This window comes from Coffea arabica, chromosome 4e, assembly GCF_036785885.1.
Source record: "Coffea arabica cultivar ET-39 chromosome 4e, Coffea Arabica ET-39 HiFi, whole genome shotgun sequence".
Classification (NCBI taxonomy): Eukaryota; Viridiplantae; Streptophyta; class Magnoliopsida; order Gentianales; family Rubiaceae; genus Coffea; species Coffea arabica.
Window position 1 is genome coordinate 45,277,395 of NC_092317.1, and position 124,038 is coordinate 45,401,432.

General features: G+C 35.8%; 10 protein-coding genes and 2 non-coding genes across 19 annotated transcripts; 5 read left to right on the top strand and 7 right to left on the bottom strand.

Annotated features, from left to right (window-relative positions):
• The first annotated feature begins 8,530 nt into the window (after positions 1 to 8,530).
• LOC140005640 (uncharacterized) lies at positions 8,531 to 9,178 on the top strand. The gene is made up of 2 exons (XM_072046660.1): positions 8,531 to 8,689; positions 8,804 to 9,178. The coding sequence occupies exons 1-2, from the start codon at positions 8,531 to 8,533 to the stop codon at positions 9,176 to 9,178; spliced, it is 534 nt and encodes a 177-aa protein (XP_071902761.1).
• A 16,401-nt stretch (positions 9,179 to 25,579) lies between these two features.
• LOC140005641 (secreted RxLR effector protein 161-like) lies at positions 25,580 to 26,227 on the bottom strand. The gene has a single exon (XM_072046661.1). It carries the CDS (start codon positions 26,225 to 26,227, stop codon positions 25,580 to 25,582), a length of 648 nt encoding a protein of 215 aa, XP_071902762.1.
• A 1,956-nt stretch (positions 26,228 to 28,183) lies between these two features.
• LOC113741524 (uncharacterized) lies at positions 28,184 to 37,298 on the bottom strand. Its single transcript, XR_011813763.1, has 2 exons — positions 36,980 to 37,298; positions 28,184 to 36,546 (listed from the first exon to the last, which is right to left on the bottom strand). It is a non-coding gene; the product is annotated as an uncharacterized protein (transcript).
• An 18,286-nt stretch (positions 37,299 to 55,584) lies between these two features.
• On the top strand, positions 55,585 to 58,260 carry LOC140005643 (uncharacterized). Its single transcript, XM_072046662.1, has 2 exons — positions 55,585 to 56,962; positions 58,064 to 58,260. The coding sequence occupies exons 1-2, from the start codon at positions 55,585 to 55,587 to the stop codon at positions 58,258 to 58,260; spliced, it is 1,575 nt and encodes a 524-aa protein (XP_071902763.1).
• A 6,203-nt stretch (positions 58,261 to 64,463) lies between these two features.
• On the bottom strand, positions 64,464 to 65,168 carry LOC140005644 (uncharacterized). Its single transcript, XM_072046663.1, has one exon. It carries the CDS (start codon positions 65,166 to 65,168, stop codon positions 64,464 to 64,466), a length of 705 nt encoding a protein of 234 aa, XP_071902764.1.
• A 10,800-nt stretch (positions 65,169 to 75,968) lies between these two features.
• On the top strand, positions 75,969 to 76,075 carry LOC113743121 (small nucleolar RNA R71). The gene has a single exon (XR_003461006.1). It is a non-coding gene; the product is annotated as a small nucleolar RNA R71 (small nucleolar RNA).
• A 2,500-nt stretch (positions 76,076 to 78,575) lies between these two features.
• LOC113741426 (protein NEN1-like) lies at positions 78,576 to 84,658 on the bottom strand. Its single transcript, XM_027268955.2, has 6 exons — positions 84,212 to 84,658; positions 83,459 to 83,616; positions 82,034 to 82,080; positions 81,654 to 81,717; positions 79,593 to 80,338; positions 78,576 to 79,053 (listed from the first exon to the last, which is right to left on the bottom strand). Exons 1-6 carry the CDS (start codon positions 84,501 to 84,503, stop codon positions 78,822 to 78,824), a joined length of 1,539 nt encoding a protein of 512 aa, XP_027124756.1. The 5' UTR covers positions 84,504 to 84,658; the 3' UTR covers positions 78,576 to 78,821.
• A 2,368-nt stretch (positions 84,659 to 87,026) lies between these two features.
• Positions 87,027 to 89,302, bottom strand: LOC113741058 (pentatricopeptide repeat-containing protein At5g48910-like). Its single transcript, XM_027268546.2, has one exon. It carries the CDS (start codon positions 89,241 to 89,243, stop codon positions 87,618 to 87,620), a length of 1,626 nt encoding a protein of 541 aa, XP_027124347.2. The 5' UTR covers positions 89,244 to 89,302; the 3' UTR covers positions 87,027 to 87,617.
• A 4,484-nt stretch (positions 89,303 to 93,786) lies between these two features.
• Positions 93,787 to 95,850, top strand: LOC113741716 (putative pentatricopeptide repeat-containing protein At1g74400). The gene has a single exon (XM_027269311.2). The coding sequence runs from the start codon at positions 93,906 to 93,908 to the stop codon at positions 95,316 to 95,318; it is 1,413 nt and encodes a 470-aa protein (XP_027125112.2). The 5' UTR covers positions 93,787 to 93,905; the 3' UTR covers positions 95,319 to 95,850.
• A 996-nt stretch (positions 95,851 to 96,846) lies between these two features.
• LOC113741625 (NEP1-interacting protein-like 2) lies at positions 96,847 to 100,402 on the top strand. 6 transcript variants are annotated; one of them, XM_072047945.1, is made up of 5 exons: positions 96,847 to 97,315; positions 98,554 to 98,732; positions 98,929 to 98,976; positions 99,464 to 99,625; positions 99,705 to 100,402. In XM_072047945.1, the coding sequence occupies exons 1-5, from the start codon at positions 97,132 to 97,134 to the stop codon at positions 99,864 to 99,866; spliced, it is 735 nt and encodes a 244-aa protein (XP_071904046.1). In that variant the 5' UTR covers positions 96,847 to 97,131; the 3' UTR covers positions 99,867 to 100,402. The 6 variants fall into 6 exon arrangements, with proteins under 6 accessions (XP_071904046.1, XP_027125004.2, XP_071904047.1 ...); XM_027269203.2 differs by having other exon boundaries at positions 98,932 to 98,976; XM_072047946.1 differs by having other exon boundaries at positions 96,850 to 97,315; positions 99,467 to 99,625.
• A 654-nt stretch (positions 100,403 to 101,056) lies between these two features.
• LOC113741244 (uncharacterized) lies at positions 101,057 to 107,222 on the bottom strand. 2 transcript variants are annotated; one of them, XM_027268738.2, is made up of 6 exons: positions 107,065 to 107,222; positions 106,827 to 106,960; positions 105,475 to 105,601; positions 105,231 to 105,362; positions 103,507 to 103,899; positions 101,057 to 101,489 (listed from the first exon to the last, which is right to left on the bottom strand). In XM_027268738.2, the coding sequence occupies exons 3-6, from the start codon at positions 105,591 to 105,593 to the stop codon at positions 101,351 to 101,353; spliced, it is 783 nt and encodes a 260-aa protein (XP_027124539.1). In that variant the 5' UTR covers positions 105,594 to 105,601; positions 106,827 to 106,960; positions 107,065 to 107,222; the 3' UTR covers positions 101,057 to 101,350. The 2 variants fall into 2 exon arrangements, with proteins under 2 accessions (XP_027124539.1, XP_027124540.1); XM_027268739.2 differs by lacking the exon at positions 105,475 to 105,601.
• A 2,478-nt stretch (positions 107,223 to 109,700) lies between these two features.
• Positions 109,701 to 115,630, bottom strand: LOC113742776 (ribulose-phosphate 3-epimerase, chloroplastic). Of its 2 annotated transcripts, XM_027270730.2 has the most exons (11): positions 115,393 to 115,616; positions 113,549 to 113,663; positions 113,252 to 113,392; positions 113,056 to 113,169; positions 112,136 to 112,214; positions 111,483 to 111,592; positions 111,356 to 111,412; positions 110,785 to 110,854; positions 110,578 to 110,688; positions 110,117 to 110,189; positions 109,701 to 109,993 (listed from the first exon to the last, which is right to left on the bottom strand). In XM_027270730.2, exons 1-9 carry the CDS (start codon positions 115,515 to 115,517, stop codon positions 110,639 to 110,641), a joined length of 861 nt encoding a protein of 286 aa, XP_027126531.1. In that variant the 5' UTR covers positions 115,518 to 115,616; the 3' UTR covers positions 109,701 to 109,993; positions 110,117 to 110,189; positions 110,578 to 110,638. The 2 variants fall into 2 exon arrangements, with proteins under 2 accessions (XP_027126531.1, XP_027126530.1); XM_027270729.2 differs by lacking the exon at positions 110,117 to 110,189 and having other exon boundaries at positions 115,393 to 115,630.
• Positions 115,631 to 124,038: the final 8,408 nt, after the last annotated feature.

The window sequence follows — 124,038 nt, forward strand, 5'->3', positions numbered from 1 at the left end:
TGTTATGGTAGTAATAGGGTTTTGGGAATTGTAATAAAGATATGTAAATAAAGGAAATCCAAAAAAGAAGAGAGATTCAAAAGTATAATGGCTCCAAACAGGCATTTATTTTTATGTGCCACGTCAGCCACAAGAATAAGTGAAACTACGTAGTTTTGTGTTGGACAGAAAATTAGACACAAAAAATTGGACAGAGGATCCCGTCTTAGCTTTTCTACAACTTTTCTGAATTCATCTCCAGCAAAACTTTCCGTCCAAATAGCCAAGTTCAGAAACAAAATGGGACCATAATGCAACCTCCAACAACATCCAAGTCTCATTTACTCCAAAACCACATTCAATCACAAACAAAACATGGAGGAAATCTAATAATTCATGCATAACAAAAAAAATGCGAACGGCAAAGACAAATGGAGCAAAATTTTGGCATATTTGTTGCATATTTAGGTATATATGAGAGAAAAAGGGAAGAATGGGATACCTTTTGACACGTTTTGGCATCAAATGAACGCGAAAAAAAATTCAAGAAAAGTGTATTCCGATGCGATCAAGAAAAAATTCAAGAACTGCGGATACCGATTTCGGAGTCCGATTTGGTGGCTTTAAAGTTATTTTCTCTCGAAGTCTTCAACAGAAAAGTTTTTTATCTACATCTATAGAGTATGCATAAAATAATAATCAATGAAAAATAAGCTAAAAAGAAAGAGAAAATGGTGTCCAAAAATGGCTGCTTGATCAACCCGGTATCAAATTTTCCAGAAATTTTTTTCTGTCCTTTTTTCTCTCTGGTTTCTCTCCCTTTTGCTGTTTCTTTCTCTCCTTTTCGTTTTGGCCGCCGCCTCTCCCTTTCTCCCCTTCTCTCTCTTGGTTTTTTTTTTCTTTTTTTCTTCCTTTCTTTCTCTTTTTTTTTTTCTTTCTTCCTCTCTTCCTTTTTTTCCTTTCTTCCTTTCTTTCTTTGTTGTGCCCCAAGCTCCCTAGTTTCCTCCTCTCTTTTCCAGATTTTTCATCGAAAACTCAACAGCTCTCCTTGCCACCTAATCTCTTGCAAGTGTTGCGGTGTGCAAAAAGACAAAAATACATGGCTAATATTCATTCAAACCACTTAGCTATCTTGCATGCATTCCACCTATTTCTTGTTCTTTTTTCTTTTTACTTTTCAAGGCAAAAATTTAGAGTAAACAAAAATGTTAAATTCTTATTTGAGATTTGCCTTGCAAATTTTCATTTTATTTTGAAGAAATTGAATTTGAAAAGATTAAAAAAACATTGAAATTTTTAGTTGTGAAAATTTTCTTTTTCCGGAAATTTAATGCAAAAAATGTTTAAAAAATGATGAACTTAATATAATAAAAATAGCTAACTATCATTTTGCGAACTTTGGTTAAATAAAAATTAAATTAAATTAAATTAAAATTTTGGTGTCTACAAAAGCTAAGGCTTTTTATAGCCTTTTACAAGACCAAACTCCTAATCCAACTAGGAAATGAGAAACTTAATCCTAACTCCACTTAACTCTACGAATTAACTGCAATTCGACTACTAACTATGGTCAACAGGGCCTTTTAGTCATTTATTCCACTAATTAATGACTCAACTTGATAAACTAAAGCTGCTGGAATTAATCTAGGCAAACGACACAAGCACAAAGAAACTCAAACCAAAACTATAACATTAACTAAGGAAAAATGACTCTTTATAGCTTTAGCTAGGCTCAACAAGTGGCTTGGCTTCTTTAGGATCTAGATCCCGTATCATATTCTCCGTATTATCTGAGTTTGAGTTCGAGCTTAACAAATCTTTGATTTCGAATCTTGAACTCGACTCATCTAAAATACAAGGAGCTTGATCTCAATTTATCTAAAATATAAGGAGCTCGAGCTCGCTTGAGAAGCAAGTTGCGTTCAAGAGTTGTTAAATACTTGAATTCGAATAGTAAGACATAATTTCTTCTAAAAATATAAGTTTTTAGGTATTCTAACAATTACAAAAAATAAAATATTACACACACACACATATATATATGATGATTTCGAGGAAAATATCTAAAGGCTCAAGTTTGATTGATAACCATATTCTAATAGTTTGAGCTCAGTCAAACTCGAGTAGGAGTCAATCTTTGACCGAATTGCTGGATTTGCTACCCCCATTTATTACTATTATTGAAAGTAGCACTTATTTCTAGCCCTAAATAACAGCAGCATTTTGTAGAGTGAATGAAAAAGAAAAGGACAAAATGAAGAGTAAAAGCGTATATTTATCATCCAAACAATTCTGTAGCAAATTGCAATTTGTAAGCATTTACTCTTTAGCGCAACTTTTGCTGAAGGAGTCTTAAATGCCTTTAATTAATATTTGCGCCACAAATTTCGTGGACATCTTGTAGGAGTTTCGGTAGAAAGGGTGAAGATTAACCAACTTTTGGTAAGAAAGAGGGTGTTTAGCTGTTGGAGTAGCGTAGCCGTTTAGAGCGTATGGACCTTAATTATAAGGTCGAAGGTTCAAGCCCTTTTTCTAGCGTTTAATTGCTTTTGCTTGCTCCAATTCTTTTATTTGTGTTCTATTTTACAAATTCTTTTTAGGGTTAATCACATTTTATCCCCTTAAAGAATACCCAATTTCTTAGTTTACCTCCTAACCTTTAATTTTGCTCACTTAACCCCCTTTAGGACAAAATTGCCCTTGCATTATTTTGACTTTTCATTTACCTTATTTTCCTTTCTTTTATTTTTTTTCTCTTTCTTCTTTATTTAATTCTTCCTCTTTCCCACAAAAATCTTCACCTTAATGATTGAAATTAAAAAAAGAGGAATTGCAGAGATCTATCTTCTCCTTAAATGATTAAAAAAAATATTTAAATCACTTTCCTAAAATAAAATTTTTTTAGCCTTTCAATTCTTTTAATTTTGGATTTTCCTCTTTCCTTTCTAGTTTTTCATTTTATTCTCAAAAAATATCATAAGATAAAATTGTTTTCCTTTCTTTTATTTCTTTTTCTCTTTCTTCTCTCTTTCATCCTTCCCAATAGAAATTCCATTTCAATGAAAATTTTTGTTTTGAGTTTTTAATTGCATATTTTTGGGTGAAGGTTTAAAAGGCATCAAAAACTAATTTTGATTTTTTGTATGATGCCACATGTCACAAATTTCAATTGATGATTATTAATCAAGTCACAATTTCATGTTAAGATATTTTCTTGGGAATAAAATGAGAAACTAGAAAGGAAAGAGGAAAATCCAAAATTAAAAGAATTGAAAGGATAAAAAAATTGTATTTTAGGAAAGTGATTTGAATAGTTTTTTAATCATTTAAGGAGAAGTTAGATCTCTGCAATTTCTCTTTTTTAATTTCAATCATTAAGGTGAAGATTTTTGTGGGAAAGAGGAAGAATTAAATAAAGAAGAAAGAGAAAAAGAAATAAAAGAAAGGAAAACAAGGTAAATGAAAAGTCAAAATAATGCAAGGGCAATTTTGTCCTAAAGGGGGTTAAGTGAGCAAAATTAAAGATTCGGGGGTAAACTGAGAAATGGGGTATTCTTTAAGGGGATAAAATGTGATTAACCCTTCTTTTTATTTGTCTTCTATTTTGATTGATTAGAGAGTCATTCAAATGCCAAGCAAAACTTCTATTTTTTTTTTATTTGTCTCCAATTTTGATTAACTTGAGAGTTCATTCAAGCATTCAAATGCCAAGAACTTCTCCAGCCCAATGGAAAATTCGAAAATAATGAAAAGAATTACAGCATTGTTCTGAAGTCATCTCTCAACCTTTTTCTTAGAATTATAGATATTCATATTAGTGAATAATTTTTGAGAATTGATTTGTCTTTGTAGAGAATTGATTTGTCTTAGTACCATGTTAAAGGCAGTTGCCTCTCCTTTGTATACAAAAAAATTGATTTGTCCTTATATTTTTGGTTGTTTTTATTTTTATTTTTTTGGAGGAGGGGGAGGGATGATTTCGAATGTAATATTGACATTGAAATAATTTAGTGAATTATTTTGATTAGTCATAAAAAAGAAGTCAATCAATAATACATTTCTCTGCTTAGTTTGAGAGGTTTTCCTGCTAAGTCAACATGATGACATTGTACGGGAAATAACGCCACATCTATATATAGGGAATTGGGACATTGTAAAACGGATCGGTTTTTCCAACACCAATAAGATCAGTTCCCTTTCATCTACTCTCAAGCTTCCTCTCTTTTACTTTTCCGACTTTTCTTGCATTGTACTCGCTATCCATGTGCAAATAATATATTCCCAAAGTGAACAATATTTACGACGGCCAATGCAAAGAAAAACATAAGGTTTTTTAATGCCTAAAAAATAAGGTTTGGTGATAGAAACATTAAGTTTTTTCTATTTTAAGGACAAATAAATGAAAATTCTCAAATGAAACAAACCTATTAAACCAAAAATCAATTTGCATCATCTTCATGTTGAGCATAAAATGCAGCAATTGATAAATGCTATCATTAACTTTTTTTGTAATCAATTTGAAAATTCTTTTTGATCTCTTGATAATAGAAAAATGATCTCAGTTATGTACATACATTAATAAAATCAAATTATACTTGCAAATTAAATAGATATGGATTGGTTTATGTTTTTTGGACTTTTAGCCTCGATTTATTAATAGAATAGTTCATATTTTTATAAATTTAATAAAATTTTAGTTGATTAAATGAATGTTTCTTTGAATTATAAATATCCTCGATAAATAAATAATTTAGTAATTCATCGATTAATTAATACCTCTTTAAATTAATAGAATTTGTATGGTCCCAATGTTATTAGTTTATAGAGGTTTTACTGTACATTGAATGTTGTTTATTTATTTAATAACACGATACCGGAGTGCTGACCAATTCTTAGCTAGAAAATACAAACTTTTACTCCCTCAACCTTCTATTTTTAGAATATTAGGGTTTCCGTTACTCTCGTCCTAGGGTTCATGGCAACCGAGGCTGCCCCCCACCTCCAGGGGGGGTCATCCGGTCTCCTCTTCCCCCACGTTTCAGAAAAAATCATTCTCTGCATTGTTTGAGAAGCAATCTCCGTCGGAGTTGGTGAAAGTTCAGGCATCTATGACTACTCATCGAGGGAGGCCGGTAGTGGTTTTCAATGCCGCGGATATATCAGCCATTGCATCTCCTTTTTGCTTTACTCTGGTAGGGAAATTTTCCAAAGGCTAACCTTTAATACTGGATTTGCATAAGTTCTTCTCCACCCTTGAATTGAAAGATTCGGTCTTTGTGGATTTACTAGATTTCAGGCATGTTCTGCTAAGGTTTAATGGTGAAACAGATTTCCTCCGAGTTTGGTCTAGGAATATGTGGTATGTGCAGCCACGGATTTAAGGGGGGGCTGGTGAGGGCTTAAGCCCCCCCCCAAGCCGCCGGAAAACCCCCTATATATAGGGGATTCCGGCGGCCAGCCCCTGCGTGACGTTCATGGTGATTTAACGACGGTGGTGCGAAGGTGAAGTTGGAACGGAGCTTCAGACGGCGGTGACGGTGGCTGAGACTATCGTGGTTGGAATTTTGAGGGGATTTTGAGATGAGGAGCAGGAGAACTATGGCTACAGTAATGTAGATTATCACCGATGTTTTCCCCATTCTCTCATCGATTATCAGTAACCAATACTTGAAGCGAAAACAAAAATAGTACTCCCTCCGTCCCGTTTTGTTAGTCTTGGTTTTTTTTTCACACAAATTAAGAAAGTGTAATTAATTTGGTTGGAAACATAAATTTAGATTAATAATTTCCTAAAATACCCTTATGCTAATCACGAAGAGTGCCAATTAATATCAGTTACAGCTAATGGGTTAGTATTGGAAAAGTTCAATGTATTCAATGTAGTGGGTTAGTATTTAATAACAATGTATTAATAACAAGATATTTAATAAGGGTATTTTAGACAATTTGAAAGATTACTACATTTCTTAATGGGAAAGTGGACTACAATTTGGGACAGACGAAAAAGGAAAACAAGACTATCCAAGTGGGACGGAGGGAGTATAAATTATACCAAGAAAATCAGTGAAAAAAAACCACACACACACACGCAGTGAGAGGCAGTGAGAATTGGGTGTTTGAGGCTTTGAGGTGGGTTTTGGGAAAGGAATAAAGGGTTACTATTTACTTTTAGAATTTGTACTGCTCATGCAAATTAGGTAAAAGTGGTAAGTGATTGATTGATCGAGGAAGGAATATTATATTATAATTTACTAACATTTTACTTTTTTTTTAAATGTCTTATTGGTTCATATATGACTGATGAATAATACTAAAATAATTATCACTTAAATTGATTGTTAAGTTCTATTTTTAGTCAACAATTCATCATGTAAAAATTTTATCATATAAATATACATATAATTCATGTGTTACTATATGCGTATTTTATTTATCAATTTCTTTTTTTAAAAAAGTAAATACAGTTATTCTAAATAGTTGTACGCACAAATTTGCAGCGAATTAATGGTGTAAGAGTATAACTACTAAGAAAAATGGAGTCTGTGACCATAACTGTCATCTACAAAGAAAAATTTTTAATACACTTCAGCCCCCCCAAAAATAAATTTCTGGCTCCGTCCCTGGGTATGTGTATGCGTGTCCCATGAGGGTTTTCAAGTGGACATCTAAGTTTCATGTTGATAGGGAATCGTCCCTAGTTCCTGTCTGGTTCAGATTGCCCAAATTGTCGATTCATTTATTTGATAAACAATGCTTATTTCATATTGCTTCCTGTTTGGGTAATCCGCTGTTTGTTGATGCGGCACCCTCCTCCTTTTCTCGTCCGAATGTGGCGCGGGTGTGTGTCAAGGTGGACTTGTTAAAGTCATTTCCGTAGAGAGTTTGGGTGGATATGGGTAATGGTGATGGTTTCTGGCAGTCTCTAATCCCTGAGAGTCTTCCCAAATATTATGGCCATTGTTATTGTCAAGGACATGGCGAACAGTGTCATGTGAAACACCTAGAGTTGCACCTATCCAAGGTGAAGACTTAGCCGACTATGGGTCTGCTTGCAGGAATACTGGATAAGGGGGATTTGCAATCATTCTCTCCACAGGTTAATAATATGGGTTCAGAAGGAGGAGGGCTAGTGGATTCGTCTGGTGTGGCTTCTGGTGCAGTACAGACTTCGGTGATGGGGCAGGCCGAGAGGTTGGCGACAATGCAGCAGGATCTCCGAGGTGGTACAGCTCTCGTGCGAGCAGATTTGAAAGATATGATGGTTCCTACCAACATTGTTATGGCACCTGTTGCTACTGTCTTGATTGCCCAACCACCTTCACAGATTCAACTGCAACAACCTATGATGTTTGTTGCAGCGATGGTGGATGAGGTGATTGGCTTGGCTGCAGATAACATAATTAACACGTTGGCTGAACGGGTTGTCCGGGAGGTGTGTTGATGGAGCCTGATTTTGTCGCGGATGCAGCAGTGGACCGAGCTTGTGCCAACAGTGATCTTGCTGGGGCAAATCTGGTGGAGCAGGTTCGGGTAGAGGTGGAAAATCAACAAAGTGCAATGGTGGCCACTCTCAATCTTTCACCTCGTAAGACTGAGGTGATTAAGGATACAGCTTTGGATGATTTGTGGTGGCGGTTGGATAGGTTGAGGAACCAAGAAGAATGGCATACGGTTACGAATCGTCGTCCAAGGAAGAAAGGTGTTTCTTCTCCCCCAAGTTTTGATGTTTAAGATCATGATTAAGACTATCTTCTGGAATGTTAGAGGAGTGGATAATGCTCTTACCATAGCTCGGTTGAGGAAATTGAAGCATATGCATAAGGTCTCATTATTAGCACTGTGCGAGCCAAAGGTGGGTCGCAAGCGTCTCCATTTTATTCGACAAAAACTAAGTTTTCCTCTTGCAATTTCTAATGATGAGAGTAGGATCTGGGTGCTATATGATCATGAATATAGGTGTGATTTTTTTGCCGTTTCACATCATTTCATGGCATTGAAGGTTACCCATTCTTTCTTACGTTGCTCCTTCATTGCAGTCTTTGTTCATGCGTCGTGTGTTCCTTACGACTGTGAGGTGCTTTGGCAACAGTTAGTAGGGGTGTGCCCACAGGGGGAGTCGGCAGTTTTTTGGGGGATTTTAATGTCATTGCTAGTGTGAATGAGAAAAAAAGGGGGTTGTTCGTTTTGCGTTAGTAAGGTTGAGTCGTTCCTGAATTTTATTGATGGTGCTAGGTTGACAGATTTGGGATTCTCAGGGACTAACTTTACCTGGTGTAATAATCGATTGGGCAGTGCCAAAATTTGGAAGCGTCTAGATAGGGTTCTAGTGAACCAGCAGTGGTTGAATTTAGATATGAATATATCTGTGACTCACTTGAATAGAGTTGCCTCGGATCATTCTCCTTTGTTAATCACATGTTCTCTGGCTTTGGGTGTAACTCCTAAAAGCTTTCGGTTTTTGGATGTTTGGAAGTCACATGCTGCATTTCATAAGGTGGTTAATCAAGCGTGAGAGGTGGAATGTGAGGGTCGGCCTATTAAGGTTCTAGTCATGAAATTAAAGGCAGTGAAGCAAGCATTGCGGAGGTGGAATAAGGAGGTTGTTGGAAATGTTTTTGACCGCATCAGGGAAGATGAAGAGAAGGTCATGACAGTGGAATGCTCCTTGGGGGAGAGGCCAACGGAGGAGGGGCAACATCAATTTATCCAGGCATAGGGTGAACTCAAGGCATCTCTTCTACGGGAGGCCAACTATTGGCGTCAGAAAGCATGTATTCGGTGGCTTAAGGAAAGTGATGCCAATTCTAAGCTTTTCCATGCACAGGTAAAGCAGAGGAGGGCTCGTACTTATATGCATAGAATGAAGGACAGGAACGGGGTTTGGATTGACGAGTCCGCTAAGATTGAAGAAATGACAATTGAGTACTTCGCTGATATTTTACTGCAGTCTGGACAGGTGCAGGTGGATCATTCGTTGTTAGGAGTTATCCCTTCGGTTATATCTGAGCAAGATAACATGGAACTTCAACAGTTTCCCACGGAGGAGGAGGTCAAAATAGTGGTTTTCCAAATGAATGGTGACAGTAATTTGGGCCCGGATGGATTTAAAGGGTCTTTCTTCACTTCATGTTGGGATATAGTAAAGGGTGATGTTTATCGGGCTGTTTGTGATTTTTTTACTGGAGCGGAGCTATCCTAGGGGTATACATCTACGTTGTTGGCCTTGTTCCCTAAGATACCAAGGGCGTCTTCTTTTTCAGAATTTCGGCCAATCAGTTTTTGTAACTTTGTGAATAAAATCATTTCTAAACTATTGGCAATGCATTTAGAAAGGATCTTGTGGAAGATAATATCGCCGCAACAAAGCGATTTTATAAAGGGTAGGCAGATTTCAGATAATATATTGTTGGCGTTGGATATGTGCTCTGCCTTAGGGAAGAAGGTGAGGGAATCTAATGTTGCTCTAAAACTGGACATGGCCAAAGCTTATGATAGGGTTTTCTGGAATTTTCTGATCCAAGTCATGTGAAGGTTTGGTTTTGGGGAGCGATGGATTGACATGGTTTGTAGATTGATTTCGTCTTGTCATTTCTCTGTTCTAATTAATGGGAAACCATGTGGTTTCTTTCAATCGTCTCGGGGATTACGTCAAGGGGACCCCTTATCTCCGGCATTATTTATTATTGCGGTTGAGGTGTTATCTAGGAGTTTGAATGAATTGATGGGCAATCCGAAATTTGATCATTTCTTTGTGGCGTGGGGATGTCCTACACTGACGCATCTTGCATATGCCGATGATATTATCATCTTTTGTAATGGTGGTAAGCGCTCCTTAAGATATGTGATGAAGGTGCTAGATGGCTACCAGGTGGCGTCAGGGCAGATGGTGAACGCTGCTAAAAGTTGTTTCTTGGTGGATAAGAAAGTCTCGTTGCCCTGCCAAAGGGTGATTGCACAAGTCACCGGGTTCCCATTTAAGTGTTTGCCAGTTATCTACTTGGGTTGTCCTTTGTATGGTGGGAGAAAAGTAAAAGCCTTATTTAAGATAGGTCTTCCTTGCGGATGGTTTCTTTAAGCTAAACACGGATGGATGCTCTATGGCTTGAGGAGGTGGGGATGGTAAGGTGAATAGGGATTCTGGTGAGAACTTTATTGTGGCTTTGGCGGATTTCTTTAGCCCTCTAGATTCTTTACAGGCTGAGTCGCGTGCACTTCTTTTAGGGCTCCAATTGGGGCATCGACTAGGGATTTCTCAATTAATTATTGAGTCTGACTACCTGGTCTTGATTAATTGTTTAAGGGGTGGATGGGGGGTTCCAGCTGTAATTCGCCTAGTTGTTCGAGCTATTCGATTGGTTACTCCAAGCTGTCACCAGCTCAGTCATTGTTATCGGGAGGGAAACACGGTGGCTGATTCTCTTGCAGCTTTTGGTGCCACACGTGGCTTCTCATTGTTCACTGCGGTTTCTCAGTTGGCAACTTGTACTAAGGGTCTATTGTCTTTGGATATGCAAAATTTTTGTAGTTTTCATTTTCATTTCGGAGGTAAGGTTTACATCTTCCTCTAGGCATTGTATTCCTGCTTACTATTAATAAAATGACCTTTTGGAAAAAAAAATGTTGTTTATTTAATAATGAATAGATTTTTTTTTTCTTTTTTGAGATTTCATATGTTTAAGTGAAATTCAGAATTTAAATAGGTCACAGTTGCAGATATTAGATTTAGTGGCATAGTTTGGAATTTAATCAAAATACTGTCTTTATTGCAAATAAGCAAAGCCCTTATACGCCTATCTTAAATTCTTAGTTATCTGTTATCTTCCTTCTCATCTGCATATTCTTTTTCTCCATACATCACTTCTCCATCTTTTATTTTCTTTTTCAACTTATGATCTTCTTTCTTTCTAGTTCGAAAGTTCTAAAATTTTTTCCCACTTTGCTTCCTGTCTCTCCTCTCCTTCACTATCAACATCCACTCAAAAAAGTCAAGTACCAGAAAAATTTCAAAGCGTCTAAAATGGATCTAATACTCCTATTTTGTGGACATAGGTACTTTGTAGTAAACTAGTAAACCAAAGAGTCTGGAGTAACACAGTTCCTAATGCACATCTTAGGCTCTAATTCACCTACTCTATAGTCGATGGTTAAGGAAGACGACAGATTTCTAGACAACTGGTGCTACACAAAATGCAGAAACCATGCTAAACCACCAGTGCTTGATCAGACGAACAAGATTTCGTGAAAACACACAAGCTATCCATGATCCAAAGTTGTATACAATTGACAACAGTGATGCTGATGCAGTCAACAAAGAACTCTGATAATTGAAAATTAAAGATTTTCATGATTTTCCTCAAATTTCAACTAGGAACCACAATAGGATTTTATTTAAATTCATCATAGCTTTAATTTTTAAGAGTTTCTATTATTTAGGTCATAAGTAGTTTGGTCTTTTAAGTTGTAATAGAAATTTCCAAAATTCGTCTGTATTGAATCTTTATTCTATTAACTAAGTAATTGCAGTCATCGTTAGAGGGTAAATTCCTAGAAGTTTTTAGAGTTCTACAACTAGCTAATTTCCTATTGAGGATGGAAATAGGAGCCTCTTGGGCAGCCTTTTGGTATATGCATACTTTATGTTGCTATGTTACTCTTTGGAGAGAATTTGATGAATAAGAATTGACTTTTGTTTAGTAATTGTTTTAGGTATATTATGGACATCAATTCATGTCCAGGTCCGTTTAAGCTTAAACCAATCTTTATACGATACTCTGGACACAGAACAATTTTTCCAAAACAATATAGGTTTAAACCTTAAACCAATCTTTATATGATACTCTGGACATAAAATATATATAGACTTTCTTAATTATAACTGTCCATGAAATTTTTCAAGGTGTTAATTATTTACTAAAATCCTCCTAAGTGGCCCATCTTGATTAGATTTAATTTATCCACATCCTTTGCTATCATATCATGATCCCAATATAAAGAAATGTGGACCATTATTAGATAGTAATTTTTTTTAATATATACAAGCTTATGAGACTCGTTCTAAATTTGGCGCAAGTTCGGGTCCTCATATACCTTAACTTGTTGGAATAGTTGTTTCAAATAATGGTTATTGAGGGTTTTAAGCTGGAATGAGATACAAATTAAATTGAAAGTGATTTAGATGTGTACTGTGAATTATAATTAAACTTTTTCCTTCTATTCTAATTTTCTTTATTTCATTTATCTATGGCAATAGTTTCATAAAATCCAACTTTATTTTGCTGAATAGTTGGATTGTAAGAAAGTGCTCTCCAACAACTAGACTTGGGCTAGTGGTTAGGGGATAACTCTTAGAGCATCCTGCTTGCTGTTAGGATTCGAATTCACTAAAAGAAAAAGAAAAATTGATATCCTCTTTTATCAAACTTAACCAAATATAAAAACAAAAAAAATTAAATTAATAAAAAAATTTGGAACTATGCCAGTTTCCTATGGTCATATACTTCTTAGAAAGCATGTTTGTTTGGATAGAGTTTTATTTAAAATATTATTTGGAATAATTACTGTAACATTTTTTATGATGTGATGTATGCGAGATAAAAAGGTGGTTGAGAATATAAAAAAGTAGGTTGAAAAATGTGTTTATCATGCAAGCGAAATATTATTTGAGATAATTTGTTATATTTCAAGTACTTTTCAGCTTGTGTATGGAGAAACTCTCTCTCGTCACCATTCTCAAAGAATAATTCTTAATGCTAGATGATTATTTCCCTGAATTGAAATCCAACGTTTACTTTCAGAAAAGAGAGATGCCAAGAACAAAACGCTAGTCCTTGCATACAACAAAATTCAAGAGCTTTAGTCCAACATGAAGATCATTATATTTTCTGGAGGACAAAAAGCTTGTTACTGCTTTCAGAATGCTTTATGTTACAAATTGACTCGAGACGCCTAAATGATTATTGTATTCAACCTAAGGCCAAAAAATCACCAGGCCTAAAACATCAAAGTCCACATGGCAGTGAAAGTTTTTGTATTCTGGAGGCTGAAGTAATCAATACAATCATTACTACATAAGTTAAAGTTATTGTGGATAGATCTTTATATTTGTAGCAATAATTAAGATGACGATTATTTCACAAAGTAATAGAGCCGGGAAAAAGTAACTTCGGCATGTTTTTCATCCAGTGATTTTATGTTGATCTGCCTAATCTTTGAACAGCATCCCTGTAGAACTTCACTCCTCCTGTCAGAGTGCAAACATTGCAGCATATTTTAGACACCTTTAGGATCTTGATTCTTGCAAAGAAGAAATAAAACCCAAAAAAAAAAAGAAAGATTTCAAACTTATATTCTTGAAAAGAACGCTTCTATACCAGAACGCTTCTATACCAATTAAGTATGATAACATGTGACACAAATAATGCACCTGTTCTTCATATGCATCCACAATTTTGAGAGCTCCTTTGTGTGTAATGGCTTCACAAGATAGTCGGTAGCCCCAAGTCTCAAGCCTTTTATGGTGATAGAGACCTGATCTTGTAGCTTAGCTTTTGATATATTTTTTGGGGAGCATGAAACTACTTCTTTATTGCTGAATATATATAGGGAAAAAGTATAACAACCATGTTCCCATGACTTCTGAGCATAACCCACTACATAATCCATGTTCCCATGACTTCTGAGCATAACCCACTACATAATAACAACTCCTAAACATATGCAACTGATTTCCTAAAAACAAGCAACAAATAAAACATTCCTAAAGACTCGTTCTGCAGACTAAGGCACATGTGCACATCTCCAACAATCTCCTCCTTGTCTTAGTGTTTGCAAACACCTAACTTGATTCTCAATTCTTCAAATTTTGCTTTTGGAGGGGCTTTGGTCAGCACATCTGCAATCTGCTCCTTTGTCTTGCAATAAATCAGTTTGATTTCACCAGCTCTCTGCTCTTCTCTTAAGTGATACAGCTTGATATTGAAGTGCTTTGTTTTTCCATTAAAAACAGGGTCCTTTGAGATTGCAATAGCAGCTTGATTATCTACAAAAATCTCTGTTGGCTCAATCTGATTCATGTGCAAGTCTACAAGTAATTTTCTTATCCAAATCGCTTGGTTCACCGTAGCATTCGCTGCAATAAATTCTGCCTCTGCTGTACTTTGAGCAACCACATCTTGCTTTTTTGAACTCCATGAGAAAACACCTGAACCAAAAGTAAAACAAAAACCAGTTGTGCTTCTCATGTCCTTAGTAGAACCTGCCCAATCACTGTCAGAGAATCCTTGAAGCCGGAAATCATCACAATAGGAATACTTAATGCCATAATCTGTTGTACCCTTGACATATCTTAAAATACGTTTAGCAGCTGCAAAATGTACTTCACTGGCACAATTCATAAACCTTGACATCAAGCTTACTGCAAACATTATATCTAGTCTTGTGGCTGTGAGATACATCAAACAATCGATCAGACTCCTGTATAGCCCTTCATTAACCTTTTCAGCTCCATCTTCTTTGCTAAACTTCTCCTTTTGATTCATTGGTGTGCTAATCTCTTTGCAATTTTTCATATGAAATTTCTTAAGAATTTCCTTTGCAAACTTCTTTTGACATATGAAGACTCCATCATGGCCTTGCTTCACCTCCATTCCTAGGAAATAGGTCAATAAACCGAGATCTGTCATTTCAAAAGCTTTGAACATCTCAGCTTTAAATTCATCCACTAGCTTCTCATTACTCCCTGTAACAAGCAGATCATCAACATAAACAGACACTATAATTAAGTTGGCATTTGATTTCTTCACATATAAGGTGGCTTCACTTGGACTTTTAACAAACTCAAGATTTTGAAGATAATTGTCAACTCTACTATACCAGGCCCTGGGAGCCTGCTTAAGGCCATATAAAGCCTTTCTCAATATGTAAACTTTCTCCTCCTGTCCTTTGACATGAAACCCTTCTGGTTGTTCAACATATATTTCTTCTTGAAGATGACCATTTAAAAAGGCTGACTTTACATCCAACTGGTAAAGTTTCTAACCTTTTTGTGTAGCCAAGGCCAACAACATCCTGATAGTGTCTAAACGTACAACAGGAGCAAAAGTTTCTGAAAAATCTACCCCAAAAATTTGACTATACCCCTTCACAACTAACCTGGCTTTGAGTTTGTTAACAGAACCATCAGCATTGAATTTGGTTCTATAAACCCATTTCACTCCAATGATCTTTCTATTTTGAGGTTTGTCTACCAATTCCCAAGTGCCATTCTTCTCGATCATACGAAGCTCTTCTCTCATGGCTTCAACCCAGTTGTCATCTTTCTCTGCTTCCTTAAATTCTGCAGGTTCAAAAACAGCAACATTGCTTCTTTCATAGATATCAGATAGAGATCTTGTGTCACGAGTTGGGATATCATCGATATTGTCATCAAGATAATGTGTATCCACTAGCACCTGTTTTTTTAATTATTCCTTCCAACTCCATTGTTTATCTTCCATAAACTTGACATCTCGACTTACAATAATTTTCTCATTTTGTGGTTGAAAAATTCTGTAAGCTTTGGAAGTGCTGCTATAACCAACAAAAATACCTGCTTCTGCCTTCTTGTCAAGTTTGTCTCGTTTCACCTGTTGCACATAAGAAAAAGAGAGGCAACCAAAAGTTCTTAGATTTTGTAAATCTGGTTTGTAGCCAAACCAGGCCTCAAATGGTGTTTTTCCTTGTACAGCTCTAGTTGACAGCCTGTTTAACAGGAAAACTGCTGTGCTTGCAGCTTCTGCCCAAAGATTCTTTGGTAACTCCTTTTCATATAGCATGCACCTCGCCATCTCCATGATGCTCCGATTTTTCCTTTCACTCACACCATTCTGTTGTGGAGTGTAAGGTGCTGTGAGTTGGTGTTCAATGCCGGTTTCCTCACAAAACTTGTCAAAAACTTCATTTGTGTACTCTTTCCCATTGTCAGACCTTATTATACGCAACTTGCAATTACTTTGATTCTCCACAAAAGCTTTAAACTTCCAAAAAGTGTTAGCAACCTCAGCTTTGGATTTGAGAAAATAAATCCAGCAAAATCTAGTATAATCATCTATAAAGACAATATAGTATTTACTAGCATTCAAGGATGGAGTTGCTTGAGGTCCTCCAACATCTGTGTGTACAAGTTCCAGCTTGTGTGATGCTCTCCAGGATGATTGAGAAAATGGTTTTCTTACTTGCTTTCCATATTGACAAGCCACACAATTTGCTAGTTTATCCTCCAACAATGCTACACCCTTCACAAAGTTATTTTCTGCATATATAAAAGTCCAGCATGATGGAAATGCCCAAGTCTTTTATGCCACAATTCTGCATTGCTTATATGACTTGCAAGTACTGCGTGCTCATCCTCCATCAAATTTAAGGCAAAGCTCTTGGCTCTCATCTTCACTTTAAACACATCTTTGCCCCTTACATCCTTGATTAAGCAGCACTTGTCTTCAAAAATAACTTTAAAGCCTTTTTCAACAAGCTGTCCAACACTAAGCAAGTTTTGATCAATATCAGGCACATATAAAACATCAGTGATGTGTTTCAAACCTGTCAAGCTTTCAATAGCCACGGTCCCTTTCCCCTTGACTGAGATAAACTTACCATTTCCAATTTTTACTTTGGAAATGAGAGTCTTATCAATCTCTGTAAAAAGAGCTTGATCATTGGTCATGCTGAAACACAATCACTCTTCAATCATGTTGATCCACCAGTTTTTTATGGCCAAAATTATCAAGCATGGGCTGTTAGGATGACAGTCCACCTTGAGGTATTGGATCTTTGGGAGGCTATAGAAGAAGATTATGATGTTCTACTGCTACCAGCAAATCCAACGGTGGCACAAATGAAGAATCATAAGGATAGAAAAACAAGGAAGTGAAAGGCTAAAGCATATCTTTTCTCTGCCGTTTCAAGCACCATATTTACCAGGATCATGAATCTGGAATCAGCCAAAGACATATGGGACTATCTCAAGAAAGAGTACTAGGGCAATGAAAGAACCAAGAATATGCAAGTGCTCAACCTAATCAGAGAGTTCGAGATGGTAAAGATGAAGGAGTCAGAAACGATTAAAGACTACTCTGACAAGCTGCTAGGCATTGTTAACAAGGTGAGACTGCTCGGTAAGGACTTTTCTGATGAGAGAATCGTCCAAAAAATTCTTGTCACTTTGCCTGAGAAATATGAGTCTAAAATTTCTTCTTTGGAAGAGTCTAAAGATCTGTCAAGCATATCCTTGGCAGAGTTAGTTAATGCTTTGCAGGCTCTAGAGCAAAGAAGAATGATAAGGAAAGAAGAAACTGTAGAAGGTACTTTCAAAGCCAAATCAGAAAATTCTAGAGGAGGAAAAGACAAGAAAATTATGGAGAAAAGCAGCAAGTTTAGCAAAGCCAACAAAAATGATGCAAGTTCACCTTGCCCATATTGCAAGAAGTTGAACCATATGCCAAAAAGGTGTTGGTGGAGGCCTGATATCAAGTGTAGAAAGTGTGGCAATATGGAACACATGGAGAGGGTCTGCAAATCGCAACAGTTCGAAACAGCAGGAGTGTCCACAGAACAACAAGAGGAAGAACAACTCTTCGTGGCTACGTGGTTTGCTACCAACAACAGCTCAAGTGCCATCGTTGGATTTGCTAGTAGTAGTGGAACATCATAATCTTCTTCTATAGCCTCCCAAGGATCCAATGCCTCAAGGTGGACTGTCATCCTAACAGCCCATGCTTGATAATTTTGGCCATCAAAAACTGGTGGATCAACATGATTGAAGAGTGATTGTGTATCAGCCTCCATTCTGAAAGTTTTTGTTTATATCACTCAATCTTACAGGTCCCTCAAGATAAGAGCTCTGATGCCAATTTGTAGTTTAGCTTTTGATATATTTTTTGGGGAGCATGAAACTACTTCTTTATTGCTGAATATATATAGGGAAAAAGTATAACAACCATGTTCCCATGACTTCTGAGCATAACCCACTACATAATCCATGTTCCCATGACTTCTGAGCATAACCCACTACATAATAACAACTCCTAAACATATGCAACTGATTTCCTAAAAACAAGCAACAAATAAAACATTCCTAAAGACTCGTTCTGCAGACTAAGGCACATGTGCACATCTCCAACAGATCTCTTGTTGTTGAAACTTAAAGAATGATTTAAGATGAAAGAAAAAATTTGTTTCTGTTAATCTCCCCGGAATTTCTATATAAATGAGGGCTGTTTACTATTGCTGTACATTATAACCAAAAGAGAAAGAAGCTTACTGATCACAGGAATGTGTTGCAGGTCCTTATTGTGCATAATATATCTCAAGATTTCTGCACCATTCGCCATAAGAAGGTTGACTTCCGCAAGTATGATGTCAGTATGAGGTCCATCAGAATTCAAAGCATTTACTATCTGCATCTCTGACCATGCTGTGGTCACTGAGAAGCAATAATATATTCAGAGTAAAATCATTTCATCTTCTTCACTTTTCCAGGTAGAGACAATAGTTCAAACAAAAGTTACAGACGTTCAATTATGGGAGTGTGCATTGATCTTGTTTCATGTCCATTATGTCGCGGAACTCGAAAGTACCAAGAACAGAAACTACTGATGTTATGTAGAAACCGAATCTTGTTTAGTAAACAAAGGTTTAGGATAAAGCTCATGCGGTAGGGTAACTGATGGATGTTTGAATTAGCTTGTTAGTTTTGTTGGTCATACTAAATTTAACCTTTTCTTATCTAAATTTTTTTTCTGTAAAAGTGAGCAAACAGGGAAACCTACATAAAAGGCAACATGAGTTGGTGAGCATCAACATCATATTTCCCTTACATTGCATTAGTAGTGATGTGAAATTTGTTCAATTGCTTCCTGCATGTAGGCTGTCAATGTATGAATGTGGAACATATTTTTTCCAATACTTCCCAAAAACATGTGCTTCTAACTTCTCCTATTTTGCAGCTGAATGCATCTTGGAAACATATGAGAAATCTGGAGGTAAGGTCACATCTAAGAATTAATACCAGTATTTAGGAACTTATTAACCTATATTGCCTAAGTTCTAGTTTAAACAATGCACAGCTAAAGCTACCAAGAGAGTTATGCATTCGTTACCGGTTTAATTTACCCCTGGCAATGAAAGCTTAGAGTAGAAACAAAGAAAGAAAATAAAAAAGAAGAATTTTACATGGAGTAGCATACCTAACTACAGCTGAGGCATTGAAAGCAAACAGAACACTAAAGAATCAGTAACAGTAGTTGTCAAGCCTAAGGTATGAACTCTAATAAGGAAAACAGAACAATTTAGCTAAGATCCAAATTAGGACAAGAATGTAGCTGTTAGGTGGAACAACATGATGGTAGTCTTCGAGTTCTGAATAAGGTAATTTGACTGTCACCTTTTGCTGTGACTACTTAAAGAGAAAAACCGTAACTGTATCAACTCAAGTCAACAAGATGTTCCAACCTAGAGCAGGCAAATGATCCAGAATCTATGCATTGTCACTTAGTCACACAGTTAGATAACCATTTGCTATCATCCCTCTTATTTGTTCAAAAAGAGTTTAATGACCACTTATGTTGAGCTTAACACGAAGAGTTTGAAGTCTGAGCATAAGGCATTTGAAGAGCTCCAGTTCCACCAAGTGGAAACAAATATTTAGCACAACGGTACTTTAATATATCTGATTAAAGGCTGGTATATCTATAACCAGTGTCTATATCTATCCAAAAAATTCTGTAGCAGAGTTCATTCTGCATAGTGCAGCGTCCTGCAGGTAATGGTGATGAAATGTACCATTCACAACTGCACTAAACTTCTTGGATTAGTCTCCTTAGCAACAGTGTAATGAGGTACATGATCGTAACAGTAAGTAAAGTTGATACAACGAAAAAGAAGAACAAGAGAGAAAACGAAAAGTATGCCAAATGCTGTAATACCCTGGTAAGAGCATTGGCAGAGTAGAGAGAATATTTGGCGACAGCTTTCTGCATTGCTGTCGCAAAGCAATATCCTGACTTCACTCCGTTCAGTGGCACTATGGTTTTTAGCCCCATTACCACGAAAACCACCCTCACTCTTTACGACATTTTCCCCCCTATTCATTGCATGTAATGCATACACTTCACCTAATAGAAGCCTTGAGCAACAATTTAAGTATAGCAGAGAGCTTATAAATAATGCCAATCCAACAACTCCACATGCATGTCTCTAAAGTATCTTGATTTTTTCTACACTTTCAGGGATAGCAGAGCAGTGAAAAAACATATATCCTATAAATTGTCCAAACAAGAGTTTGGTCTGCCAAATCCTTTTTGTACGCCTGATTGAATTTCAATGAATAGAACGTGCCAGATATTTATCTTCTCTAGGTGAGAATGTTTTGATTTTGACTACATTTACATGATTTCAAGGCAAGAATCAAATGATTTAAGAAGCAATATCTGGATAATGAACTTGATAGTAGCTGTAATTTGCTATGGTAGGAACACAAGCTTAGCACTGTGCATTTCACGCGTACTCATTCTACCATGCAAAGAAATGAACTCATTATGCAATCATGCCAGCTTAAAGCATAAACAATTTCAAAAGAATAATCTATTCTCTCAGTTTGTACTTTTCAGAGTGACTTATACATAACCAAAACTGCACCTTTGGCTGGAATCGAAAAAAATCTAGCAACAATCATAATACTCAGTTAACCTCTTATACACCTTTTGGAGCAGTTAAAATGCCATTGCACTATGATACTAGAGAACAAAGTTTCCAAGAGCTGGTTGTTGTTGACAGCTAATTCATTGACAAGCCTAAATCCTGTGCAGTGATTTGGATTAGACTGTAGTTTCTCAATGATATTCCTCTTTGACTTACTATTAGATAACAACAGAAGAAACTTGCAAACCGCATAATGAATACTGTCTTCTTTTACTTCTGTATTAATTACATGACACTTTCTTTTCCTTACCTACTTGAGATTTAGCCGTTGGAGGAAAGACAAACTAAGCACATTTAATGCCTAAACCTGAAATCAAGACTATTAAGGGAGTCTAACGATCTTATCAGTCTTGTCAGATTATACCGTAATAAGCATAAGGCTTATATCAACGTGAGACAGTATGGGATTTTTAGAGTTTCTTATTATTTCTAAGTTGTCCTCGATCTGATGGAGACCTGCATCTACAACTTCGAGCATTTATAGATGCTAACACCTTAATAATACCTTAATTATGTCATTTCCTTGATAACAGATTTTGTTTCATTAACATGAAGAAAGCCAACTACTGCATTCTTATGCTTAAGCTTAACCAATGTTTTACTTACGGTTTCCCAATTAAGTGTGGTAAGCAAAATCAGTTGTGCAGGCAATTAAAAGCTATTACCATCTAGGCAAGGCGAAAGGCAACTTATAACATGATCAGACAATAGAATATTATCTTATATCTATTATCTATTACCTATTACTATATTAATTATTAATTACTATATTAAAAGTCGGATGAGTCTTGGCATTGAAGGGTGTAAGCATTTTTTTCATCTTAGTTTTTGTTGTACCCATATTACCCCAACTTTCAATGAGAGTTATTACATTTTGATTGTCATAGTAATTTAAAATATGAAACATTCCAATTGATTAAATCTCAATAATAATGGTAATCAAAATGAAAAACTCTCTATTAAAACTATTTAGGACTCTTACACTCCATTTCCAATTCTTACGTAAGTGAAAGTTTCTTATTCAAAACAATTTTTTACTCAAAATAGTGTAACCAGTTGCATTAGCCATGATTTTAAAATTGTAAAAGAAATGTTAATATAAAAAATAGCTACTTTTAGAACAAAAGAGAAATATATAAGAAGAAAAGAGTCCATATTCATTTTAAAATTTTTGATAGGAATATCAAGAGATAGATGTATAATAATGTGCTTTTTATCAGTATGAAGAAATACTAAAAGACAAGCAAAAATTAAAGAATCCAACTATTTCTATCAAATTGAATATCAATTAACGATTGAATAGGCAATCTAAGATAATTAAGTAGTATAAATCATTTACAGTATTTATTATCCTCGGCAACACAGTAAAAATGTAAACAAACCAAATTCAACAATACATCTCTCATTATTCAATTCAAATTCACAAAACAAAAAAATTGAAAAGTTCAATTGGAAATATATAAAATAGAATAATTAAATATTCATGTGAAGTTGGACATGAGCATAGTTCATATATTTTATTCTTAAATAATCTATTCACTCTAATTGTATAATTGCATTTTGTTTGTCTTAGCAAGGAAAAAAATAACATTCAAAATGTTGATACAAATTTTTTCAATTGTTAAAATTTGTTGATTTCATCATAAACTTAACCATGGGTTTATATTTAAGTAAAACAAAAGGCACATCTAAACTCTGGCTAGTAAATGAGCTTGCCAAGAGGTAAAGGAAGGGTGAGTGTGGTGAAAATAATTAGAATGATAAAATCTAACAAGCCATTTTATTTACTCTAATACCTCTCTAGAAATTGATTTTATGACTCAAGTCCTTACTTTTCTAACAATTATGAATTCTATTTACAAGGCTCACACTTAGACATGTGTACATATTTCCTGTTCGACAAAATCGTTTGCATAACATTAGAAAAATAATATTATGATTTAATGATAAACATATTCAGTATACAACAACTTTAGTGAAACATGATCGTATTATGAATTGTTTATCAAAACTAAATGCATAATTTACTGTAAAGCTCAAAATAAATTCAAAAAACAGAAAGTTCAAAATAAATTCAAAAATCAATAGATCAAAGAGTTCATATTTAGAATGTTTTTGTAATAACAATTGGTTAAAGAAATTGAAATATAAAATATTCTATTATCAGATAAACAATCAAATTTCACACACATATACATATATACACACATATATATGTATATATATAATAGATGTTATATTTGGTTTAATATAATCACGTGCAAAAGTTGGTTAACTATTAATGGAATCAATACGAATGCTACCACTTTTTCCTTAATATCACATTTGTCTTTAATATGTTACAACATAAGGGGCAAGTTTAGGGAATGATTTAATACCAAAAGGGGAAAGCTTATGCATGATAGATTCATTATACAAGTAACTGTTGGCTAACCATAAATGATGATGATTGTATTAGTACTTTGATAAGCTAAATAAACAGAGAGCTTACAGCCTTTTTACCAAAATAGATCTTTGACAACATTCTGTTACAGCTATTCTGAAACATGGGAGAACAAAGTCAAGGGGTGCAGCCCCTTGTGCCAAATTAGAGTAGTGTTACCATTATATTATTTTGACCTGCCCATGATAATCTTGCAATGAAAGTACAGTAAAACTTTTGCTGGTAAAGAGCTCCAAGGACTTTCTTGCAAATCTTCTCTAGTCCTTTTCCAGTATTTATTGATGTGTCTACGACATCATAGGTTTCTGAGGAATAAGTGAAGTGATTTGTCTAACATATGTCAGCTAAGTGTTAATTGTTGTAAAACAACCAGAATTAGGAACTATACAGTGGAATCACATACAAGATTAGAGTCATTTTAAATTTGCACAAGTACAAAAGCTCGTACAGTAGTTAAGTGATCCTATATAAATATATATATATATCACAAAGTGAAATCCTACCTTAAGTAATTGAAACAGCGGATTGAATTTTGTGATAAACCTGTAATATTAGGATCTGTATCCAGGCAACCAAGAAAGATAGGACTCGAGAACTCTTTCAAAATCAGTAATCAGAATAATAGCTTTACAGAGACCACTTGGATTCCTGCCATTTTTAGAAGTGGTACTTTAGAGCCATTTTTCTGACTAAGCATAGTGCTTTGAAATTCCCTTCTTGGATCTTCATGCTAAATGAAGTTAACATAACATCTAGACAGCTGCAGGGAGTTCTAAAACTCGTGAAAAAATGTTTCCACGACCCACAATCAGTTTCATCAAAATATCTTTGACTGCATTCTAGGTAAAGTATGAAGACTCAAGATGCTTGGGTTTATATGCATGTGTAGCACAGCGAGCAAAAAGTTTGGCCTGCCCAATTCTTGGGGTATACCTAATTGTTAGGCACTAGTAGAGGAACATGTTGCTCGCACGCGGTGGTAAAGTTAATCATGCCCAAGATTTAGAGTGAATGGTTAAAAACGCTACTAAATTATTAAGTATGACACCGGTCAGTCATCAAACCTTTTTTGTAATCACAAAGATCACTAAACTGGCACAAACGAGCCACTGAGGTCATTTTGTTAAATTCTACCGGTAAAACAACGGGTAAATCATTGAAATTCAATGACATTTTTGGTAAAATGACCACCAGCGCTACCAGCTGTTTTATTAGTAGAATTTGGCAAAACGACCTCGTTGGTCCCTTTTTGCTAGTTTAGTAACTTTTAGGGCCACTAAAGAAGTTTAATGACTGACTCATTGTTGGAGGCTAAAGAGAAGTCTAAGAAAAGGAAATGAAAAACCTACTAGTAACAAATCTTACCACTAAACAAATTCAAATCGCTGATGTAATAGACTAGAACAATGTTAATAACAATAACTTACTAACTTACAAATCACAAATCACAAAGGCTTGATCTTTGATCAATGTCCTAAAACAGAATTTTGCTCCTTCCTTTTGTGCAAAAATGCGTGAGCAATCCGTTCCCAAGATTCAACTGTGAATTCTCCCTCAAATTTGTGCAAAAATTTAGGAAGTCTATGAACTCTGTGTTTTCACTTTTCTCTCAAGATGATTCTATGGAACTTTTGCAGAAACTTTTGATGCAACAAAGGAATTAATGGTTTCCAACTTTCTATCCTACTAACATATATTTATAGATCAAAAGTCATGAAGAAACCTTTGGCAGGCAGTTTTTGGACCAAAAGTCATGACTTCCCAACCGAAAGTCAAGAAGAAACTGATCTGGAAAAAATGAAGAATCATAACTTTTAAGAAGAAACTTCCTAGACCAATGAAGGTTTTAATTCAAACCTCATTTTCAACAATACCCCACATTTGAATTAAAACTTTAAAAATAAATATAGTAATAATATACTCTTGAGAGAAAATTAACATGTTGTGCATCAGGTGAAGTGTCGTAAAAGACTTGAACTTTACCTTAGTGAGAGTATACCAGAGTTACTTGATGATGCAGTGGATATAGCTGATCTTAAACTGATCACCATTTGTAGTAACCAAGACAATATACTGCACACATAACTATGTTTAAGTAGCACAGTAGTTCACAATGTTGTTGTTCAATTTTGTCTTGAACAAATCCCGGTTTCGTGATAGCTTTAGAGAACTTAGCCATTATCATTTCCATAAATGCGACCGTACAATTACTATCACATAGGTAACTCTACCATAGGTTCTGAAGAACTCTTATAGTTGTCATTAAATGCTTACGCATACCCTACAACAATCAACAACAACACATGTTTATCATAGAAATGAGCAACTCATGTGCTTTATTTATTTGAGTATTATCCAACCAGTTTGCCTATTGAACCTAGACCATGGGATCTCCAATCTGCTAGTTTAGGTTTCCACCGGATTTTACTCATTGATTGGCTTTAGACCTATTTCCCTCGATAAGAACTTGACTTGCTCTCTTGGTAGGCCTTTAGTCAATGCATCCGCTAAATTTGCCTTTGATCTTATGAATTGAATGGAAATAATTCTATTCGAGAGCAATTGTCTAATTGTATTGTGTCTGCACCTAATATGCCTTGATTTACTATTATATGCACTATTTTTAGCTCTAGCTTGAGCAGCCATACTGTCACAATGTATACAAATGGCTGTGACAGGCTTTGGCCATATTGGAACGTTCTCTAGAAAGTTTCTAAACCATTCTGCTTCTTCAGTAGCTTTATCCAATACTACAAACTCTGATTCCATTGTAGAACGTGCAATACAAGTTTGTTCTGAGGACCACCATGATGCTACTACTCCACCTAGTGTAAATATGTATCCACTAATCGACTTGGTTTCTGTGTTATCTGAAATCCAGTTAGCATCACTAAATCCTTCTAGAACAGGAGGATACTTCGTATAGTGTAGTCCATAATTTGAAGTAAACTTCAAATATCTTAGTATTCTATTTAATGCTTTCCAATGGTCATATCCTGGACTACTTGTATATCTACTTAGCCTGCTTACTGAATAAGCAATATCAGGTCTAGTAGAGTTCATGAGATACATCAAGCTCCCAATCACTTGAGAGTATTCCAATTGATGAATTGGATCTCCTTTATGTTTTTACAAATTGCAATTAGCATCAAAAGGAGTTACAGCTAGTTTACAATCCATTTGATTAAACCATTGCAGTATTTTTTCAATATAATGAGATTGGGTAAGGACATATCCTTGATCACTTCTTTTGACTTTAATGCCCAAAATTATATCTGCTTGATCTAAATCTTTCATGTCAAACATTGAACTCAACAATTTCTTAGTTGAGTTTATTGCATCCTTACTAGTTCCTATTATGAACATATCATCAACATACAAGCATACTAAAACACAAGAATTCTTCATTTCCTTGTAGTACACACATTTGTCATATTCATTTATCTTAAATCCATGTGATAACATCGCATGATCAAATTTCTCGTGCCATTGCTTAGGTGCTTGTTTAAGTCCATAAAGAGACTTGACTTTACACACCTTATTCTCTTGATTTTTGACTACAAAACCCTCCGGTTGTTCCATATAAATTTCTTCATCTAATTCACCATTTGAAAAGCTGTTTTAATATCCATTTGATGTATATCCATGGTATATATGGTAGCTATTGCTATTAACATCCTTATAGATGTAATTCGAGAAACCGGAGAATAAGTATCGAAATAATCCAATTCTTCCTTTTGCCGATAGCTTTTAGCTACTAGGCGTGCTTTGTATTTGTCTATAGCACCATCGGCTCTGAGTTTCCTCTTGAAAACCCACTTACAACCAATTGGTTTACTTCCTGGTGAAAGATCAACCAATTCCCAAGTATTGTCTTGTGAAATAAATTGGATTTCACTATCAACAGCTTCCTTGTAGTAAGGAGCTTCAGGTGACCTCATAGCTTCACTATAGGTTCTTGGCTCTTCTTCAGTTAGATAACTGATAAAGTCTGGACCAAATTCCTTAGAGATTTTTGTCCTTTTGCTTTTTCTTTGTTCCATGTCTTGATCTTTAACACTTAATTTAGGAGACTCATTTTGACTCTTGTCACGACCTCTTTTCTTTGAGATTGTCTCCTTATCTTTATAAGGCAAAATTCCTTCAAAAAATTCAGCCCCATTAAACTCAATAATCGTATTAATATGAACATTTGCATTCTCAAATTTAATCACTAAGAACCTATATGCTGCACTGTGATTTGCAAAACCGATAAAAATGCAATCAATAGTCTTAGGTCCTACTTTTGTCCTTTTAGGTATAGGAATTAAGACTTTTGCTAGAGAACCCCACACTTTAAGTGTTTTATATGTTGGTAACCGTCCTCTCCATATCTCATAAGGAGACTTATTAGTCTTCTTATATGGTATTCTATTAAAGATATGATTCGCAGTAAGCAATGCCTCACCCCACAAATTATGAGGTAAACCTGAGTTATTTAACATGGAATTCATCATGTCTTTAAGTGTTATATTCTTTCTTTCTGCTACACCATTTTGTTGAGGTGCAAAAGGTGTAGTAGTTTGATGAATTATTCCATGTATAACACAAAATTCTGCAAAGGCATCAGATTCATATTCTCCACCTCTATTAGATTGTATTGCCTTTTTCTTTCTTCCAAGTTGATTTTCAACTTCAGCTTTGTAAATTTTTAATATTCCCAAAGCTTCATCTTTACTTTTGATCAAGTATACGTAGCAATACTTACTACAATCATTAATGAATATGATGAAGTAATTTTTCCCACCACGTGTAGAAAGTGACTTAAAGTCACATATATCTATGTGAATTAAGTCAAGTAATTCACTTGTTCTTCCTTGGACAGTTTTATAAGTATGTCTAGCAAATTTCGATTCAACCCATACTTCACATTTGCTTTTGACATCAAAGTCAAGTTTAGGCATAAGTCCCAAATTCATCATTCTATGCAAAGATCTAGAATTAACATGACCTAGCATTGCATGCCACAAGTCAAAGGAATCAGCGATATAAGAAGAAATATTATTTTTATTCATAGCATTTGCAACCATTACATTTAGTTTGAACAAACCATCAGCCAAATAGCCTTTTCCTACATACATTCCACCCTTAGTAAGTACAAATTTATTGGATCCAAACACAAGCTTGAATCCTTTTTGGCTAAGGAGTGGACCAGAAACTAGATTCTTTCTAATATCAGGTACATGAAGAACATCCTTGAGGCTTACGACTTTTCCAGAAATGAACTTCAATTTGATAGTCCCTTTCCCCTCCACTCTTGAAGAAGAGGAGTTTCCCATGTAGAGCGGTTCACCATTTGTGATCTTATTGTACTCACAAAATAGATTTTCATTCGAACATATGTGCCTTGTGGCTCAGGTATCAATCCACCAGCGCTTGATATTAGAAACGACGTTCACTTCAGTCACTACAGCAACAACATTGTCTTCATCGGTGTCCATATGCTGAACATTTTCTTCAACCCTATTTGCTTCCTTGTTCTTCAAGAAGTTAGCGCATTTTGGCCCTTTCTGAAGTAACAATCTTTTGCCTTTTGCCCTGGTTTTCCACACATCCAGCATGATCCTCTGATCCACTTGAAATTCTTGCCTTTAGGTGCCATAGACTTTCCAACCCCTCCTACTCTTTTTTTTGTCTTTATTCTTTTGGAATTTTGACTTAAAACTCGATCCCTCAATCATATTGGCTTTGGTCTCCATGGATGGTGCATCACTCTTATCACCCTTGTGATGATCTTCCTCTACTCGCAACCTCAAGATCAAATCCTCCATGAACATCTCTCTACGCTTGTGTTTCAAGTAGAGTTTGAAATCATTCCAAGATGGAGGCAATTTTCAATTATTGCACCAACTTGAAAGTGTTCATTAATTGAGCATCCTTCCCCATGTAACTCATGCATGAGAATTTGAATCTCTTTTACTTGTTTTGTCATAGGCTTTGAATCCATCATTACATATTTGAGGAATTTTCAAATCACGAACTTTTGGGCCCCAACATCCTCCATTTTGTATTTCTTCTCGAGTGAATCCCAGACTTCCTTCGCAGTATAATACACTAAATATATATCATATAGCGTATCATCGAGACAATTGAGAATGTAGTTTCTGCAAAAGAAGTCAGACTGCTTCCATGTCTCTACGGTCAAGAGAGACTCTCTTGAATCTGTATCCGCTGGCTTGGGACATTCCTCCTTGAGAATGTGTGCCAAGTTCAAGGTTGTAAGATAAAATAGCATTTTCTGCTATCATCTTTTGAAATCTACTCCCTTAAACTTTTCTGGCATTTCATCATTGATCTTGGTAAAGATCTGAACATCTGATTTCACATAAGAACTTGAAGCCATATCTTTCAACGGCTTTCTAAGTGAAACCAAATCAATGAACTAATAAAGAGAGACTCAGGAAAACCTCCAATAAAAATTCTATTTTAGATTGTTGGAGACTAAAGAGAAGTCTAAGAAAAGGAAATGAAAAACCTACCAGTAATAAATCTTACCACTAAACAAATTCAAATCACTGATGTAATAAACTAGAACAATGTTAATAACAATAACTTACTAACTTATAAATCACAGAGGCTTGATCTTTGATCAATGTCCTAAAACAAAATTTTGCTCTTTCCCTTTGTGCAGAAGTGCGTGAGCAATTTGTTCTTAGGATTCAACTGTGAATTCTCCCTCAAATTTGCACAAAAATTTAGTAAGTATATGAACTTTGTGTATTCACTTTTCTCTCAAGATGATTCAATGGAACTTTTGCAGAAACTTTTGATGCAACAAAAGAATTAATAGTTTCCAACTTTCTGTCCTACTAACATATATTTATAGATCAAAAGTCATGAAGAAATCGTTGATAGACAGTTTTTGGACCAAAAGTCATGACTTCCCAACCAAAAGTCAAGAAGAAACTGATCCGAAAAAAATGAAGAATCATAACTTTTAAGAAGAAACTTCCTAAACCAATGAAGTTTTTAATTCAAACCTCATTTTCAACACTCACACCATAGTTAATAGTTTAGTAACTGTCGTGCCCCATTTTTCGCAATGGGAAAATAAAATGGTGTTTATAAAAGATGTGATTTTATTTAAAATAAGTGAAAAGAATATGTGAAAAGGACCTAAAATAGGGCTTTAGAAAATGCGACAATTTGGATCAAAAAATTTAGCCTAAAAGGGTTTTTAAAAAAAAAGAAAAGTTGCCACTTGATATTGAGTTTGAGTGTACCAAGTCACCCCAAAAGTGTTTTTTTTGACAAAAATAAATAAAATAAAATAAAACCCTTTTCGACAACTCCAGGTCTTTGAAAAACAAGAGAAAATGAGTTCGGGAGTCACGGTTGAAAAAAGGGAAGGCAAAGGTTCAATTGACTCAAACCTAAGGCACCTTTTCAACCTAATTTAAACTAGTTGCGAGGTTTAATCAAAAATTTTCTAAAATAACCCTTAATTTTATCACATTTGAATATTTCCTATAAGGATGCAAATCTAAATTTATAAAATATTGAAAGGGCCAAAATATCCATTCAAGGGTTTAATTGATATCAATCGCATTGATTGTGAAGGCCAAAATAATTCCTTGAAGGGATCACGAGTATGCAAATGATAAAAGAAAATTAAATTATATACATAGGTATAAGTGATCAAAGAAAAAGGAAATGCAGCATAATGGGTACGAGAAACAAAAACGCGTGACATAATTCTCTTATACAAGGATTAATGGATATTTAAACTAAAGAGTTATAATCACCCATATCCATGTTCAAAGAATAATTTTCCTAATCTAGACAAGCAAATGAACTAACTTATTTTGCAATTTCTTAAATGAGATGCAATTCTAAATGATATGATTAACACATATAGAAGATAGGGGGGAATATAATAGGAAATATCATGCACATGAGAAAAGATCCTAAAAATAAAAATATGTATGAAAATGTAATGGATATCATATAAAATGAATCTGACACATGAACGATCTAAGGGTCTAGCGTTGGACTAGCCCATTCCTAAAGAACCTTACTAACATTGGACTAGCAAGTGAACAGAGAGAGAAACCATAACTAGCGTTGGATTAGTGTGGTGATGACATGCATTTATTATAATCAAATAAATCATATATTAAACATAATAAAAACAAGTAAACACATAAATCACATAAATCACATAGCACATAAGCAAGATATCTAAATGCAAAGATCCTAAGAAAGCGAGAAAAACATGTAAATACACAAGCATGTAAACACCTAAACAAATAAAAACGAATAAAGATCTAACTATTACATTTGGGACCCTAACTACAATCTAAAGGGGCAAAGAATGAAATAAAATAATAACCTAACTATTACAATTTAGCGTTTAATTGCCTTTCAAATAATCATCAAAAATTAAATTAAATATACGAAACTTAGAACGAATAAAACAAATAACTAAAAAAAAATCACTCAAAACATGTAAATTCACACATAAAAACACATAAGAGCACATAAGAGAATTTAAAATAAAACAAGAAGATACCACCCTTGAAGTAGTAGCTAATTGGGTTTGGTTTTACCTATTTAACTCCAAAATTAACAAAAATCATCAAGGCACCAATTTAATTAACAAATAAATCATAACAAAATGGAAATAATCATGAAACTTATCAATTGAACACTTAAATGAAGTGTAATCAATAATTAAAGAAGAAAAGCAACTTCTATTTAAGCAATCAAATCTATCAGGGACCTAATTGCAAAAATTAATAAAAGATTTAAGGTCAAATTATAATTATCACAAAGATCTGGGGTCAAAATTAAAGAAAAATAAAAAGTTAGGGACCTATTTGCAATTCAATTAGAGACTTAATTGAAAGAAATCTAAAATATTAAGGGCCATAGAACAATTATTCAAAAGTACATGGACTGTTCTGCAAATTTATTACCAGATCACTTAAGGAATTGGGCCACTGGGCCATTCTTTATTTCTTCTTCGGGCTAAAATCAACTCAGCCCAAGTAAAGTCCAAAGGAAAATCAGCAGGCTAGCCCTCTTTTATTTACCAATTGAATCCAATCAAATTAATCAAAACCCAATCCAAAAACTCAACCCAAAGTATTGGATTTTACCTCGTAAACCCAAGCTACAAACCCAGTAAAACAAATAACCAAAATCCAATCAAAATAAACAAACACATCACTACACTTATTTTACCAAAAATCCAATAAGATAATAAATCAGCTAAAACTATTAAGGTCTAATTATAACCTAAAATCCAGAATTAATCTACTAACTGTTATGAAACAATTAAAAGTATGGATGTCCCTTTGTATTCCAAAGGGGATTAATTCATGATTTTATGGCTACATTATGTATAAAAGTTACAATCCATAAATCTATTCATGTAGTGGAGAAACCGTTTCATAGGTTTCTTCATATTATTGTAATAATGGATGTTTAATAGGATTTATGTACCTTTAATCTTGTAGTGCCTATATATAGAGGTACATTAAGACCCTTTGGGTGACTTTTGTATCTTGTTGAAATATAAGGATATCATTCTCCCTTTCTCTAATATCTCTATTCATATTATAGTAGTTTATTAGTTTTCCAACACGTTATCAGCACGAAATCTCTACTTTTGAGCAAAAGGTGAAAACGGAGCCTCTACCGTGAACAAAAATGAAACACGAGACTTTGTTAAAATTCTGCTAGTATCAAATCAACTGTTGGATATTTTTTCGGCAACTTCTGTCTACTTATTGAGGTAAATTTTTAATACATAAATTTATTTCAATTTCTTATGGCTAACATTTGAATGATCAAAAAAATACAAGTGTCTATTACTGTTGAGCAACCACTAAACAAAAACATATATTATTTGACATCTTTGAGGTAATATTTCTCCTTTTAATTCTACTTATTTATCTTTAGAATTATTTGTTATAAATACTTATATTCTGATGCATTGAGTTTTGGAGATGCTATTATAGAAAATCAATTATGCTTGAGGATCCACTTGTTCTTTGAAATATTTAAAGAAAAAGATTCGACCACCTGAAGATGGTCGTTCTTTAACAAAAATATTTGGCCACTAGAAGATGGTCATTATTTCAAAAGCCTGGTATGATAAATTTACCTATGGCTACAAGAATATAATTCTGCAATTTTCAGAATTACTTCTCAGTTGAAATTGTGTCGAGAAAATTTTACTCATAAGATATATTGAAAATGATATTCTCTACAATTGATTTCTCGAACATGCTCCTATAGTAGCAATATTAAGAGAAATTTTGAGAAGTATTTTGTACTTATTGCATACTAGTCCTAGTCCATTCCCAGAAGTGAATGAGACTAAATTTCAATTTACTAGTTATGGTTGATGCCATGACTATGATTTTAGTAAATATATATTTTACCATGATAAGAGAAAAAGTTACCACTTAAAGTGGAATAATAATGATAAGGACAAGAAAATAAAGGTCCTAAAGATAAATGTCCCTAAATACATTTGACGAATCAAAATTATAATATCATCTTCACATGATCAATTTCTTTAAACACCCTGAAGGTGTATGATACTTGATTTAATTTATGATAGTAATTAATTTTTCTTCCTGAAGAAGAAATGGATGTTAAACATTTGGGATCAAAGGATTATGGTGATGATATTTGTCCCATAAGAATTATGGTGACAATGATATGTGTCTCGTTAATAAGTGCTACTATATACACTATATTCTAATAAGAGAGACATACACAATCAGTGATAGTGCTCAAGTGATTGAAAGCTCCAGAAGAGCCACTACTATATTTCTCCCTGTAGGAGAAAAGTTTATCATGAATAAAGTACTACTTTTTATCATGTCTCGGAAAATTTATTGAATTTGAATATCCGTCGAAATGGATATCAAATTGAGACACTAAATGAGACAATAATAGAGATCATGTTTAGAAATCAAATGAGATAAAGGTTAATTGTATCATAATAACCATTCGAGAGAGAAATGGTTATCGATATAGTTGTCTTCATTCTCATTTGATTTATAATCATCACCTGTAGTAAATCAGAAATTTACTGATCCCAATGAATACATGATTTGACGAAAGTGAAAATATTTGAGAGTCCAAATATTTATACATACTCCTTTATATTATATATGGCTCCAAAAGAAATTTAAATTTTATGTTGGGTATGAATAAGTTTTTACGATTAAATATCGTAAAATATTTGATAGGTGATCTATTAAATGATTTATTTATTCTGATGAACTACGATTCCCGACATTAAGGGGAGGAAAAAATCAACCGAAAGGAAATTACCTGAAAATTTGAATTTCCTCGATCCTCATACAAAATAATGTGAACTAGAAGTTCAAGAAATTCTTCATTTGTAGAAAGTTATATTTATCGACTCCAGAAGAATCATTAAATCAACTATTCCTGCAGGAAATACTCTAGCTAAAATTGATGTCCCTGAAGGACATGCACGAGTGTTACAAATAAATTTAAGGCCGGCCTACCTAAATAAAGTATAAATTGATTTGAAATATCTCTGGAGATTAAATGTCATGACAAAAATTCAACCTCTTGAAGATGTTGCTCCTGAAGAGCCAACTCCTGAAGAGAATGAAATCATAAAAAAAATTTAATTGGAGGCTAATGAAATGTAGCACTTGATATTATAGAAGTTGATGAGGATCATGAATCTAAATCGGTTGATGAATGTCGGTATAGAAATGATTGTTCAAAGTGGAAAGATACGATCCAATCTGGATTGGATTTATTGGTTAAAAGAAAAGTTTTTGGACCTGTAGTCCAAATACTTGAAGGTGTAAAACCAATAGAATATAAATGGGTATTTGTGATAAAGAGAAATGAGAAAAAGGAAATTGTGAGGTATAAAGCAAGACTTGTAGTCCAAAAATTTTCACAAAGGCCTGGATTTGATTATGATGAAATGTATTCACCTGTAGTGGATGTTATCGCATTTAGATATCTCGTGTGTTTTGCAGTACATGAAAAATTAGATATGCGTCTAATGGACGTCGTTACTACATATTTATATGAAAATCTTAAAAATAATATTTATATGAGAATTCGCGAAGGATTCAACATGCCTGAAGCATGCAAATCAAATTCTAAAAATATTTATTCTATTAAATTACAAAGGTCTTTGTATGACCTAAAACAATCTGGACGTATGTGGTATAACCGCCTCAATGAATGTTTGACTAAAGAAGGTTATACCAATGATTCAATATGTCCATATGTTTTTATCAAGAAAAATGGATCAAATTTTATGATCATTGTTATATATATTGATGATCTAAATTTGATTGGAACTCCTGAAGAGATTCAAAATAATGTTGAATATTTGAAGAAAGATTTTGAGATCAAGAATTTTGGAAAACAAAATTCTACCTTGATTTACAAATTGAGCATTTAAAAAATGAAATTTTTGTCCTCCAAACTGCATATACCCGAAAGGTATTAAAGCGGTTTTATATGGATAAGGCACATATATTAAGTACTCCAATGATCGTCAGATCATTAGATTCTAATAAAGAATCTTTTAGACCGCGAGAGGAAGATGGAGAGATACTTGGTCCTGAAGTACCATGTCTCAGTGCAATTGGTGAAGCATATTGAAATGCGACGATTAAAAGATATCAAATGATGTTTGCATCAAGGGGAGAAATTAATACACAAGAATAGTGTACTCTTTTTCCTTCACTAGGATTTCTGTCCCGATGGATTTTTCCCTAGTAAAGTTTTAACGAGGCATATTCTTTTGTGTAATGGACATCCAAGGGGGAGTGTTATGAAACAATTAAAAGTATGGATGTCCCTTTGTATTCCAAAGGGGATTAATTCATGATTTTATGGCTATATTATGTATAGAAGTTACAATCCATTAATCTATACATGTAGTGGAGAAACCGTTTCATAAGTTTCTTCATATTATTGTAGTAATGGATGTTTAATAGGATTTATGTACCTTTAATCTTGTAGTGCCTATATATAGAGGTACATTGAGACCCTTTGGGTGACTTTTGTATCTTGTTGAAATATAAAGATATCATTCTCCCTTTCTCTAATATCTCTATTCATATTATAGTAGTTTATTAGTTTTACAACACTAACAGACTACTTAAAAATATAAAAGGATGATTAAAATTTAAAAGGGTGAAATTGGTTCAATTGCAAAAGTATTTGGGCTATAGTGACATTAATTAAAACTTGGGGGAGCAACAATACCTTTTTTGAAAAAGAACATGCAGCCTGTACGAAGAAGCTTTCTTCTTCCTGCGATAATTCTTCTGCAACTTTGCGTCAGCAGTTGGCAGCCATGGCTGTCAGCGGTGACCGACCGCCACCTGTCGCCGATCGCCGGTGATTTTTTCGATCACAAAAAATTATCAAAATATACAACCCAACTCAATTTTTCACGTAGATCCCAATTTCGGAATTAGTTTTTACAAAAATGATCCGAAAGTATCCAAAATGCCAAAACAGTTTGGATTTTTATTTTTTATTTTTTTAAAACACTCAAATATTTATCAAAAACTATAAAATTTATACTGCAACACTCCTTGTGATTTTTACAACATAACTATGAATTGAAATCTATAAAACCAAAAGCAAATATGATAAAATTAAATCAAAACAGTCCTAAAATAAAAAATGACAATAATAATAATAGCAAAAGAAAAACACAAATTAACAATTACACATGTTTATGATATAACTAATTAAAAAAAAAAAAGAAAAGGCTCGAAAAAAAAATTGAAAAAAAATGAAGGGAGATACCTCAATGAGAGTATTAGTCCCTTGTTAAAATTTTTGATGAAATTCCCTAAGCTCCAATCCAACCAGTTGCTGCCTCCTTTTATTGTGTGCAAAAATGTGTTGGAAAAAATATTGGGAAAAAAGAGAATTTTTTTTTTTTTCATTTGCTTTCCTCTGCTCCTTTTGCTCTCTGGAAGTCGAGAGAAGGAGGGAGTGAGAGGATGAGGGAAATTTTTTCTTCTTCTGCCTTCGTCCGTTGAGAGCCAGGACTTCTTTAGCAAAATTTTCTTAGAATTCCTTTCTTCCGTTGCTTCTTTGGTCAAAAAGGATGGGAGGCATCATGATGGCCACCCTCATGATGATGTCTACTGGTCATCATGATGCCACCTTTTTTTTTCAACAAAAAACTGATTTTTGTTTTTCTATTTTTTTTTCTAAAATAAACCTGCAAATATAAGAAAAATACACATTAAAATGCAAGAAAATAAATAAATCATTAAATAAAAAATAATCAAGAAAACATTGAAAATTGACAAAAATTTGATATTTACAGTAACTTTTTTGCCTATTCACTTGAAGATTTAATGGCACTAACGAATGCTATATATAAAATTGTAGGTTGCAAACTGTTGTTTAAGTTAGTGATAGTTTTAAATTTTGGCCTTAAATGTAATTCTGGTAGACTACATTGAGTGATAATGTGAGGCTATGATTGGGAAATAATGTGCAAATAACTGGATCAGGAGTTTTCCAAATGAAAAGAAAACGTGAACCTGATTACAGTACATAAATGCTGCATAACAATTGTGCATTAGATAAGTTTAAGTTGCAATGGGCCAAAGATATGCCTTTTCTATTTGCTTGTGGAGTTCATCTTGAAGTCTTTCTTAGTAACTGCTAGAAAATACATTGCTCGTTCAAGGAAGAGGATGTTGCCGTCAATGAATCAGAGATGCTTTCTATCTGTCTGGCTGTCCAGTTAATCTTGAAGTCTGCTTTTCGCAGGAGGCTAGAGAGTACGAGTCTTGGCATTGGTAAGTCGAAAGCAGTTTTTTATTTGAGTTTTTGTTGTACTCATATAGTCATATTAACCCCATCTTTCAATTAGAATTATTACATTTTAATTGTGGTAGTAATTAAGAATATGAAACATTCCAAATCATTAAATATCAATAATAATGAGAATTAAAATGAAAAACTCCTTATTAAAATTATTTAGCTACCCTTACACACTCCATCTCCAATTCTTCTGTGTGTGTCAAAGTTTCTTACCCGAAGCAATTTCTTACTCGAAATAGTGTGACTAATTGCATTAGCCATAATTTTAAAATTGTAAAAAATATTAGTATAAAAAAAAATAGATGCTTTTAGAGTCCATATTCATTTGAAGAATCATGATATGAATACCACAAAACCGAAGTATAACTATGTGTTTTTTTTATCAATGTGAAGAAATATAAAAAAAAAAAGTAAAATTAAAAGAATTCAACTATTTCTATCAATTGAATATTAATTGACAACTAAATAGCCAATATGAAATAATAAAGTAGTACAAATAATTTCTATTCTTTATCAACCTTAATAACACTTAGAAAAAAATGTAAATAATCTAAATTCAACAATGCACCTCACATTATTCAATTCAAATTCACAAAAAAAAAAAAAAAATTCAACTAGAAAGATATAAAGTAGAATAATTAAATATTCATGCAAAGTTGGATATGAGCATAGTTCATGTGTTTTGTTCTTAAATAATTAATTCATTCTATTTGTACAATAGCATTTCGTTTGTCTTAGCAAGGAACGAATAACATTCAAAATGTTATGGCAAATAATGTTGATACAAATTTTTTTCATTTGTTAAAATTTGTTGATTTCATAAAAAACTTAACCATGACTTTTATTTTCAAGTAAAAAAAGGTACATCTAGACTCTAGCTAGTAAACAAGCTATCTGAGGTGTAATGGAAGGGGTGAGTGCGTTGAAAATAATTAGAATGACAATATCTAACTATCCAATTTATTTACTCTGATACACCTCCATAAATTGATTTTACGGTTTAAGTCGAATAATTATGAATTCTATTTACTAGGTATATATATATATATATATATATATCCTATTTAACAACATCATTTGTTTAATATTAAAAAATAATATTATGTTTTAATGGTAAAAATATTGTGAGTGTTCGTATTAGAATTGTTTATCAAAGCTGAATGCATATTCTACCAAAAAGCTCAAAATAAATTCAAAAATCAATAGATCAAAGAGTTTGTATTTAGATAGTTTTTGTAACAATAGTTGGTTAAAAAATAAAAATATAAAATGTTCTATTATTAGGTAAATAATCAAATTTCACAAAAATAATTATATCTAAGAGATGTTATATTTGGATTAATATAAGCACGTGCAAATTACATGAACCATTCCTAGTTATTTAAAGTGGGTAGATTCTCCTGTTGATATAGAGTTTGACAACAGGCTAACAAAGATTAAAACAGACCAAACGAAATTGGAATGGCGAATTACTAAACAGAGGGATTTGTTTTCATTTTGAAGCTAATCAAAACACAAATCTTTGTAAAAATTCAGTTGCTAAGTAAACTTGGTGTTAGCAATCTTTGAAGATGTAAACTTATGACAGAGCTTTCTAAAAATAAACACTGTGATCAAGTTAAGCTGCTGCCAGCCTGAGTATTGAAAACTAATGTTGGCGGTTTCTGAAAACTAAAGGACCGACCAATATTCTGGGAATGCAAGGCAATACAAAGGGAAAATAGCCAATTTCATCCCTAAATTCTTTTTCTGGGGACGATTTAGTCCATAACTTTTATTTCTGACCAATTTGATACTTGAACTTATTTTGCAGTACTAAGGACCCAAGAGCTTGTAAACTTGGGTTTAATGTGAGGAGTTACTTATGAAGGGGAGATTATTATGTTTATGAGTAAAAAATTATATCCCACATTAATTCGAGAAATCGAGACAGAGTAATTAATAGGTAAGTAAGTGCCTAAGACATAACAACTCAAGCTTTTGGATCAATGTATGGTTTCTAACTTACATATTGGGACTTTGGTAAACTTTCACGAAGTTTTTTTTCCCAACAAGTGGCATCTCTGCAGTGTTACCACTATTTAAAACCGATTTAGTTCTTAATTGATTAACTAAATAAGTGGTATCTACGCTGTGGTACCATTATCTAAAGCTAATTTAGCTCCTAATTGATTGACTAAACAAGGATGTATTTCCCGAACAAGTGGTATCTCTGCAATGGTACTGAGTAGCACCTAAAACCGATTTGACTCCTAATTGATTAACTAAACAAAGGTGTATTTCCCCAACAAGTGATATCTCTGTGATGGTACTGAGTACCAACTAAAACCTATTTGGCTCCTAATTGATTAACTAAACAAGCATGTATTTCTCCAACAAGTGGTATCTCCACGATGGTACTATATCTCTGTGGTACTACCACTATCTAAAACCGATCTGGCTCTTTGTTGATTAACTAAAAAAGGATGTATTTCCCCAACAAGTGGTATCTTCGCAGTGGTGTTGAGTACCATGTAAAACCAATCCAACTCCTAATTGATTAACTAAACAAGGGTGTATTTTTCCAACAAATGGTGTCTACGCGATGGTATCACTACCTAAAATCGATCTGGTTCCTAATTGATTAACTAAACAAAAGCAAACAAGTATATTATGGGAACGTCACTCATGGAACTATAATAAAAAAAATACCAGATAAAACTTCTAAATCCTGTAAAAAAAATCACAAGATTAAACTTTACACTTTTAAATCGTGTAAAAAATCATGAGATTAAACTTTGAATTTTTTTTATATGATTTATTACAATCCCGTGAGTGACGTTCTCAAAATACCTCTATTTAGTTGATCAATTAGGACTTTTAGATAACAGTTTTTTTTTTTTGGCCCAAAAACAAATAATAGATGTACGTTGGCATCAGATGGCATAGAAACCGGGCTCACAGAAAATGGAGCATGCCTTTGAGTAGTTTCTAATTCATTGCATACAGAGTCTAGCAACTGTTCTAATTCATCACTGTTGATAGCATTTCTAGGCTCAAAGAAATAAGACTGACGACCCCCTAAATGTTGACCACTCACAACTTTAGGATGCTCAACATAATAGTCCTAGATAGAAACACTAGGGACATAAACACCTGTTTCTATATGGCCTAATGGTGTTTTGCGAACACAACTCACATGCTTCCTCTTATACATGCGAGCCTAAGCTGTGAAATCAGAAGCAGCAGAAGCCATCTTCTGTTTCTTTGCAGCATTAGCCTCTCAACGATGGTGCAAGAGGTCATCTTTTTTATCTTGTGGAATTTCTGCATTCCTTTGACCGCGTTTGGCATTTCTATCCATGGAACTCTCAGAGACTAAACTAATAGCGCACAAACATTTTCTCATGCAAGGTAATGATTAGACAAAAATATCATCAAAGAATACCCAAAAAAAAAAAAAATCAGCAGAGCAAAAGCTAAAGAGAATATGTAATTACGATACATGGTGGAAGAATTGTCAAAGTAAATTTAAAACCATAACACGAATTATCAATTTGAATCACTTTCACTAATTTCATTATTTAAAGTTGTGGTTAACAGATATTGTTTTCTTTCTGGAACTCTGTTAGTCATCCCTTCTCAATTTAGAACTTTTTCTAACGCATCTTCATCTGAAGAATGCATCCCAGTTAACATTGATTTTCTTTCCGTTCTCTTTGTTTGCCTATATATGTAGTTCCATTAGATCTCAGGAAGCAGAAAAATATAAAATGCAAGACATGTAAACCACCATGTAAGATAAATGTAAAGTAGCATGCAGGATAAAAGAGAACCAGAAAAAATATTCCACTTCACTTTTCACAGCTATAACAACGTGTAACCTAAGGGAAAATAAGAGGAAGAGAATGAATACCTGTCTTCTGAAGAAGCAATAGCAGTTGGCGGAAGGATGCTGAGGATAGTGTGAAGAGCCAGAAACCAAAGCAGCAGGACACATGCAATAGAGGCATGGTTTGCTATCGTGAATCGCGGTCTCGGTTGTTCTACATATGTCGCAGCATATCGATTGAATATCGGACGATATGTACATTATAGCACATAAAAAGTTTCAAAAAATCTGAAAACATTACTAAGATTAGAAAATACCAAAAAAGACACAATCTGAAAAAATATTCGAGTCGACTCTGAATTGACTCGGATATATCAATCGATACCATGTACCACAAATTTGAATCCGTCAATATCGGTCGAGTCAGAGCGAGTCGCCACGGATACGGTAATATCCGTGATTCGCGGATCGGTATCGTACTTGTCCCCTCCGTTCCGATTATGATTCGGCTAATTCATATCGAAATTGGCTGATATTGCTAACCATGTATAGATGAGCTAAACAACAATAAAAACGGAAAAAAAGTAATATAATAGAAAACAAAAAGTAGCTTTTCTTCCATTAAAAGCTGGGCAGAGAATGTTCTCCTGTTGGAAATGAACGAAAGAATTTTGTCCAAATCTTGCTAATACAAATAAGGGTGGTGGAATCAAATGCGAAGCAGGTGTGAGGAGAGGTTTTAGTAGTTAATCTGAAGCATTATCCTTGAGTTTTATACTTTTTATATAAACACACTTAATTTGTTTTCGGTCCCAAGACACAAGAAAAGGGGCTTTTTGCTTCATGCAAATCTCTTCAGTAGTTTTATCCTTGAGTTGATCTAGAAGATTATTCTTGCCTTTTATGCTTTTTATATAAATACGTTCATTTGTTTTAGGTCCCAAGACACAAAAAGGAGCTTTTCACTTCATGCAAATCTCATCTGGATTTCAAGGTGTAAATACGATTTCATCTCAAAACAAGTTGATCTCAAAGCAACCAAATTCTTCAAAGAACAAAAACAATAATATACACATGCAGTGCACATGGAGGAGGAGGATGACCATGCTTTGGCAAGAACTCCTCCACGCTTTATACCAAGTTTCTAATAATGGCTCTGTGGTTACGGCTTGTTTAAAGAAAGTGTGTTGAGATATGCCAACTTTTCCTACAAATTTTATCAGATTGGGTTTGATATCAAAATAATTTAGTTATTAGAAAATAAGGATATTTGTTAACCAAAGATCATGTTGGTTTGTTAACAAATATATTAGCTAAGATTTGCTAGTAGTAGAAGATTATATTTTGTTGAGATTTTTAGAATAATTGTTAGTTGGATATTTTGCTAGTTTGTTTCATGTAATCACTATAAATAGTGAGTTGATGAATGTAGAATATAAACTCATTTTCTACCTTCAATACAAGTCTCTTATAAGCTTTTTTTGCAATACTAAGGTGTTGTTTCTTAATTTATGCCCTAAAAAACCAACAAAGTGGTATCAAGAGCCTAAATCTTAAGGGTCTGTTTCTTTGAGAGTGAGTGAATCTGGTGAGAATTCCTTTTTCACACTTAAGCCTTCAACATCAAAATGCCAGGAAACAACTTCTTGTCCAATCTCCAAGTTTCACTGGTGAAAATTACCAAATCTGGGCTGTCAAAATGAAGTCCTATTTGGATGCTAATGATCTTTGGGATATGGTAGAGACAGATCCTGTTCCTGAATTGCCGGAAGATCCAACTATTGCAGAGATGAGAGTCCATAGAGATGCAGTCCAAAGGAGATCAAAAGCCATGACTTGCATTCATTCAGCAGTTTCCGATGCAGTATTCACAAAAATTATGATTTGTGAAACTGCAAAGGAAGCTTGGGATGCTCTCAAAGTGACTTTTCAAGGTAATGACAGAATAAGACAGATGCAAGTTTTGAACCTTAGGAAAGAATTTGAACTCCTTAGGATGAAAGACAAAGAAAACGTTAAAGAGTATTCTGACAGACTCTTAAATGTTGTGAACAAAATCAGATTGATTGGAGAACAACTTCCGGATAGTAGAGTTGTGAAAAAAGTCTTGGTGAGTTTACCAGAAAGGTTTGAAGCCAAGATTTCCTCTCTTGGAGATTCAAGAGATCTCTCTCGGATGACCTTGCCAGAATTGATCAATGGTTTAGAGGTACAGAACAAAGACGAATCATAAGAACTGAAGAAGTCATTGAAAGTGCTTTTCAAGCAATAAACAAGGATCAAATTCGACAAGGTGAAAGAAATTATCAAGAAAAAATAGCAAAGATGAGAAGAAAAATGGCAGAAATCCTCCGTGTCCACACTGTAAGAAAATCCCACATCTTTCAATATATTGTTGGTTTAGACCTAACATTCAATGTAGATTTCGTAAGCAAATGGGACATATGGAGAGAGTTTGCAAAAATAAAGGAAAAAGAGAATATCACGCTCAGATGGTTGATGAACAAGATGAGGAGTAACTTTTCATGGCCACTTGTTTTGCAAGCAATAATTCCAGTATTGAAACTTGGCTAATAGACAGTGGTTGCACTCATCACATGGCATATGATGAATCTATATTTAGAAAACTTGATAAATCGTAAATCTCCAAAGTCAGAATTGGAAATGGAGATTATATTGAGGTGAAAGGCAAAGGTAGTGTTGCAATTGATTATGGTTTAGGTACCAAAATTATTTCTGATGTTTTGTATGTACCTGAAATAATCAAAATCTATTAAGTGTTGGACAGTTATTGGAGAAAATTATTCTGTCATCTTCAAAAACAGGACCTGTGTTATACATGATCCAGTTGGGAATGAGCTTTTCTCAGTGAAAATGAGAGGCAAAAATTTTGCTTTGAATTTGTCAGAAATTGACAATTCTAAGATGCAGTATGGTGAACCAAAAAATTCAGATGTTGCTAAAATTCAGGTGGAGATCACTGATGAGGCAATTGAAGGAGGTTACATTGTAAAAATTCAGGAAATGCTACCCAAGAATGATGGTGGTGACATAGCTGATAAAAGGCCATACAAAAATTTGAAGGATTGTTTTATGTCTCTCATAGCAATCATTTTTTGTATTGTGAATTTCTTTTTCAGGTTCATCTATTACGTATGGGAGTTCCACTTTTAAGTTGCAAAGAAGTCATTTGAATACATCGAAAAATTTGGTATTGATTTTGAAGTTTGACTCAAGAAACATTGCAAGACTGATGGCCAGATTGCAGACATTTTTATGAAAGCCTTGTCCAAAACAAGGTTCAAAGATTTGAGAAGGCAATTGAAAATCTGCAACAAAAGTGGCAAGGAGGAGTGTTGAGATATGCCAACTTTTCCTACAGATTTTATCAGATTGGGTTTGATATCAAAATAATTTAGTTATTAGAAAATAAGGATATTTGTTAACCAAAGATCATGTTGGTTTGTTAACAAATATATTAACTAAGATTTGTTAGTAGTAGAAGATTATATTTTGTTGAGATTTTTAGGATAATTGTTAGTTGGATATTTTACTAGTTTGTTTCATGTAATCACTATAAATAGTGAGTTGATGAATGTAGAATATAAGCTCATTTTCTACCTTCAATACAAGTCTCATATAAACTTTTTTTGCAACACTAAGGTGTTGTTTCTTAGTTTATGCCCCAAAAAATCAACAAAGGGAAAAAAAAAGAGCTTGTTTATAGCCAACTCAATGGTTGTCAAGTCAAACAAATTTATAAGCTGGGGCACTGAAAAAACAGAATCTAAGCACTACTTTTTTTTTTCCACAAACGATAACAACTTTATAGATATTAACACTTAATCCTACAAGGATTACTTACAAAATGAGCATCAGCCCTTTCATCTAATCTATTTGCCTCTTTCAACCAACTTGGGAAGTGACTTACCCAATATATGTCATTAACTAGCTTTGAAGCAAAACTTGCTAGCCTATGACTTGCTGTATTAAAGGATCTAGGCACCCAAGATATGGTGCAGTAGTAAAAAACTTGAGTTAGATTCGCAATGTCTTCCAAAATAGTTGCTATATTGCCATCTTGTACATTGTTGCCATTAATATAATCTGTAGCCGTTTTACAGTCTAAGAAGATGGCTATCTTCCTCTAGCTTGCATCACGTGCCATTTGGAGAGCTAATCTAATGGTTAGTGTTTCTTCCATTAGAGCTTCACCTTTCTTTTGTTCTACTACTCCCCTTGCTCTAATAATCTCACCTGTCCAATGCCTTGCCACAATTCATTTCCCTGTTCTTATCATACTTGCACTAATAGCTGCATCTGTACTGATTCTAATAACTCCTTCTACCAATGGTACCTTCCCTTGTTCCTCCTGGCACGCAGCTCTTGCATTCTGTTTGTTCGTCTCCTCCTGCTGCCCCACCTCATCATACTCCTGCCATTTTTGTTGTGCTCTTAGCATTATCTCCTGTGCATCACTCCTTTTTTGTTCAAAAACCACCTTATTTCTTGCTTTCCAAATATTCCATATGATGTTTGCTGTTAGGCTTATATGCTCTGTCCCATATTCCTTTGATCCTGTCTGAGCAACCGCCTCCCACCATCTCCACAGATTACCTTCTAATTCTCTCAGCCCCTCCCATCTGACTGCTGCTAATTTCCACACAAATTGGGCTCTTGGACAAGTGAAAATCATATGTTCAGCTGTTTCTACTTCATCCCCACAGACTGGACATATCATATCCCCTCTTCCAGTCCTTTTGTAGATGGCTTCTTTCACCGCAACTCCCTTCTGTAAACACTTCCAGATGAAGTATTTGATTTTGTGCTTAAGATTCAAATTCCAAAGTTGTTTCCAGACAGTATGCTTCCTCATCTCCCAACTCGTCTCCCCTTCCAGCTTCTGACTTCTTTTGATTATTTTGCTAGCCTGCACTGCCTTTACATAGCCTGACTTGACTGTATAAGTTCCAGATTTTGCAAACTTCCAAAAAAATCTATCAGAACGTTTGAACATGCTAAGAGGCATGCTTGCTATTCGCTCTCTATCTCCTTGGTTGAAGACATTCTGCATTATTTCTATATTCCATCTTCCTTCTCGTATTAACTGGCTAACTGTTTGAAGTTGGCAATTTGGGGGGCATATTGTTGCAGGCCTTCCTGTCTCGAACCCCAGCACCCATTTGTCCTTCCAAATACTCACATGTGTTCCATCCCCTATTCTCTTCCATAGTCCATCTTCCAACAAACTCCATGCACTATGTGCTTTTCCATGACCAAGCGGCTGAGGTTGGAGGATGCTTATCCAGGGATTGAAGATCTTTTAGGTACTTGCTTCTTAGCACTTTACTCATAAGCAAATTTGGGAAGCAAATGATTCTCCAAAGTTGCTTAGCAAGTAAAGCTTTGTTAAAAGCTTCCAAATCCCTGAATCCCATCCCCCCATTTCCTTTCACTTCAGCAAGCTTCGTCCAGCTAATTCAGTGGAGTTTCTTTTCCTGCTCAGTATTTCCCCACCAGAAATTTGCAATACTCTTGCAAATGTCATCACACAGTCCTTTAGGCAGTTTGAAGCAGGCCATTGCGTAGTTGGGCATCGCAAGTATCACCGACTTGATGAGCACTTTTTTTCCTGCCATACTCAACATTTTGTTTGTACAACCTTTTAACTTTTTGATGACTGCACTTTTAATGTACCCAAACACTTGGTTCTTTGCCCTTCCTATTGCCATTGGTAGCCCCAGATATTTTTCATTTGTTGCCTCCTTTAATTTCCCCAACTCCTGACAGATATCTGCTCTTCTTGTCCTTGGGATGTTCCTGCTATAGTACACAGTAGATTTCTCAAAATTCACTAGCTGTCCTGAAGCCATCGAATATCTTTGTAACATCTCTTTCACTTGCTTAACCTCCTGGATTGTTGCCTTGCAGCATATCAGAGAATCGTCTGCAAAAAATAAATGTGATATTTGCGGACTATTCTTGCTTACTTTAACTCCTGTGATCAGCTTATTTTCAACCTTTGTGTGTATCAAATGGGACAAACTTTCAGCACAGATTAAGAAGAGGTAAGGGGAGAAGGGATCTCCTTGTCTCAAGCCTCTACTCGATTTAATATAGCCCACCTTAGCTCCATTAAGATTGAAGGAATAAGACACTGAAGAAATGCAAGCCATGATCCACCTAACAAAGATAGGACAGAAACCCATATGCATCATCATTCTTCCTATGAATTTCCATTCCACTCTATCGTACGCTTTAGACATGTCAAGTTTAATAGCCATGAAACCTGTCTTACCTTTTTTTTTATTTTTCAAAAAATGCATCACTTCATGAGCAATGATAACATTATCCACTATTTGTCTACCAAGCACAAAAGCTGACTGCGACTGACTAATACATTTGTTCAGGACAACTTTAAGTCTATTAGCAAACACTTTTGAGATGATTTTGTATAAGGTGTTACACAAGCTAATAGGTCTGTACTGAGTCAAATTGATGGGATGTTCCACCTTAGGGATCAAAGTAATCAAAGTTTCATTGACAACCTTAAGCATGTTATCAGAGTGGAAGAAACTAGTGACTGCATTCACCACATCTAGTCTAACAATATTCCAGTATTTTTGGGAAAAAAGAGGAGACATACCATCTATCCCAGGTGATTTGTTTGGATGCATGGAAATCAATGCCTTATGTATCTCTTGTTCACCCACAGGTCGAATCAGGTGTTTGTTCATCTGTCGTGTTATAGTATTGGGAACTCCCTGTAGTGTTTCCTCTATTTGATCAGCTTCTCCAGCAGTGAGTAGCTGTTTATAATATCCACAAATTTCCTCATTCACTTCTTGCTCATTCTTGCGCCATTGTCCATTATCCTTTTGCAGACATGTGATTTGCCTTTGTTTCCTTGCATTCATTACACTCGCATGGAAAAAAGCCGTGTTTTGTCTCCTTCCTGTAACCACCTTGTCCTTGCTTTTTGGCTCCAGTATAATTCCTCCTCTCGATATGCCTTACTCAGTTGCAACTTCAATTCCACCAACTGGCCCTTTTTTCCTAAGATGTTGCTATCCTTTAGCTCCTGAATTCTCTCCTTCATCACCTGGATCCTTCTCCCTGAGTTCATGTTATTATTCCTTTTCCATGTTAGTAAAGCCATTCTACACTCCTTTATCTTTTTTGTTACCTTATACATCCTTGATCCTTTATGTTCTGAACCCCAAGCTCTTTCTATCACCCCTTTGGTTTCTTCATTCCTGGCCCAACGCTGATCAAAATAGAATCTTCTTTTTACCTTTTTCTGGTTGGGGTTAAGGTCGAAAATCAGAATACTGTGAGAACCCTGAATATATATATATAAGCCAGTGCATATTTCATTTGCATTTCTTTTATTCCTTAATAATTTCTAGCATTACTTTTACTTGTTTGCAATTAAGTACGTAAAAACAGGTTTATGTGAAAAATAATATAATTTTTCTAATTTATGAAATTTCTTGGTTTTGCTAAACTAAAGTAGTATCTTTAGAGTTAGATTAAATTTTTCGCCTTAACATAAAATGTTAGAATACTTAAATTCCTTTATGCAAAATTAATGATACTTGAGCCGATTAATCTTATTACTTTAAAAATAAATTACTTGAAACTCCATGACTATTTTCAATTAGTTGCTAGCGTTATAGGTTTAAAGGAAATTTTTCACGGTAAGACAAAATCAATGAATTTTAGATAAATATGATACAAGTATGCGAAACATACTCAAGACATGAAATTTCGATAATTAAAGTCTTGCATGACTAGTGTATAATTAGGCGTTCAAATCACACTTGGGGATAATTTTTGGAATTAAGTTAGAATTGAGGAATTAAGTAGAGGTTAGGAAGAAAAGTGAAAAGACTAAAATGCCCATACAACCACAACATTTCCATGCAAAACCAAACAATCCCTCTGACAGCATTACAAGCACCGCACATCCGACCAATAGAAATTTTAACCATCTCAACACGCAATCTCCTACTCAAAACAGCGGCACCATCCCTCTTCCTCTTCATTTCATATCCCAAACCACCACTGCACTCCTACTCTGCCTTGCTATCGTCGACCAAGGGAGAGAGAACGAGAGAGGGAAATCCGCGAGCTGCAAAACAAATTTTCTGGTTCTGGCCGTTAGTTGAAGGAAGAAAGGGAGAGGTTGTGCGTGAGTCTCCTCCGTTTTCTTTTCAACCTCCACCAGCTGCAACCATCTTCACCACAACACCATTCCAGCTGCAAACCAAAAACCAGGACCAAATATTGTGCGCAAGCCGAGAGAGAAAAACTTCATCGCTTCCTTGTGCGTGAGCTGAGTTCCTAGGTGAGGTAAATTCGAGTCTTAGAATAGCTAATTGCTGGTAGATGAAGCTGTATCAGGGCTTGCATGTGTTGTTTCTGCAGTCGGATGATAAAATCAAAGTTGTGGAAAAATCTGTTTTGGAAGTAAAAGTTTCTGCCGAGGATCTGACTGGAATAATGCCACTTCATTTGGGTTAATTTTGCTGTTTTGAGCCTCTAACCATGACTAACTAGTAAATTTCAAGATGATTAAGCTCTGCATGTAGCTAATTAACGGGTTTAACTCAGAAAAATAAAGATGAACAAGAAAACTTGCTGCATGCAAGATCATCCGAGAATAGTTGTAGGAATTTCTGGATTTGTGGATGTTTATAGCTGCTGTCCGAACCTGTTCTGAGCTGGATATGATAAGTAAATCCTTTAGGTGGCTTTGCATGTTGATTTGTGTGTATTGGATGATTAAATTAGAAGCATAAGAAACCTTGATTTGGAAGGAAATGGACTGCCGAGTAACTGAAATGAAAAGGCAGCACTAATATGTTTATTTGGTAACAATTTAAACTGGTGAATGTGATTACCTCACTAATAATAAGGTAATTAAGTCTTGCATGAGGCTAAGTAGCTCGGCTAACCAAGAAAATAAAATGAAAACAGAAAATTTCTTCATGCATGTTCATCCGTGACTAGCTGGACAGATTTCTGGATTTTTGGGATGTTTGAAGTTGTTATTCGAATTCGATTTTGAACCAGAAATGTTAATTAGCTAGCCAAAGGTTCACAGGACGAATTTGAGAATCTAAAACCATGTTTTAGCCAAGGAAAAGTTGGATTTATAAAACCCTAAGTGCTGGAAAAAAAAATATTGATAGCCGAGAGGTATGAACCAGAATTTTCAGTTTGACTTTGGAAATTTTAATTGGTTTCTGAAATTTTATTTTATTTTTCCCTTGAATTATAATGGTTTAGAAATACATAAGAGATGTAAATTTTAAGTGGTGTAAGTTGTTTAGCGATGAAATATTTGATATATTGAAAGATTGAACCAAAAATGTTGGTATATAAAGGCTAGAATTTCTTTTGTGATAGCCGAAGGTTGAGTTGGAATCTCAGCTTGGTTTTGAAATTTTTCTTTGAAGCATAATGGTTGGAAATGCCTGGAATATGTAGTTTTAAAGTTCTATAAGATATGTTGATGTGAAACATTTGAATTGTGGTTTGAATTGATCAAAAATGTTGAAGTGTAGACCTAGAAAATTCTCAAGCAAGTTGATAGAGATAGTAAAGGAATTTTCCAGATTTCTTGTGGCGAATTTTAGTTCTAAAAATGTTGTTTTGGGCTGAAAATTTCGTATTATTGCACAATACACTCTGTAACTTAACAACCATCCTCTGCATGTCAAGTTAGTGTTAACAAAGGAGTTTTTCACAAGTGAAAAATGAGATTTCAGATTTTCGGATTTTTCTGACCAGTCTCAGTAAAATGCTTATATCTTGGTGTAGGAAAATCCGTTTAAGGTGCCGTCAGTGGCATTTGAAATTAGAATCACGGGCCTTTGTTCTGTAGAAATTTCATATTTTTCCTCCATATGTACTGCTGTCCGTGACTCCTCAAAGTAGGCTGACCTGCTTGAATGTCCTGTTTCTTCATGAAACTGAATTTTGACTTGGATCGAACATTTAGCTTAATTGTGATTTGAATTCCTGATTGAATTGTGGTTGGAAGTGATTGATGGTTGTCAAGGGCTAATGATTGATGAAGCCCTTGACCATTTGAATGGTTTTATAAATATTAAAGGATGATGAACTTTAATTGCTGGAATTTCTTGGAGGCCTTACCTTCATTTTGTTTTAGTTAAGATGTGATATGAGCTTGCCAAAACCAAGTGCTAATGATTGACGAAACCTTGGTCATTCGTTTTATTCTTGATCAGAATTGAATCTGTTGAAACCTAGGGCTAATGATTGACGAAACCCTAGTGAGATTTCTATTTGAAATGTGAGTTGGTTATATTGACAAATCTTAAATATTATGTGCTTGTAAATCGGAATCGTAAGGAATCCATTTTGGTCCTGTGAACTTGAGAAGTTTTTAAGCAAGCTATTTAAATATATCTTCACTCTAGTATGGTACGATAGAACTTAGCACTGAAGGTTAAAGTTAGAAATTTCGTGTAGGAATTTTCTAAACCTTGCCAACTCGATATTTCTCCTTTAAGCGTAAACTAGCCTTATTACTTTTAGAAAATGATTTCACTAGTTTGAAAACCCTAAGTCTTATTTTAATTCCTTTTCTTTCTTTAAGATTTACCCTTGGATAGTTGTCGGTAGGAAAAGTTCCAAAATAAGAGTTTTAATAACTTTAATTAAAAACGTAGAAACTTGCTCGGCAAGAAACTTTATTTTAGGTAAAATAGTTTTTAGTGATAACTTTTGCAAGAACCGTAGCTTTAAAGAAATTTTCAAAGTATTTTTCTAACTTTGATATTAAGTGGTTTGTCGATTTATTTCAAGAAAATAATACTAGTTATCCTTTTATAAGGATAAGTATCTCAAGGAAAACTATAAGAAATATTTCTACTACTTTTGTCAAGTTTCAACCTAAGTGGACTCTTGAAATTACTATGGGAAGGTAAACTAGTAATATATTAGATAAACCTCGATGTGCATAAGTTTAAAAACTGAATAGAAACTTATAATTTCAAAATTTGGTATTCTAGGATATTGCGAGGACGTGGAATTCGATTCCCAATTTGACATCTGAACTTCACTCTTGGTGAGTGTCCCTGCTTGTTCTATGCCTACTTGAATAAAGTGCTTCCTTGACTTGATATGTGGTAATTGCAAAAATGGTTTCTGATCCATCGAAGCGAGCAATGTGTACTTTATCACACTAGCCGTTCGAGTGGTGATTTGCGTGAAATGTTTTAGTGAATCCATGTGTTGTGACGTCGCTGGGTGAATCTCTCGACCAAAGTTCTGAGGGTATACGCAAGTATACTGCTCCTAATTTCCTGAGGGTATATCTCGAGTATACTGCTCCCTTAGTTGATGTGCGGGCCCGGGACAGGGGTATGAACGGTGACGGGTTAGGAAACAAAATGAGATACTCTACATGGATCATAAGTAGTGAGAGTTGACGGAGGGTCAACTACGGTGGTTTCCGATCAAGCGAGGAATTTGGCTCCTGAGAGCCCCTGTATCCTACTTTGTGCTGTTATACGTTTTCTTAATTATTGAATTTCATACTCGTTACTTGCCTTATGTGATTGCATGCTTTGGGGCACCACTGAGTTTTAACTCACTCCACGTTTACTTGTTTTCCTTAACAGGTGCTGGAAATTGAAAGTTTTGAAACTTACTCATGTTTTCCTTTTGAAATGCATTTGAATGCTATGACTTATTTTGTGGGCTGTAATGCGTTAATTTGGATAATGTACTTTTATTTTGGATTGTCATTTGAAGCTGAAAAATGTGTAAACCCTAATTCGAGCGTTTGGCTTGTAAGTTTGTATTAGTGATGTATGTAATTATCTATCCGGATTGGTACGACTTTATACCTTGGATTGTAGCATGTGGGACGTTTAAGAGTCTCGATTGGCTATTTTAAATCACCGCTATCTCTGAAGTTAATGTGGTTTTAGTGACGGTCTTCTTCGGAAAAATTGTTTTGTGATAGCTTAGGTTATTCTTCGAAAGGATTTGGGTTAGAATGCTTGCGTGAGTCCTGGCGAGAGTTGGGCAGGCGGCCCGCCAACCCTTTGGTTCGCCTTAGGGGAAAGTGGGGTCGCCACAGGTGGTATCAGAGCCTAGGTTTGAAAAGTTATTTGAAAGACATATTAAATATGTGGAAACCCTAATCCTCTCTAGGAATAAGAATTGAGACCATTAGATATACCTTAAGTGATATCTGATCCAGTTAGCTATTTAAGTTCTAACCTTTAAGTATTGATTATTTTGCAGGTATGGAGAATGGTAATGGACATGTTAATGGTAGTAGCGCGGCTAATGGACATGTAGAGCCGCTGAGATCCATTTCCTATAGGCCTCGAGGTGGAGGAGACCGAGTTCGATACTCACCTGCTGATAGGCACCCTAGATGCCAGTGTAGAGCCACGTACGCGTATCCCAACGCCTTGGTGTTATCCCTTGATGATGAGTGCCGCCACTTGTGGGACACTAACCACACCTTGACCCAGGATGTGGAGGAGCTGAATATCATGGTAGATACCCAGTTCGACTGCATAGCCGATTTGGAGATTAGGCTAACTGCTGAGTATAATATGCTGGAGGCTGCTCGTTTGGAGATGAGCTACAGAGGTCTAGGGTGACCCGACTAGCTGAGGGGATCCGTGATAGGAGTGCTGGCATCAGGGTTGATGCCGCTATGCTAATGGACGAGGCCACTAGTTACCTTCAGGGTAACGAGCAGGCAGGCGCAGAGGAAGATCCGAATGAGGATCCAGAGGAGGATCCGGAGGAGAATTCGAAGGAGGATCCGGCTGAGGACGTCGCTCCTGATAGCCCTGCTGAGGGTTAAGTTAGGTTGACTTGATAGTACTAGATATGTAGGATCAGAAATGGGACATTAGTTAAGTCATCAAAATTTGTCTAGGTGAATGACTTGCTTCCGAGGCACCATATCCCTAATTTTTGTTTAAGGGATTATCTGTATGTATTTTTGCTAACTTATGTGCCTTACTTTTGGAAATGTTCCAACTTGTTAATTGTATGACTGTTCCGCGGAAATATATGATAAGTGTTTCATTTTCTTTTCCTCCATTTTCATGTTGATTTTAATCACATAAAGAATATTAATAATTGAATATAAATAAAATTTTGCCTAATTGTCTTACCCTTCAGTGATAGGCATAATTAGACAATGGATCGCCAAGTAGTAGGAAGGAGCCGTGGGAGACCCACTAGACAACACCCGGAAGTGGGTGGTGATAGGGAACCCGAGGTCAATTGAGACCAAGGGCAAGAGGGCGGGGCCGGAGACCGAGTGGCAACCGCTATTAACCGTATCACTGACGTCTTAGAACGTTTGACTGAACACCAAGCCTCTGGACCAGTGCACCGCCAAGGAGGCCCAACCGATTCTGAGGATCGGGCACTGGAGAGGTTTTTGAAGTTTGGACCTCCTAAGTTCTACGGAGGACCCGAACCTGAGATAGCTGAGGGATGGTGGGAGAAAATCTCCGACATCTTCGCAACTCTAAACTACACGGAAGAGCGGCAAGTGACTTTTGTCGCATTCCAGTTTGAGAGTGCCGCTCGTTCCTAGTGGAACCTGGTAAAGGTTAACTGGGATAGGAACCATACTCCAAGAACGTGGGCGAACTTCACAAGGGAGTTCAATGTCAAATTCCTTCCACCTCTCATTCAAGAGAAGAGAGAGGATGATTTCATTAGATGCAAGCAAGGGGCGATGAGTGTCGCCGAATATGAAGTCCAGTTCACGAAACTATCCCGCTTTGCACCTGAGTTGATAGCCACCGAGCAAAGGCGTGTCCGGAGGTTTGTGCAGGGACTAAATGTGGAAATACAGGAAGGTTTAGCCGCTGTTCGAATAGACACTTTTGCCGACGCTGTTGAGAGAGCTCAACGGGTTGAAGTAGCTAGAACCCAAGTGAAATCTTTTCAGGCCAAGAAAAGATTTGCTCCTAGTAGTAGTCGGGAGCCGACTTTTGGGAATGCCCTACCGGCCAAAGTGGGCCGAGGAATCAGTGGAGTGGCTAATCCTGGAGCACCACGAAGCACTCTAGCAAGAGGAACCGGGGCAAGGAATGCAGGGGGGAGAAATAATGGAGCTGGAGGGGGATCGATTGGAAGGGGACAATCTAGGAATACCTCGCAAGGAGGTCGAGCAATAATTCCTCAAGTGACCTGTGCATATTGCAAGAAACCTGGCCATACTATGGATGGTTGCTGGAGGAAGCAAGGAAAGTGCTTGAAGTGCGGAAGTAATGAGTACCAAATTTCTGGATGTCCAAAAATGCAGGAAGGGACTACTTCGAACGCTAGACCAAACACTTCTGGAGGGAGCCGGCCGACAGTTCCTGCCAGAGTGTATGCTATAGATGACCAACCTGTACCTGATTCCTCGGAAGTCGTGGAAGGTACTCTCCCCATTTTTCATCGATTAGCTAAAGTGTTAATTGACCCTGGTGCAACTCATTCATTCGTAAATCCATCTTTTATGTCTGGAATAGATGTGAAACCTGTTAGATTACCCTTCGATCTTGAAGTTAGGACACCAATGGGTAATAAGAAGATAATCGCTAGCTTAGCCTATAAGAATTGTGAATTCTGGATTGGAGAGCGTAAAATGCTAGTGGATCTAATCAGTCTGGACATAAAAGGGTACGATGTTATCATAGGAATGGATTTCCTAGGCCAGTATCATGCTAAACTTGATTGCCGAGTGAAAGTGGTAGAATTCTGTATACCTGGAGAAGCAACCCTGAGGTTTGATGTTAAGGGTAGGTTAGCATCATCTGCTATGATCTCAGGGATACGGGCGAGGAAAATGTTGTCAAAAGGAGCTCAAGGTTTCTTAGCCTTCTTGATTAATGCTCCCAATGATCAAGTAAAGTTAGAAGATGTACTAGTGGTACGGGAATTTCCGGATGTTTTTCCCGAAGAGCTAAAGACTCTACCGCCGGAAAGAGAAGTGGAATTTAAGATTGACTTGGTGCCTGGAACGGCTCCAATTTCTAAAACTCCGTACCGAATGGCTCCTGCCGAGCTAAAGGAGTTGAAAATCCAACTGCAAGATCTCTTGGAGAAAGGTTTTGTGAAGGAAAGTGATTCACCGTGGGGAGCACCCGTTCTATTTGTTAAGAAAAAGGACGGAAGCTTGAGGTTATGTATCGATTACCGAGGGTTAAATGAGATTACAATTAAGAATAAATACCCTCTACCGTTGATAGATAGTTTGTTCGACCAACTGCAAGGGTCAGTAGTTTTCTCTAAGCTGGACTTGAGGCAAGGGTATTACCAGTTAAAGATTAAGAAGGAGGATATACCCAAGACTGCTTTTAGTACGAGATATGGACATTTTGAGTTCGCAGTCATGCCTTTTGGTTTAACTAATGCACCAACGGCATTCATGGATTTAATGCAGAGAGTCTTTAAGAAGTATCTGGATCAGTTTGTAGTGGTTTTCATCGATGATATCTTGATATACTCTAAGACTCGAGAGGAACATGTTAAGCACTTGGAGATAGTCTTGCAAATATTAAGGGAGCATAAGTTGTATGCCAAATTCAGCAAGTGCGAGTTTTGGTTGGAAAAAATATCTTTTCTAGGGCATAAAGTTTCCAAGGAGGGAATTGCCGTGGATCCGGCAAAAGTTGAGGCCGTTATGAATTGGAAGCAGTCGGAAACCCTAACTGAAGTTAGAAGTTTCTTGGGATTAGCAGGTTATTATAGGCGATTTATCAAGGATTTTTCAAAAATTGCTGGACCCATGACCGAGCTAACCAAGAAAGGGAATAGGTTCATTTGGACTCAGAAGTACGAGTCAAGTTTTCAAGAATTAAAGAAGCGTTTAACATCCGCTCCTGTTTTGGTGTTACCTGATGGGGAAAAAGGTTATGCCATATACTCCGATGCTTCTGGAGAAGGTGTAGGATGTGTTTTAATGCAAAATGGTAAAGTGATTGCCTACGCTTCCAGGAGACTGAAGCCGCACGAACAAAACTACCCAACTCACGACCTAGAGTTAGCAGCAGTGATTTTCGCCTTAAAGAAATGGAGACATTACTTGTATGGCGTGACTTTTGAGGTTTATACGGACCATAAGAGTCTCAAGTATTTGTTCTCCCAGAAGGAACTAAATTTGAGACAAAGGCGATGGGTAGAATTTCTGGAAAATTATGACTGTTCGATTAACTACCACCCAGGAAAAGCTAATGTGGTAGCTGATGCTCTAAGTAGAAAGGCCCAAGTAGTAGGGTTAATGGTTAAAGAGTGGGACATGCTAGAAGAAATAAGTGGTTGGAACCCTCGCTTGGAGAAACTGAAGATATTATTTGAAAACTTATCGTTAAAATCACCATTACTAGAGCGTATTAAGGAGGCCAGAAAGCAGACCCTATAATTCAGAAGAATTTGGAGAAAGTGCAAAAAGGGGAAACCCTAGATTTTAAATTAGGGTTTGAAGGTGTATTGAGGTTTCGAGATCGAATTGTGATTCCGGCAGATGAAGAGATAAGAAAAGAAATTTTAGAAGAATCACATCGATCGAAATATACTATACACCCAGGTGTGACCAAGATGTATCACGATGTGAAGGGATTATACTGGTGGGAAGGTTTGAAAAAGGACGTGGCAGAGTTTGTACAGAGATGCTTGATCTGCCAACAAGTAAAAACTGAGCATCAGAAGCCCTCTGGTTTATTGCAACCGTTAGAAATCCCTGAATGGAAATGGGAACATATAACAATGGATTTTGTAACGAGATTGCCTAGAAGTCAAAAAGGATTTGATGCAATTTGGGTAATAGTTGACCGACTCACTAAATCTGCACATTTCCTACCCGTAAGCATGAGCTTTTCGTTGGAAAAACTGGTCAAGTTGTACACAGAAGAGATCCTAAGATTACATGGTATCCCTGTAAGTATCGTGTCTGATCGAAACCCAAGGTTTGTCTCACGTTTTTGGCAGAAATTTCAGGAGTCTTTGGGGACCAAGTTGAAATTTAGTACTGCTTACCATCCCCAAACCGACGGGCAGTCGGAAAGAACAATTCAAACTTTGGAGGATCTGCTGAGGTCGTGCATATTGGATTTTGGAGGTAAATGGAGTAATTATATGACTCTAGTAGAATTTGCGTATAACAACAGCTATCAAATCTCAATTCAAATGGCACCTTATGAAGCTTTGTATGGGAGAAGGTGTCGATCTCCGATTCATTGGGATGAAATAGGAGAGAAGAAGATTGTAGATCCAACAGCGATATCTTGGATAGAAGAAACCCAGGAGAAAGTGAAACTAATTAGAGAAAGGCTTCAAACCGCTCAGAGTAGACAAAAGAGCTACGCCGACACAAGGAGAAAAGATTTGGAATTCGAAGTAGGAGACAAGGTTTTCCTAAAAATTAAACCCTTGAAGGGCGGAGTAGTATCTAAGAGAGGTAAGAAGCTAAAGCCAAGGTATATCGGACCTTTCGAAATTTTGAAGCGAGTTGGGAATGTAGCATATCAGCTGAAACTACCCGCAAGCATGGCTAAGGTTCACGATGTATTTCACGTTTCCATGCTTAAGAAATATTATTCCGACCCAAGTCATGTGCTGCCACTGGAGGGAATTGAAGTGGATGAGACGTTAACGTATGAAGAAGGACCAGTCAAGATTTTGGAAAGAGAAGTAAAGGAGCTGAGGAATAAGAAAATTCCTCTGGTAAAGATTCTATGGAGAAATCATGGACTTGAGGAAGCAACTTGGGAATTGGAGGAAGAAATGCAGAAAAAGTACCCTGATTTATTTCCTTAGAAAGTGTGAATTTTGAGGACAAAATTCTTTGTAAGGAGGGGAGGATGTGAGAACCCTGAAAATATATATATAAGCCAGTGCATATTTCATTTGCATTTCTTTTATTCCTTAATAATTTCTAGCATTACTTTTACTTGTTTGCAATTAAGTACGTAAAAACAAGTTTATGTGAAAAATAATATAATTTTTCTAATTTATGAAATTTCTTGGTTTTGCTAAACTAAAATAATATCTTTAGAGTTAGATTAAATTTTTCGCCTTAACATAAAATGTTAGAATACTTAAATTCCTTTATGCAAAATTAATGATACTTGAGCCGATTAATCTTATTACTTTAAAAATAAATTACTTGAAACTCAATGACTATTTTCAATTAGTTGCTAGCGTTATAGGTTTAAAGGAAATTTTTCACGGTAAGACAAAATCAATGAATTTTAGATAAATATGATACAAGTATGCGAAACATACTCAAGGCATGAAATTTCGATAATTAAAGTCTTGCATGACTAGTGTATAATTAGGCGTTAAATCACACTTGGAGATAATTTTTGGAATTAAGTTAGAATTGAGGAATTAAGTAGAGGTTAGGAAGAAAAGTGAAAAGACTAAAATGCCCATACAACCACAACATTTCCATGCAAAACTAAACAATCCCTCTGACAGCATTACAAGCACCGCACATCCGACCAATAGAAATTTTAACCATCTCAACACGCAATCTCCTACTCAAAACAGCGGCACCATCCCTCTTCCTCTTCATTTCATATCCCAAACCACCACTGCACTCCTACTCTGCCTTGCTATCGTCGACCAAGGGAGAGAGAGAGCGAGAGAGGGAAATCCGCGAGCTGCAAAACAAATTTTCTGGTTCTGGCCGTTAGTTGAAGGAAGAAAGGGAGAGGTTGTGCGTGAGTCTCCTCCGTTTTCTTTTCAACCTCCACCAGCTGCAACCATCTTCACCACAACACCATTCCAGCTGCAAACCAAAAACCAGGACCAAATATTGTGCGCAAGCCGAGAGAGAAAAACTTCATCGCTTCCTTGTGCGTGAGCTGAGTTCCTAGGTGAGGTAAATTCGAGTCTTAGAATAGCTAATTGCTGGTAGATGAAGCTGTATCAGGGCTTGCATGTGTTGTTTCTGCTGTCGGATGATAAAATCAAAGTTGTGGAAAAATCTGTTTTGGAAGTAAAAGTTTCTGCCGAGGATCTGACTGGAATAATGCCACTTCATTTGGGTTAATTTTGCTGTTTTGAGCCTCTAACCATGACTAACTAGTAAATTTCAAGATGATTAAGCTCTGCATGTAGCTAATTAACGGGTTTAACTCAGAAAAATAAAGATGAACAAGAAAACTTGCTGCATGCAAGATCATCCGAGAATAGTTGTAGGAATTTCTGGATTTGTGGATGTTTATAGCTGCTGTCCGAACCTGTTCTGAGCTGGATATGATAAGTAAATCCTTTAGGTGGCTTTGCATGTTGATTTGTGTGTATTGGATGATTAAATTAGAAGCATAAGAAACCTTGATTTGGAAGGAAATGGACTGCCGAGTAACTGAAATGAAAAGGCAGCACTAATCTGTTTATTTGGTAACAATTTAAACTGGTGAATGTGATTACCTCACTAATAATAAGGTAATTAAGTCTTGCATGAGGCTAAGTAGCTCGGCTAACCAAGAAAATAAAATGAAAACAGAAAATTTCTTCATGCATGTTCATCCGTGACTAGCTGGACAGATTTCTGGATTTTTGGGATGTTTGAAGTTGTTATTCGAATTCGATTTTGAACCAGAAATGTTAATTAGCTAGCCAAAGGTTCACAGGACGAATTTGAGAATCTAAAACCATGTTTTAGCCAAGGAAAAGTTGGATTTATAAAACCCTAAGTGCTGGAAAAAAAAATATTGATAGCCGAGAGGTATGAACCAGAATTTTCAGTTTGACTTTGGAAATTTTAATTGGTTTCTGAAATTTTATTTTATTTTTCCCTTGAATTATAATGGTTTAGAAATACATAAGAGATGTAAATTTTAAGTGGTGTAAGTTGTTTAGCGATGAAATATTTGATATATTGAAAGATTGAACCAAAAATGTTGGTATATAAAGGCTAGAATTTCTTTTGTGATAGCCGAAGGTTGAGTTGGAATCTCAGCTTGGTTTTGAAATTTTTCTTTGAAGCATAATGGTTGGAAATGCCTGGAATATGTAGTTTTAAAGTTCTATAAGATATGTTGATGTGAAACATTTGAATTGTGGTTTGAATTGATCAAAAATGTTGAAGTGTAGACCTAGAAAATTCTCAAGCAAGTTGATAGAGATAGTAAAGGAATTTTCCAGATTTCTTGTGGCGAATTTTAGTTCTAAAAATGTTGTTTTGGGCTGAAAATTTCGTATTATTGCACAATACACTCTGTAACTTAACAACCATCCTCTGCATGTCAAGTTAGTGTTAACAAAGGAGTTTTTCACAAGTGAAAAATGAGATTTCAGATTTTCGGATTTTTCTGACCAGTTTCAGTAAAATGCTTATATCTTGGTGTAGGAAAATCCGTTTAAGGTGCCGTCAGTGGCATTTGAAATTAGAATCACGGGCCTTTGTTCTGTAGAAATTTCATATTTTTCCTCCATATGTACTGCTGTCCGTGACTCCTCAAAGTAGGCTGACCTGCTTGAATGTCCTGTTTCTTCATGAAACTGAATTTTGACTTGGATCGAACATTTAGCTTAATTGTGATTTGAATTCCTGATTGAATTGTGGTTGGAAGTGATTGATGGTTGTCAAGGGCTAATGATTGATGAAGCCCTTGACCATTTGAATGGTTTTATAAATATTAAAGGATGATGAACTTTAATTGCTGGAATTTCTTGGAGGCCTTACCTTCATTTTGTTTTAGTTAAGATGTGATATGAGCTTGCCAAAACCAAGTGCTAATGATTGACGAAACCTTGGTCATTCGTTTTATTCTTGATCAGAATTGAATCTGTTGAAACCTAGGGCTAATGATTGACGAAACCCTAGTGAGATTTCTATTTGAAATGTGAGTTGGTTATATTGACAAATCTTAAATATTATGTGCTTGTAAATCGGAATCGTAAGGAATCCATTTTGGTCCTGTGAACTTGAGAAGTTTTTAAGCAAGCTATTTAAATATATCTTCACTCTAGTATGGTACGATAGAACTTAGCACTGAAGGTTAAAGTTAGAAATTTCGTGTAGGAATTTTCTAAACCTTGCCAACTCGATATTTCTCCTTTAAGCGTAAACTAGCCTTATTACTTTTAGAAAATGATTTCACTAGTTTGAAAACCCTAAGTCTTATTTTAATTCCTTTTCTTTCTTTAAGATTTACCCTTGGATAGTTGTCGGTAGGAAAAGTTCCAAAATAAGAGTTTTAATAACTTTAATTAAAAACGTAGAAACTTGCTCGGCAAGAAACTTTATTTTAGGTAAAATAGTTTTTAGTGATAACTTTTGCAAGAACCGTAGCTTTAAAGAAATTTTCAAAGTATTTTTCTAACTTTGATATTAAGTGGTTTGTCGATTTATTTCAAGAAAATAATACTAGTTATCCTTTTATAAGGATAAGTATCTCAAGGAAAACTATAAGAAATATTTCTACTACTTTTGTCAAGTTTCAACCTAAGTGGACTCTTGAAATTACTATGGGAAGGTAAACTAGTAATATATTAGATAAACCTCGATGTGCATAAGTTTAAAAACTGAATAGAAACTTATAATTTCAAAATTTGGTATTCTAGGATATTGCGAGGACGTGGAATTCGATTCCCAATTTGACATCTGAACTTCACTCTTGGTGAGTGTCCCTGCTTGTTCTATGCCTACTTGAATAAAGTGCTTCCTTGACTTGATATGTGGTAATTGCAAAAATGGTTTCTGATCCATCGAAGCGAGCAATGTGTACTTTATCACACTAGCCGTTCGAGTGGTGATTTGCGTGAAATGTTTTAGTGAATCCATGTGTTGTGACGTCGCTGGGTGAATCTCTCGACCAAAGTTCTGAGGGTATACGCAAGTATACTGCTCCTAATTTCCTGAGGGTATATCTCGAGTATACTGCTCCCTTAGTTGATGTGCGGGCCCGGGACAGGGGTATGAACGGTGACGGGTTAGGAAACAAAATGAGATACTCTACATGGATCATAAGTAGTGAGAGTTGACGGAGGGTCAACTACGGTGGTTTCAGATCAAGCGAGGAATTTGGCTCCTGAGAGCCCCTGTATCCTACTTTGTGCTGTTATACGTTTTCTTAATTATTGAATTTCATACTCGTTACTTGCCTTATGTGATTGCATGCTTTGGGGCACCACTGAGATTTAGCTCACCCCACGTTTACTTGTTTTCCTTAACAGGTGCTGGAAATTGAAAGCTTTGAAACTTACTCATGTTTTCCTTTTGGAATGCATTTGAATGCTATGACTTATTTTGTGGGTTGTAATGCGTTAATTTGGATAATGTACTTTTATTTGGATTGCCACTTGAAGTTAGAAAATGTGTAAACCCTAATTCGAGCGTTTGGCTTGTAAGTTTGTATTAGTGATGTATGTAATTATCTATCCGGATTGGTACGACTTTATACCTTGGATTGTAGCATGTGGGACGTTTAAGAGTCTCGATTGGCTATTTTAAATCACCGCTATCTCTGAAGTTAATGTGGTTTTAGTGACGGTCTTCTTCGGAAAAATTGTTTTGTGATAGATTAGGTTATTTTTCGAAAGGATTTGGGTTAGAATGCTTGCGTGAGTCCTGGCGAGAGTTGGGCAGGCGGCCCGCCAACACTTTGGTTCGCCTTAGGGGAAAGTGGGGTCGCCACAAATACTATGGTCTGATGCTTCATTTTCTATATGACTGCAGCGAGCTCTATCAAACCTTTGGTACCATTTGACACTAGCCAAGAACCTATCCAATCTTTCTTTTACTTTCCCCTCACCTTCCCACTGATTGCACCATGTCCACGGTTTCCCTTCAAAGCCTAAATCAACTAACTCATTTTCCTTTATAAACCTATTAAACTCCTTAAAGCTACTCTCATGTCTCCTCCTCCCTCCCCATTTTTCCTCCCCAGATCTGATATCATTAAAATCCCCTACCAATACCCAATGTTCCCCCCACTCCCTCTTTTTTTGCTCTATCATTTTCCACTGTACCTTTCTTGTGTTCTCATCTGTGCTCACATAAACTCCCACCAGCCACCATTTACAACCAGAATCACTGTCTTTCATTTTCATCCCTATGAAGAAAGTCCCCTGGTCGATACTTATCACTTCTATATCTTCCTTCCATATCATTGCAAGACCTCCTGCTTTACCATTAGAGTTAACCACACAGCAATTGTTAAACTTTAATTGTTTTTGAATCTTTTCTATGATTGTTTTCTGATTCTTTGTCTCAGCCAAAAAGACAACACTTGGAAAGTGGAGATTTATCACCTCCTTTAGTTGGGGAATTGTCAAAGGTCCTCCCACACCTCGACAATTCCATACCAAAACCTTCATTTACACTGTGGAGGCTTTAATGGGATTGCCTCCAGTTCCCTCATTTTAGTCATTTTTTGACTTTTCCTTCTTCTTTGTTCCTGAAATCCTTCTTCCCCTCCATCCTCTTCCATTATCTCTCCCTCCTCATTAACTATAGGTTTCTTTCTTTTGCCCCCCTGATCCCCCACATGAGTATTCTTTTTTATCTCTCCCAGTGGTGTTCTTTTAAGCCTATGGAATCCTCTTTGCATCTTTCGTTTGTCTTCCACCTTCACAGAAGCTAGAGGAATCATTATTTCTTGGCCTTCCCCCATTCCTACCTTCTGTACATTCTCCTTATTACCTGACCAATCCTTTATTACATCTCCCACCTCGCCTCCTTGCATTTCGAAATCCATGTGACCTTCCACCTCCCTTGTCCTTTTCTCCTCCTCCTGTACTTGAATTTCTTTGCCAAAAACCTGATCTCCCATCCTCACCTCGTCTGTCCTTGGCTCCCTCGTTTTCTCTACCATATCACTAAATACTAAAGCCTTTTCCCACCCTACCTTTTCCTACATATCCCTTCCCATTTTGTCCCCCTCCCTCTGCTCTCTGTCTCATCCTCTCATGTTGTACTGCTCTCTCCCCTATCCCATCCTCCTTTCCTCCTGAGTCAACCCCATCCGGTATGTTGGATTGTCCCTTAGGGTGCATTTGTTTTCCATGTTCACCCCAAAGTGGTGACGTCATTATATTCCCTGCTCTCATCCACGGTCCAAACTGTGCTTCCCTATGGGATTGATTGGCCCTCATTTCCATTCTGCAATTTTTATCTCCATGTCCTATGATACCACACTTATAACAAAAATCTGGGTAGCGTTCGTACCGAAATTCAATCCAGACCATCTCTCCATTCAGTTTCACTACTGTCCCTCTTACCAGTGGCTGGTGCAAATCTACTTCCGCATATATTTTCATATGCCTCCCCTCCTTTCCGCCCCTAGGTGGTAGTATGACCTCCCTCACTTTCCTGAATATCCCCCCTATTTTCTTCCCGTTGCCTTACTCATCCAGTGTACCGGGAGATTCCAGATTTGGATCCAGAAGCTGGCAAAGCTAAAGCATTCAACTTGTTTTTCAAATCCTACACACCACTCCCTTATAACGAGCACCTGATTGTCTAGAATCCACGGACCTCCTGCCATTACCTTTTCCTTATCCTCCTCCCTTTCAAACTGAAATTGAAACACATTTGTGCCTATCTCAGTGACTCGTAAGTTTCTGGGATAACCCCAAACATAGTTGGTGAACTGTTTTACCCCAGTGAAATTGGCTATCTTATCTCCCATAATTCGACCTACCAAACTTCCTCTGCAATCTTGAACGCTTTGTTCTACATCATCATTACTTAAATCTATTCCACCCACTTCCTTATCTGATAAATCAAACCTTCGCAGAGCAATTGCTAGAGCTTTCTCCATCTTCCCCAAGACCCTACAGTGTTCCCAGTACTATCTCAGGACGAACAAATAGCCTTTTCACCTGTGTTTACAAGAGATAAAAATGCACAGCAAGCTCAAAACACAGTAGGTTATATAAAAGAAAAGCTAAAAAAGAAAGCTAAACCTTCTTCCCTTTTGGAATTCTGGATATTCATAGTTTGAATGCATACCACAGAAATCTACCTCTACCCTTCGTTAGGTGGATACTAAGCAGAAAAACGAAATGACAACGACAAAGAAGTAAAAGAAGAAAGTGCAAGGAAATGAAGGTGACTGAAGCTACTGGCCATTAGTGAGCTGATTCTTCTTCATGGGTTACTAGACTCCTCACTATTCCCCCGCATAACTCCTTCAGGAATATCCAAATTTTGGACCAGCTGATTTCCGCTAGCTGTGTTCTTGAGATTTGAAAAATTTTGAAAGCTAAGCGGGCTCTGGTACGGACGGTGGAAAGTGGTGTGGCCTTTCTTACTAGTGTTTTGATGAATAAATATGGCAATTCATTCGTTTATTGCTGGTTGTGATTTATCTTATGAATTTTGTTTAAGTGGCAAGTAAAAGTATGTTATCTTGGTGAATACCATGAGTTTTATGACTTGGTGCAATTTGTGGTTAACTTGTTTAAGCAATATAAATATTTTACTAGCAATTGTTGTGTGGATTGGGCAATTGTTGATCTCAGTTCTCCATGTTAGGAGATGACGTGGGCCATGATCTTTAATTATCTGGTTTTCTGGTGCTTTAATTGTGATTAATAAATGACCCTACTCCGCTAGTGTTGTCACCCAGTAATCGGGAGTGTTCACCACAAGTGTCGACTTTCGCGTCAAAAAGTGACTATATATATAAGTAGTTAGTCCTGAAGTTGTGAAGAGTTGAGTAACTGGGCTCTTTCATCTAAAAATGTCAGAGTTCACGTCAAAAGACTTGAACTGACAGGCGTCGAGCCTGTGCAATAATAAATACCTACTCGAGAAAAATGAATTTTCTGTGTATAGTAGTGAGTAGGGTCGAATCCACAGGGACTGGAAAAAATTCGATTCTTTTCAAGTTCGGGACACGGGGGATTTTTATCAGAAATAAACTAAAAATAATTAAACAATTTAACTAAAAATAATTAATTAATTAATACAATTATAAATAGCAATTAAATAAATGATAAATAAATTCTAGCCAAGGATACAACTACGCAGACACAGTCCATTCATCCGATCATTGATGCAAAGGTTCACTTAATTTTATTAACAGGTTAGTTATAGTCGCCGATAAAGTCTAACGACCAGCTTTTCCTTAATTTATTAATAACCAAGGTACGACCGTTGATTACCCCTAACCAGGAAATACTCCTAGGTACGACCGTAGGAATTAATTTCCTAATTGCATTAAAAACTAGAAAAGCCTAACCCAAATTAATAACACGCTACGAGGGTTATTTAAATCAGATTGCATGTCCCCCTAGTATGTGAAAATACTAGTTGTCACTAATATTAACCAACTAAACAATTACGGATTTAATTGATTAATTTGACAAGAGATTAATAAGTCAAATTGCACATCGGGCCCTTGATATCCAATAAACAAAATAATCCCATGGAAATTAAAATAGAAAACATGCAAATATTAACAAATTAAGGAACATGTAAAATTAATTAGATCTCACAGATATTTGGGACTGCGTCTTCGCGTTGATCCTTGACTAGATGAGAAAATTAGCCACGCCTCATAAGAAAATCTTCACACAATTCAATTGAATTTAAAGACATCATCTTTCTTCGATAATTGATAGAGTGAATAACAAAGCTCTCGAAAGAGAATAAGAAAATTGCACACTAGAATTCAACAAACCAAAACAACTCCCTATTCTTTCCTCTGGAACATCCCTCGGAGAGAAAACTAAAAACTCCTCTATCCTCCTACGGATCTTATTTTGAGAGAAAACTCCAAAACTAGTCTAATAGCTTTTTCAGCTCCCTTCTCATTCTCCTCTCCACTAGTTTTATAAGAGAACTAGTTACGTAGGAAGCAAATAGAAAAGCTACTTTCATCATCAAAGTCCACCTATGACTAATGAGTATATCTCCCACAATAAGAACAAACTTTCTACGTGGTCCCCGCTTTGATTTCTTATTGCTAGTGGATTTCATCATATCAATTCAATTCTTCATCAGCAATTCCGTTGGTTTGCACAATTTGGGCTGATGGTGGAAAGCTTTTAGAAGCTTTCACGCGTAGAGAAATCTTCTCAAGAAGGTCCCCTTTTAGCACTTTTCTGCTCCACTTTCTGAAATTATATCCAAATACCAAATATAAATATATATTGACAATTAAAACAATATTTGGCAAGGATAAAGAGGAAAATTAACAATAAAATTACTAACAATTAACACCCTATCAATTCCCCCCACACTTAAATCATGCTTGTCCTCAAGCATGGGAACACTAAACTCAACAATGGCTAACTCTCATTTCATTTACTGCCAAGCTACGCTTATCCCAAAATCAAGTTTTAGTGGCTAAGTGTCAAGACATATTTCTCCCGGTTAGCTCCTGAAATCATAGACTCGTCCAATTCATAGCTAACTCGTCTAAGAAATCAAAATATTAAACTAGCAAAAGTTAGCAATTGGGTCAACTGAAAATCAAAATCTCAACATTGAAGAACAAGGATCGGCAGGCCAACATGATCATAAGCTTACTTATTATTTTCTTTTCTTCTTCTTTTTTTTTTTTTTTTTAACAAATGCTCAGTCCCAAGCTATTCAAGTCTTTTGACGTGAACTCTGACATTTTTAGATGAAAGAGCCCAGTTACTCAACTCTTCACAACTTCAGGACTAACTACTCATATATATAGTCACTTTTTGACGCGAAAGTCGACACTTGTGGTGAAGACTCCCGGTTACTGGGTGACAACACTAGCGGAGTAGGGTCATTTATTAATCACAATTAAAGCACCAGAAAACCAGATAATTAAAGATCATGGCCCACGTCATCTCCTAACATGGAGAACTGAGATCAACAATTGCCCAATCCACACAACAATTGCTAGTAAAATATTTATATTGCTTAAACAAGTTAACCACAAATTGCACCAAGTCATAAAACTCATGGTATTCACCAAGATAACATACTTTTACTTGCCACTTAAACAAAATTCATAAGATAAATCACAACCAGCAATAAACGAATGAATTGCCATATTTATTCATCAAAACACTAGTAAGAAAGGCAGCAAATTAAAGAAACACCAATCAAAACTAAACCCAAATCCCCCCCACACTTAAATCACACATTGCCCTCAATGTGATAATGAAACAGTAAAAATAAGAAGAAGGACAACGAAACTCCCCTGAAGCTGGTGCCAGCTATTAGCACCTGTAGTTGGAGGAGGCGGAGCGGAGGTCAAAGGGTCGAGATCGTGGTTTCACCATTCTTTCCAAATTGCACTCCAAACCACAATAGACTATCCAAATGTAATAATAATGCACCTCAAAATCACCCCAATCAATGTAGTAATTGAAATGCAAACAGACAAAAGGCTCTCATATAAGGCAATTGAAGGCAATCTACTTCAATAAGTAAATTTAAGTGTTAAAGGCACCTCCCAATTGAACAAACAACTGTAGCAAATTACCCACAGTTAGACACAAAGTACAGCAGATTAAACACAATTCAACCTAAAATATATATATATATAATGATTAACGATTGGACATTCAATTCTAAAAATTGACAGGTGTCGAAGTAAAATCAATAAAGATATGCAAAACACCCTAAACTAGTATCATCGGTGCACGCATAAGGAATAAGTAAATCACACGACTAACCACAAGTCAATCTACTAAATAAATAAAAATCAAGCAAAGTAAAAAGAAACAAGCAAAGTAACACAGAAGTACCCAACTAAGGAGGAATAGAAATGTCAGGTAGTCCAAACACGCAAAATTTTCAAAAACGTACTGTAATAAAAATAATAAAAACATACTGCAATAATAAAATAAGAAAATGAAAAAAAATAATAGAAAGAGATTGAGGCAAGCGCGTGCATACGAAGCCAGTGGTGCGATGAAGGTGGTGGCTGTGAGAGAGAAGAGTTTGCGGCAGCTGGATCTGGTGGTGCGCGGCTTTCGGGGCTTCAGGCGGATCTTGGAGGCGGTGGCTATGGCAAGGGTGAAGGAGGTCAGATGAGTTGGTGGTCACCCTTGGCGAGGAGAGCCGAGGCAGCGGCGAGAAGAGCTGGGGTGGGCGGCGGTGGGGTGAGGTTCGCAGCCGAAGAAGAAAGAAAAAGAAAGGGACAGCGGCTTGGCAAGAAAGAAAGAAAGAAAGAAGAGGAGAATAAAGAAAAAAGAAAAGAAGTAAAGAGAAAGAAAGGAGAAAAATAAAAAGGAAAGAAAAAATAGTTTTTTTTTTTTGTTTTTTTTTTTTCGAATTCAGATTTCGAAAATGTTAATTGCTAAAACACTTTTTTTTTTAGACACATATTTAACGAATTGAACAACAAAAACTAACAAAACTAAAAATTGGGTTGCCTCCCAAAAGCGCCTTTCTTTAACGTCTTTGGCTAGACGAAGTCCAGAATTTGCTTAAACTAAGCAAATCGGGTCTTCCAGTTGCATCATCTCCACCCGTTCAATTGGAAATCCTTCATAATACGGCTTGAGACGGTGACCATTCACCACAAATTTTTTCTCCGTCTTCAAACTTTGGATCTCTACTGCACCATAATGAAAGACATTAGTCACAACAAAAGGGCCAATCCAACGAGAACGTAATTTACCTGGAAATAGTTTCAATTTGGAGTGGTATAGTAAAACTTTTTGCCCGCAGACGAATGTCTTCCTAGAGATCTGTTGGTCATGAAAGATCCGATTCTTCTCCTTATAGATCACTGCATTCTCGTATGCTTCATTTCGGATTTCTTCCAACTCTAGTAATTGTAACTTTCTTTGAATTCCGCCTTCCTCGATATCCATGTTGCATTGTTTGACCGCCCAAAATGCTCTATGCTCAAACTCGACCGGGAGATGACATGGCTTTCCAAATACCAATCGGTAAGGGGACATGCCAATGGGTGTCTTATATGCCGTCCTATATGCCCATAGTGCATCATCTAGTCTCACACTCCAATCCTTCCTATCGGGTCGGACCATCTTTTCTAGAATTGATTTGATCTCTCGGTTCGATGCTTCCGCCTGACCATTTGTCTGAGGATGGTAGGATGTAGAGACTTTGTGCAAGACACCATATCTCCTAAAAATTGCAGCGATCTTTTTGTTGCAGAAATGAGTACCCCGATCACTTACAATTGCTCGCGGCATCCCAAAGCGAACAAAAATATTAGACTTAACGAATTCTGCAACCACTTTGGAATCATTAGTGCGGGTGGCCTTTGCTTCTACCCACTTTGAAACATAATCTACAGCAAGCAATATATACAAAAAACCAAAGGACGAAGGAAAAAGACCCATAAAATCAATGCCCCAAACGTCAAAAATTTCAACAAAAATCATTGGGGTTTGAGTCATTTGATCCCTACGAGAGATATTACCCACTCTTTGACACTTATCACATGACTTACAAAATGAGTAGGCATCCTTGAATAGAGTTGGCCAATAGAATCCACTCTCTAGCACCTTACGAGCCGTTCTCTTCGGTCCAAGTGACCTCCACATGCAAAAGAGTGACAATAGGCTAGAATAGATTGAAATTCAACTTCACTTACACATCTACGGATGATTTGATCAGCACCCCGCTTCCAGAGGTAAGGATCATCCCAAATGTAGAACTTTGCATCGCTCCTCAACTTGTCTCTCTTTGCCTTAGGCCATCCTGTAGGAAATTTGTCAGTGACTAGAAAATTAACAATATCTGCATACCAAGGCAAAGATGAGTTAATAGAAAATAAATGCTCCTCGGGGAATGCTTCTCTCAATGGGATGTCATCTTCGACGACTTGTACTCGACTCAAGTGATCTGCTACCAGATTCTCCGCCCCTTTCTTATCTCGGATCTCCAGGTTGAACTCCTGTAGCAACAATATCCACCGTATCAATCGCGGTTTTGCCTCTTTTTTGGTCAACAGATACCGCAAAGCTGCATGATCAGAAAAAATAATAACTTTAGCACCAAGTAAATAAGACCGAAATTTTTCTAAGGCAAAAACAACTGCTAAAAGTTCCTTTTCGGTGGTTGAATAGTTCAATTGAGCTCCGTTCAAGGCTCGAGATGCGTAGTAAATAGCATGAGCTGCTTTTCCTACTCTTTGACCCAATACCGCACCAACTGCATAGTCACTGGCGTCGCACATGATCTCGAATGGGAGGTTCCAGTCAGGGGGTTGGATAATAAGTGAGGTGATCAATAACTCCTTTAACTTATTGAATGCCCCCTTACATGTTTCATCAAATTCGAAGGATACATCTTTTTGTAAAAGTTGGAACAAGGGTGCTCCAATTTTCGAGAAATCCTTGATGAACCTTCTATAGAAACCTGCGTGACCCAAGAAAGAACGAACTTCCCGCACACTCGCTGGGTAAGGTAAAGTAGATATAACATCTATTTTTGCCTTATCAACCTCAATACCTGTAGATGATACAACATGACCCAAAACTATCCCGTGTTCAACCATAAAATGACATTTTTCCCAATTAAGCACGAGATTAGTTTCTATACACCTTACTAAAATCAATTTCAGGTTATCTAGACAGTTTTCAAAACTTTCACCATATACACTAAAATCGTCCATGAAAACCTCAATAATCTTCTCAACATATTCTGAAAAGATACTTACCATGCATCTTTGAAAGGTAGCAGGTGCATTACACAATCCAAATGGCATCCTTCGGTATGCAAATGTTCCAAATGGGTAGGTGAAAGTAGTCTTCTCTTGGTCCTCGGGTGCGATGGCAATTTGAAAATAACCTGAAAATCCATCCAAGAAACAATAGTAAGCTCGACATGCTAATCGCTCCACCATCTGGTCAATGAAAGGGAGGGGGAAATGGTCCTTTTTCGTGACGGCATTTAGCTTTCGGTAATCGATACACTGTCGCCATCCGGTGGGCTTTCGAATTGGTACGAGCTCACCATCTTGGTTTGATTCCACTGTCACCCCTGCCTTCTTCGGGACCACCTGTATTGGACTTACCCACGGGCTATCTGATATTGCAAATATAATTCCAACGTCCAGCAGTTTTAAAATCTCTTTCTTTACGACCTCCATCATGAGAGGATTTAATCTCCGTTGAGCTTGCCGTACGGGTTTAGCATTCTCCTCGAGTCGAATTCGGTGCATACACACCGCGGGGCTAATTCCCTTGATGTCGGCGATGGTCCATCCTATCGCCTGCTTATGTTCCCTAAGAACTCGAAATAGTTTCTCTTCTTGAACCTTTGATAAACGCGCGGAGATGATCACTGGAAGTGTCTCCCCTTCACCTAAGTATACATACTTTAGGTGTTTCGACAGTGGTTTTAGTTCCAATACAGGTGCCTGCACCACAGATGGAAGTAACCTTTGATGAGGTTCGGGTATGAAAATCGGTGCAAGATCATACCTTGTCTTCGTGGTTGGTAACGTTTACAACGATCCAATCACGCATTTAAGCTCTTCACTCAACTCTACCCTAGAGGTTGTTTCGGACTCAAAGTGCCTGGTCAGGACAACCTCTAGTTCATCCCTGCCTTCAATTTCAAAAACCTCCTGTATAGCAGGGTCAATAACATTTATCGAGAAAACAGAGCCAATATTTGAATCGGATGGATATTTCATGGTCTCAAAGATGTTAAAGTGAACAATCTCACCATCAAATTCCATAGACAAAGTACCCTTATTAACATCAATTTTGGTTCGGACTGTGCTCAAAAAGGGTCTACCTAACAACAAAGGTGACGGATCACGGGAGTGTTCATCCTCCATGTCGAGCACATAAAAATCAGTTGGAAAAATCAATTCATTAATTTTTACCAAAACATCTTCAATCAACCCGTCAGGGTATGCATTGGTCCTGTCAGCTAATTGGATTATTATCCCAATCTCTTTCAAAGGGCCTAAGTTTAATGAAGCATAAATGGACTTTGGCATGACATTAATCGAGGCTCCTAGGTCTAACATGGCATTTCCAATCAAAGTATTACCTATCCTACAAGGAATAGTAAACATACCTGGATCTCCGCATTTTGGTGGAAGTTTCCTTTGTAGAATTGCTGAAACATTCTCCCCAACTATAACTCGTTCATCCCCCTTCAACCGCTTGCGGTTGGCACACAAGTCCCTCAAAAATTTTGCGTACCTGGGTACTTGTTTAATCGCATCCAGCAGGGGTATGTTGATCTCCACCTTGCGAAAGATCTCCAAGACCTCTTTTTCCTTATCTTGCTTCTTTGGTTTCTCTAACCTGCTAGGAAAGGGAGGTGGATTAGTTTTAGTTGTAGGAATTGGGTTCGAGGTTACCTTTGCATTTTTGTTGTCTGTGCCCTCCTCTTCCAATTCTTTCTCAATCCGTTCCTCGTCCTTATCTTTAGGAATCACGGGTTCGGGTCCTTGAACTTCCTTGCCACTCCTTAAGGTCATTACGCTTACATTCTTTGGATTCGCCTCAGGTTGAGATGGCAACTTTCCTTGAACTTGGGACTCCAAACGGTTGATTGTTATAGCCATTTGATTCATTTGATTTTGCAATGATTGCACCTGTCCCAGTTGATTTCTCATGCTTTGCAGGTCTGAATCCGTCTTTTGTTGATTAGCAAGTAATTGCTTCATCATCTCTTCCATGGACGGACTTGAGTTTGAAGGGGGTGGTGGTGGTGGTAGGCGAGGATGATACTGCTGTTGGTGCCCTTGCTGTCTATTTGGCACAAAGTTAGACTGCCTATTTCCTCCATAGCTAAGGTTGAGGTGATCCCTCCAACCAGGATTGTAGGTGTTTGAGTACGGGTCGTACTGCTTTCTTGGCGCGGGCGCGTGGCCAGCCATGTTCACCTGTTCTGCAGTTTCTTCTTGAACCAGTGGACACATTTCCGTAGGATGACCCACGGCAGTGCACACCCCACACACTTTGACTTGTGAAGCACTCCCCACAGCTAATTGTCTTACGAAAGATGTTAATTCGAAGATCTGCTGTTGGATAGAGGACGTTTCCACCTCATTCACCCTACGCGTCGGGATGTCCTCTCTTGAACCAAACTGCTGTGAGTTCTCAGCCATCCCTTCAATCAACTCCCATGCTCCTCGAGGGGTTTTGTTCACCAACGCCCCTCCACTTGCAGCATCGATTATGCTTCTGTCCCTGAAAAGCAACCCCTCATAGAAATATTGAATGAGCAGTTGCTCACTTATCTGATGTTGAGGGCATTTGGTGCACAGTTTCTTAAACCTCTCCCAGTACTCATAGAGTGACTCGCCTGGGTGTTGTTTGATGCCACATATCTCCTTCCTTAGGCTTGCAGCTCGAGATGCCGGAAAGTACTTGTCCAAGAATTTTTTCTTCAGTTGGTCCCACGTGGTGATACTACCAGGCGGTAGGCCAGTCTTTTGCGGAGTCCTTCAAAGAGAAGGGGAAAGCCCTCATCTTTATTTGCTCTTCTGTAATTTCCGGGGGTTTCATACTGTTGCAAACGACGTCGAACTCTTGCAAGTGCTTGTAGGGCTCCTCACCTGGTAGACCATGAAAAGATGGCAAGAGATGAATTAGACCAGATTTTAGTTCAAAGGAAGTGTCATCATTTAAATGTGGAAAAGTAATGCACAAGGGCTGCTGATTTAAATCAGGAGCAGCCAACTCCCTTAGTGTTCGTGCATTTGCCATAGTGACTTTCTCTTGGTCTGAATCACTTGAATTGTCACCAGACAAATTTGTCGGCTCAACCTCTGGATCAAGTTCCTGAGGTGCAATATCGTATTGCTCCTCCCTGAGCCGCCTGGTTTCTTTCCTCGTTCTACGCGCGGTCTTCTCTACTTCAGGGTCAAAAATTAATTCGCCTGTACGAGAAGAGCGAGGCATAAACTAGAAAAATACCAGAGAAAAAAAATGAACTTAAAAAGAAACAAATGATTAACGCCAGTCCCCGGCAACGGCGCCAAAAATTGACAGGCGTCGAGCCTGTGCAATAATAAATACCTACTCGAGAAAAATGAATTTTCTGTGTATAGTAGTGAGTAGGGTCGAATCCACAGGGACTGGAAAAAATTCGATTCTTTTCAAGTTCGGGACACGGGGGATTTTTATCAGAAATAAACTAAAAATAATTAAACAATTTAACTAAAAATAATTAATTAATTAATACAATTATAAATAGCAATTAAATAAATGATAAATAAATTCTAGCCAAGGATACAACTACGCAGACACAGTCCATTCATCCGATCATTGATGCAAAGGTTCACTTAATTTTATTAACAGGTTAGTTATAGTCGCCGATAAACTCTAACGACCAGCTTTTCCTTAATTTATTAATAACCAAGGTACGACCGTTGATTACCCCTAACCAGGAAATACTCCTAGGTACGACCGTAGGAATTAATTTCCTAATTGCATTAAAAACTAGAAAAGCCTAACCCAAATTAATAACACGCTACGAGGGTTATTTAAATCAGATTGCATGTCCCCCTAGTATGTGAAAATACTAGTTGTCACTAATATTAACCAACTAAACAATTACGGATTTAATTGATTAATTTGACAAGAGATTAATAAGTCAAATTGCACATCGGGCCCTTGATATCCAATAAACAAAATAATCTCATGGAAATTAAAATAGAAAACATGCAAATATTAACAAATTAAGGAACATGTAAAATTAATTAGATCTCACAGATATTTGGGACTGCGTCTTCGCGTTGATCCTTGACTAGATGAGAAAATTAGCCACGCCTCATAAGAAAATCTTCACACAATTCAATTGAATTTAAAGACATCATCTTTCTTCGATAATTGATAGAGTGAATAACAAAGCTCTCGGAAGAGAATAAGAAAATTGCACACTAGAATTCAACAAACCAAAACAACTCCCTATTCTCTCCTCTGGAACATCCCTCGGAGAGAAAACTAAAAACTCCTCTATCCTCCTACGGAGCTTATTTTGAGAGAAAACTCCAAAACTAGTCTAATAGCTTTTTCAGCTCCCTTCTCATTCTCCTCTCCACTAGTTTTATAAGAGAACTAGTTACGTAGGAAGCAAATAGAAAAGCTACTTTCATCATCAAAGTCCACCTATGACTAATGAGTATATCTCCCACAATAAGAACAAACTTTCTACGTGGTCCCCGCTTTGATTTCTTATTGCTAGTGGATTTCATCATATCAATTCAATTCTTCATCAGCAATTCCGTTGGTTTGCACAATTTGGGCTGATGGTGGAAAGCTTTTAGAAGCTTTCACGCGTAGAGAAATCTTCTCAAGAAGGTCCCCTTTTAGCACTTTTCTGCTCCACTTTCTGAAATTATATCCAAATACCAAATATAAATATATATTGACAATTAAAACAATATTTGGCAAGGATAAAGAGGAAAATTAACAATAAAATTACTAACAATTAACTCCCTATCAGAAAAGGTGTTCGAAAGTGTTTGCTCCTACACCGAGGAGGAAAGCTCTCAATTCTAGAGAGATAAGTTTAGTAATTAATTGTCAGCGGAGAGACTTTGAATCTAAGCACTACTTAAGTGTGTTTTTTTTTTCCTCTCTAAAACATTTTTTTGCTTCGCAAACCAGGTTCACAAGAGCAACACAACTCCGCTACTGAAGCACTTTCATAACTGTCCGGAGTTTACTCTTTTTGAAAGCTCAAACTAATTTGACAAAGAAATGAATATCGAATTGCTCACTTAACTCGCAGGTTGCACAATAATGCCGAAACTCATTGGTAAACAAATAATCAGAAGGTTATTGAGGCCACAGAAACAAGCAAACAGCATGCCCAAGTAAAGTCAAATCCAACTGAGATCATTCGAAATCAAAAGCTGCCAAAGATTGCATTATAACATCTTACAACTTGAAAACAATAAGATCCAACTGACATCATTTGAAATTAAAAAGCTGCCAAAGATTGCAGTATAACATCTTACAATTTGAAAACAATGGTAAAACAATTAAAAGTTAAAGAATCCTCTACCACAATTTGGTGAACAGAATCATGTCTTTTCAGTAGTCAGATAATTACAAGTTAGTATTGACTCAAGTCATCATCTGTCAGTTGGGGTGTAGAATCAACTTCTTTGCCACTAGACGGATGCCAGCATTCTGCTGGTAGTCATATGCATCCAAGGAGAAGTATGCATCCACAAAATTCCCAGGTGTAAATAAGGGATCTAGTTCTTCAGTGTCAAATTTACTGAACACAAGCCTTTGTATGGTCGAAGATTCTTTTTGGTATATCTCTGTGGCCCAACGAACCACATCACCATCTGCTATGGTGGGTAAGCTGTAATTTCAAACATATATACATGAATTAGAAGATAAAACTTAAATGATGAGTAATCTGGGGTCCTAATCATCTGAAAGCAAATTTTTTATTGGCCCATTTTGAAAAGAGCAAAAGTTTTTAGATTTGCAGCGTCGCTTAGGCTAGAAGATTATTTATTGCTTTACTTTTACCAATATCTCAGAACATGAATAGTTATGACAAAAAAGTCAAAAGTAGAGGAGGAGAAGGAATATAGCAGAAAACTAAAAAAGAAAATCATTAAAATGAATCGGGTTTGTGCATGATAAGTTTTTTAACTATGAAACAGATGATAATAAAGACAATTTCTCAACCTTTATCTAGCACATTAAGTGACACAATCTGTTGCTAAACCATTGAACATAAACAGAAAATCACAATGTTATGTACGGAAGAAGGGATAGGATAACCAAACAAAAATGCAACTAATGAAATCACTAGAAAATTGAACTTTAACCGTTATGCTATTATATTGTGGTGGAGACTTTGAAAGCGAAAAAGAAATAAAAGCAACTTACTGCAGTCGCACAGTAGGAAAGTTCCAGAAGCCAGCCTTTCTAGTCACAGAAGGCCTCCATTCGGAGCTGCTACCAGAATCCACAGACAGCCTTTGAGCAAGCTTGTCAATTTCATCTAAAATTCTGCATAGGCTTGGTGATGCATTCACCACAAAACTCAACCGGGGGCGACCAGCAGGATCAAAAAATTTCTTACTGATTCCAAAGCGCACTTTCAGTTGCCTACAACAGACATGTAATGCTATACTTTTATGCAATATTTGTATCTTCCGAGTCCCACGGTAGAAGGGGGCAAGAATGACAGACACAGAAGGTATAGAAATTTCATCAGGCTCGAGGAAATCAATCAGACCGCAAGAACCCTCAGATGAAGTTGTTGAAGATTCTTGTAAGGCTGAACCAGATTCTTCTTCTTCCATGCTGTCCTCTACTTGAAGGGGTTCTCTCTCCATTTCATTCCTCAACAAGCCCATGTCAAAGGGGTCTGTCCCATTGGAGTTAGGATCAACTATATCCTGGACATCTATATTTGTGACGGGAGTTACAAGAGATAAGATTGGATGAGCTTCCTCCAGGTGATTTGCAGGAGTTGATCTCAGATGATTTTCAACTTTACTGCTGGATGATGGTTCATTTGAGTCCAAGCCTATCGCTTCAGGAGAGGCCTTCCCATTGCTGCGACTTCTTGTAGTAGCATTTGGAGAAACCCAACTATTCTCTGTGAATATATCAGGAAGGCTGGACTCCTGTGAGTGTGAAAAGAATCAAGCTATTTACTTCACACCAGAGAGAAGGTTGCTTAATCTCAGCGAAGCTAAAGAATAATACAAGGTATAGTTTAACATCCAGGTTATAATATTCAACAGAAAGCAGTAAAGCTCATTATCACTTTAAATGGTCATCCACAAATGAACTTTAACTCATCCTTTGTTAGGGAAGCAATAGCTAAGATAAGCTCATCTAGAAGCATCATAGATACATCCTCTTAGTATTCAAGTCGAACACTCAGGTAAAACTACCCATCAATCTTTTGCAGCATTAATGACACTTTGATTCAACTTTCTTTTGATCCTTCAACGGTTCTAATATTCACTAATCAAAAGCCCATTTTTGCCTCTACTAAAGCATCAGAATTGCTCAAGTCCACCTAACACGGCCACAAAGCAGTTGAGCTTTGTGGAACCCCACTAAGGAATTTCAGAGTCCCTTAGCATAGCTACCACCCACAGGTGAGTGGGTTATTTTCAACTAACTTCTACAGAGTTTAATCTCAACATGAAGCATTGTATACCAATTGCTAATGCTGGTAAAGGTAGGAGGAGACGACATCTATACGGAGTCACTGATTCAAGAATTGGAAGAAATGCAGCTGGGTACACAATTTACCCTCAAGAATAATGTGCGCAATCTGTCATAACTGATTCCAATAATTTTAGAAACCACTAATTAAGAATGGCTACTAGTTATTATTATTTATTATTTAGCATCTTATCACAAAGAGAGGGTACGTCAAATACTTAAAACAAGAAATGACAAAATTTGAATGCTTAAACCCCTGTAAATGCACTGACATCTTAATCTTTTATGAGAAAATATGATAATTTCATGTTAAATGGCATGGTGCCATAGGAACATTTCCACAACTGATTTAACATATCTGCTACTTCCCTCCCCCCCCCCCCGGGCGGCGGTGGGGCGAGCTAAAAGGAAAACTCAAATGGCAGAAAATGAAAACAGCTTGAGCCGCAGGCTGGTAAAGTTTTTATAGATATTTAGCTCTTGAAAAAATCTAATGGACTAAACTTTTAGTAGATTTGCCCAATAGCTATATAGGTCAACACCGCCAACTGAAGAAGTCAATAACCAGCAAAAAATTGAGTAGATGTAACAAGAGATATTCATCAAATAAAATGAAAGCCGGAAAGAGGTGTCATTTTAAACTAGTTAGGTGGAATGTTTAATACTAAGCATACGCACTGACCACTGATCATAGTTATTAAAAATTGCGCTATCAAATCAAATTAAGAAAATTGTATATCAGAGCATGAAAATTGTCATTACCAAGAATAAAACAGTAGCACAATACTTGAGAACCTCAAGATTCATCCGAACATCATCTAAACTCCTGCAACATGACATTTGAAGAGAGATAAGGCTAAAGCAGAATGAATCCTTCAGGCATGATACATGTGACAACACAACAATATAATCTACATGTTTGGATGTTTGTTGATCCGCATAGCTTGCTAAATGTAACAACCGGATGACAAAAGGAAGTCAAACACTAGTCTATCAGCCTTCTATGTCAAGTCACTCGGAAACAAGAACAATTCAGTTTTAACTATTAAACTAATAGCGCTATCATAGAAAACTTCTATAGGATAACATTTAAGGAAAAAGAAGGTACTTGTACAGACTGAGAAATGAGAAAGCAACCATACCTATGTGTTTGCTGACCAATTCCAAAATAGGTCGCAAGAGTGGCCATCTGAACATCAAGCAACTCGTATTAGCATCTAATCATCATGCTAGACAAATGCTCAGAAAATAACAAAATTGTTCAAACTGTGAATGCATACATGTTAAACTGATTCGAGATACTCAAAATGTTAGTTGTAGACGATCAGATCTGACTAGCAAAAATTCAGATTCTTTTGGATGAACTAAAATTCAACCTAGGAAGGTCTTATCTAAGGAACCCATCAACAAGAGTACTGATTTATTAAAGTTATGGCCATTTAATGGTCTACCTATATGCACAAACAAACAATCTATAAGATCAAACCTCAAATTTTATTTTACATGAATGATAATAGTTGATTACTTTCTGTGGTTTGACTTCAAAAATTTCATCAAGTAAACTAAAATTTTATGAGTAGAAATACAGTATTTGGATTGGATCAGCCTTGTTGGATTGTGATTTTTTGGAGAAAAAATTTTACGTTTTCTGTGAATATTCCTTCTATACAATTTCCAATCACCTTTTTACATCACATACACTTCCTAAAAAAGTGCTACATCAATTTTTTCCCAAGCACTTCCCAAAAAATCCAACCAAATGGTATTTGGAAACATTATCTTTTTAGTTGGAAAAGAATCAGTGAGTCGACCAAGTCAAGCATGAGTCCAGAGCAAGAATGAATTAGTAGGGATTGGGTCCTTTGTATTGGATTAACTATAAGGATGAAAATTGAGGGTACAAATTATGTTCTTAAACATGAGTTTTTATTTACTGTAATGATAGAAGAATGGTATTGCATATTAGAAGAATGGCATTGAATGATAGCAATCAGATTTTCCAGGAAAATCTTTTAAATACTTCAAACTTCTCCTTTTTCTTCTATTACTTCCCCCTGGCCTTTGATACAAATATATTCTCTCTCTTCTTTTTTCATCTAGAGCAAAATAAAATGCAACAAAGTTATTTATCTTTTCTTCTGCCCTAAGCAAATCTTATCCTCTGATTTTCTTTCCCACAACCAAACACTAAAACTAAAAAAAAAAGAGGTATTACACATTTATTTTACTGAGGCAATGAATATATTCGTCTACCAAAACTTATAGTTAATCCATATTATATAGGAAAGATGATTTACCAAAAATTGCTTAAGTAATTAATCACTTTGCACTAGTACATCCAATCTGTCCTCTAATGGTTTCTAAACTCATTGACATAATATCTCATTTACCTATAGGAAATTAAATCATACTTTAGGCCCCAAAGAAAAACTTTTAAATGCCACGATAATCAGTATTTATTATCTTTATTGTCCTTCCAATCCCTCGTAAGACTTCAAACTCTCACAAAAAGAAAAAATAAAAAGTGTAGTTCATAAAACAATTTAATGGGGACAAGATAATTGCACCTTCATGTCACCAGCTCTTCTTCCAAATCTTTGTGTTAACAATGCCAGTGAATCAATAGTTCCCTTGGGCTCCGGAGCTGGCCTATTGATCTCGGCGAAAGCTTCTCTAATCCGAGCACAATCAAATCTTAGTATATTGTGCCCTGCCCATATCCTCCCTGTATAGAAAAACAAAACAATTAAAAGTCAGTTCATCATAATCCCAACGATCTCAGAAACACACACAATGATGAACTTTACATTCTCAAGATTTCAAATCAAAATCTTGTCCACTGAAATACTCCCTATGATCACAAAACATCGAGCTAAAATATCCACAAATGACCCCAAAATACCACAATTAGTGAAAGAGGCACGTATAAACGCTTGATTGCTAGAAAGCGCACAGTTTTGGGGGCTGCTTATTATGAGGGCATTTTGACCCACTTTTGTACCAAATGTATACTTTTCTCGGTATTTTTAGCACTGCATTTTGTACAAAAATACATTTTTTCCCTGTATAAATGAAATTCTTCACCAGCTCAATTCACAGAAATCATAGAAGACCCCACAAAAATCCAGCATTTCAAGTCTCAAACTTTGCTCCTTCATCAACAACACCAAAGAAACTATATTGGTACAATAAAAATAGCAAACCACAAAAACTAAATGCTAACAAACAAGAATCCTAATTTACAAGAAGAGCACTTAACTTTCCAAATACATGTCTAAATTTCTATAGACAAAGCGAGAAAAGTAAGATAGGGGGCCAACCATGGAGAATGCCGTAGACTTTATCAGCTATTTCAGCAAAAGTTGGAGCCGAAATCACGGCATCTCTAGTAATCCCATTACACCGAACAGAAAGATTAGAAATGAGGGACAAATCAGAGGGTTTAACAAGAGTCGAGTAACTCTCCAGCTCAATTAGCTTTTTGGGGCAAACCAAAATCGCCCCAAATTCCAAAATCGCAAACCCTTGACCCTGCCGAGTTGGAACGCTGGTTTCCACATCGAAGAACGCAATTTCCGACTTATCCACGGCTGGAACCATTGCTAAATTCATTTCAATTATGCTAATAATTTCGCTAATCACTTGCTAATTTGGGACTAATCTGGGTTGGTTTTGGGATGGAAATTGAAAAGGGTTTTGAGAGAAATGAAGAAAGGGATTCTGTAGGCATTTATATTCTGGGTTGGGGGGAAATTTTGGGTTAGCTTGTGGGAGAAGGAGGTGGGCTGTGATTCTATGCTTTGCAGAGTTGCAGACGCAAAAGAAAAGCGTGGATATGAGGAACACGTAAGGTGAAAGCGATGCTTTCCTCGTTTATAAGGCATATCGGATTGCTTTGGTTTCTGGTCCTGCCAATCCGAAGTTTAGGACATTTTCTTTTGTTAATTTGAGAATGAAACATTTATTTATTTATTTTGTTGGAGAAATTTTTCCTTAAAGTTATGATAAAAAAAATTTAGGTTTTTAATTTGAGAAAAAATGTTAAATAAAAAGTATTGCTACAGGTGTTAACCATTAAAGTTACGTTATAGTTACATGGTAGTATTAGGGATATACGCGAACCGAACTACTCGCGAGCTAGCTCGGTCAATGGCTTGGCTTGAACTCGGTTTGACCGGCTCATGCTACTCAGTTGGTTTTCGAGTCGAGTTTCGAGTCAGTAATTTGAGGCTTGAGGCTTGTCGAACTACTCATCGAGTCGAAGTGTATTTAAATAATATATATAATTTAAATAATATATATGTATTATAATTATAAAATGACAATTATGGGTATAATTTATACTGAATTTACAATATACTCTTCTTTATAATAAAATTTCATAATGGCAAAAAAGTAATAACATAATTGTAAAAAGACCTAAAAAGAAAAAAATGTCTAGAAAAAGGGAAGAAAATAAGGTTCAGAAGCTTTTTCGAGTCAAGTCAAAAAGCTTGATTAGACTCAACTTGATAAGCCTTGACTAAAAGTCGAGTCTTATCGAGTCGAGTCTCGAGTTTAAAGGGAATTTTTCGAGTCGAGTCTCGAGTTACGATTTTTTGACTCGAGCTCGAGTCTAGATACATATGAGTCGAGTCAAACTCGAATATAGCAATATTCGAGCTCGATTTGACTCGATTACATCCCTAGGTAGTATTAGGCAAAAGCAATGAAATATAAGTTTTTACTTTTAATTTTCATATTTTTTCAGTAGAAGCTAATTTGCCCATTGTGGTAAGAAAAGTGATTTTTGTAGACAACTTTAGGTATTTTGTTTCAATTGATACCCACATGGCTATCATAATTAGCAATTGACCAATTTTTTTCTGTTTCTTTTGTAAATCTGATTTTCAGTAATAATAGTAATGAACGTAAAAGATAAAAGATAAAAAGAAATTCCAAAATAACAAAGAATAGTCTCATTTTGCATTATAAGTATAGACGAGTTAATGAAATCGAACGCTAAATTCAAAGTACGAAATAAATTTTGATTAGCAGTCAATTAACCATAGTTAGTCAAATTATGTTCGAATTGCAGTTTTCTAAGAAAAGATTATTAGGTTTTATATAAACATATTTTTTAAATACATTTTTATCTCACATTAAATAAATTATTACAGTGCATTTTTTTATTAAAAAAAAACTCTAGAAAATAACAGTCCAGATGGGACCTTAATTTATCCCAGGCAATCACCATTGAACTTTTGCAACCATCAAGAAAGCATGTCACAACCAATGAAAGGTTATTTCTATTACTGCATATCCATACATCCCCTCGAACTTTAATCAAGTCATCATTTTCCCCACTCCATAGCTTTTCAAACATCCTTCGGGAGAGGGAAAGTATAGGTGCTATCAAATTTGTTTTAATTTTCTTTCGCATTGTTTTGTGTTTTGAATCCTATTGGCCACTTTTGTTTGCTGTTGACCTTAGGGTTGGCACGAAAAGAGTTTAAACATCTCTTTCTATGTATTATGCACGTTCAGCTTATTAGAAACTCTAGTGTAAATGAGAAGTAAACACTTACAAGAAGCAAGAAATTAAGTGTACAACAATGTCAATATCTTTCAGGCAAAACTACAGCAATAGACAATTTCATTATCCACGAGATTGTCGCAAAGCACGGGTACACTTGGGAATATTAATTGATAGGGTCTCACTCAAATCCAATAAAACCAGTCATGTATTTTCATGGTTTTGGTCCAAATTTTAAAACCCAGACCCTTTATTCGATGGGTCTTACCTGAATATCAGTTTTGCTGGCATCTTTTAAAAACTTAGAAATCACTCTTATAGAAATAATTCAGGGAGAAATATATCTCTTAGATACTCCATTCCTCACGCACCTGGGGTCTAGAAACAACAGGTTTATAATTGTCAATATCCATGCATTAATCATTAAAATTCTAGTGTATGTAAGTCAAATGAAAATCAAAGAGTATTTGTATCTGGCTACCAGATGAAATGCAGGTTATACATAGTATTCCAGAATAATATATATATATATATATGTATATATATATAAAGAAACTAATGATCTTAATTTCCCAGAGCAACTAAAACAAAAGGTTAAAAGTAATAAGAAAAGGTTAAGGTTTAACAGTGAAGGGTAGTCTTTTGTTAGAGGAAAAGTTATATCAAAGTATATCAACATTGGATTCCTAATAAAGTTTAGTTGCAAGTTTGAATACAAGCTTATACACGTGACCTAGTAGGCTGCTTACATATTCAGAGCATGGAGCCTTGGCAACTTACTTAGCAATCAGTATATGAACGTCTTGGCAGGTTTAAGGAGACTATGCACCTTCGGAATAGGGACAGTTGCAGCCAGTTGTTCCTAAAAGTTCAAAATCCTTGCAGTTAGACACCTATATTCTCCACTGATTCCATAGTTGTTTTGTCAAAGCTTTGCTGCTATGAGGGTGCTGAAGGTGACACTTAAGTTCTCTTCCAAAGTTTTGATGCAAAATTAGGTGATGGAGACACAACTTCCTAGCACCCAATAGGGAATTCACGGTCACCCTAAAATGCAAAAACTTCTGAAAAATTGTGTTGATGATTGGCAAGGTGAGACAAAGATGCAACTCAAAATTCAGAGCTCATTGTGTAAATGCAGTCCAAGCCAACGTCAGTTATTGATTGTCCTGATTCTGATAATGTCCAGGAGAGAGTTCTGTAGTGCTCGTCTAGTAACCATGCAAGTTCATTTCTTTCCTTATCAAACCAAGCATATCATAGATCAAATGTGAATGCTTGTGCGTTCTGTCATTGACCACAAAATCATGAAGGACTCCATTTATCTGAACCCAACTTCGACCTGAAGGCTTTCTCACTCCCATCTCTACTATCTTCTGTTTTACAGTATGTGCTTCCTGCCACCTTCTAGCGGTAGAATATACATCTGACAAGAGCATGCAATACCCTGCAGCTCTGTCAGGTTCAAGCTCCATATCCAACATTTTATCCACATGAGAAGCAAGTTCCACATTTTTATAAATCCTACAGCCACCAAGAAGAGCACCCCAGACTACATCATTTGGTTTCATAGGCATAGTCCTAACAAGCTCAACTGCTTCATCTAATAATCCAGCTCGACTCAAGATATCAACCATGCACCCGTAATGTTCAACCCTTGGTTCAACACCCCATGTTTGACTCATACTGCAGAAATAACGCCATCCCTGGTCAACATGACCAGTGTGGCTGCAAGCAGACAACACACCCAAGAATGTCATTTCATCAGGTTTAACATTGCTTTCTCTCAACCTATCCATTTCGTGGAATAATTTAAGAGCCTCTTTTGCATACCCCTGTTTTGCAAAGCCTGTGATCATACTAGTCCAAGAAACTGTTGTTTTCTGTGGCATCTCTTTGAATACTCTATAAGCTTCATTCGTTACACCACAGCTAGCATACATATGAATCAACGCATTGTTCAATGAGAGCAGCTTTGGCTGTTTTCCATCGCTCAGAATCTCAAAGCTATACCGATGAATCCATCTCCCCAAATTTAAATCACCCAATTCAGCACATGCTGAGAGCAGCACCACCAAGGTAACCTGATCAGGTTCCACTTGGGCACTGCGCATCTGATGAAACAGAGCCAATGCTTGCCTACACCTCCCATTTCCCAAACATCCATCAATCATGGTCGTCCAAGAAACCACATTTCTCTCCGGCATCTCATCAAATATTCGACGTGCCCCATCAACATCCCCGCACCTAAAAAACCCCAAAAGCAATGAATTCCAAGTCACAATGCTTCTCTCACCCATTTCATCAAACACATACCGCGCATTACTAACGCCATCCACGCCTCCACAAGAAGAGTACAAATTCAACAAATTAGTCTGAACAAACACATTTGAGCAGAACCCATGTTTCAAAACCTTCCCATGAACCATTTGACCTTCACTCAACAAGCCCCCTTTTGTACAACCATTAATAACATAAGAATACGAATACCCATCAGGCAAAGCTTCTGATTTCCCCATTAGATTGAACAACTCCACCGATTTACACGGTTTTTCGCTTCGGCCATGGCCTCTGATAATTTGGTTCCAAACATTGGTGCTGGGACTTTGGACTTGTTCAAAAACTTGGGATGCACTTTTGAGATTACCAGAGGTGATGTAGAAGGATAATAGGTTGACAAGAATGAAGTTTGTCTGAGAAAAGCCATTGATGATAACTTGAGTGTGGATTTGGTATAGGTGTTTGATGGTTTTACAATTTTGCAATAGTGAAAAGAGGTGTTGTTGGAGGGCTCTGGTATTGATTTGTACCGCGGGAAGGGATTTTTCAACTAACATTCAAATGGTTTGTTGGAACTTGAGGAGAGAGTACGGACACTGGACAACTTTGTTTTGTTTCCCTTTTATTTTAGGGAAATTATTGATAAGTAAGACATTTATCTGTTTATTAATGACAAAAGGCATAAATTGCAAAAGTGTTACACCATCCTTATAAACTTTGTATTGACGCTCTTCATTTTTTTTTTTTTTTTTTGCTTAAAAAAAACTCTCCATTTTTAAAATTTTCCATATACTTTTGGGATATAAAATAGTTTTTTTTGGAAGAAAAGTTTTACTCCAATTAAGAGGAGAGAGGGCCAATGCAATTGGGACCTGGTACGATTCGATTTGATTATTGTATTTTTTATGTTATTTGGTATACAATTACATTCAACAGCCTCTTGGACTGTTGGTCACTATCAAGACTTTAATGTGGATGGGAGGTTAAGGGATTCGATTTGATTGTTGTATTTTTTATATTATCTGGTGTACAATTACCTTCAACAGCCTCTTGGGCTGTTTGGTCACCACCAAGATTTTAATATGATACTTAATTGTATCTGTCACTTCAAGTGGCTTCCTCCGACGGGGTTCCCCCTCGACTCCCTCTCCCCGTAGACTAGGTTAGAGTAGATTATACAAATTTTATGTTGTGACAAAAAAAAAGTATACAATTACCTTACATTATTGTATTCGAAATAAAATTAGTGTACATAAATAAAGTATTTAATATATATTTAATATAATATTATATTGTATTTGTAATACTAAAAATTTAAACATATACAAGAATTGGATGAAACTGCACAAAATACAATTGTACTGGTTACTTGTCCAATTAAGAGGGCAGCTTCTTGTCTTCAACTCCATTGCGTAACAAAAATCTATACAAAATAAATTGATATTCCATTATGTAACAAAATGTACTTTTGTAGGCGAATCTAGATCAATTTATTGTCTAATGTTGAATTTGAGAATTCTTTACAATGGGAAACTTTGTCTTTTTCCTTTGCCATCAACAAATTAAAAATAAAAACTTGCAACTCTAACGGATGATTCTATATATGAAATTGATAGAGAATGGGCATGCAATGTTACTTTATAAAATTAATATGTGAGTTGTAATTAATTGCACGTTCCTATATAGGGTTTTCTAATGTATTATGAAGCAACCTATTAATAAAATGAATTTACTGTAAAAACTACAAGTAAATTGATATGATCCTAATTTAGAAAGTGTGGCGCCATTTTGCTTCATCATTAGCCAATTCATAGGTTAATTAGGTATTTAGTTGTACCAAATGTGTACTTCAATTGGTCAATCAAATCGTTAAATCACAGTATTCTAATTATTTTAAGAGTAAATCTTATATACATATATACTATTACCGTTGGATTCATAATATATATGCAAAAGTTAGATTTTAAATTTAAATTTTGCATAATTATCATTCATCCAAATAGTTTAAACTGTGTTAGAAAAGATTAATCCTTATTTTAATCTCTTCCAACATGTTTATAAAATATTTTATCTAATTCATACAAGAATCATATGTACATAGATTGACTACAACTCTTATGACAAAATTATTCGAGAATGATTTAAAATGTTAGACAAAAGGAGAATTAAATTCCTCTTCTTCTTTTTTTCTCTCAAATTCTAAAATCTTATGGATTGACGTTAAAATTGCCGCGAGACTCAACTGTCCGATTTCCCGGGACTTTTCTTCATTCAAAAGAAAAAAAAAATCGTTAAACCCAAAATGCAAATTCTTTAACCAATTCATGGCAAAATCTTCCAATTCCTCACATCCTCTAAGAAATGTTGAAGCTTTTTATCCCACAAAAAAGAATCAACCCACCAGGATTTTCAACGTTTTCATCTGTCTCTCATTCCTCTTCTTCTTCATTTATTACGAATCTGATCACCTCAATTGTCAACTCCAGAACCCCAAGCCAAGCTCTTCGAATATTCAACTCAGCATCGAATAAACTGGACGCTTCGAAGAATTTCAAAGTACATTCAGCCCTCATTTGTTTTTTGACCAATTCGAAAAAGTATATAGATGCCAGGTGTTTGATAAAAGGCCTGATTGAACATTTAGGAAAATCCCGAAAGCCACACAGGGCTTGTTCTGCAGTTTTTAATGGATTTAGTCAGTTAGAGAGTGTAATATCTAGTCCTAAGGTGTATGGTGTGTTGATTCTTGCGTTGTGTGAATTGGGGCATGTCCATGAGGCCTATTGGGTGTACCGGAAGATCAGGAGTTTGCCTGCGATACAGGCTTGTAATGCACTTTTGGATGGGTTTTGTAAGAAGGAACAATTTGAATTGATGTGGGATGTTTACAAGGATATGGTCTCACATGGTGGTGTGCCGAGTGTGGTCACTTATGGTGTGCTAATTGATGCTGCTTGTAGTCAAGGTGATCTTGCTAAGGCGAAAATGCTAATGGATGAGATGGTTGGCAAGGGGATTGTACCCACTGTTGTGATTTACACAACGCTAATACGTGGTTTGTGTAGTGAGAGTGAGATGGTGGAAGCAGAAAGCGTGTTTAAGAGAATGAGGGAGATTGGTGTGCTTCCTAATTTGTACACCTATAATACTCTCATGGATGGGTATGGTAAGGAGGCAAGTGTAGAAAAGGTCCTTTGGTTTTATCAAGAAATGTTGGATCAGAATCTGCTTCCAAATGTGATCACATTTTGCATCATCATTGATGTGCTTTACAGGGTAGGACAGTTACAAACAGCAAGGAACTATTTTGTCTGCATGGTGAAGTTTGGTGTGGTTCCCAATGTTTTCATATATAATTGCCTGATTGACGGCAATTATAGAGTGTGCAACCTATCTGCTGCACTAGACTATTATTATGAGATGGAAAAATTTGGTATTTCCCCTGATGTTTATACATATGGTATACTTATGAAGTGCTACTGTAGTATGCATAGAATGGAAGAAGCAGATGGGTTATTAAAGATAATGAAGCACAGAGGGGTCCATGCTAATTCCGTGGTTTATGGTACTCTAGTAGATGGGTACTGTAAGGAAGGGAATTTGGGGAAGGCTTTGGAAGTCTGCTCTCAAATGACAGAAACGGGAGTAGAGCCTAGCCTTATTACCTTCTCTACCTTGATAGATGGTTACTGCAAAATAGGGAATATGGAGGCTGCCATGGGGTTGTATAATGAGATGGTGATCAAAGGCTTTGTTCCTGATGTTGTCACGTATACGTCCTTGATTGATGGGCATTTCAAAGATGCAAATTCAAAAGCAGCTCTTCGGCTATACAAGGATATGACTGAAGCTGGTATATGTCCTAATGTTTTTACTCTTAGCTGCCTAATTAGAGGACTGTGCGATGACGGAAAGCTCAAGGATGCAATGAAACTTTTCTTGGACAGAAAAAGGGCTGGATCTTCTGGCGCTAAAGCAAATCACATAGATACTGAATGTTGCTCCCCTAACACTGTTATGTATTCTGCTCTAGTTCATGGTTTATGCAAAGAGGGATACTTGTTCAAAGCTAGCAAGTTTTTCTCAGATATGCGGCGAGAGGGTCTAAAACCAGACATTGTTACTTACTCTACCATCCTCCAACGGCATTTTGGAGATGGGCATGTGCTTGAAGCAATGATGCTCCATGCTGATATGACGAAGATGGGCACTATACCAAATGCTACCATGTATAAGCTCTTAAATAAGGGTTATCAAGAAATTGGATGTCAAAGTTCAGCTCTCAAATGTCACGAAGATTTAGAAAATTTAAGTCTTGTCAATCCTTATATAGACTCTTTGAAGAAAGATAATATGCTGAGGCAGTCCATCAATGTGTGATTAACAGATCTTAGCAAGAGGCTTGTCAATTGTCATGGTCCAAAAGCAATCCATGATTAACTGGAGATTCGATTAAACCATTGTGATGGTCACTTGAAGTAACATAAATCCGTGTTTACCCTTGTTAGGGGATGTCAAATCATCGGGTAAGGTTTCCATGACAAGAAAGAGCAGACCAGTGTGATGCTTCCTGTCCTCTGTGGCTTAATGCAGTATTTTGAAAGTTTGCAATTCAATAGCATATACATGATCGACAACAAAGATGAACATGGCGTGATTATTGTTTTGCAACGAGAGAATAGGAAAAGGAGGAGCTCCTTTTGCCGGTAGTCGAGATAAGTGATGATATTGGCTAGATCAGCTGGATACAGGAAAGTGATTACTTTATCCTTACTGTTCGTGTGAGTTTCAGTCTGGACTGGACAAACTGGCGCTGCTAACATAATTCACTGTGTAGAGAAGTGGTTCAAGCTTTTTGACTAAAGGAAACTTGTTCAGAGATCTATCAAGAATAAACAAGAGTTCGTCACTCGTGTATATTCGGACCATAAACTTTTGTCTGTGTCTAGAAAGATAGAGGAATTAGTCATTTGTAACCAGCAGTCCGTCTTTTCAGTAGTAGAATATATAATATAAGGGCAACATTCCTGCTTGTTATCCTACTGATGGATCAAAGTGCTTAAATTCAAAAACATGTTTGACACATTATAATTTACTGAAGAGCTATTTCAGTTCATATTGGTGCTATTACCGGTGGTTTACCAATTTACGGTTTCCATTTCTATGCTAGAAACCCTACCTCAGCCAGTAATCGCCACGTACTATACATACATGATCAGATGTTAAGATTCTTGAACCCTTTTATAGAGAAAAGGGTAGCCAAATCATTTGCGAGTATAAGCCATGTCGAACTTCAAAATAATCTCAGCTCAAAAAGACCCAATAACGCCCTTCAAAGTTACCTTAAGTCCAATCCCTCCAGGACTTTCTTGCTATTTTCTGACTTGCTCAGGAGAAATACCTCCCTGCTTGATAGCTACTCTCTTCTGTATGCAATCAAAGCTTGCACCAAAAAAGCCGGAGCCATTGAAGGAAAACAAGTTCATACTCTTGTACTGAAACTAGGCTACGAACCCATCATTTTCCTGCAAACATCTCTCGTAAACATGTATTCTGCAGCTGGAAATCTTGCTGATGCGCGTCGGATGTTTGAAGAAATGCCAACTAGAAACGTAATTTGTTGGACTTCATTGGTTTCTGCTTATGTTGATAACCAGGAAGCAAATGCAGCTTTAGAGATGTTCAGGCGGATGCAAAAGGAAAATGTGAAGCCTGATCATGTTACACTGACGGTTGCTTTATCGGCTTGTGCTGATCTTGGGGCATTGGAGATGGGAGAGTGGATTCATGGTTACATCACTCAAAAAAGCGAGTTAAATGCAGATTTATACCTGAAAAATGCCCTCATTAACATGTATGTAAAATGTGGGGATATTGGAAGAGCCAAGGAATTGTTTGATAACCTGAAAAGAAAGGATGTTACATCTTGGACATCCATGATTGTGGGATATGCAGTACACGGCCAAGCAGAGGACGCGTTAAGGCTTTACGCGGCCATGGAAAAAGAAAGCAAAAGTATGACCAATAAAAAGTGCAGTCATAAAGCTCATTTGATTAGCCCTAACGATGTAACTTTCGTAGGAGTCTTAATGGCTTGTAGCCATGCAGGCATGTTAGAAGAGGGGAAAAAGTACTTCAGAATTATGACTGAGGAGTTTGGTTTGAAGCCTAGACTTCCTCATTACGGCTGCATGGTTGATCTCTTTTGTAGAAAAGGGATGCTAAAAGATGCTTGCGAGTTTATCTTGGCAATGCCAGTTGAGCCAAACGCGATCATATGGAGGACATTGCTAGGTGCATGTACCATTCATGGCAATCTAGACCTTGCTGCAGAAGCTTACAATAAGCTGCTTCAACTGGAGGAAAGCGTTGTTGGCGACGATGTTCTTATGTCCAATATATATGCTGCAAAAGAAATGTGGAATGAAAAGTTGAAGGTCAGAGATGAAATAAAGCAGAGGAGGACCCCTGGCTACAGCACAATTGAGGTGGGAAGTTGCATTTATGAGTTCGTTAGTGCTGATGATCATCATCCTTTGGCAAGTGATATTTACGGTGTTCTTGATCATTTGATTGGAAACATGAGAACTTACAGCTACACCTCCCAGTTTTCTACTTTGACTGATACTTGATGTAAAGGAAAACTATTAACTCGCTTGATTATAGGATGCGGTTGAAAAGGTCTTCCTTGGCATGTTCTTGTTGCGTAAATAAGCAATCTGAAGGAGAAACTTGTAACTGGGGAAAAGGATTGCTTGAATATTCTATTTGGCAAGACTACAAAATCTTAATAACTTCAAGAATAAAGTTGAGGAGTTGCCTAATGTGAAGTTCTCAAGTTGCTTGACTTCTAAGGACTGGACACCCACATCTACAAAGCAAGCAAACTGCGAGCAGAGTTTAACACGACTAGTTTGTCTGTACTTTCAAGTACAAGCAACATTGTTGTCCCATTTTTAGTATTTCCTTCTAATTTTGGCCTTCTCCCTTGTAATTATTTTGATCCATTTTTATGCAAGTTTTGTTTCCAACTCTTTTTTGCGAACCATCTACTTTACAAATGACTCATACTTTGGTGGATTCTCGTGGATTATCAACCCTGTTATCTGATGCCTCGTTCGAACTGAATTTGGAAATAAGGAGGTCTCACATTGGGTTGATCTTACAACTGATTTGCCTTCAAATATCCAGTATACCATAAAAGGGTTTGCTATTTACATTTGAATACATGGTAAACTCTTGGGCATTCACTACTTGAGCACGAAAATCATAATTCAATACTAAATTCCATCCCACCCCTCTCCCGCTGATTTAAAAAAGAAAAGGTCAATTCTGGAATCCATCAATTCAAGACATATCTAATGAGGAATCAAATGGCACATGGAGTAATTAAGATACTTGTCCAGTTAGGATACATGTTTAATTCTGATCATTTTCCACCCCACCCCCAATGATTTGAGAAAATTACCCCCCCCCCGCGCGCGCGCACACATATATATATATATTGCACAGTATCACCTCTATGGAGTTGAATTAAACTCCAGTTGACAAGACGTTTTGCTAGAATTCTAAATAAACTATAGTTGATAAGACGTTTCATTATAGCTCTAAATAAATAACTAATAAAACCAATTATTTGTGTTTTCATACTATTCAATGGAACATTGCACGATAAATATAAAATAGACATTCATGTAACTGAAAAAATCAAAGTAGACTAAGGTCCCATTTAGGGGTGCTTTTGTTTAAAAAATATTTTTGAAGGATAAAAGTTCGTTTACTGTGTTTGGTGAGTATCATTCCTTCAATTTAGAAGTAGAGCTTTTAGTCATTAAAACACTTTTGATATAAGCACAAAATTGGTACTTTTAAAGTAACTTTTGTTTGTTAAATTAGTTTTAACAATTTTATTTACAAATTTTGAACTAAATGAAGAAATAAATATCTTTTAAAAATTCAAAATTGCACATTCTCAAATAAAAAGAATATTTATGCAAGTATGCACTCAAACAATATGATTAAGCACTGTATTTTGATCAAAAAGTTTACTGATTGAAATGATTTTTGATAAGCCACCCCACCCAATGATGGACTAAACTTTGTTCTAATCCAAACAATGCTTGAAGTTCATGTCACTAAATCAAGAGTTAAAAACTACAAAGACAAAAGGAGGTATTAGTCTATTACCTCAATATTCATTATCAATATCTCCTTCCACTCCTCCTTTGGGCCCGGCGGTCGCTTTCCGAAGAAGTCGCTCTCCAGTCTTTGCTTTGTTTTTCACGTCTTTTCACTCTTTCCTTAATTCCCAGCCTCTATATGAATTATGATTTCACCACCATTCGTTTTCTTGATTCTTGAAGCAAGTTTAAAACTTACCACCAAAAAATAAACAAAACAATTTCTGCAGTCATCAGAGGAAGTGGACTGTATAGATTCTCCAGTATGGCGTTGGGCCATGATGAAATTTGGCCTTCTTCTTCTCATGGGCAAGCTTGCTTGTCATCTGGCCATGCTAGGAGCAGGAGTAGGAGGAAGAAAGACACAGGATTAATGATTGCTTTCTGTTATTTAGTGAGGTTGATGGCTACAGCAATCTTCACTGCTCTCAGCATACTCTTTGCAGTTGGTAATCACTTCAACTAATTTGAGTATTAATTCCTTTGGTTTCTCTTTTCTTTTAATTTCTATAAGCCAATGTTGCTGTTTTTCAATTACTTTGCTGAAAAAATAGCCCGATTTGTATACGAAAAAAATAATTTATAGGCATATTTTAATTGGATTTTCCTTGGAGATTCATTAGTATACATAATTTACAGCAAACTTAATATGTAAATGCACATATTCGCATGTATTGCCTCCTTGCTAGCAGGCACTGAACTGATTTAGCTTCGAACTAATACCTGAAACCCACATGAACGAGCGCCATTAGACAAGCCCATTTTGATTTGGAGAGACAAGGTTTAAAGAAGAACTTTAAAAGATGAACTATGTTACTCGATACTAGCTATCAGGCTTGTTAAGAGCTAAAACGAGATTGGTTCGCCAGCTAACAAATTCAAAGGCCAAGTTAAGAGTAAATGTTGTTGAGTTTCAAGTTTGGCTCAAGCTTGGTTTCATAAGTAATACAGTATGTAAGTTAAGCCACTTGAGGTCTTTTTGAGCTTGGCTTGATAAGCTTGTCTAATTTCAGCTCGAGTAGTATGTTGGCCAATGCTCAAGCACAAATTTAAACTAGCGGCCTGTTTGAGCTTGGCTTGATAAGTTTGTTTGAGTTTGAGCCGAGTAATATTCAAAACCATGCTCAAACACAAATTTAGGCTATAGCAACAAAGATCAAAGGCAAGCTTGAGCAGCATGGTGTTCATCTTTATTAGTCTCGTTTTGCACCCCCTTAAGACAGAGCTTTGCAAGTTCTCTGGCTGGGCAGACATTTGGAATTGGTCTGAGTGAACCTGCTACACCTCCTTTATACTGTTACTGCCTCATTTCTCAACTTGACTCAATATATTTTACTTGCCTTCCAGGTTGATGTTGTGCTCACCTAGATTGTAATTAAGATGTCAGTGACAAGAAAATTTTGTCTTACATGAATTTACTGACACTTATGTATGAGAATCACCCTAATGTTGCATTGCAAAGCGTTGTTCATGTGAGCAGACATTCTCTTAAAAATTGTCATTGTTGTGTAAATGGTACATCACTGCATCCCTTGCCATGATGGCATACAGATTTCTACTCTTTGTGTATGTTTTAGTCACCATGTTTGACATTGGGGACAAGGCAATGCGCCAAACATTGTGTCAAGGGCTGTTAGTTGTGTAATTTCTGCCTTCAACAAAAACTGTATTCATTGTCAAATTGTAGCTGGGGCGTTTACTGGAGGTATCGCTGGGGGAATTGCTGGTTGGGTTTCAAATACTGGTATACTTCGTGGCGTTGCTATGGTTGCCATAGCTGGGGCTACTATCTCTGTGCAGTTCTTGGATGCTCTTCGTACTTATTGGTGTTCAGAGTGCCCTGGTTCAAGTAGCTCATCATCTATGGTCAGCATGTTTATTTTAAGTTGTATGTGTTTTTTATCTTCTCACTCTTGCTAGTTTATTTATTGTTTTATGCACTGAGTTGAATTTGAGAAAGTAAGCATTTTTATCAGTTTATGGGTGCATTCTGCCTAATTCATATGTTTGTTATCAGGCCAATTTCTTGCAAGAGCTTTTTGACACTATATTTGTTAACCAGCAGATCGAACAGCTTCCACCAGCGACTCCTAGAAGTCATCAATTGCAGGTGTTACTCTATTTCAGCATGGTTTTTCTAATTTAACTCATTCGCAGAGTAACAGTTTCTTCTAGTGCATCTTAAAGTTTCAATATTGCACTGTCCAAAGAGACTATTTTCTATCTCCAATGCAATAATGAGGGCTTCCTCCACACTTCCATGCACAAAACGACTAGAAGGAACTTTCATCCCAAATGCTTGTTTGGGAGTTTGCTTTAAGAGCCTAAAATTTGTTTTTCAGCTTTTCAATTATCTTGTCATTTCCTTCCTATACCTTCCTTGCTGCAGTGCAAGATTCAGCCTAATGGCTCTTAAAAGAGTACCTAACCTTGTAGTATTTTATTTGTGTATCTGTAACAATAGTGATTATCTCCAACTTAACTGAACTTTCATTATCAACTCTTTCCCTTTGAAATCCATTAGATAGTTATTACTTGCACTCACGTTTGTGATTTGAGTAACTTTTGAACTGTACTATTGGAATCTAACCGATCAGCAGGTAAACCGTCCTAATACAAGCTATGGTGAGAGTAGAGCTGGTCCTAGTGTAGTTGCATCATCAGGCTTGTCTGAAGATTCACTCAAGAAGCTACCGTGCCTAGTATTGTTGGATGAAATGAAGGCAGAACAAGAGGCATGCTGCTCTATATGTTTGCAGGTCCCCATTTACTTCAGAAAGATTTCTAATTGATCATCATCTTCTTGTTCACTAATGATGAAGTATATGATGTTTGTAGGATGTTGGTGTTGGGGATACTGCAAGGACCTTGCCACAATGCCGGCATATGTTCCACTTGGCTTGCGTGGACAAGTGGCTTGTTATACATGGGTCATGTCCAGTATGCAGGCAGGATGTAACCAACTACCCTTCAAGTAGCTGGCCACCAAGAGAGCCTTAAGACTCTACTTGGGTGTAGGTCAAGGGATCAAATCCCTTGGTCTGCATTCTAAAAATCCAAGGCTTCTTGAAATGTTTCACCAGCGGGTGCGTAGGCATCCATCTGGACCGGTGGTGGCTCAGTCCCCCCCCCCCCGGATCCCCCCTTGATCCCATTGGGTCAACCCCCCTCCACATAGTATAGAGCAGAAATAGGTCTATCGTGTCCGGAAAAAAAAATACAGGCAGGATGTATAAATATTACTACCCCTACGTAAAGTTGCTATTTTTGTACGTAATAAGTTACTCTTCAGGACTGTATTATATATCAGAGTCATGCCTTTGTTGGAGGGGACCAGCAAAATTGTTGAATTAGTCAGTCATTCAAGCGGAAGCGGTGCCTTCAGTGTCAAACATTGTATAGGAAAATTGTAGTATTCTTCAGAGAATTTAGAATAAGATTCCACATAGATGCATGGCCATTAGGATCTGTTTGTAATCTTTAAAGACTCATTTGCGTCCAAATTTTGTTTCTATCTACAGCTGGCGGTTTCCTCAGGTTGGAGTTATTGATACATACGCTGTATTCAATTTAACGGTCTTGCCCTTTCCAATGTAGTCTTTGTACTGCATACCCTCTAGGAATTTAACAAATGTGTGCTATTTTGAGGTATTGGCTGTTGAAGTTGTTTTATATCTTAGATTCAGGTTAAAAGCCACAGTAGATTGGTAAAACTCATATGGGTGAACTTACTACTCCAAGAATTGAGGAAAGATTTATGCATTATTAGTGATCTAGAAAATTGTTGAATGACACAGCAAGAACAGAAATATGAACAAAGGTGTCAGAATGAGCCTAAAGTGCAAGTCTTGATGCCAAGTAGGGTCACTAATGAGTTCAGATGGTAAGGTGGATTCAACCGATTCAAGTAAACAGACGCTGAGTTGGTATAAGCTGTTAACGAATGCAAGGCTCAGTTGGATCAATGGAATATTTACTTCGTTTAGAACCTGATTTCAAGTTCATGTGTTGCAGGTAAACAGTACATACACTTTGAGAATCAGTGGTCAGAGGCAAGTTCGAAACTTGGTCCAATTCTGTTTCAATTTCTCAACCTTAATGCAATGCATGGCAACGTTGGATGATCAGGAAAATTAAAATATCTATACACACACACACACACACAAATAGTTAAAGAACAAAACAAAGGATAATCAAACCATCTACAGTTAGAAGGTAGGAAGACATCATAGTACAAATTCCAGAACCACCTATATGAAGCTGTATAGGATCGTCATCTGAGTACTGATTCTCGCATACATTACTCTCTACCTGGTACAACTTATAGCACGGTAAGAAAGGGCAACTTCCGAACGATATACTAAAAAACAACTTAAAATGCATGTCCTCTAAATTTAAGCCAGATGAATATCAATTCGGTTTGTTTTGGCCCAAAATAAATCATCTCCTCCAAGGCTAAAATTTAGTATACATGTCGGAGATGATCATGGAAGTACAGGAAGCTCTACTCTGTTGAATGAGAAGAAACTAACACGTCCATGATCAACATTACAGAATTTTAGAGGGCAGCCACCGCAACATCTCCCAAGCTCTTCAATCTCCTGTTTTGATGGAGGACGGCCACTACCACAAAAAACAAATTTCATTAGTACTGAATACCAAATGACACAAAACAAGAAACAAAATATGCATCACCTTTTCAAGTTTAGGCCATAAAAAGAGAGATTAAGACAAAATGAGTGTGTATACCACCACATCAAGAAATCTGTCCATAATAATGATTTTTTCAATAGGAATCGCTTCAAATGCTTTTGACTTGTCAAAAGATTTACCAAGTAATAGGAACACCAAAATACAGTAAATTAGGACTAAAATATAGTATTCACCATTTCAACTCCTACTATGTACATCTTTAGCAGTGGTTTCAGAATCCATCTAGTGCCAAAACATTACTTAGGATAGAACAAGCACAAAATCAAGTTCTTTTATATGTTTTTTGCGAACATAGAAATATAATTAAGGCAGTGTGGGGAAGCAACATGAAAACAGTCATATTCATCAGTTTGTAGCAATAAAAATTGTTGAAGAATTCATAGTTCCTTGATGAATTTGCTATCTTATATCACAAGCAAAACCCAGTATATGAGTTTTGCAAGGATGCATTACCCGGGGAGGACCTCAATCAGAGGCATGGTATTGTACTCCATAGTTTAAATAATAAATCCTTGCAAATAAATTCAGATGTGAAAAGGAAGAAATAGCAATGGGTACATACCTTGAGAGAGAATGGGATGGGAGATAGAGAAACTGGCGGGAGGAATAGAGAAGGAGAAAGAGGGAGAGAGGTTAAGTCCTGTGAATGACTGTGCATGACCAAGAACTAATCATTATATCCCAAGTACAATCTTTCTCACAGTAAAGGAGAGTGAAGATGCATAAGTACTGCAGTTACAAATTCTCAAAAAGAGAGAGAATCCTGTTACTGTCAGCATTCCTGTCAGACATCTCAAAAATTTCTGAAAATGGAGAGTTGAGACCAAAATATTGGTCCTCCTTAAATGGGTTGGGCAAAATGAGATTGGTATTTGTTCTGTTTCGTAAATGGAGATTGATGGTGTTTGGAGGATCCAAGAACAAACTTATCATGCATGATAGGGGAAATGGTGGGATATGGAAAGACAGTGGAAGAAATCAGACATTTCCACACTCAGCTCTAAATAACCTCGATTCCTGACCAAACAAATCCAAAGTAACGAAATATAGTGGACCACAAAAGAATGGCTACTGAATTGGCAGTAGTTGCACAAATCACCTTTTAGCAAAAGTTGTTAACTAAAATCTCCCTAATTGTCAGCAATTTCATTAACAGTTCTAGAAAAATTTTGAGTAGCTAGATTTCCTCTCACTTTAATTCCTACAATTTTGTCTCTATGCTACCTCCAGCTGCTAATTTTCATCTTTAATATGATCCGTCTTAAATGTTTCTCTGTTCTTTCTCTAGTTGTACACTAATATGCATCCCTATTTTGGAGTTCAAGAGATTCCAAACCACCATATATAAACAAAAATGTACACACACAGATATCCTTCATTGAGAAAGTCTTTATTTGATTGGACAAAAATTGGTAAAGGCAAGTTACCCTGAAACCCTTGAACTTTTAGGTTATACTACTTTCTCCTTCAAACTTTGCTTATAGGCAATTAACCCCAATATTTGGTGAATAGGCTTCTCTTCCTTTCTCTGGGAAAGGAAAAGAATGAAGGGTTAAAATGGAAAAGAAATTAAAAAAAAAGGAAAAAAAATGAAGTAAATCTTCCTATTGTCGCCGGCATAACCATAAAAAAGATCATTAAAAAAGCGAGTAGGAAGGCGAAGCTCCTAAGCCGATCGTTGAAGAGGCAATTCAATGTTCATGGGAATACAATTGTACTACCCTGACAGTCCAGAGAAGCCTCATGTAATTTACTATTAGTAAAATAAAAATAGCATAATAAGGTAGCGAAGCCCAAATCCCTTGAGAAACTTCTAGTTCCTTTTCGACTCTCGGCATGCAAGCATGTATTATCAGCCACCGACACCATAACATAACTTTCTTGAAGGTTTTAACAAATTAGTAAAAGAGCTCTGAATAAGAATTACCTTGTAAAACATAGGACGAAACATGGGGTGCCAGGAGAAGACTTCTTAAAATTGCTATTAGGAGGGTAAACATCAAATACTGGTTGAACTTCATTAATGTCCAGGCAACGAAACATCTCAGTGATGATAAAACTCCCTCTTGACTCTCCATCCACTATGTTGTTCATTTTTGTTGAACCTTGGGCACTAGAATCAACTTTAGCTGTCTTCAGAGTCCAAGGTATACCATGCCGCCCAATAACATAACCAAGAGCTTTTAAGTGTTTATAAGCTTCAAAAGACTCCCATGAGCATCCATGCTTCTTTTCTTGCATTTTAGCATAAATATCTTTCAGGGGAAGGGGTGTATCATTTTCATCCAGAAGATGCAAAGCACCAATTTCTGCCAAAAACCTACAGAAAGGAAACAATTGAGCCATGATTCTCTTGGAATAACAAAAAACACAACCGTTAGGTAATGCTAATAATCTGTTATGTGCTACTGCTGGTCTTCATTACTTTTGTAGATATGGCTCATATTAAAGAACTATGATGTCTAAATGCAATCCTCAAGTGGAGCACATAGGCATCAAACAGTCGACCACCCAAACCTTTACTGAATACCCCAAAAAAAAAAAAAAAGTCACCTACATTAATTGAGAATAAATTTACAACTGCTCTTTAATTTATCAAACTCAGTTATGATTAGCTTTAAGTGTTCGAACATGTAAATATCAAGAATGCTTCTCAAGTTACAAAATAAAGCTGTCTGCAAAAATTTAATCCTTCAAAGTAGTACAATTTTCTACAAAATTCAAGGTTTTGGATGACTTAATGAAATTGAGAATGCACCTTGTTTGTGATGCTATATGCAGGATTAAGGATAGGATTTTTTTTTCTTTTTTTTTTTGCCATCTGAACAAACAGAATGCTGTTGGAACGCAATAAAAGTGGTCCAAATGAGAGACTGACAGTAAAAGCCCCCCCCCCCCGCCCCCTCCCCCACCAAAGATTACTCAAAGACATCATAGAATAAAATCACTGACGCCAAATTCAGAGCTTCGGTCAACCAAGATGGCTTCAGTAAACAATATGTAACATCAAACAAGAAAACCGAAGTTCAACTTTCAGTTATCATTATTATTATTTAAACAATTTTCAGTTATTAAAAAAGCAAGATTTTTTCTGTGATTGCAAAACCTAGAACACATCTTACATGCATCTATCATTTTTTCTTTTTTTTTTTTTTTGGACAAAAGAGTGGTCATAAGAGGATTTTTTTTTTCTTGTAATGAATTGGCACCAGATTACATACAGCGACAGGCAATAAAAACTGGTAGCAAAGCCTCTCTCATTGGAAAGCCCCCATAACTTAACTACATCTATGGTCATGCCATATGAAACACAAAATTCATTTCATCAAATCTCATATCTACCATGCACAACATCTATCCAGCCTTCAGGGATTAAACCTTACTTATCCAACAAGATACAATGCCTGTATGCATCCGGGTTATCTACAACTTCAATTACTAGAAAAGCTCATAAATTTGTATGAATTGAAAAAATGTAGTAATTCATAAAGATACTGAGCACCACTTGAGAATCATCAAGACATACAATTATCATCATGTTCTAATTCCTTTGGTCTCCTTTTGTCATTAATAAGGATGAAATGATGTAAACTAAGAAGCACGGCCAGGATATGTTACCAGAAAGACAGTAACAAAAGTCACATCACTTACAAAGTTTCTTCAATACAGCAGTAAATTTTTCCATTACGAACTATTCCAGTGGTTGTCCACATTTTTCCCTTCCTCTCCACCACCTCAGCCATTTCTAGATCATAAATCCACCGCGCTTTGGACACATCTTTCCTTCAAGGGGCAACGCAAACAAACATTAATAACTCAAACTTTTCGGCCATACTTCATTCACAAAATCAACACAGATATAAACAACGAGAAATCATCAACAGACTATAGACACCTAAATTGCAACTTCGGTATGTCACCATATGCATACGAATTCTCATCATCATTTAAGTCATCCACGCAACCCTCAGAATCACTTGTTTCCGAAAATGTTGCCCAGCTTTCAGTTTCCATTACTCAAACTGTATACATGATTCCAAAATCATTGCACAAACATAGAAAATAAATTAAAAAGGAAGCTTTTGTTTCATAAACAACATAGCAAAACGAATTTGCGAGATTACAAAAAAAAATAAAAATCAGTAGCTCTAATATCTTTGGTCCCAAAATCATAACTCAATCAGGTGGATTGAAGGGTAAAAGGACACGTTTTTCTTCATAAACAAAACAAAAAAATTGTGTTCCAAAATAATTAATAGCTCTAATTACTTTATCAGCAGTTTTACTATTTCTATCAATGTATCTTTCCTTGGTCAATGTCTTCCTTTTCTTTTCTTTTTTTTTGTTTTCCCTATCTCTAATTTTACAATTAACTTTGTTATAACATTTCATTCTTTCACTGGGATATTCTAAGAATAAATAATCATGAACCAAGAAGGAAATATGACTTACCAATGTAAGATAACTACCAATAAATTAAAAATAAAAGTATATCCTTACTACCAAACCTTCACAAAGAAGAACGTAACATGAAAAATAGTAAGGCAATAGAGTAGTAGTGGAATCATGGGAGGAGGAGCTGTGTGGAAGAAGAGGAAGTTATTGGATGGGAGATGGCTGCTGAAGCAGTACCTGGTAGTCCGTAGATACTGAGTAAAGAATTTGCATTAAGGAGGTTCAAAATCTGATAGTTAAAAGCTTGGTCCGGCTACTTTCAGATTTTGATCTTTTAACATGAATATTGCAAATAATTTCATAATTTGACAATTTAAAACTAAAAATTCTTCTCCTGGCAAAAGATACGTGTATATTTAGAAAAGTATCAACCCCACAATATGATCGGTTCATTTTCGCAATTTGGGCAATACATCATACATGCACGATAGCAATTAGACTTGTAAAATAGTGGCAAGGAAAAAAAAACATTCAGATAAAGAGTGCATAATCTTTTAATTTTGCACCTTCATAAAATAATTAAGTGGCAATAATGTAGTTGTTTTATCATACGATTGAGCATCCAGCTATGTTTAAAATTAAGATGGTCGCAAATTGGAACATAAAGACCAAATTGCAAGTCAAGAATCTCAGCAGAAAAAAACAGGACTTAAGGGCATGATTGTCTACTTAAAGGAACTAAATCAAACCTTTTTTTAATTAAAATAACAACCGTTTAAGTAATTTTGATTATATATCTCTAGTTATCCTATTTATTTTTGTTAAAATTCATTTTAAAAAAAACATAATTACCTTTAGCTACAATCCGGCGGTGATGGCGGCAGGACAGACCCCCGGCTAGCAACTACATCCCTCTAGCTTTCTAAGTACTTTTTTCAAACACATGACGGGCATCTCCCCATCCGATAGCAGCCTTTGCCGATCGTCTACTTGCAAAAACGGCCAGTAAGCACCATTAGCAAATTAAAACTAGCTCAAAGAGATGCCAACTGCAGAATTGAAGCAGAAATGAGAATGGTGAAGTAAATACCGTTATCAGGAACAGAGACGAGCCTCAAGTTTCCGATGCCGCCGATATCTCCTAGAGGTTTAAGGAAACAGGCGGAACGGACTGGCGGAGAGGTTTTAAAGGTTGAGGGTTAATTACAAATAATTCGCCTATTGTGTACCTTATTTCTCAATTTACCCCTTAAGTTTCTTTATGTCAATTAATCCTTTTGAGACAAAATTACTACTCTAATAATTCGATTTTGTTAATTTTCGATTTCTTCTGTTATATTTTTTACTTTACCTTTTATTTTCCCTTTTTTATTTTCTTTCTCTTCTTCTTTCTTTTCTCTTTCCTCTTCGATTTTATCTTAAAAGATCGGGTATATGTAATTTCTTTATTAAAAAATCAAAGGCCAAAAAAATCACAATATTTTGTAATCATGTTTCCAATTGTTGCAATGAACCATAGAAGTTCCATTTAAACTTTCGAAGTTCCAAAATGATATTCTGATTCAATTTATTACTGATCAAACCAAGTGGAAGACAGGAGGTTAAAAGCAAAAGTAAAGAAATCATAATAAGAGAGGGGTACTTTTAAGTTTTAACTAAGGGGCAAAGTGAAAATCAAAGTAAACTTTATGACAATTGATTATATTTAACCTTGTCATCTATTGTATATTTTTGGGTTAATTACAAAAACTCTGCCTTCGAAGTAATGAGTTTTGCACTTTATCTCTTACATTATCTTTTTTTTCTCAATTTTAACTCAAGATTGTTAGTCAACTCTAATTATATGTAATGGAAACTAGTCTCCATCTACTTTTAAGAGATATTAGTTGATCATCATCTTCTTAATCGCTAATCATGAAATTTACAATTATTGTAGGATATTGGTGTTAGGAATACTGAGAGGAGCTTGCCACATGTTCTATGTGGCTAGGGTGCATAATTGACCTGTTATAAATGGTTCATGTCCAATATACATACAGGATATACAAATGTTAGTATGCTACTATGATGTTATTGCTGTACACTACAAATCACTTTTGGGACAGCATTATATCTCAGAATCACCAATACAATGTTTAATCAGTCAGTCATCAGGTGAAAGACACTTGAGTGTCACAAACTTGTACAAGAAAACTAGTGTCACAAAGAGTACTTGGATAAGACTTTAAACATTTGCATGAACAGTTGTAATATTCTGCCCAGTAAAATTTGTGTGTATAAGATTCTCATCTTTATTCAACTATTTTTCTTCTATATATTGATTACAGTTTCCTTAGGTTGGAATTATTGATAATTGGTTTGTGTTTGGATTGCATTTTCTAGGATTTTTTGTAGAAAAATTACTGTAGCAATTTGATGTATGTGAGAAAAAAAGATAACAGGAAAATGTGATCACGGAAAACGACGCAATTTTCCGGCTGAAAACGGCTGTCCAAACAAGACTGGGTGAGTGTTGATTCTAACGGTGCTGTCCTTCCAACGTAGTCTTCGTATTGTGTACCCCTCTAGGAATGTGATGACTTTCTGTGATTTTAAGATAGTGCCAATGTTGTTTTTGGCTTGAGGTTAAGAGAGACAGGATACTGGCCATTCTGTCTATCGTTCAAGTAAATCACTCTAAGAAACATTGAGCATATTTGAGTATATACTTTGTTCATGATCTAAAAAACTAGTTTATTTTATTTGGTATTGACCCTTAAAATTATTGCCACTTAGATCCAAATAAGTGTCAAGTAACACTGCTCACGTTATAAAGTGATTTCAATGTTATAAGATCAAAGTGATTTTTCTGTAGATCGAGATGAATTAGAAAGGCTATTTGTCGAATAGGTTTTGAATTGAATCACAAAGATTATTATAGATAAGGCGAAAATCATAGAGGCCAATAAGATTATACAATCAAGAAGGGACCAAAAAGTTGCTGAAATTATTGAAATTGAGATTAATGGAAGAAAGCGATGTGAAATTGACTCGTGAAAAGAGTGATGAAAAGGTCACAATTAAACAAGTTAAAACATTGTTAGTGAAGGAAACATGTTAATTACCTGTAACCCATTTTAAGAGTTTCTAAAGTCCATTCAAGACAGGACTAGACCGTTTAGAGAAGAGCCCAACAACCCATCCGAGATCCTTAGTTGTCAACCAATTCCACTTGAGATCTAAATGCCATAAATATGAGAAATTTCCTAAATGGCGAGGAATTTCACTACCAAATCCTGCACAGAGAGATTGAGATATCTCAAGTTTTTCAACAATCCAAGGAATGTGGGAACTTGGATTCTTGAAAAGTTATTCAATATCAGGTCCAAGTATCGCAAGAATTATGAAAAAAGATGTCAAATTGCAGTCTAATCCGTATAATCTAGACGCCAAGTTGAGTCGCTAACGTTTCCAATGGGAAAGTGAATCTAACTCCTCTAGTTATAGAAGAAAGACGCGACAGTTGGTATAGGTTTTTGACATAATTTAGAGCTCAGTTGGATCAACGGATTATCTGCTTTGAATAGAATCAAACTTCAAGTTCTTGTTGCAGGTAAACAGTAGTATGCACACTTGGAGAATCAATGGTGAGAGGAAAACCAGTAGATTGTGATACACAGAGCAAGGGAACAGAACCTTTGTTTAGAAGCAGATAGATTTAAAAGAAAGTAGAAAAGGACCCAAAAATAAATAAAAACTTGCACGTTCAAATGCTTATTGAGATGGACACTAATTGGATGCACAATTAATTACAAGTACCAAAAAAAAAAAATTCCTCTATACTGTCAGACACAGCATGCTGCAATATTATGAGTTACACACATTCTGTCATCTTGTTACAGCTCCCTTTGTTATTAACTGTTTGTCCCTCAACTGTCATTGATGTTCACTTTTGGAGCCAGAGAAATCAAATTATGAACAGTATATCTGCAACATAAAAACTGCATTTTGCTGCTTTATGTGACACTCCTGTGTATCATCTGCAAATGAAAGTATACGTAGTTTAGATCAGGGTTGCGTATACAAAATAAAATAAAGAAGAAAGAACGAAAATTTCAAGCCGAAAGCATTTCAAAAAGTAGATGATGAAAATTGAAGACTACCCTAAAGCTCCTGCTGCTCATCAACTCCTCAATGCAGAAATCTTGTATCTTTACACACAAGTTTAACGGCTACCTGATAAGGAATGCAACTTTAAGCTCCAACTCTCTAAATTTTTTCATTATTCATTCTAACCTCTATTCTAGACTTCTGACCATAGACTTGTGATAAATCAGTATATTTGAGAGACAACTGATTTCACATTGTTTCTGCAATGCCTTCTGAGCAATTCAATTCTGCTTCCTGACAGTGTTTGGCTTGTACAATCATATTTACTAGTTGAACTTCGTAATTGATCCAAGTGATGTTTCACTTCACAACCTTATGGTCTAGCGACCTCAAAGCTAAACTAATGCGAAGCATAGCAATACTGGATGGCCAGGTTTTTTTTCTTTAAAAGAAAAGTAGTCAAAGAACAAAGAACAGTATCGAGCTCATCACGAGCTGCAAACCAGGGACTTACATGGGAATGAAAATCTTGAGATCCACAAGTTATACTAAAGTCACATCCCAAAGGTGGATTTTCAAACAGCAACGGCAACTGGCCTTTTGCTGGTTTTAATTCCTTTAATAGCTGTAACACAAACATTTCATGAGAAGAGATGCATAAATTGATTAAGATATTCAATTGTTATGACTAGATCCTAGTAACCCTTCTTTATATTCCTACCTTCAGCATAATCTGGAGCACCAAAGACAGCGGAACCAGCAACTAAAGCATTTGCACCAGCCTCAATCACCTGGAAACCCACATCACAATTGAAAGAGTTAGGTATCTAAGCAAAACAGCACATAGAATGCTAATCTGTGCATAGTAAGTAGCTCCTTAATATTTAGCAAATCAGTTTACTGCACAGTAAAGCACTTGATACAAAGTTGATATATGATATCAAAATTGAAAATAATGAACACGTCAATTGTGATTAAGTAGTCTGTGTGTAAGAAAAAAAAAACGTATTTGACCCATAGTTGGTTGTCCACCCCATTTAAGAATTAAGAGCCTTTGAACAATAATGCTAATAGATAATCAAGTTGTGCTTATCTTACTCTATTCCGTTGACTGATAAAATAAAGCTTAGGTGCCATTAACAATGGCTACGCTATCAACACTAGGCATGCACACAACAAAAATAAAAATAAAAATAAAAAAACAGTAGGCATGCGCGCACGCACATAAACACAGAAAAGGAGAAAGAGGGAGACAGAGTGACAGCGAGAGTTGTAAGATTTATATCCCTCACCTTATAAGCATTTTTAGGACCAACTCCACCATCTACCTCAATCCATGGATTCACACCCTGCAAATCAAACATTAAAATGCATTTCTTTCAATTGATTGTGCCAAGTTTATAGATGAGGAAGCAATACCTTCTCAACGCACATTCTTCGCAAGTCTGAAATTTTCTTCACTTGGCTCTCAATAAAGCTCTGACCACCAAACCCAGGATTCACCGACATGATCAATACTAGATCAACCACTGAAAGAAGAAAAGAGTATGTACCCTTAATTTCATATTCCACTACTAAAACACATTGTGGATGTCTATTGATTCCTCTGCCAAATTCACATGTTAATTCCCAAATTTTACTTCTGATGATACATTGTGGCTGACGAATCTAAAGCTAGCATCCTGTAAGAATGTCAGCCTTTTGCTTCAATTGTAATGTTGAATTTTGAGCTGAATTTAAATGACAAAAGGGCTTCATCGTAGACTCCAGAATTCCAGTTAAACTCTTTGATATTAGAAGGCTAAGTGACCTTGCAAGGTTCTCTAATCAATCCAATTAGAAACTTTGAAAGAGCGGTATCCATGGGTTTTTTTCTCCTCTTTTAATCCAGAATTCCTACACTTTCAAATTAGTATCTTGATGCTACTAGGTGCGCTCCATCAGTTATACACTCCTTTAAGAATAAAGTTGGATCACATCATTCCTCTGCTAGCATTTAAGGGATTATCCAGAATTAAGCAACCACATCTTCTTTTCCATCTATGATAAGCACCGATATGAACCAATCTTACCATCAAGTACATATTCTATTGTGGTCAATGGGGTTGCAGGGTTCAGGACAACTCCAGCTTTAGCTCCCAGACCTTTGATCTGAATAAAAAAGTTATTTAGGTTCAAAGAAATGACTTGCTCTAAACAAATAATCCAACAGAAGCCATAATATCAAACTCAAGTAATAAATTGAAGTGTGATTTTTATGATATTTTAAAGCAAATAAATAGGTGAACATATAAAAAAAGCTTTTAACAACAGTAGAGTTAATTTGTATATGTCATCATGATTTCAGGAATTTGAATTTCAAATAAGTCTTTTACCACGCCTTTACTAAAATTCAAAAATCATTGCAGTCAAATAGATAAGGTTGTGTAAAAAGAGACATGATAAATTCATTAGGAAGGAAAACTGCATTGCTACTTAATAGTCAGCTTACAAGTAATGGATTTTATATGATTATGAAGAACCTATGAATTCAAGACTTGATTTTTTTTCTCAGAGAATAGTACGTATTATGACATAAATTGATGGAGTCAGATCATTATGAAGGTAATATTGCAGGCAATGCCCAAGTAGGACCAGCTTTAACAACCGTATCGTAATTCTTAGGTTAGGTTCCATACGAGTTCCCATATCTAGTACAATAACCAGTTGTTGATACATATAACTGAGGTGGCAGATTTGCCCAATTTGAAGAGGAGTGGACTCATTTACATAAACAATGACATGACTCTAGCATATATCAGTCTATCTCAACCAAGATCACTACTCTTGCAACCTTAAGTGTTTTAGGATCATCGGTTTGATGAACTTTTGCCTTAATTGCTTTCTGTTTCCAAGGTGGAATGCTGAGAAATCTGGATGACACATTCGTTGAGAATAGTAAGCTAAAATTCAATCAAGTATGAAATTACAGTTTCAAGAGAAATGAACTTACTTGAGTCAGTGTACGATGCAAATGGATGGTGGAAGACTGCTCACAGTGGACGCTAACTATATCAGCTCCAGCCTTTATAAAATCAGGCACCCGCTGCTCAGGTTCAACAATCATCTGCACACTTTAATTGCAGGTTAGCAAATCATGGCTTGTAAGTTCTAAAGGTCATCTATGGACATTTGAATGACAAAAATACCAGATGCACATCCAATGGAAGGTCTGTGATAGGGCGCAATGCATCAACCACTAGAGGTCCAATAGTTATATTTGGAACAAAACGACCATCCATGACATCGACATGAATCCAATCACAACCTGCCAACTCAACTGCTTTTACCTAAATGCATTAAAACTGGAAGAGTTAAAATCTAAACAAACTTAAGGGGACAATAATGACATGATATTTCTACAGCAATGGATTTCATGCAGCTGGCTATTCATCTCATCCAACGATCTAGACTATTGGAAAAATATCATAACACGAAAACTGTACCTGTTCTCCTAGCTTTGAAAAATTGGCAGAAAGGATAGATGGTGAAACAATAATATCAGTTTTTGAGAACTTGTCCACCCTGGAAGTTGCTTTCACAACAGTTCGAGATCTTCTCCTGGATGCATGCAGGAAACAAGAAGCATCATAGTTAAGGTAACTATAGGTCCTCAACTAACTTTATGTTCATTTGATGAAGAATTACATGTAAAAGAAGTTCTTGAAGATATTGCAGTTCCATATATATGCTATGCAATCCCATAGTTCATCAGAAAATTAACAGGAAAAAATAGTGAGAAAACAGAAAGATATAGTTCTATTATGTTATCAGCCACCAAGGAAAAAACACATAAGATTGCATTTATAGTTCAATTCCAAAATCAGCAGAAGCAAATGGTTCCGTTAAAGATTTTATAAACAGGATATAACACATAGCGCAAAGGAACAGACTCATAACATACTTTGACCTTGAACAATTGACCACTACAGCGATAGTTAAATATAAGCAAGTTTGGATGAAGGAGAAGAGAAGTTAGAGCTTCCAACCAAAAGGCATCCTTTGTATTTATTCAAGGGGGAGCGCTTACATAGAATGTCTAATACAAGCACCACCTATCAGTAAGATTTTGTAGGCTCACAGGTTTAGAAAGGCTCTTATTATGATAGATAGAGTGTATTTAGGAGAAACCATCTGATTGAGAGGGAGTGAATAGGAATAATGCCTCAAGAGGCAGATTTTCCAAAGACAAAGACAGGCAAAGATGTATTTTGCATAAGAGGGAATGTTACTGGAGTACTAAAGTAGTATAGGAAAGCAAAACACACAGTTAACTGGATGCAAGAAACAAATTCTCCAAATTGAGAAACTGTAATATGGAAAAGTAATTTGCAATTCCGGAATATTTCCATTTAGGTGCAACAGATAAAGACCCAGTATGGAGTCTGAAACCAAAATTTGTACTGAACTTTCTCTTTCTTGGTTCATAAGCCGAAAATGAATTACCTTTTCAAAATTGAAAAGGCCAGAGAATAGACAAAAGAATAGGGACACAGCATTGAAGCAGCTTGATTATTATAAGTATAAAACGTAAATCAGCAAGCTAAGTCATAGCTTGAATACTTGATACCAGATAGATATATCAGTATGGGTGGGATAATTAGGCAATCCACCAAAAGTCATACCTCTCAGCATCAATCACTTAGTTATATAGCTCTTAAGGAAAATCTATTCACCAATCTTACTAATAACATGTGAACCCTGATGCACTCTAAGATTCCCAAGCACTGACAATCATCATCCAGAAAACTCTTGTCAAACCGACTGACCAGTCATTAAGCTGAATGTTTCCAACAAAGCATATTTACAAACATGAATCGAGCAAAATCCATCTCTCTGTAACACACTAACTTTTACTCTCACCTTCTTTGAATCAAAAAATTACTTCATTATGTAGGATTAAACTCCTATACCAACTAATTCCAGAGTACACTTGACAATAGCCAAACCTAGACTTTGTATGCAGAGAATTTGAACTTAGCAATCCATAAACCTCACACTGCCATAGCCAAAAGCCACCATATATGCACAGAATTTACCAGCTATTATGCATATAAACCAAATATAACCATAGCAAACATCAAAAAAAGCAAAAACCTATTCGAAAGCCCACTTAACTAGTTAACAGAATTCTTGAACCATTCAACATTTTCCTTGACCCTTGACCTTTAAACTTCAACAGAATCAAAACCCAATGAAATTGGAGACAAATAAGCACAGAAAAAAAAACAAGTATACAGATCAACTGATGCAGAATCATACCAATAATGACAGAAGCAAAGAAATTTACCTAGTGAAAGTGGGTAAATTGGGATTGGAGAGAGAAGGCTTCTGAAGCCTAAGACCAACAGCAAGACCAGTAATTTGGGATTGAGCTAGAGTTGATGAACCCAAAGAAGATACTGCTGTTGCCATTTTTCTTTTTTTCAAACTTGGTTTCTTGCTTTTGCCTTTTTCTGGGTTGGATTTTAAAGTCGAAGTCCTTTTTAGTATTTTTCTTGCTCTTCTCTGGCGCTCAAAAATTTTCTGTGACTCAAAATCAAAGTGGCAAAATCGGTTTTTCCTGTAAGGAAAATATGGGGTTGACACGTGTCAGATTTGTTTTCTTTCCTCTTATCTGGAATGGTTGGTCAATTCTGTTGCTTGGGGTGGTTGCAATTTGCCAATAGTCCAAAAACTCCATCCTTTGCTGGTTGGGAATTTTAAAATTGATTGCGCAAGCAATGGGTCAAATCGAAACCAGCCCAACAATAAAGGCTGCTGCTTGGGGGAGTTGCTACTTGAATGAAGATTTCTTAAACAAAAGATCCAAGACTTGACTAGATAGGTACGAGAATCAACATTTTGGGATAAAAAAAATGAAAAAAGGCTCGAACCAATTAAAAAATTTGGATCAAATCAAGCAATTGAAGTTTAAACTTAAATAGAAAGTCAAGTTTGAATTTGAGTTCAAGTGTGTAACTTTAAATTGGACTTGATAGTTTGATAGCTCAATTCTATTTAGTTGATCTATTGTTGCAGTTGAATGGTTAAAATTAATTATAAACTGTGTGTCAATTATACTAAAAACTTTCAGGTACTGTTTGCTTTGAGGGAATGGGAGAGAAAGGAAAGGGAAGGAAATAGAGGAATAAGCTATTTTTGATATTTGGATCTGTTTTTGAGAAGGAGGAGAAAAGGATTGGAAGGGAAAGGGAGGGATAAGATTAAGTTATTTTTTTATCAACCTGCTTTCCGTCCAAAAGTCGGTGAAAATGAACAGAAAAGATATCAAAATTAATAAAAATTTCAAATTTTTCTAAAATACCTATCACGTGTTTATAAATTAGACTTTTAAATTATGAATAAAACGTAACTAATGGATGATAGTTCCCTTTCCTTTTCTTTCATAATCCAAATAAGATGGATGAATCAAATTTTCTCTACTCTCCCCTTTTTTCTTTTTCACTATAGTCCTCTCCTCTTTTTTCCTTCCTTTTCCTTCATTCCAAATGATGCCTTGGACTCAACAATTTAAATGCACACCATATTAGAGTTGTCAACAAATCAGGTCTAGACTTAGACTTGACTCAAATCTCGATCCATTTTCCCCCGAATTCAAGATAAGCAGTAGTTTCATGGATTCAACCAAACAATTTCATTACATAGCAAATTCGGGTTTGCAATTACCAATTTCGATTGGGATCTAACCTGTTGAAATCCCTTCTGTCATGGAGTGTCTACCACATTGTTTGATATGGACGACTTAACAGCACCATGTAGATCCAGAAAAAAAGTAACACTAAGTTGCAAACTAAAACTAATCTTAATTAAAACATTAGTACAAATTTGCCTTCCAAAAATCCAATAATTTGGTCTCCCAATTTCGCCTCACTAGACATCAAATTTTTCATATGAAATATGAATTTTGGGATTTTTTGGCTTAATAATTCTTTTTTCGCTTCACAATCTATCCTACTTTTTTCTGTAGAATTTTCAGTCAAAATCTCATTTATGTCTCCCATGGAAAAGAGATCAAATTTGGTTTTTTTCCCCATGGGAGGGAGCTTTCTCTCTAGTTCTTTTGTTTCTCTTGTTTGAATAAATTCTCTCCCAGAATTTTCTAGTGAGATATTCTTCTCTTGTAATATTTTCTAAAGAGAGTTTCTTCTCTTCTAAATTATTTTAGTAAGAGTTTTATTCTGTTTTGGACTTTTCCTTGTGAGCTTTTTTTTTGTTTTTGTCCTTTTTTTTTGTGAAATTTGAGGTTCTGTAAATCCAGAATTTAGTTTTTCGCATCTACAATCTCTCACTTATTGTCAAATCTAAATTTTTCTTTGAGGTTGAACTAGTTTTAATCAGATTTAATTGTCAATAGACATGCACAGGTGTATTGGATTACAATAATTCATTCGGATGGAGGATTTGTAGAAGCATCAATCTTTTTTTTTTGTATTAATTTCTTAGATTTGTCGTATCTATTAATTTCAAATCTATATATATCCATGTCATGCTTGTTTGCACTATTTTCTACCATATTCAAATTTATTGAATGAAATAAACTTTTCTATTAAAAATATTCTTTTTTTTTGCTTTGGATCAATTTAGGATCCTGAACGAAGTAAACATTGGGTAACCCAACTAGGTGGAACCTCACTAGGGCCCATTTCCTTTTCTTTGCATTCAGCTCCTTTTAAGGACAACCAGCCCATTCGTTTAGACATCAAGATTTAAGGAGAAATTACGCACGGCCCAATCTTCAGGAAAAATAGTCCGTTTGGATATGAATATTTAGGAATTTTTCCCATTATTACTGAACCTTTTTCAATTATTTTTTTAATCTCCCATACATGACACCACACAATTGCAACAGTAGATAGCACAAAATTGAAGCGTTTGGGTGAGTAATGGGATAATACATTGCTGTTTAAGTCAAATTCAAACCTTAAAAAGCCAATATCAACTAGTATTTAGCTTATGTGTTAGCATGGAATAGTCTTTATTGTGATTAGTATGAATTGATGCAATGCATAAATAATCCATCAACGATATTTTTATATGTTATCTATATATATATATATTAAAAAAACATTTTATTCTAAACATTTACTTCATTGTTTCTTTTGAGGGTATAAGAAGGAAAGGAAAGGAAAGAAAAGGAAATTGAAGGATAGGATTTTTGATGTTTGGATTAGTTGTTAAGGAGGGAAAGGGAAAGATAGGGATGGGAATAGAGGAACAAGATTTAGTTATTTTTTGTCAACCTACTTTCCATCCAAAAGTTAGCGAAAATGGAGAGATAGGAAATCAAGATTAATGAAAATTTTAAAATTTCCTAAAAAAAACCTATGTGTCTATATATTGAGTAAATTTTATATATACTATCAGTGTATATATTGTTACGGTTGGATGGGTGATACATAAATAAGTTTTGAATTTTAAATTCAAATTTTACACATGTGTCATATATCCAATGATGATAGTATACACACTAACGGTGTATATAAGATTAATCCCTATAAATTAGAGCATTAGATTATGGATAAAATAACTAACACATGATAGTTTCTTTTCCTTCCTTTTTCTTCTCCAATCCAAATAATATTTTTAATGTTTCCTTTCTTTTTCCTTTTGTATTCAGTCTAAATAAAATGAATGGAATTCGCTTTCCTCTACTTTCATTTCATTTCCTTCCCTTTTCTTCAATCCGAACGGTGCCTAACTATCATATTGATCTTTAAAAGCTGTTATATGTAATTTTAATATAAAGCAATAATACTTATTGAATGTTATAATGCATAAAAAATGAACAATGTGTATTCTTTGAGATTAATTAAAATTTACAATAGTAATATATACCTACTCTTATTTATTTTTAGATAAAGATAAAAAAGTGGAGCAATTTATTTTCTCATGAACGATTTCTTAGTTTATAACAAAGATAACAAATTTACCAATGAAACAATTAAATTTACAATAAGAAAAATTTACCATATGTGGATAATAAATTTAAATTTATTAAAATAGATAGAAGTTGTTAAAAGAGAGAAATTATAAGAAAATTTGATTAGAGGAGAGTTTAGAGATAAAAAGAGGTAAAACCCAAATATCCATTGACCCATTAATTGTCTATAATTTGCCATGCCACTTAGGAAAGAGAAAATGGCTGATTGGAACAAGTGCTTTCACACATATACGCATACTTATGTGCATATATGTATATGTATATAAATTTTATTGAGCTTGATATTTATTAGGTTTGAGATATTTTTTGTGGATATTTACAATTAACCAACAATAATGAGGTTTTTTACTGACAAAATAGCTGTTGAAAATTTTTTTTTTGACAAAACAACTAGAATTTAATTCTTTATTTGTTCATAGATAGTTTAATAGTATAGTGAATTATTAGGGTATAGCATGATGAAAGAGAAAATTTTTTCTATGTTGAGGCATATAATATGCAATTGCAAAAATATACAACAACTAAACACAATTTTCTAGACAAGTTTATAGTTTCTTCAAGTTGATAAATTAAGCCACTGCCTACTTTCCATGATCTGGAATTATTTTCCTTTACTTTTATTTAAAATAACACATATTGATAGAAATTGACAAAAAAAATGACATGATTTTGACATTTAGATTCTTTTTACTAAATAATATTACTATTTTTATTTAAAATACAAAGATGTGCATGGGCCGGAATGATAGTACTTACATCTAATAGCTAAGAACTCATCAAAATTACAACTTATCCACAAATGACGGAATAAACTCTTATCATTTAGTTGGATATTGAAATGGTAGATAGGGTTTAGCCTCAAGTTTGCCAAAAAAAATTCTTAATAAAAAAAGATGTAACAAGCTGTCATCTCTATATATATATATATATATATGAAAGTACCTATTTTAATTAGAGCTGTTTCTCATTCCTACGTGACAAGTCTAATTGAAGAGAATTAACAGGTAATGGATTACTTAGGTTTTACCCATATTGAATCCTATTTAGATTATATTACAGGTTTACAAATTATCTCTAATTTTAAAGTAACTTTAAAAAATAACTAATCTTATCTTAATGATATTGCTTTAACAAACAACTAATCTTATCTTAATGATTTTGTTTTCTATCAAATTATTACATATAGAACTATAGTAAAACCTTTTTCGAATCATAATTATTGAAATCTTACGTATCCCAAATTACTTCCTTAATCACAATTATTGAAATCTTACATATCCCAAATTACTTCCTTTCACCACCGTACCGTTGATTAGTATTCAAATTATTCATCATTTCTTCCCTTAATTTTGAATTAACTTAGTGTAAAAAAAAGAATTAATTGTTACACTAATAGATTTATTAATATTGTTGGAAATTGAATATTTATTGACGAAGAAAAATGAATTGTTGGATTTTTCCTACTTAATTAAATATGAATATATAGTTCTAGGTTTATGGTCATTATAAAAATTTAAATTATCTAAAAGAATATTTGTAAAAAAAAGGAATATCTACCAAGTTTTTGATATGGGGTACATTATTTGATATATATTATGGTATTATAATGAAAGTATGTAAACAAATTTTTGAAAAATAGTAAATAATTGAACATTTAGAATACATTAATTTTTTAAAGTTAATATAAATGAACATGTAGGATTGTTATTAATTTTTGTATTTAAATTATTTATATTTGTATAAATTCACAATAAATAAAAAAAGACAGTACTAAAGCACATGCAAAATTCTAGTTTCTTATTGATGTTGTACTTGAAGTTTTTGCATCTTTTTCCAAAAACTTGGTCAAATTTTGAGAATAGACTCAATTTAGCTTTTGTATCTTGGATTAGTATCAATTTCCTCCATTTTTAGAACCCAAAATTATGGAACTAAGGAGAAAGATTCAACATGATGTGTTTTACTTTTAACACATCATGCGTTTAGCACTACTTTTAAATATTTGAGGATCAAAGTTTATTTAGTGGGAAAATAGGATGCAGAAGATATCAAAATTAAAGAAATGATAGACTAAACTTGGAAAATTTCCCAATTACTTTTGAATACTAAAATGTTCAAAACATAAAAGCATGAAAAATTCAAACCCAAAAAAAAAAAAAGAAACAAAATAAGGGATTTGATTAAATCAGTGTATTTCCTTTTAATCGTGGAGGTAAAATTGGACTTCAAGAGTAGAATTCTTATTTCCTAAAAGCAAGAGATATTAATAAAAAATTTTGGGTTTTAACCCCATTAACATATTTAGCTAGTTTTGTTTTTTCTCCTTAACTTTTGTAATCAAAACTTGATCCAAATTTGAAGTATTGATGATGAAATGATCCCTTGCTATTATTTACTTCTTTTTCTTTTTCTTATATTAGTTCAATTGTACCCTTCTTTCTTGCTATAACCAATTTCCTATACTACCATTCCTCCTTTGCTCTTGCTATTTGCACTCTTTGAACCTCCAAAATGTCAAGGGTATTCTTTTTCATCAATGTCTCCAATGAAGGTTTAATGCTGATAAATTAAAGAATATTTCATGGGGGCAAATTGAAAGTACCCTACAAATACAAGGGGCTTATTATCTAATTACATTCACATCAATTCATACTGATGTAATCCATTCTCCAATCTTTCCAATTTTATTTTTTTTGTCACTCAACAACATCTACTCTGTGCATTAAAATGATGTAGCGTGTGCATGTGAAAATGAAGTACACTTCTCCTCAACTGAAAATGATGTATCTTGAGCATTGTCTATAGCCCCTCTAGCCTCCGAACACTTTTCCGCAAGACTCTGTTCCTTCTTTGTCCACATATATTCTTTTTTATTTATTATTTATATTTTTAGCAGAAAGAGGTGGAATTTAAAAAGTGGAAAGCGGAAAAAGGGATTTGAATCTAAAATATCCAATTATTAGGATTTCAAACTTAGCCACGTACCTATTGCCTTATGAAAAATGTTAACCTCTAGTCTTCTTTAAGTATTGTTGGACTTGCCATTTAATTACATGATTTTCGAAATTTAACTTCTAATTATTGCTTTAGGTATACGTACTGCTCTTATTTTATTTTTCACCTACCAAACATTGAAGTTGAGTTTTCGGTTCTATACACTTTTTCGTACGTAAAATCTAAAAACGTTACATGGTATATGTTCATACATTCTCTTCCTAAATGTGTACAAATGAACATTTGGTAGTTAATTGGCTAGTCTTACTTGTTTATTTCCGAATTGAACTTTGAGATATATATGACTATTGGTTAAGATTTGATTTGATTGTAGACACCAAATTTTTAAATAATTTGTATGTTGCATCTACTTCATGATTTTGTTTTAGATTATCTGCATTTTAGTTGTTACCTTTTTATTTGTCTTTTATTGGCTAATTATTTGTCATATTAATTTTGTTCACGTTTTAGTCTTAGTTTTAGTTTTAAGTTTTAACGTAAAATTTGTGGAAAAAAAAAGGAAAGAAAAGAGGAAATTGATGAAAAATGGAAAATTGTGCTTTCGTGGATTCTAGTTTATTTAGATTTAGTTTCTATCCAATGTTAATTAAATTTTTTTGTTGTTTTTGTTGTTTGTTATCTATTTTTATTATCAGTTTTATTTAATTAATTAAAAAAAATCAATCAAAAAAATCACAATCCTATTTCTGCCGAATCCATTTCCACTTCACATTCTAGTATTTTCTATCCTTAGTGCCGGTTTCTTTCTCCACTATCACACACCATTATATCAACTACTAATCACCACAACACTTCGGATACAATTGCTCATTACACATTTCCATTTCTGCCGAAGTGCAATCTTTTTCCTCTACACATATACTCAACCTCCACTACCGCGAATGACTTCATTATTCCAGCCTCTACCACAACTACTCGACACCATTTTTCCTCACCTCGTGATCATCGACCGAGAGTGAAGAAAAAAAAAAGCTTGAGCTGCACCATATAGCCGAGAGTGAGGGAGGAAGTTGAGATCTGCAAATTCCAATTCTGGTGCTGTCCGCGAACTGCATCACACTTTGTCCCTGTCCTGTCCGTAAGCTGAGGGAGAAACCAAAGAACCATCTCCACCGACAACCACAGCCACACCAACCCAAAACAGAAAACCTGTCGCGTGCTTGTGAGCCGAGAGGAGGAAAACATTTTCCAGATTTTCGTGTGAAAGCTTGACTAGTTGTGAGGTAATTTATGGATCATTTTTAGGATAAATCTGAGGTAATTTGAGTTATCTAGTAATATGCATGTGATGTTAGAGCAGTCGGATGTTGAATTGAATCATTAGAAAATTCTGTTTTGAATATTGAGGTACCATCCGAAAGCTGAGATGATAATGCACTCTATTTCTGAATTCCTGTGATGACTTGAGCACTTAAGTGGATTTAGCCAAATGAAAATGTGATGATTTCCACCATGCATGTTGATTTGTACCTTCGGATGGCATAGTGAAAGCCTGCAGAAATTCTGGTTAGATATAAAGCTCCTGCCGTGAGCTTGATGCACTTGTTTTATTTTGGCTGCTGAATGGGTCTGAATTTGGACAACCTGAGCATGAAAGATGTTTATCTAACTGGATTTTGGATGATTATCAGGATTAGAGTCTTGCATGTGTTAAATTTCGCAATCAAATGGTGAAAACAAAGCTGTGGAAAATTCTGTCTTGGCTAGAAAATTTTGCCGTGAGCTTGCTTGGAGTAGTGCAGCTTAAATTGGTTTTGATTTTTGTAATTTGGGCTTATAATCATAAATATGCAGCTAATAATGAGTACTTAGGCCCTGCATGTAGCCAATCAGTTTGATAAAACAGAGGAATAAAAATTCAAAAGTGCAATCTGCCTTAAGGCAAGATCATCCGGACCAAACAGAAAAATTTCTGGAAATTTTGATGGTTATGGATATTATTTGAACTTGATTTCTGAGCTGGAAATATTCATATGC

Excerpts from the sequence above, each read along its gene's own strand:
- LOC140005640 (XM_072046660.1), top strand. The coding sequence starts at position 8,531 with ATGAAATTAAAGGCAGTGAAGCAAGCATTGCGGAGGTGGAATAAGGAG. Across the intron at positions 8,690-8,803 it reads GGCAACATCAATTTATCCAG|GTAAAGCAGAGGAGGGCTCG; the intron begins GCATAGGGTGAA and ends TTCCATGCACAG.
- LOC140005641 (XM_072046661.1), bottom strand. The coding sequence starts at position 26,227 with ATGTATCTCATGAACTCTACTAGACCTGATATTGCTTATTCAGTAAGC.
- LOC140005643 (XM_072046662.1), top strand. The coding sequence starts at position 55,585 with ATGAGTGTCGCCGAATATGAAGTCCAGTTCACGAAACTATCCCGCTTT. Across the intron at positions 56,963-58,063 it reads GAAAGGTTTTGTGAAGGAAA|GAAAAGCTAATGTGGTAGCT; the intron begins GTGATTCACCGT and ends ACTACCACCCAG.
- LOC140005644 (XM_072046663.1), bottom strand. The coding sequence starts at position 65,168 with ATGAAGGTTTTGGTATGGAATTGTCGAGGTGTGGGAGGACCTTTGACA.
- LOC113741426 (XM_027268955.2), bottom strand. The coding sequence starts at position 84,503 with ATGAATTTAGCAATGGTTCCAGCCGTGGATAAGTCGGAAATTGCGTTC. Across the intron at positions 80,339-81,653 it reads GTGCTACTGTTTTATTCTTG|GAGTCCAGCCTTCCTGATAT; the intron begins GTAATGACAATT and ends TCACACTCACAG. Across the intron at positions 79,054-79,592 it reads TTTCCTACTGTGCGACTGCA|CTTACCCACCATAGCAGATG; the intron begins GTAAGTTGCTTT and ends TTGAAATTACAG.
- LOC113741058 (XM_027268546.2), bottom strand. The coding sequence starts at position 89,243 with ATGTTAGTTGAAAAATCCCTTCCCGCGGTACAAATCAATACCAGAGCC.
- LOC113741716 (XM_027269311.2), top strand. The coding sequence starts at position 93,906 with ATGTTAAGATTCTTGAACCCTTTTATAGAGAAAAGGGTAGCCAAATCA.
- LOC113741625 (XM_027269201.2), top strand. The coding sequence starts at position 97,132 with ATGGCGTTGGGCCATGATGAAATTTGGCCTTCTTCTTCTCATGGGCAA. Across the intron at positions 97,316-98,553 it reads CAGCATACTCTTTGCAGTTG|CTGGGGCGTTTACTGGAGGT; the intron begins GTAATCACTTCA and ends GTCAAATTGTAG. Across the intron at positions 98,977-99,463 it reads CTAGAAGTCATCAATTGCAG|CAGGTAAACCGTCCTAATAC; the intron begins GTGTTACTCTAT and ends CTAACCGATCAG.
- LOC113741244 (XM_027268738.2), bottom strand. The coding sequence starts at position 105,593 with ATGGAAACTGAAAGCTGGGCAACATTTTCGGAAACAAGTGATTCTGAG. Across the intron at positions 103,900-105,230 it reads TGCTGTATTGAAGAAACTTT|GTTTTTGGCAGAAATTGGTG; the intron begins GTAAGTGATGTG and ends TCCTTTCTGTAG. Across the intron at positions 101,490-103,506 it reads TTCGTCCTATGTTTTACAAG|TGGCCGTCCTCCATCAAAAC; the intron begins GTAATTCTTATT and ends TTTTTGTGGTAG.
- LOC113742776 (XM_027270729.2), bottom strand. The coding sequence starts at position 115,517 with ATGGCAACAGCAGTATCTTCTTTGGGTTCATCAACTCTAGCTCAATCC. Across the intron at positions 113,170-113,251 it reads TTCCATTGGATGTGCATCTG|ATGATTGTTGAACCTGAGCA; the intron begins GTATTTTTGTCA and ends TAAAGTGTGCAG. Across the intron at positions 111,593-112,135 it reads AATAGAATATGTACTTGATG|TGGTTGATCTAGTATTGATC; the intron begins GTAAGATTGGTT and ends TTCTTCTTTCAG.